The 144179-nt window shown below is 38.4% G+C and overlaps 6 protein-coding genes across 12 annotated transcripts; 3 read left to right on the top strand and 3 right to left on the bottom strand.

Moving 5' to 3' along the window:
• Positions 1-19632: 19632 nt before the first annotated feature.
• LOC306858871 (uncharacterized protein) lies at positions 19633-38293 on the bottom strand. Its single transcript, XM_079399643.1, has 3 exons — positions 38265-38293; positions 37185-37324; positions 19633-21927 (listed from the first exon to the last, which is right to left on the bottom strand). Exons 2-3 carry the CDS (start codon positions 37267-37269, stop codon positions 20018-20020), a joined length of 1995 nt encoding a protein of 664 aa, XP_079255769.1. The 5' UTR covers positions 37270-37324; positions 38265-38293; the 3' UTR covers positions 19633-20017.
• Positions 38294-47929: 9636 nt separating this feature from the next.
• LOC306858904 (uncharacterized protein) lies at positions 47930-50684 on the bottom strand. Of its 3 annotated transcripts, none has more exons than XR_013783246.1 (3): positions 50620-50684; positions 50134-50241; positions 47930-49299 (listed from the first exon to the last, which is right to left on the bottom strand). XR_013783246.1 is itself a non-coding variant. In XM_079399701.1 (2 exons), exons 1-2 carry the CDS (start codon positions 50204-50206, stop codon positions 48131-48133), a joined length of 1242 nt encoding a protein of 413 aa, XP_079255827.1. In that variant the 5' UTR covers positions 50207-50243; the 3' UTR covers positions 47936-48130. The 3 variants fall into 3 exon arrangements, 1 of the variants encoding a protein (XP_079255827.1); XR_013783247.1 differs by having other exon boundaries at positions 50459-50647; XM_079399701.1 differs by lacking the exon at positions 50620-50684 and having other exon boundaries at positions 47936-49299; positions 50134-50243.
• Positions 50685-60405: 9721 nt separating this feature from the next.
• Positions 60406-65147, bottom strand: LOC306858930 (uncharacterized protein). 2 transcript variants are annotated; one of them, XM_079399738.1, is made up of 3 exons: positions 65063-65147; positions 64286-64437; positions 60406-61708 (listed from the first exon to the last, which is right to left on the bottom strand). In XM_079399738.1, exons 2-3 carry the CDS (start codon positions 64368-64370, stop codon positions 60786-60788), a joined length of 1008 nt encoding a protein of 335 aa, XP_079255864.1. In that variant the 5' UTR covers positions 64371-64437; positions 65063-65147; the 3' UTR covers positions 60406-60785. The 2 variants fall into 2 exon arrangements, with proteins under 2 accessions (XP_079255864.1, XP_079255865.1); XM_079399739.1 differs by having other exon boundaries at positions 64286-64418; positions 65063-65124.
• Positions 65148-65320: 173 nt separating this feature from the next.
• On the top strand, positions 65321-81881 carry LOC306858899 (uncharacterized protein). Its single transcript, XM_079399686.1, has 3 exons — positions 65321-65390; positions 67649-67777; positions 79840-81881. Exons 2-3 carry the CDS (start codon positions 67693-67695, stop codon positions 81111-81113), a joined length of 1359 nt encoding a protein of 452 aa, XP_079255812.1. The 5' UTR covers positions 65321-65390; positions 67649-67692; the 3' UTR covers positions 81114-81881.
• Positions 81882-106164: 24283 nt separating this feature from the next.
• LOC306858882 (uncharacterized protein) lies at positions 106165-114440 on the top strand. 4 transcript variants are annotated; one of them, XR_013783242.1, is made up of 4 exons: positions 106165-106227; positions 106572-106701; positions 112303-112420; positions 112735-114440. XR_013783242.1 is itself a non-coding variant. In XM_079399659.1 (3 exons), the coding sequence occupies exons 1-3, from the start codon at positions 106462-106464 to the stop codon at positions 114255-114257; spliced, it is 1665 nt and encodes a 554-aa protein (XP_079255785.1). In that variant the 5' UTR covers positions 106196-106461; the 3' UTR covers positions 114258-114438. The 4 variants fall into 4 exon arrangements, 2 of the variants coding, with proteins under 2 accessions (XP_079255785.1, XP_079255786.1); XR_013783243.1 differs by lacking the exon at positions 112303-112420 and having other exon boundaries at positions 106171-106227; XM_079399659.1 differs by lacking the exon at positions 112303-112420 and having other exon boundaries at positions 106196-106473; positions 112735-114438.
• A 1397-nt stretch (positions 114441-115837) lies between these two features.
• Positions 115838-123977, top strand: LOC306858933 (uncharacterized protein). The gene is made up of 3 exons (XM_079399742.1): positions 115838-115891; positions 116217-116345; positions 120368-123977. Exons 2-3 carry the CDS (start codon positions 116261-116263, stop codon positions 121270-121272), a joined length of 990 nt encoding a protein of 329 aa, XP_079255868.1. The 5' UTR covers positions 115838-115891; positions 116217-116260; the 3' UTR covers positions 121273-123977.
• The last annotated feature ends 20202 nt before the right edge of the window (positions 123978-144179 follow it).

Consider the following 144179-nt stretch of genomic DNA (forward strand, 5'->3'; position numbering starts at 1 on the left):
TGACGGCAACAACTCGTTTTAAAACATCCCGCCAGTATTGTCTCTCTGCATCAATTTGTTTGATGATATCAGAATCAATTGTTGCTGTGCCTTTGGAGCGGTTGTGTAATGCTAGCATGCAAGCTCTGTGCGCTGCACTCCTCTCATGCTCACCAATCCGCTCTGAATGTTTCCAGTCAGAAAATCCATGAACAAAAGTATTGTCCTTAATGGAAAACAGTTTGCAAGCAAAACAATACACACAGCCAGTTGAAGGGGAGTAAAGTAGCCACTGCCTAGTCACTGTTTGCCCATTTGGTAGACAACAACTGAGTAAAGCATTTGTAAAGCTTCTACTGATACCCCCAATGTTTCTATCCCTGACTGAGGCAGGATACTTAGCACTTCTGTTATGAAATGCAGCTACCCCTCTACTAAGAAGAATTGACTTGGCTGGGTCGGTAATGGTACTGGGCCATAAAGCAGGGTCATTGACAGTTTCACACCAGGAGTTGGGGTCTGTGCCCTCCTCATTTGAAAACTGTACCTCAGGCAATGCAGCTGACTGGTCTAATTGTGGCTCTGACACACCTGCAACTTTCATTTGATTATCTTTCTGTTGCTGGTGGCATCCGTGTCCTGTACCTGACTGGGTCTGCAAGGGTTCATAGACCCTGTCAGATAACAATAATCCAGTGGTGAGCTCATCTTCATTGCTAGAACTCTGGTGACTGCTAACATTAGCAATAATACTCATCTCACTTTTATCCAGCGGCTTATCAAAAAGGTTTGATATTAAAGGAACGTCTTTTAGGAAAACTGCCTGCTTTGTCTCCTTCATTTTTTTTGCTTTTCTTTTTGAAGCACCACTTTTTTGTTTGGGATCCATGTTATTTATGGAAATTGTGTCTTTATAAGGTGATCTAGAATTACTCTTGCAATACTATAGCTAAAATATAAAAGAACAACAACCTTTTAAAAAGGCTGTGAGTTGCTAGGTAGCAACTGCTACTTAGACTAGCCTTTAAAAAGGCCTGGATCTTTGGTGTACTGTTATTACAACTATGAAATATAATACAGTATAAAATAATATGCTAAGACTTTCAGCCTGTTATTAGACTAGAAAATCATATACTTCTGGTAATGAATAGTACAGAATATAATATGCAATATATAATATAGTATAATATAATTACAAATAATATATTATACAATTATATAGAATAAGAGAGAGAGGTTTAGAGAGAGAGAGAGGTGGAAAGAGAGAGTGAGAGAAAGTCAAGGAGATAGAGGGAGAGAGATGCAATATAAAAGGTAATGAGCCTTTAAAAAGGCTTTTGGTTGTTAATCTTGTGATAACAAAGAAGTATAGAAGACTGTATAGAGAGTACAAAGCAAGTTCTCAAGCTGAACTGTCTGAATGAGGAGTATTGATACTGGCAGGGGGTTTAATATCTGCAGTGAATTTTCAGTTGGATTTTGAAAAGTGCTCACAACACCTGATTGGCTGACTGGAGGAAATGTAACAATTTTGCAACAGTGAGAGAGTGGGGGAGGGGTAGCAACTGTCTACTACAGCATGCTGTCTGCTGTTCTAGCATCGAGTGAAATAACCATCAGACAGAAGTCAGAAAATATTAGAACTTGTCCAGTTTTAATCAACAATGCAAACTGATCATGCAGTTTGAATGTCATACAATTCATGCTCTAAATCAAAGCACTTTTGCTAATCATCCCATTTCTATTCAGCAGCCTGGTTATTACCATGGGAAAAGATAGGTCTCTCCCCATGATTTACGCATTGCAAGTTCTCCAATGTGAAAAAAACTGTTATTAACACCAACTTTCTCAAATTAATTCAAATATTTATTATTTGGAGTGTCATTATTGATGTCACGTACATTCACATCAGAAGAGACCAGAGCGACGTAAGTCATTATTTCTAATAATAGTCATTATTATTTTCTATTAGTCGGCGAATTGGCCGAATTGGCCGACCAGAGCGAAAAAGAGAAGTTAAAAGTCAGTTAACCTTATGTAATGAGTTATGACGCGGTTCGGTGAAAACCAATTCTAATATATAGATTTACCAACGCCCCACGGTAACAGGCTAAATCAAACATTCCAATGAGCGAACAAAGTGAATAAAGCAAATTCAACAACGAAGCTTCTTCAACGGCCTTGGCGACGTGTTCGCTTTGGTCTCTCCTGGTGTGAACGTACAGTGAGAGCCATGTTGGGGCACGGTTAGTGATCACACTACATGTGTACCGTGTCCAGCTGAACCATGCCAGAATCCACCTGTGTACCATATCCCCGTACAGAACAGAGTGATCAGGGGTGTAGTGGTAAAATAAGAGGTGGGTGAACTACGAATTCTGTGATCACATTTTGTGCATAAACTATACTATGATGTGCATTTAGATCAATTGAGAAGTGGGTAAACTCTAATTCTGAAATTTCAGAGGTGGGTAAACCGTGTTTACTTGCGTTTAGCCTCCACTACAGCCCTGGGAGTGATTACACTGGTCAAACTCTTACACTGCTACACTGGTCTGGGGGCCACTCAGCGGGCAGGTTAACCGCCTCCATCCCACCATGCTACTGCTCCCTAGTCAGAGGGCCTTCTGTAAGGCTGTTAACACGCCCCCTCCCCTCCCCCCAGAAGCCAGGGGCCCCATGGTAGGGGCCCTTGTAATCAGATGGCCCTCTAAAGGTACACTGCACCCTCCTCCCTAGGGCCCTCTAAAAGCCCCCATCCTCCCTAGGACCCCCTGGTAGCCAGAAGCCAGGACTATAATAGGAGGGCCTAAGAGGGCCTTCTAAAAGTAGGCTCCCATGCACCCATTTCCCTTTAAAGTTCCTATAGCAGGGCCGGGGGCCCCCTGAAAGCACCAACCCCCCCCACCAGCACCACCACCACAACCACCACAATTCAAGGGCCCTTGGCAGCCAAGCGCCCTCCCTATAGGGTCAGGGGCCCTTGTAGGCAGAGGATCAAAGAATGTAGGCCCTCTAAAATAGACAAACGAAAATACATTGTTCATAAGCGTTGCAAATTGTTCTGGGCTAGGGGCCCCCTGCGGCCCCGCTGGCCCGGTTCGTAATCCGTCCCTGCGCCCAGGGCCTTATAAGCATGTTTAAAGAACCCCACATATAATTAGATATGTTATGTACAGGGTGGGTGAAAAATAACTAGACGTTAAAATTGATAATAAAGTATAATTAGAGGTCCAATTATATAAATAGATATATATATATATAATTAGAGGTCCAAACAACAAATCACCTGATCTATCCTTATATAAACGGTGATTATTGTGTCTCACCTTGTGTTTGGAAGCATGGCACACTTGGTACTGCTTGAAGACATTGCGGCGCGTGCTCGAAGGAGAGAGCGCGTCTTTACGCCGGTTTCACACTGCAAGCGTAAGCAGGGCGTACGCAGCGCGCAAGCAGGACGGAAGCAGAGCAGAAGCAGCACGTATCCATTTTGCATTCACACCGGCAGCGTTTGCAGCGCGCACCTGAACCGTGGCTTTTGTACAGATTTCTCAATAATGGGTAATAAGTTAGCTTTGTTTTATTTAAAATACATTACAGATGGAAAACTGTATTTATTTTTTTAATAAATTACGAAATGTTTGTTTTCAACTTTCTTTTATGCTTTGCTTGCGTGTAGTGAGAGTTGTTGACAGAAGGAAGGCAATCGCGCTATATATGTTGTTAAGAAGACTACGAAAAAGGATGAGACGCAGACTTTGGGTACACTCTATACAGTTTACACAATGTAAGATGAAGGAAGAATAGCCTACCTTCCTCCTCAACTTGAAACATTTAATTGTATACGTATGTATCTCATATTTCTTATACATGTGTGATTATTGTGTGAAAAGTATCCATTTTTAAATAAATGTTTTTATTTCATCAGTGTTGTTTCTTTACTGATTGTAATACTTCAGAAACTGTACTGATTGGATTTGCGTGGCTGAGGCCAACACAATGCTTTATCCTGAACATTACATTAGTATTGACAGTGCTCTTGAGGTTGTCATTAATCTTGCACAGTAATTGCTTTTACATATTTTATATATGTGTAGAATAATTTAAATGCTAATATTTTGATATATGAATTATGGTATAAATTACCTATTTCATTACAAAAAAAACATTACTAAGAAAATCATTTGTAGTTTTTATCTATCTTATAAACAGAAAATTTACATACATTACCCATCAAAAACATAGAAAATCCAAAAAATGTCTGTAATAAGTAACCTTAAACTTCTTATTAGACACGTTTTTTTAATGATCAATTTATCGAGAATTAAGTCTGAAATAGACATACAGTATAGTCTACAGAGTAGATGTATGTAGCATGTGTGACCTTATTCTGTCTATTGTATTTAGTTAATTAGCTATTAATTTGTTCGTACGTGGGCATGCTAAAAATTGAAAACAAAAAAGTAAGAAAGGTTATTACTTTCTGCACCGAGTGCTGATGCAACTTCCTCCCATGCTTTTTCCTTCGCCTGCAAGTCTTTATATAGTAAATTATGAGGATAATAAATAACTGTATGCTTCTCAACCTCCACGATTAGACGAGTGTCGTCCATGATTGTCTTCTTTGCATTAGCACTAGTACCGTCAGCATGATGTCAACATGACACCTGTTCTTACGGCAACTTACTATATAGTTATATAACACATATAGGCTAATATAAATAATACAATTAACCAGTGACTTAAGCTGAAATAACAGTATAAATTATTTAAACAAATTTTAGTGATTAGAGCAAAAACTTTATTTTATTTAGTTTTTTTGTAATATATAGTATTATTTAATTTTTTTACTGAAGTTTATACTCTATTTACAACATAGTAGATGTCATTAATTTACATTCTGGGGAAAAAATTCACTTTTTCGTGTGTATTTTGTCCATAATCAATGCTTTGTCACTTTAATTGAGCGTAAGCAGCGCAGCAAAAATAGACTCGGCGCCGAAACGATCGCGGCACTGCCGCTCCTGCTACGCGCTGCCGCGCCGCCCCTGCGTGCTGTGTGAACGCTCTCATCCGTTAACATGGGCGCCGAAAAAAATACGCGCTGCTTACGCCCTGCTTACGCTTGCAGTGTGAAACCGGCGTTAGAGAGCGCACAGATATGTTTGTTGAGAGTGACGAATGGCTGTTCAGTCACTTTAGGTTGCCCAGAGAAGTCCTTATTGATTTATGCAACTCACTGGAACCACACCTAAGCCATATCACCAACCGCTCTCACCCTATACCACCTTATCTCCAAGTTCTGTGTACTATTGGACTACTTGCTACGGGAACATTTCAAAGGGAAATTGGGGACCGAGGTGGAATTTCCCAACCCTCTATAAGCCGTGCTATTCACAAGGTGGTAAAAACTATTGTAGGTCTTATACCAACTTATGTAAAATTTCCTTATGACGTGGCACACCAGATGGTAGTTAAGAGGGGGTTCTATGAGATCAGTGGCATACCTAATACCATCGGTGCATTAGACTTTACCCATGTGCGTATCAAAGCACCATCCGCAAATGTAATAAACTATGTGAACAGAAAAAATTACCACTCCATCAACCTTCAAATAGTCTGCGATGCCAGCTGTAACATACTAAATGTTGTTGCACGCTGGCCTGGAGGAACTCACGATTCCTTTATTTTACAAAACAGTTATTTAGGGCAGCGCTTGCAAGCTGGGGATGGTGAAGAGGGATGGCTTCTTGGTGAGTAGTGCCCAGAATATTTTTTAGTTTATTTAAATAAAGGTTCATTATCATGATGCTTGTTGTAGGTGACAGGGGTTATGGTCTCAAAACATGGCTCATGACACCTCTAGTCAACCCAACGACCCCTCAGGAAGTGCGCTACAACCTGAAACATGCCCATGCGCTCGGTGATAGAACGCACAATCGGGTTACTCAAATCCCGTTGGATGTGCTTGGATGCAGCTGGTGGAATGCTGTTATACAGGCCAGAGAAAATCTGTCAGATTGTTTTAGCATGTTGTGTACTGCACAACATCGCAATGGCACGGGGTGTACCTGCTCCTTATGGACCACACGCACAGCCTGAAACTGTGGGTGACTAGATGCACGCGCCAGCCCAAGCAGCGCTTCAAGCACACCTTCAGTTGATACAACGTTTATAATGGTATATAATCTCATTCTAGTTTTTTAAATAGCTTTTGTAGCTTGCTGCAGTGCACATTCTATAATTGAGCAAATGGAATTTGTGCTTTTAATGACTGTAAAAAAGTTTTAGGGAATATTAAAACACATCAGAAAACAGAATTTTGCCACAATATATTTTATTCACATTTATGCACTTCTGTGACTGCCGAGCAATGCTATCAATTTATTCAGCGACTCCTTTATTTCCCGTAGGCCAGCTGCCACGTCCTTAACGGCAAGGATGAGGGCATCTTGACTAGCGAGCACCTCATCGCTCAGGACTCGTGCGCCGGTGCGCCTCTGTGAAGGGGTATAACGAGTGGATTGGGAAGTAGACGGCTGGACTTCAGCTTCTTCATTTCCATCTGCTGTCTGTGGATGGTCTGCAAAAGCCGGAAGTTTTGAGTTATGATGATTACTTTAATACATTCCTTAAAATAAAGATTTTGATTTAAGGAAATTATACCGTGTTGTAATTGCTCTCTCACCCTCACTCCTTTCTATAATGCCGCTCAAGCTTGATTGTCCTATAATTGCAGCCATTCTTTCATCGAAGGCAGACAGATCAGGTGGCCCCTGCCCTCCACCCGTGTCTTTTTTCCTCTGTTGAACTGAAATTCTTCTTTTAGCCTCGAACTTCAAACCACTTTTTTTTAACTTCGGCAACCGTCCGAATTTCTGGTGAAACCACATTAACGGTTTATGTTACCGCATCCCATGCTTCTTTTTTACCTGTGCCCGTTACGCCAGTGGATACACTTTTAAATAGCACAGTTTTTCTGGCTTCCACCTCTGACAGCAAAACCTCACGTTCATTATCGGTAAAGTTCTTTTTCTTTGTCTTTTGTCTCGGTGCCATAATTGTCTTTCTCTGGACGAGTGCCGCTTTGCGGAAAGCCCTTATATAGAGCTGGTTTGGGCGTGTATTATGCTAATCACTAACCTCGTGCACGCGGGCGCTCTTTTAGAAGACTCCAGATTCACAAACAGAAGAACGAGATTAAGAACAAGCTCATGTGCGTACGCACGTGTTGTGAATTAGGCGGAAAGTTTTCGTGAGAAGTTCAAATGTGCGTATAAATACGAAAAACGTCCGCATTTATTAGTGAATGAGACCCAGTGTTCTTGCCTGCCTTTGGACATTGGCCAATCAGGAGTCATATCGAGGGGTGGCAGATAGATTCAGTACATCAAAATCCACAATTTCCAAACTTTTTGTTTTTGGAACATTTTTTTTTTTGGAGTTTTGTTGTTTTGTGGGCCATGTATGTATTAACAAATACACACATGGCCCACAAAATTTCCTGGGCCAGAGGCCAAAGGCTGCAGATGTCTAAGCTAGAGTTTGACGCAGCAGGCTTCCCCAACACTGTATGTGCAGTGGATGGGTGTCACATTCCTATAATGAGACCCCATTGTGATAATCCCCTAGCCTACTTGAATAGGAAACAGTTCTATTCAGTAAATTTTACTGGGTTTTGTGACAGCGGCGCTTTTGTCACATCAGTGTGGGTCACCCTGGGAGTTGGCATGATGCAAGGGCATTTCGCCAAACAGAGGTTGGACGTGTTCTTGAAGAAGATCCTCATTCCCTTGTTCCACAGGGAATGCATATTATTGGGGATTCAGTCTACCCTCTGTTGCCTCAACTTATGAGGCCTTATAGAGACAACACATTTTTGACAATAATTTGTCAAAAAAAGACACTAGTTTTTTTATTTTTAAAAATTGTGTACCACAGGAATAATTCCAACCAAAGAGAACCTGTGAAGGAATAGATTTGTGATAGACATTTTAGAGAAAGTCAAAATACAAACAGTTTATTTCTTTAAGACATTATTGAGGTTGGTTTTGTAGCAAGTGTATAATTTGCTCTTGTTGTTTGCTTTTTTTTTTTAGCTCTTCCACGATTGTTCCCATGCTGGTCAACAGCTTCCTTTCAAAAGAGCGCCTACGCCTCTCCTTTAGTCGCCGCCATCTCTCAAAGTCAGGCCTCACCAGGGACTCAAGCACACTTCTTTCTGCATGCACTTCATATGCCTCCAGAAACTGAGAGGATTGTGTTTGTCTCTGCATGTCGGTGAGATTGGTTGGGTTTCGGATTGCTGAGGTTCCAGGCTGTTCATCCACAGCAGCACCCGCTGGCTGGTCTTGAGAGGGAAGAGATGAAGCTGTTGGATTAGTTTTGGATGAGTCATCACAAAACAAAGGTGTAGAGTAAATTGTGCCAGGTGGTGCAGATCCAATCCCTGATGACCCAAATAACTCATCCATTTGCTATAGGGAAAAAAGGCATGTCAGTGTACAGTGAAAATATGTCATGTAAAACAACTCCATCTTACACTTACTATATAGTACTCCCAGGCATTCTTCCCTTCCCCAGTTGCACTGCGTCTGTCCTTTACTATTTTGTAAGTTGTTAACATGTTTGCTAACGTTTTTTCAGTTGACAGGTTGTACCCCTTCTGTGAGAATGCCCTCTGTAGTTTTTGATAGAAAGCTGGTTTGTTTCTGAAGTACAGTTGCTGATGAGTTCTTGTAAGGTCCAGTAGTAGTAATGTTATTTTGTGATTTATTTCTGTGGGAAGAGAGGGTATAAATATAAATGCCACAAAAAAGAAAACAAAACTGAATGTCATTTAATCACAGCATTGAGATTCATCTTCCTTACACTCTTGGAGGCACTTGTGATTCATGGCTGTCTGACTGGATGGAGGTGGATGACGTTTGAATGGCTTGTGAAGGGTTTCCACTCGCTGCACTTGGTTGCAGAGTGGCAGACACTGGGGCAATGGCACTGGGGGTAAGTGGAACAGGAACCCTGGTGGTAGTTAGATGGCACTGGCTGGTTGATGGTGGTGGCTGCTTCACAACACAGAGATTTAAGGGTCCAGGGGACCCAGTAGAGGTAATGGTACATGGGGTGGGTGGTTGGGGGACCTTTTCATTAGAAGCTGGGCCACTGATGAGGGCTGTTTGGAGAGGTAAGGCTGTAAATGTCAGTCACTTAAAATATTTGTGCTTGTACAATAAAAAGTAATTGTACTCAAGTAAATGTGTGCCTTGTTTTGTTTCTATGGCTGTTGACTTTCTCCATGGTAGAGGAAAGGAACTTTTGATCTGGAGAAGCAAATTATTATTAAAAGACTTGCTCAAATCATTGGTGACTTATTGCACAGTTCTGCAGTTTACTCACCACTTTTCATCCTTTCAGCAATTGCCTTGGTAACTGCTAGTGCAACAATATTACCTTTGCTGTCTTTCACATTAATTATAACATTATCCATTTTGTTTAGTGTTGCACAGGGTAATGCACATTCTTTATCTAGCCAAAGGAACCATGGCGCCACAGCCCACACCTGTTCTATTCATTATTACTAAGAGTTACCAATTAATGAAATTACTCTTTTAGGTCAACTACCAATTTGGTTCAAATTAGCAGTGATTGCCATAGTGTTTTAATTATTTAAGTTAATGTTTAAACAAACGTTAAGGGGTGTGTAGCTACAGAAGTCTGTCAATTAAGGTCAAATATTTAGGCATATCTTGAGTTTTGGAAGACAGATCAAATAAACTGAGAACATATGTACAACATATGTCAGGAAGTTCATGAACTTCAGCAGTCTGATAAATTAGATGGGTGTTTCTGCAATTACCAAATAATACAACTAATCTAATAATAAACTTATTCCCAGATAAGGTAAACTTTTTTTTTTACATAGATCTTTTAGACAAAGCACCATTATTTTTCATTTAAAGAAAAGCCTGATTCTGTTGGCTTCCTGTTTTGATTTATACCAACTCCATGAAAGTAAGAAGAATGCTGTCCTGTTATGTTATGTGGGTCAATATCACCATAGAGTGCCTTTGACAGATGAAAATTTCTTAAAGACATTGTTCAAGTTTTTCGTTAAACCACATGTTTATTCTTTTAAGAAGACTTTAAACTTCAACAATTGCTGGTTGGTCCAGCTCCTGGACCTTTAATAAAATAATTATAAGCAAAAACATTTGGACCAACTTACAAAATATGTCCACCCTGTCAGGGACAAATGGATACAGAAAGCAAATATTTCTGACAGTGTTGTCATTCTAAATAATACACCTTTGGAAAATATTTCTGTCCCTTCTCTTATATATATTTTTTAAAAATTGGAAATAACTTCAAAAACTTTGGAAATAACAAAAAACTATGTTCTGCTATCAGAGCTCTGCCCGAGTGAAATACCATTTAAAGTAAAAAATAAGATAGGAAACATATCTGACCAGAATTTATCCTTAAATACTTCCTAAAAGAACAAATGCTAAAGATTGTCATTTGTATAAAGACATTTTATTTTTTTTCAGTTAAAGTGCATATGACAGGGTGGACAATGACATATGACGGGGTGGACGGTAACATGACAGAGAGGACAACTGAAGGAAGAGACACAGAAGTGCCAATAATAACACACTTAAACAGAGTCATAAAAGAACAGATGTATACTGTGCCCTTTTGTCTTAACAAATTCCATATCCCTGGCTTCAAGAACATGCTCTGGGATGACGAACAGCTCCCAATGTATTAACGTTACAACATTTCAGTTTTACCATTAAAATCACAAAATACTAATATGTGCGATGGTGATTATCATCAACAAAAGCAATAGAACAGTTTTGTTGACAGAACCTAGATTGTCTATCAAAATCAGCTCTCTATTCTCATGCATTGTCAATCAGATCACTCTAATTGAGCTTGCACATACATTCATTGTGTCAAGAAGTAGCCTCTTCTGCATCTTTTTCTTCAGCCTCGTGACTGTTTGTTTGTGACCGGTTGTCATTCGGCTTACATCGTCTCGCAGAAAGAATTCTTTCACTGTAATTCTTAGTTTGTTATCACATCTTCGTCCAATGTAGGTTAGCGTATCAGCATATGCATCGTTTACTCTCTTTTTTGAATAGCCAAAAGCAGTCATGGCATACTTCTGCAGCTTGTATTTTTTGACAATGTTTCCACAGACCACTCTTACTATCAGTTGCTTTTCTCTGTTTGTTTTGGCATTTTTGTACTTTTTTCGGATGCCTGCAGTTAGTGCTGCATTGAAAACTAAGGCTCTCTTGATGGGAGAGCTCACCCGTTCACCAGCAAGTAAAGCATTGGCAACTGCCTGGGGAGAATTGGATGAAGCACTAGCGCTCTTTGCTCTTTGAGATCTCTTTTTGTATTTAGCCACTCTTGCTTTCTCTGTTTTAAGTTTTTCCTCCAGCTGTTGAATCTTCTTTTTAAGTTTTCTTGTCAATCTTCTCCGAATGTTTTTTCCTTGACGCTTTTGTCTGTGAAAACAAAAAACTTTTTTACACTTCCCCCAAAACTTTTACTTCAAAACCAGTTAAGTTAGTTAATACTTAAATAAATCTCTAAAATGCACACTCAGTCTCTCTCCATATACGCACGCACACACAGACACACAGGGAAAATTTTGAGAGTCCTCTGTGTGTGTGTGTGTGTGTGTGAGAGAGAGAGTGAGTGCGTGAGCCTGCGTGTGCACACGCTTCTGTGTTTGCGTGCGTATAAGAGAGAGACTCAGTCAAGACATAGTCTACATACAAGTAATATCTCAAAATACATTTAACCAGCTTAAGTATATCCCTAAATGTCTACTATAGATTCCAACCTGGATGGCCCTGGTTCATGCTGAGCTTCAGGAGAGATGGGTGGTGTATCTGACACAGGCAAAGCATTCCTCCTGGCCTTTGCTCTGGCTTGTCTTTTAGCCTCCCTCCATCTCTTTCTCTTTTCTCTCCTCTCACGCTCACTTATTTCACTGACACTCTTCTTCTTTCCAGTCTGCCTGTCTCTTTGCCACCTGGCTCTCTCTCCCTCAAGATACTGCTTTCTTCTGTCTGGATCTGCATCTCGGCGCTCTCTGTAACGCCTTGCTATCTCAGCTCCATTAAGTCCCATACTTCTCAAAATAAATGTATTCTATTAACACACATTAAATACAGTAAAATATGTTTTCACAATCAGTTTTATTGTTTCTAAATTGTCATTAAATGTGATACGTAGTCTTATGTTACCCATCTCAGCGGTTGATGTCATAACAGCCTTGATGACAGGGTGGACAATTTTAGCTATTCTGCTTTTATTAAGCACATGGTGGAACACTAGCTAACATAACCAGCTAACCTGAAGGTGACATTGAAGTATTTTGACAAATATACCTAAACGTTTGGAGAAAAAAATATTTACTTTTCAGATGTTCACGCTGACGGGGTGGACATGTTATGCGTGACCACATCAAACAATGAACATATAATGATGATAAACATGAAAAATAAGAGGAAGTACTTGCTCTTCTTGGTGCTGTTGGTCTGATCTCAGTTCAAATATGTCAGCATTCTGGTGATGATGTCACTGATTGCATCATGTTAGTAATTAAAGGGCCAAGTGACCCATAATGACAGGGTGGACATTAAGTTCAGTGACGCATATTAAATTGAAGATATTTTTGTAAAAATACAAATAAAATGGCAAATACCTTTTTTATTTGCTATTAACTAATGGCAACAATACGGGAAAGTGGAAATTTGTTTGATTATGTGTTATTTTATCATTAATAGCCTTGGTTGATGTCTGCTGTCCAGCATGAGGGACACAAGAGAAGGGCAGTGATGCATTAGAAGAAAGTGGAATAAAATAAAGAAAACCAACTTGAATGCAGCTATTATTGCACAAAAGTGTATAAGTACTTATACATTACTTGTATCCAACCAGAATAGTATTATTACACAAAATGGCCAAAATAACTCCATGATTGTGATGGGGACAACAAAAGGCACTTTATAGTGATATTGACCCATGTGCAGCTTAAATTGTTAACAGTTTATTAATTGGTGACTTATTGCACAGCTATATATAAATAACAGCTAATATAAAAAAAAAAACCTATATAAATAATGTGAATTAAATAACCAGAAAGGGAATACAGTAACATTGTAATCATCATTATAAACATGATGTATAAGATGAAAGCGACATTAAAAAAAAATTAAAAGTCCATGAATGAGTACTTGAGAACTACAGGCGTTAACATAAAACGCACGTCATCGTGGTCTGGTCAATCGTAAATGACTGTGACGTCATCAGATCTTTGTGCAGCCGCTCGGGAGAAGATGCGCCGGCTGCTCTCGAAACGCTCTAGTGGTACTTTGATGCCACACGTGACGATGACATGGCGTCGGTTCAAGTCTGACAAATTTTCACACCTTAAGGCTTTGTCCAAATACCCACACTTGCAGTCTTTGCACCTGACTACTTAAATTATGTTTTTCCTGTATTTGGCCCAAGTGTTCAAGTGTGGATGAAGACCACAAGTGTGTGTTAGACTTTTCATTACCAGATGGGACACACTTATAGTGTTGTAAAAATGTAAGTGTTTAAATAGCTTTAATTTTGATTTGAAATACTTTGCATTTTAAAATCAACTTCTAAATATATGTTCAGTAGTCGCTATAACATGACAATTTAATTTGTGGTGCTTCTAATTAAGTGATAAAAAGCAGTTGCAACTTTTGTACAAAATAAATATCACCACTACTCGTTGTACCAATAAAATGTAAAAACACAGTTTTTCTACCAAATTATATGTAATATCTAATTATTATATTAATATTTAACTTGCATTGGGAAGGTTTCTGTGACCTCTTGCGAGATCTCGGGAAAAAGTCCCACGATTTATATCCAGAATATGATGCATGATGGGATACACTTTGCCTCTAATAGCGGTCTAGAGCGATGCACTTTGGTATTTAGAAGACATGGGACAGACTTGCACACTTACTTCCTGTCGCACACACGTACTCTCAAGTCAAGTCACCTTTATTTATATAGCGCTTTTAACAATACAGATCGGGTCAAAGCACTTAAAGGATTAGTTCACTTTTAAAAAAACTTTTGCTGATAATTTACTCACCCCCATGTCATCCAAGATGTCCATGTCTGTCTTTCTTCAGTCGAAAAGAAATTAAGGTTTTTGATGAAAACATTTCTCCATAAAATGGACTTCATTGGGACCCAAACGGTTCAAGGTCCAAATGACAGTTTCAGTGCAGCTTCAAAGGGCTTTAAACGATACCAGACGATGAATAAGGGTCTTATCTAGCGAAACGATCGGTCATTTCAAAAATAAATAAAAAAGTTTACGTTTTATAAGCACAAATGCTCGCCTTGCTCTGTTCTGTGATGCGCGTTCGTGACGTCACGTAATACCCAATTACGTGGAAAAGGTCACGGTTGAGGTAGGCGGAAGTATTGTCTCAGTCTCAAATTGGAGGATAGAGTGTCAGTAATGTATAATAATATTAAACACTCAATTTTCAGTTAGAGGCATTTCATTATTGAATTCAGAGATGTCATTGTCTAGCTCAGTTTAGTTAAATAGTATCTGTGAAATCAAATTGACGATAATCGCTAGAAATCAAGTATCCCCAACTGAGCAAGCCTTTACTCTTGGAAGTAAAGTAGTTCAGAAAGTCATTACTGCTGTGCTCTTGGGAAATGCCAACAACTATTGATACTTTATTTTTCGTTAATTTAGTGACTGTATTGAATAAATACCGGGGGTTATGTTTGTTTTCTTCTAGAAGAGATGAAAAGTAATCAGATCTAGCAGTTTTTAATGCTTTTCTGTAGGATAGGGTACTTTCCCACCAAGCTATACGAAACACCTCTAGTTTTGTTTTCCTTCATCTGCGCTCCATTTTCCGGGCTGCTCTCTTTAGGGTACGAGTGTGCTCATTATACCACGGAGTCAGACTGTTTTCTTTGATCTTCCTTAAGCGTAAAGGAGCAACTGTATCTAAAGTGCTAGAAAAGAGGGAGTCCATAGTTTCTGTTACATCAAGTTTTTCTGCGCTATTGGCTATGCTGAGGAATTGAGATAAATCAGGAAGATTACTTACAAAGCAGTCTTTTGTGGTAGAAGTGATGGTTCTACCATACTTGTAACAAGGAGTAGAATTTACAGTTTTAGCTATATGGAGTTTACACAAGACTAGATAATGATCTGAGATATCATCGCTTTGCTGCAGAATTTCTACACCACTAACATCAATTCCATGTGACAGTATTAAATCTAGAGTATGATTTCGACAATGAGTAGGTCCTGACATGTGTTGTCTAGCCCCAATAGAGTTCAGGATGTCTATGAATGCTGATCCTAATGCATCTTTTTCATTATCGACATGGATATTAAAATCGCCAACAATTAAGACTTTATCTGCAGCCAGTACTAACTCAGATAGAAAATCAGCAAAATCTTTAATAAAGTCTGTATGGTGCCCTGGTGGCCTGTATACAGTAGCCAGTACAAACATCACAGGGGATTTATCATTAACACCTGTTTCTCTAGATAGTGTGAAGTTTCCACAGTCAGTGATGATTTGGGCTGCCATGTCATCTGCTGGTGTTGGTCCACTGTGTTTTTTGAAGTCCACAGTCAACGCAGCCATCTACCAGAAAATTGTAGAGCACTTCATGCTTCCTTCTGCTGACAAGCTTAATGGAGATGCTGATTTAATTTTCCAGCAGGAACCAGCACCTGCCCACTCTGCCAAAGGTACCAAAAGCTGGTTCAGTGATCATGGTGTTACTGTGCTTGATTGGCCAGCAAACTCACCTGACCTGAACCGTCAAGAGGAAGATGAGAGACACCAGACCCAACAATGCAGATGACCTGAAGGCCGCTATCAAAGCAACCTGGGGTTCCATTACACCTGAGCAATGCCACAGGCTGATTGCCTCCATGCCACGCCACATTGATGCAGTAAAGGCCATTGCACACTGAGTCCGAATTTTTCGTCCGAAATTTTCGCACGTTGAAAAATAAATACAACCTCACGTTTTGTCAATCACGTTTGCACACTGCCACCGAAATGTTTTGCGTTTTTCGCATCCGTATAAAGCATTTTGAGATGCTTTGAGAAGGTGTTTTGACCAGAGCCACCGTACAAGCGAAAGCCAAAATCCAAAACAGTGTCAGACAAATGAATACACTTCGTCTTGCAGCACAGAGCACTTTATGACAAACAAATTGCGGAATACAGAATATAAAGAACTGCTGTAGCCTATTTTTTATGCCTGGCGCGCACCTTTCCGATGCCGCAGTTCGGTGTGTGTGTGTGTGTGTGTCCATACCTCAGACAGTCTCTGTTCACGGAAATTGGTGGTCTTCATTGGTGGTCTTCTTTTTATTATGTGGATTCAGTATCGCTAGCAAAGTATCAAACTGAGGCATTGACATCCTGAAATAAACTTTGAATCTCTCGAGATAATCCCGCAGCTCTTTGATAAGGAGGTGGAACTCTCCTCTCTGCGCAATCTAAGGATTGGATGGACCCAATATTTTCTTTTTCTTTTTTTAAAAAGAGAGAGGACAACAAAATCATCCTCACTACTTAAAGACATTTTGTATAGTTTTGCGAATTTTTTCGCAACGGATTAATTAAAACGCTTCGGACTCAGTGTGCAAGGTCTCTGTGCGTGACGAATTTTTAAGATTGCGAATGCGAAAAAACGCATGCGAAAATTCCGGACTCAGTGTGCATATAAATTAACATACTTTTCAGAAGCCTGACATTTCTGTTTAAAAAAAATCCTTTTTTTATTGATCTTATGTAATATTCTAATGTTCTGAGACACTGAATTTTGGGTTTTCATTATCTGTGAGCCATAATCAAAATTTCAAGAAATAAAGGCTTGAAATATTTCATTCTGTGTAATGCATCTATATAATATATACGTTTCACTTTCTGAAATGAGTGACAAAAAATATTGACCTTTTTCATGATATTCAAATTTTTTGAGATGTGCAAGATACAGTGGTGTGAAAAAGTGTTGGCCCCCTTCCTGATTTTTTTTGCATGTTTGTCACACTTTAATGTTTCAGATCATCAAACAAATGTAAATATTAATCAAAGATAACACAAGTAAACACAATATGCAGTTTTTGAATTAACCTAATAACTGGTTGGGCCACCCTTAGCAGCAGCAACTGCAATCATGCGTTGGCGATAACTTGCAATGAGTCTGTTACAGCACTGTGGAGGAATTTTGGCCCACTCATCTTGGCAGAATTGTTGTAATTCAGCCACATTGGAGGGTTTTCCAGGTCATGCCACAGCATCTCAATAGGATTCAGGTCAGGAATTTGACTAGGCCACTCCAAAGTCTTCATTTTGTTTTTCTTCAGCCATTCAGAGGTGGATTTGCTGGTGTGTTTTGGATCATTGTCCTGCTGCAGAGCCAAAGTTCGCTTCAGCTTGAGGTCACGAACAGATGGCCGGACATTGGGTCTCATTCACTAATAAGTGCGTAAATGTTTCGTATTTATACGCACATTTGAACTTCTCACGAAAACTTTCCGCCTAATTCACAACACGTGCGTACGCACATGAGCTTGTTCTTAAACTCGTTCTTCTGTTAGTGAATCTGGAGTCTTCTAAAAGAGCGCCCGCATGCACGAGGTTAGTGATTAGCATAATACACGCCCAAACCAGCTCTATATAAGGGCTTTCCGCAAAGCGGCACTAGTCTAGGAAAGACAATTATGGCATCGAAACAAAAGACAAAGAAAAATAACTTTAACGATAACGGTGGAAGCCAGAAAAAATGTGTTATTTAAAAGCAACTGAACAGCCATTCGTCACTCTCAGCAAACATATCTGTGCGCCAGAGCACCTCCATCGGGGGGCATATTCGTGAAGAGCGTGCAATCTGTGATCGCGTGCAGTTGCTGACGCTCGCTAAAGCGTTCAATTGCTTTCTTATGTGCGCTGTTTTATCGGTACTTTCGCTTTCAAAATTGATCGCGTTCAGCAAGGAGGGGAGAGGGTGGAAAGTGGGGAGGCACAGTAACTCGTTTGGGGGGCCACGGCCCACAAGTGCCCCCCTTGGCGCCGGCCCTGCTGTGCGCTCTCTAAAGACGCGCTCTCTCCTTAGAGCACGCGCCGCAATGTCTTCAAGCAGTACCAAGTGTGCCATGCCTCCAAACACAAGGTGAGAAACAATAATCACCGTTTATATAAGGATAGATCAGGCGATTTGTTGTTTGGACTTTTAATTTTATATATATATATATATATATATATATATTTATATAATTGGACCTCTAATTATACTTTATTATCAATTTTAACGTCTAGTTACTTTTCACCCACCCTGTACATAACATATCTAATTATATGTGGGGTTCTTTATACATGCTTATAAGGCCCTGGGCGTACATGATTATTGCGTACGTGTGGTATAAGTTGTTCTTGAATTTTTTTGTACATTTAGAATAAATTTTAGTACAAAAGTTTTTGATGAATCATGATTTATTCGTGAAAACGCCCGTACGCACATTTCACACAAAAATTTGTGCGTACGCATGTTTAGTGAATGAGACCCATTATGATTTATTCGTGAAAACGCCCGTACGCACATTTCACGCAAAAATTTGTGCGTACGCATGTTTAGTGAATGAGACCCATTGTCCTTCAGGATTTTTTGGTAGACAGCTGAATTTATGGTGCCATTTATCACAGCAAGTCTTCCAGGTCCTGAAGCAGCAAAACAGCCCCAGACCATCACACTACCACCACCATATTTTACTGTTGGTATGGTGTTCTTTTTCTGTTACTTTTACGCCAGATGTAATGGGACACACACCTTCCAAAAAGTTCAACTTTTGTCTCGTCAGTTCAGAGGATTTTCCCAAAAGTCTTGGGGATCATCAAGATGTTTTCTGGCAAAACTGAGACGAGCCTTTCTGTTCTTTTTGCTCAGCAGCGGTTTTCATCTTGGAACTCTGCCATGCAGGCCATTTTTGCCCAGTCTCTTTCTTATGGTGGAGTCATGAACTCCACCATAAGACAACTGACCTTAACTGAGGCCTGCAGTTCTTTAGATGTTGTTGTGGGGTCTTTTGTGACCTCTTGGATGAATCGTCGCTGCGTTCTTGGGGTAATTTTGGTTGGCCAGCCACTCCTGGGAAGGTTCACCACTGTTCCATGTTTTCTCCATTTGTGGATAATGGCTCTCACTGTGGTTTGCTGGAGTCCCAAAGCTTTAGAAATGGCTTTATAACCTTTTCCAGACTGATAGATCTCAATTACTTACTTTCTTCTCATTTTGTGTCCTTAGTGTTAATCAAACAACAAAAGAAAATCACTCACTGCTTTTGACTGAATAAATTATATATGCTTACCTGTATATTTATGCTATTATTGTCAAACGCCACTTTATGTCTTGATTTAAGAATGTTTAGATATTTGTAATGGAAAACAAGACAAAAATACAAAGAAAATCATTATTTGCAGTGTTTCTCAAGTCCTGAATAATATAGATAACTAGCTAACAGATGTGCCCCAACAGCCATATGCCGACCTGTGCATGCAGTGCAATGTTAATTCTCTCATTCATTTTATGTCCTTTTATTTATAATCTTTCGTTCACATTGTAGAATTTAACAGCAAGACATTTTTATAATTCTGAGATATTAAACTCAATCAAATAAATGAGGGAGTCCTCTATACAATCACAATTAGAGGGTATCTACTGCAACCACTTGGTATTTTAAACAATAGCAAATAAAATAAAGATCAGGTGTGGCCACATGATTTAATAAACGGTCTCAAGGCAAAGTAATCAAGTAAAGGACGCAAATGAAAGACATGGCAAAATGCATGAAGCATCACCTATTCAGACATTTATCTAATACTTGACATATTTGAAATGTCATGTGAACAGCCTCACAAATATATATATATATTTGAGCCAAAAAAATATCAGTTGGCCACATTCAGCTGTGTTATGAACGTAGCCTTAATTTCACACAGATACGTCTTTTCTGGTGCCATTTTAAATTGCCAAGCCATTTAAAACCCTTTCCACACAAGGAACACTGATAGCGTTTCACATCTGCATGACTTTTCAAGTGTATCTGTAAGTGTGATGGTGAAAGAAATTTTTTATTACACTGATTACAATTAAACTGCCTTTCTCCAGAGTGAATGCGCTGGTGATTTTTAAAATTGCTCCGTTTTGTAAACGTCTTGTTACATGCAGAACACTGTAATTTATTTCCAGAATGAGTTTGCGAATGACGTTTTAGGTCTCTTTGACTTGCAAAACTCCTCTCTCCAGCATGAACTCTCATGTGAGACTTCAGGTTTCCTTTAAACATGAAACACTTTCCACAGTGATGGCATGTGAACGGCTTCTCTCCAGTGTGAATTTTCACGTGACTCTTAAAGCTCACATTATGTCTGAAACTTTTACCACACTGATGGCACACGAAAGGTTTCTCTCCGGTGTGAATTCTCATGTGAGTCTTGAGGCTCACATTATGACTGAAACTTTTTCCACACTGATGGCACATGAAAGGTTTCTCTCCAGTGTGAATTCTCATGTGAGTCTTTAGGTTTCCTTTGTGTGTGAAACTCTTTCCACAGTGATGGCACATCAATGCGTTTTCTCCAGCGTGAATTATGACATGCCTCTTAAGGTGTCTCTTGTCTGTGAAACTCTTTCCACACTGATGACACACAAAACAGATCTCTCTTGAGTGAATCCTCATGTGGTAATTAAGGCTTTCTTTACGTGTGAAAGATTTTCCACACTCGACGCATATAAATGGCTTCTCTCCAGTGTGACTTCTCATGTGAGTCTTTAGATTTCCATTGTGTGAGAAGCTTTTATCACACAGTTTGCAGGTATAAGGGCTTTCTCCAGTGTGACTCCTCATGTGGGAATCAAGCGTTGCTTTATATGTAAAACACCTTCCACATTGAGGGCATGTGTAAGGCTTCTCTCCGGTGTGAATTCTCATGTGAGCCTTAACGGATTTTTTGAATTGGAAAATCCTTTCACACAGATGACATTTGAAAGGCTTCTCTCCAGAGTGAATTATTTGATGGCTGTTTAGACGCTCTAGATCTGTAAAACTCATTCCACAGTGTTGACATATAAAACAGTTCTCTCTTGAATGAATCTTCATGTGGCAAGTAAGGGTTACTTTACATCTGAAACTCTTTCCACACTGATCACATGTGAACGGCTTCTCTCCGGTGTGAATTCTCATGTGAGTGTTGAGGCTTATATTATGTCTGAAACTCTGTCCACACTGATGGCACGTGAACGGCTTCTCTCCAGTGTGAATTCTCATGTGAGTGTTGAGGCTTATATTATGTCTGAAACTCTTTCCACACTGATGGCACGTGAAAGGCTTTTCTCCAGTGTGAATTTTCATGTGATACCTGATGTTTAGCTCTGCTTTAAAGCTTTTTCCACACAGCTTGCAGGTGTAGGGCTTCTCTCCGGTATGGATTCTCATGTGCCTTTTCAGGGTTCCTTTTTGAGCGAAACTTCTTCCACATTCTTGGCAGGCGAAAGGCTTCTCACCAGTGTGAATTTTCACATGCCTTTTAAGGCTTCCTTTTTCAGTAAAACTTTTTCCACACTGCTGGCAGGTGAAAGGGCTCTCGCCACTGTGAATTCTCATGTGGACTTTAAGGTTTTCGTGCTGACTGAAACTCTTTCCACACTGAAAGCAGTTGAAATAACTAGTTCCTGATATTGGAGTTATGTTTCGTGAGGAAGTCTTTTCAGTCTTTGTGGAACTAAAAGATTTTTCTCCAGCTATGAAATCATGCTTCTCATTCTGATATTTCTCTTCCACTTCATTTAGTACTTCACTCTCCTTCTTTAGTGACATCAGGTCTAAGGAGAAAAGAGAAAAATACAAGTTATCCCGAGTTTACAGACCCACAGCAAAAGACATCAAAACATGTAGACATTTATGGTGCCGTATGTAATTTTTTGACTGTACTAAAGCATAAAATACCATAATATGTTTGCAGATATTTAGGAAACATGCTAAGTTCATATATTCGTTTCTCCGAAAAACAATGCTACTGCCAGATGTTCTACTTTACACTGCCAATTTACCCAATTGTGTGCCCGGTGTTGTCAGAAAACAGTTTATTACAGCCATGGAAGCCAGCAAATGAACTGGGTCAGAGATGACAGATTCTCCCAACCTAAAAAGCCTTGCCATTTATCCAAAAGCTCTATGACCGGAGACATATTAAAACACAGATAAATTAACTCATCAACTTATAGTGTCTCACCGGTGTCTTAACTACACGCAATGCGACGCGACAAAAGGTATATTTTCCATGTTAATCTGAGTTTTTTTTTCTTAACTAGCTTTGACAGTTACACGCACAATTTTGAATTTAGAAACGGTTTATTTTCACGACGTCGTGGCTGAAACAACATACAAACTCTTACAGAAAATAATCTCAGGTGATTATGTGCTTTATTCAGTTAAAGTCACCCTATAGTGAAAATCAAGTTTATGTTGTTTTTAATATGCTTTTAGACAAACCATGTGCCAATCAACACCATTGCTGAGTATTTTCTCCTTAAAACTGTAGTTTCTCAAAGGCTGACCCAGAAATGCGGTTTGAAACAGAATTCAACAACCAATCACGTCAAGGGATAGATTCCTATCATTAGCATGCAAAATATACCAATACCAGCACAAAACCAAAAATAAATTAGAGCAAAAAAAAACAATGAAGCAATGGTTTAATGTGAATTCAAGTAAGTAACTTTAACGGCTAATTTGCATATTCATAGATCCGCATATAGTAAATGAGGAAAGAGTGTAGGAGTTACATTAAAGCTATTTTAAGGCATGAGAAATCACAAATTCTCACATACAGTCAGGTCCATAAATATTGGGACATCGACACAATTCTAACATTTTTGGCTCTATACACCACCACAATGGATTTCAAATGAAACGAACAAGATGCTTTAACTGCAGACTGTCAGCTTTAATTTGAGGGTATTTACATCCAAATCAGGTGAACGGTGTAGGAATTACAACAGTTTGCATATGTGCCTCCCACTTGTTAAGGGACCAAAAGTAATGGGACAGAATAATAATCATAAATCAAACTTTCACTTTTTAATACTTGGTTGCAAATCATTTGCAGTCAATTACAGCCTGAAGTCTGGAACGCATAGACATCACCAGACGCTGGGTTTCATCCCTGGTGATGCTCTGCCAGGCCGTCTTCAGTTCCTGCTTTTTCTTGGGGCATTTTCCCTTCAGTTTTGTCTTCAGCAAGTGAAATGCATGCTCAATCGGATTCAGGTCAGGTGATTGACTTGGCCATTACATAACAGTCCACTTCTTTCCCTTCAAAATCTCTTTGGTTGCTTTTGTAGTATGCTTCGGGTCATTGTCCATCTGCACTGTGAAGTGCCGTCCAGTGAGTTCTGAAGCATTTGGCTGAATATGAGCAGATAATATTGCCCGAAACACTTCAGAATTCATCCTGCTGCTTTTGTCAGCAGTCACATCATCAATAAATACAAGAGAACCAGTTCCACTGGCAGCCATACATGCCCACGCCATGACACTACCACCATCATGCTTCACTGATGAAGTGGTATGCTTAGGATCACGAGCAGTTCCTTTCCTTCTCCATACTCTTCTCTTCCCATCACTCTGGTACAAGTTGATCTTGGTCTCATCTGTCCATAGGATGTTGTTCCAGAACTGTGAAGGCTTTTTTAGATGTCGTTTGGCAAACTCTAATCTGGCCTTCCTGTTTTTGAGGCTCACCAATGGTTTACATTTTGTGGTGAACCCTCTGTATTCACTCTGGTGAAGTCTTGATTGTTGACTTTGACACACATACACCTACCTCCTGGAGAGTGTTCTTGATCTGGCCAACTGTTGTGAAGGGTGTTTTCTTCACCAGGGAAAGAATTCTTCGGTCATCCACCACAGTTGTTCTCCGTGGTCTTCCGGGTCTTTTGGTGTTGCTGAGCTCACCGGTGCGTTCCTTCTTTTTAAGAATGTTCCAAACAGTTGTTTTGGCCACGCCTAATGTTTTTGCTATCTCTCTGATGGGTTTGTTTTGTTTTTTCAGCCTAATGATGACTTGCTTCACTGATAGTGACAGCTCTTTGGATCATCTTGACAGTTGACAGCAACAGATTCCAAATGCAAATAGCACACTTGAAATGAACTCTGGACCTTTTATCTGCTCATTGTAATTGGGATAATGAGGGAATAACACACACCTGGCCATGGAACAGCTGAGAAGCCAATTGTCCCATAACTTTTGGTCCCTTAACAAGTGGGAGGCACATATGCAAACTGTTGTAATTCCTACACCGTTCACCTGATTTGGATGTAAATACCCTCAAATTAAAGCTGACAGTCTGCAGTTAAAGCACATCTTGTTCGTTTCATTTGAAATCCATTGTGGTGGTGTATAGAGCCAAAAATATTAGAATTGTGTCGATGTCCCAATATTTATGGACCTGACGTATAATGCATATCGTCGCTGTCGGGCGGAAACCTCCTATGTCCAAATTTGGTCAATTTCATATTTTTTCATAAATCGATGCTATTGGTCAGTCCCCACGTGGGTCTGTTATTTTTACAAATTATTAACCAATCTAAAGTGTTGAAAATAGCTTGAGAGCAAACCTCCTAACTCCATTGGACACTTCCACTATCTGAGAAGTCTCGTAACTCCACCTCTTCTTCACTCTGCGGGAGCTTCGCGGCATTACGTCTCCTGATTGAAAGTCTCAACGAATCATCATCGAGCAGCACGTCCTCTGAGGTAAATGTCCTCAAAACACTGGTTATTCATGATTTAGTTATATGAATTATATAATAACATTTATATATTATATATAACAGTTTTATCTCGATCTTGTAGTAATGGTAGTGCTAAGGTGTAATGTATTGTTTCTGAGGATGCTAGATTTTTCTTTCTGCTAATTTAGGTCTAAAGTTAGCTATCTTGTTGATTGAAATCTTCCATGGTTTTGTTTCTGAAGAGAATAATGAATTTAAAGCACAAAAATTGCCTGCCGTTGACTTAGTTAGCCACTATGCATTGATTTTGTCGTCATGTTTGCTGAGATTTGAACTTGATTTTCATGGGGCTTAAAAAAAAAAAAATCTCGACCTCCGCTAGTTCTGGCACTCTTGAGGATCGGAAATTAGCGCAACACAATCCACTGCAATGCGGACTAAACACTGTACATTGCAGATAAGACATGATTGTAGCTTACAATGTCAAGGCATGCTGTCATGTTCAACAAATAGCTGCCTTTACCGTCATCACTTTAAGCAAGCTAGCTGGCTTCTTGCCTCGTTACTTAAACATGCCGTATAACTTAGGGAAACGATCATTTGACCTTTATTCATTTTATTTTTTGCAGCAACCATGTCTGTGTCCTTAAAAGAACTCTGTCAGATGGTCAATGTGCCATATGATCAGGCAAGGGCCCTAATAGAGAGTGAGAGCTCTGATGGAGAGAGTGTAGAGAGAGAGGAAGCAACAGTGGTGGAGGATACAGTGGTGGAGGCTGGTAGAGTGAATTTCTGAGACATAATCATGATTTCACGTGCCAAAATTTATGAGATTTATGCAGATGGATTTCACAACAATAGACATTTGTTAAATAAAAAATATTCACACTAATTGTACCATGTGTTTGAAAAGATTTCTCTGGTGGTCTGGAAGGAGAGGAGGCCTCGCTGCTGGCTCCAGAGCAGGTGCAGTTTGACACGGGTAGGTTAGATGCTTTTCTACAATTTCTCATTAAATTGGATAAGGTCCTTCAACGCTAACACTTTATAATAACGTTTAGTTATAAGTCACATATAGGTTACTAGTTAATGATGAACTAATCATTTACAAAACATGACTATACATTCATAAATTATTTATTAGTGGTATGCTAACATTTTGTGAATGTTTTGTAAACTCAGTTATAAGTTAGTTTTAAATTATTAGTTAATACGTTCACAAATTATTAATAAGTGGTATGCTATACTGTATATCTGTATATATCAGTGATGAATAGTTTACACTTTAGATTAGGGGATGCAGAAAGCTTTGTAAATTATTTGTATACAAGTAAAATGTAAGAAAGGTTCACATCACTAGATCCCACACAGAACACAAGTCTGTGCTGATGAGTGAAACGATTTATCATAACCCACTGCAATCCCCAGACTGTAAGTAATTTATAAACGTTCATCCACTTGAAAAAAATTAATTACTCTTCTTAAAAATACTGCTCTAGCATACCTGCATGTTTGTCCTTTTAAATGAATTTTAACTGAATTAACAAACATTTATAAAATGGTAACATACCACTAATTAATAATTTATGAACCTATAGTCATGTTTTGTAAATTATTATTTCATCATTAACTAATAACTTATAACTGAATGTTATTATAAAGTGTTACCCCTTCAACTATAGCTCTCACTGTTGACAGTTTATAAAGATGTAACTCATTCATGCACGTTTGGTTTGTGTGTGTATTTTGAAGTTTTCCATGGTGGAAGCGATGAGGACCTGGATGCAGAGAATTCGGGCTCAGATGCTGAGGAAGGCGCACCTCCAAGGAAAAGACTGAGAACTGAAAACACCTGGAAGAAAGTCATCAACAAGAAAAAAAGAATGGTTGGGAAGTCATATGTTGGAAAACAGAAGCAGAAGGAAACAATGAGGGAGCCACGGGCTATGGGGCCTAGATGTTCATCAGCAGCATGTGCCAAGTCAGCTAAACATCACTGCAGTGCAATCGGCGAGCCCGAAAGGAATAAAATTTTCCAATGACTTTTGGCAACATATGACCTGGGAGGAGAAGAGGGTGTATGTGCGTGGTCTAATTGATGTGGTCCCCGTGCAAAGGAGAAGGGGGGCTGAAAATTCCCGTAGATCAAATTCCCTGTTGTTTTTTTTACGGGTCAGCGGGCAGAGAAGACGCGTCTGCAAAGGTATGTTTTTGTCTACCCTAGGAATAGGCGAGTGGTCTGCCCTTAACTGGGCAAAAGAGGGACACACGCAAGCAGACACTGAGGGACAAACACACAGCAACGCACGTCGTTCAGTGGCAGGCCATGAATTTATTCGTAGCTTTTTGCAGGACCTCCCAAAGGTGCCCTCACACTACTGCAGATCCACAACATCCAAACAGTATCTGGAACCTGTGTTTCAGTCGATGGCTGATCTGTATGCAGTGTATTGTCACGCTGCAGCAGAGAAGACTGTAATACCTTTGTCAAGGCAAGTGTTCACAGATGAGTTCAAGCGTCTCAACCTAGGCCTTTACCACCCAAAAAAAGGACCAGTGCAACATCTGTTGTGCTTTCAAGACTGGCAAATTACCTGATGACGAGTGGCAGCACCACCTCCTTCAAAAAGAAGAAGCCCGAGCCGAAAAGTTGTCCGACAAAAGCAAGGCCAGCAACAACATCATGGTCATATGTATGGACTTACAAGCCCTCCTTTTGTGCCCAAAGCTAAAAGCCTCTGCCTTGTATTACAAAACAAAGCTTGCAGTTCACAATTTTACCGTGTACAACATGCTGACACACAGTGCCACATGTTATGTCTGGCATGAAGGTGAGGGATCCCTGTCTGCCAGTGAGTTTGCTTCATGCATTGTCGACTACCTGTCTGCACACACTGAGCCTGACACATTTATTCTGTGGAGTGACGGCTGCGGGTATCAGAACCGGAATGCAGTTCTAAGCAATGCACTTCTTCTGTTCTCCATGACGAAAAACAAAGTCGTCATTCAGAAGTACCTTGAGAAAGGGCATACGCAGATGGAATGCGACTCCGTTCACAGCGTCATCGAGAGACGTCTGAGGGACCAGGATGTGTATCTCCCAGCGGAGTATGTTAACCTGATGAAGAGGGCCCGTGTGAAGCCTCATCCATATGAAGTCAAGTACATCGACCACACCTTTTTCCTGGACTTCACCAAGCTGAGGCTCTGCAAGTCTCTGCGCCCTGGAGTAAGGCCTGGTGACCCAACTGTTCATGATATCAGAGCCATCAGGTAATTACCAATGCAAATCTTATGTCTTACCAATATACTGTAGACATAACATTATGATGTTGCATATTGTTTTATAAAATCTTACAGTGATTATGTTGTTGTGTAATATTTTGTGCTATTAGGTACAACAACAATGGAACGATGGATTTCAAAATCAACCACTCTGATGACTGGCATCCACATCCGAGTCACCAACTCCGAAACTCCACCTCAGACAGCCACACAGTCACCCCACTCCATTCAGACCTGACCGCCTGAAGATCAAAGAGCTGAAATTCAGACACCTCCAAGACCTGAAGGAAGTCATCCCGAAGGACTTTCACAGCTTTTACAACAATTTGCTTCACTAGCTTAATATAGGATACACTATTAACACAGTCAATATGATGGCAATGTAACAACACACACAGAGCCTCACAGATACATGCACACAGACAAGGGCTCACACTACTCACAAACACAAATACACTCAGAAATGGGCTTAATAAAGCAAGCCTTAACTATGATTTTATCTGTTAAACTATGATCAGTTATTGATGTATTTTAAATATCTACTTATTACTAGGCTTATTATACATGTGCATTGAAGTTTTAAAATGTATCTAATATAATACTTGAATTGAATTAAATGTTTTGAATACCACCATTAAATGATTGTTTTTATGATTATTTTACTGACTTTAAGTTCAGCTGTTCTAGACTATGCCTCTCTTGGCACTGTGCATGTAAAATACCTCAAGTAGCAAGGTTTTCATTTATGGGAGAAAAAGGGCTGTCTAATGGCGCCAAGTAAGCCTATCTTTGGATAACTGTCTGTTTTTTAGACAATAATGAGTGAAAATAGTTAGGTTAGATGCATTTGAATAGGCCTGTTTTGTTAAAAATCGATAGCTGTAATGCTTCGGTGCAGAAGGAAGCCCGTGAACCACGAAGGTAAGTTTGCGAGCAGGTTAGACAGTTTAGTCAGCTCATCGGTTTTTGTATTGCATCACTTATAAGCTCTTAAACATTTCAAATAGGGTTTAGGAAGATGTATGTAACTACAGTCGTTAGCTTTGGTTAGCTCTTAAAGCCTTTTTTCTCTTGTCAAAAGGTTCAACGCGACCGCCGACTTTGTTTGCGTGCAGATTAATTTCCGCCTATTAGACAGCCTAGTCAGTTTATCATTTTATTTTGGTATTGCATCACTCAGCTCTAACGTTTAAAATAGAGTTTAGGAAGATGTATGTAACCACAATCATTAACTCTGATTAGCTCTTAAAGCCTTTTCTCTTGTCAAAAGGCTCAACGCGACCGCAGACTTTGATGAACACTGCTGGCAGCAGCGATGTCTGTGTCCGTCCCATTCTTATCAATGACAGCGTAACCTCGTATCTCCCTGCTCCCAAGTCATAAATCTTGTATCTCCAATTAAACATGATTTTGGGGAAATGTTGTGTTAATGTTGGTACACAGCAGTATATGATAGCAATATAAGGTATAATACCAACTTTAACGATACAATGTTTAATAACTCAAAAAATATGCAGTTTTTTTTATTTCCTGAAAAATAATGGTTTTGGAGATGCGAGGATTCCGCCCAACAGCGACGATATAATGCAGAGGTCTTCAACCTCACTCCTGGGGATCAGCTCTGCAGGACAGTCTCCAACAGCAGAGTTGAAGATGTATGATGTAGTGTGCTGCCTTCTTGAGCAATGGTTTTCAATCCTGGACCTTGTATCTCACAGTTGAGTTCACAGAGCTCTATCCCATTGAGCTGATGTTCTGAATCAGGTGTGCTAAATAAGGAAGACATACAAAATGTGCAGAGTGCTAGGTCTCCCGGCCCAGAATTGAAAACTAATGATCTAGAGCATCAAAAAATCTGCCAGTGGTTTAGTTTTGGTTGATAATTTTTAAATTAGCAATGCTTTTAAACAGTGGGCAAGCAGTTTTTTTCACATAATATATTACTTATCTTACAGCGATTCATTCATTCATTTGTACCTTCATTTCATAGACTTAAACTGGCAAATTGTTTGTTGCACAACATTGTGCAATATGTTTTTTAATAAAATACAGAAAAGAAAATGTGGCTTTTTTTTTTTTTTCAGATTAAAGGGGTCATATGATGATTTTTTTAAAGATCATTATTTTGTGTATTTGGTGTAACAGAATATTTTGACATGCTTTAATGTTCAAAAAACACACTATTTTTCAAATACTGTACATTATTGTAGGTCCTCTATGCCCCACCTCTCTCAAACGTTTTGTTTTCTACAAAGTCCCTCCTTCCAACAAGCGCAGTCTGCTCTGATTGGCCAACTGGCACACTGCATTGTGATTGGCCGAACACCACAAGCACTCATCGGAAATGTAACGCCCCTTTCCATAATCGCGAGCTTCAGCTTTCAAAATAAAAGTAAAAACAGTTAATAATATCTTTAGTTTTACCATCGGTTCAAGACCGAAAGGGGAACAGCGTGACACACAGTGATGAAGCTCGTATTTGCACACAAGCCGCGATTAAGACAGCTGACTCCATTGTGATGTGACCCTCTCTCTCTATCCCCCTCTCTCACACACGACGCGCAACTCCGCATTTGAACAGTCAATAGCAAATACTTAAACTAATAACAAAACATACTTGCAGTCGCTGATTCAGAAGCGCCAGATTGTCATAGCAAAGTCAGAATTACCTCCTCTCCTAGGTTCACGAAACAATAGTCCATAAAATGCGGTGTGATGCGGTGACATCTGGGTTGTGCTTTTCTGTTGCAAGTAATCTTAATGATTCCTAAATGCATCTACTTTCGGAAGGCCAAATAAAGTGCTTTTGCTTTCGCATAGAAATGCACAGTGTCTCCCTGTCATGGCTGCATCAACAATACTGCGGTTACTGAAACCACGCCTTCTTTCTTTGCGTGAACATTTGGGCAGCATTATGCAAATATTTCCACATCGTGACGTAGAGATGTGGGGGCGTGACAGAGTTTTAAGACTTTAGTCTTTGCAACTTCAGGGATAAATATATGTAATAAAAAAAAAGGACATATAATCAGCGAGGAACTCAGCTCAACAATACACCATGAGAAAACATGCTCATATATGTAAATTAATTATGCTTAGTCTTTTTTTTTTATATAGTTCTGCAGCTGTTACCTGGATGAGATTAATTTAAAAAAAATTTTTTTTTCATTTGCTTAAATTAGGACTACATTAAATCTAAATTTAGCTTTTTTTTACTTTTTAAAATGTCAAATTGTATATGACATATGCTTATTATGTATATATTTATGATTAATATAAATTAAATTCCCTTTGTAACTGGATCCTGGACTTTCTAACTGGAAGACCTCAGTCAGTCCGTGTCGGCAACAACACCTCGAGCACTACAAAACTGAGCACAGGTGCCCCACAAGGCTGTGTGCTTAGCCCGCTGCTCTTCACACTGCTGACCCACGACTGCACTGCCAAGTTTGCTGATGACACAACAGTGGTAGGTCTCATCAGCAACAACGATGAAACGCACTACAGAGAGGAAGTGGCACAGCTGGCTGAATGGTGTGGCACAAACAATCTGTCCCTCAATGTGGAGAAGACAAAGGAGGTTGTGATGGACTTCAGGAGAAACTCCGTTGACCACCCCCCACTGACCATCGACAGCTCGACTGTGGAGAGAGTCAGCAGCACTAAATTCCTGGGGGTGCACATCACAGAGGATCTCACCTGGACCACCAACACCATGTCACTCTCCAAAAAGGCACAACAGCGCCTACACTTTCTCCACCAGCTGAAAAGAGCAAGTCTCCCTCCACCCATCCTCACCACATTCTACAGAGGCACCATTGAGAGTGTGCTGACCAGCTGCATCACTGTCTGGTTCGGGAACTGTAGTGCTGCTGACCGCAAGACCCTCCAGCAGACAGTGAACACAGCTGCAAAGATCATCGGTGCCCCTCTCCCCTCCATCCTGGACATTTTCCTTACACGATGCTCCAGCAAAACCAACAGCATCGTGAAGGACTCCACCCATCCCTCCCACAGTCTCTTCCAGCTCCTACCATCAGGAAGACGGTATCGGAGCATCAGAGCCCGCTCCGCCAGACTGCTCAACAGCTTTTTCCCCCAGGCTGTGAGAGCCCTGAACTCAAATCACCCCGCCCCCCTCTGAAACCCCATGCAAACCCCTACCTCCTGATACATGGACCACCCCCCACCCCAAACCTTACCACACCAAAGAAAAACTGTATGGAACTTTTATTTTTGTGCAATTCGTGCCACTCACCTGTGTGTAGCACACAGGTGAGTGGGCCTGTACAAACCACCTGTAGTAACACACTCTCCTCTATGTGCACTATGGACACTTTACACTATGGACACTTTACACTATGTGCACTATGGACACTTTATACACACTGCTGCGTGTGCACAATCCCACAAAAGACTCAGCAATATATGTATGTTTACATGCTCATGCACTACAAATCATCCTGCACTGTTCCCCAACCAGCTGCTGACTCAAATGTCTCTCTTTGCACATGTACAGTATTTGTGAAGCATTCGTATAGTTTGTATTTTTTTATCTTCTATTTTTTAGTTTGTATAGGGTAATATTTATGTGAAGCATTCATATAGTTTGTATTTTTTATCCTTTATTCTTTTAGTTTGATAAATACATATACATATATATATATATATAATATACTTATAGTTAAATCTGTCAGTAGGTTAGTTGTGTATAGGTTTATAGTGTTTTTTACTTCATTGTTGTAATGTCTGTATTTATGTAGCACCGTGGTCCTGCGAGACACGACATTTCGTTCCACTGTATGTCCCCACATGTAGCAGAATGACAATAAAGCTCAACTTGACTTGACTTGATAAATTAATAGGATATAACATTAATTATAATCTATTAATTCTTCTGTCTAATAATGTCTAAAAATATAATAATTATGTCTATCAAGCTCTAACACACTATCCAAATTTTAATAAAACAATAGAGTTATGCCTTTAGAAGCACAGATGTGTCTGTCACTTTAAAGGTATGTTTCACCCAAAAATTGAAATTCTGTCATAATTTAGCCCGGTTGTTCAAAACCTGCAAGTTCTTTCTTCTGTTGAACACAAAAGAATATACTTTGAAGAATGTGGGTAACTAAACACCTGCTGGTCCTCAGTAACTTCAAAAAATACTATCAGAGTCATTGGGGACCAGAAACTGTTTGGTTACCCACATACTTCAAAGTATGTTCTTTTATGTTCAACAAAAGAAAGGAATTATTACAGGTTTGGAACAGCTTGTGGGAGTGTAAACGATGACAATTTTCATTTTTGGGTGAACTATCCAGTCAGACAGTCCACCGCAAATGCTTCTCTGCAAACTGCGTTCATCATTAGTTACAGGACGACGCATTGATAACTTTCCCGTTCAGCTCTACATCTTGAGAGTCTTGTGTTCAAAGGGCGGACGTGAGCTCCTCGATGTTTTAAACCGCGCAGGTTTAGTGCATGCTGCGCTCCGGTACGCATCCTGGAGACTCCATCATCGCCATGGAAACAAAAGCCCTATTCGGACAGGATTAGTTTTACAGGGGTAGATGGGGTAATGTAATTTTACCACAGGACATCTGTAATATTAATGGCCAGTTCGCACAGGATTAGAAATCTCAGTAAAACTATCAGAAGTGGGAGGGGTAACTCAATTTACGCTCCGCCGTGACGTGCATTTTATGTTACTTCCTGTATGTAAGTGCTCTTTATCGTTCTGTAACAGTAAACATGCTTGAGGTGGTTTAGACGAGACGAGTGATCCACTGAGTGATTGACAGGAGGCGTGACTATGTAGAACTGCTGTGTGTGATATGAACTCACTGTCAGAGAGAGAGGAAGTGTCACATAGCTGGTATTGTTTTACTAATCCTGTATCGTTTTATGTTGAAAAGAATTGAGGTTTGCCACTGACTTGTCCCTCTGCCTAGAACGCAACTGAAAGCTTCTTCAAGCGCATCCATACCGCAGGAAATGACAGAATATTTACGTAGATTTTTACAGCTGGTCTATTCGTACAGGATTAGTATTACCTGAGGTAATTTCTCCAGACCTTTTTACTGAAGGTAAAAGTCGCCGTAATCTCTACTGACGTTGTCTGTAATGATTACTGAGATGGCGCATTCGGACGGGACTAAAATAACTGAGAAGCTCTGGTAATAATTACTTTACCCCACCTCTCCATGTAAAACTAATCCCATCCGAATAGGGCTAAAGACGCCAAGATGAGCTTCTCTAACTTCTTATGAAATTGATTTCATTATAATTTCTATTAGCATTATAAACGGTGCAAAATACTTTGCAAAATATTTGTTGATTCAGCTTGTTTATTGATTTGATATGGGACGCATCATTTTACCTTTAAATATGGGAGAATTACGTATTTTAAGGGACGGGTGGCAACCCTAGTTATAATCGGTTATGGTCTATTACTGAACCGATACCGAATCTTCCTTGTCTGCATCGCGATGCACCATAGAAACGATTCATTTCCACACCCCTATTTAGGGTTAGAATAAGTTGACACATATTTGCAAATTGACTTCTAGTCAGTAGAAAGTCTGTTGGGAGACAGACAATAAAGAGTTAGATAATAAGCAGACACTCAACTGACACTCCAATGTGAGTTGGTTGACATGAAGGGACAACATCACTTATGGTCAACAGAATGTTCAAAAGAGATCATCAAAAAAGTGTTACCATGTTCTGATCCTCTGAATTTTGAGGTACTAAATATTGTTAGCTTCTATGTCCTTTTTTGACCTACGAACCTGCCACGACTAATGGATAGAGAGTTGGACTTGTAACCTGAAGGTCGTGGGTTCGAGTCTCAGGTCCGGCAGGGATTGTATAACCAACACTCTCTCCACCCTCAATACCACGACTGAGGTGAGACCCTTGAGCAAGGCCCCAACTGCTCCCCGGGTGACGCAGCATTGGCTGCCCACTGCTCCAGGTGCATGTTCACTACTGTGTGTACACTTGGATGGGTTAAATGCAGAGCACAAATTCCGAGTATGGGTCACCCACCACTTCCCCCTTTCCCTTTATGCTTTTTATTCAATTCATGGAGATTTTGTAAATCGAATTGTAATATATTCTACAGGTGCAAAAGGTCATTGCTAAAGAGGCTGGCTGTTCACAGAGCTCTGTGTCCAAGCACATTAATAGAGGGGCGAAGGGAAGGACAAGATGTGGTAGAAAAAAGTGTACAAGCAATAGGGATAACCGCACCCTGGAGAGGATTGTGAAACAAACTCCATTAAAAAATGTGGGGGAGATTCACAAAGAGTGGACTGCAGCTGGAGTCAGTGCTTCAAGAACCACCACGCACAGACGTATGCAAGATATGGGTTTCAGCTGTCGCATTCCTTGTGTCAAGCCACTCTTGAACAAGAGACAGCATCAGAAGCGTCTTGACTGGGCTGCTGCTGAGTGGTCCAAAGTTATGTTCTCTGATGAAAGTAAATTTTGCATTTCCTTTGGAAATCAAGGTCCCAGAGTCTGGAGGAAGAGAGGAGAGGCACATAATCCACGTTGCTTGAGGTCCAGTGTAAAGTTTCCACAGTCATTGATGGTTTGGGGTGCCATGTCATCTGCTGGTGTTGGTCCATTGTGTTTTCTGAGGTCCAAGGTCAACGCAGCCATCTACCAGGAAGTTTTAGAGCACTACATGCTTCCTGCTGCTGACCAACTTTATGGAGATGCAGATTTCATTTTCCAACAGGACTTGGCACCTGCACACACTGCCAAAGCTACCAGTACCTGGATTAAGGACCATGGTATCCCTGTTCTTGATTGGCCAGCAAACTCGCCTGACCTTTGGGGTATTGTGAAGAGGAAGATGCAATACGCCAGACCCAACAATTCAGAAGAGCTGAAGGCCACTATCAGAGCAACATGGGCTCTCATAACACCTGAGCAGTGCCACAGACTGATCGACTCCATGCCACGTCGCATTGCTGCAGTAATCCAGGCCAAAGGAGCCCCAACTAAATATTGAGTGCTGTACATGCTCATACTTTTCAGTTGGCCAACATTTCTAAAAATCATTTTTTTTTGCATTGGTCTTAATTGATATTCTAATTTTACTTTTATTCTAATGATACTGAATTTTGGCCTTTCATTAGTTCATCATCAATATTAAAGGAAATAAACATTTGAAATATATCAGTCTGTGTGTAATGAATGAATCTAATATAGAAGTTTCACTTTAAAAATGACGGGCCTTCTAAAATGACGGGCCTTCTCTGATGACATCAGCTTGGGCATGAGCATGACAACCACGCCCCTCCAACTGTCAGTGTTCATTTCTGAATGAAACGCCTACTTTACAACATCCAATCAATTCGCAGTAGAAAAAACAAGCCATGCCCTCTATTTTCCTCATTCAATATTCTGTTTCTCTCGGAAGTATGTCACAGTACGGAAGTAAAAACGGTCACAAACTTCCGGTTCACGTGGACTTTAAGATTGACTAGTCCCAACTCAGAAACTCAGGGCTTAAAGAAAATTCTAAATTTCCCACACATAATTATGATTTTGTGATTGGCACATGCAGCGCTGTTGCGTTTTGGGCATCCTGGGTTCGAGATCCGGCTCATGGACCTTTCCCGATCCCACCCACACACCCCGCTTCGCTTCCTGTCCTCTCTACACTGTCCTATCAAATTAAAGGCAAAAACGCCCCAAAATTTTGTGGGGGTTTAATTTGTAAATACAATCTTTCTTACATGGTTTGAACATACCATCATCTTACGTTGTTTACACCAGTTTGATACAGTAAGCACTTTTGAGGATGCAAAGAAAACAAAAAAGCATATTAGACAACAAATATAAAATTGTTCACTCACAGTTTAATTTTTTTTCCCCATATTGAAAGCATTTAGTATTTGATTGGTCATGTGATCTCAACATGTCTGTCCACCACTCCACATAAAATTTAATCACTTTAATTTGGCCACTCAAAGTATAATTCATTTCTATTGAGGTCAACATTTTAATAAGTAGTTCAGTTTTGAGAATGGAAACCAACCTATTTGTTCCTCAGTATCTTCTTGTTTCACACTGAATGCTTCTTCAATCCGAATGTCTTCACTCTCCTCTTTAATTAACGCCATCTTTATAGTAGTGTGTGTATCACGTGGATCTCGGTTGCTTCACCAGGGGGTTTTCCTGTGTGTTTGAATACATTGTCATGTTTAATATGAGAATAATAAACAGAAAGAAAAATAAATCCATATTTTGGTACATCTCAATTAGCTCCGTAGTTCAATAATCAATGCACTGCAAGACAGTCAGAGTAGTTAATAATAAAAAGGTAAACAAAATCATTCTGGCAAGCTATTAACTCAATAGAACAGAAAATGTCTGCTTCACCCTTTAATATTTGAATTAGGGTTTAGAATTCACGATAAAAGGAGCAAAATGAGACCATTTTTTTCTTTTATCATGGTTTTGCAGGCCTTAAAAAGGTATTAATGCACCCTTCAACAATTTAAGACATTAAAAGGTCTTAAACCACAGCAGAAAGACTTAAATTCACAGTCATGGCATTAGATGTTGCATGCACTGCATACATGACTTTTTCCTCTGTATTTTTGTTTTCCAATATGAACATGTAAACATCCTAATCAGGATATGATAAAGTTAATAAATGCATTCATGCTTAAAACAAGAAAGGGGTACAAAAACCTGAGCAGATATGCGTTCTTGTTTTAATCAAACTAATTCATTTTCTTAAGTTTCACAGAAAACAAGACTTATTTAGTCATTTTGCTTATGTCAATTTATATAAATTAATGAAATAATAATAGAGATCGTTTGAGAATTGTATTTTCAATACATGCATTTAATTGTTTGAAGTCATTGACAAGCAAAAATGCATTTTCCCTTCAATCTATTCATGTTTTTAGTTGAGTTTAATAACTAAGTAAGCAGTTTAAGGAATAAAATCTGAAAAAAGGGTCTTTTAAAAAGACTTGCAAAACTTACTCGTGTGTGTACACAGACTAAATGTTAATTAATGTTACATATAACAACTATACAAACCAAAACTATAATTGTGTCTGAAAGCTATCGATTTAAACACCTTTAAATGCTTAAAAACACAAACCTTTCTTCATCCGAGTCACAGATGCAGCAACGCGACGCGGCTTTATGATGTCATATCGCCAGACCAAAATAAAAGTCCCGTTCACATGCTCAAACTACATAGGAAACACAAAATATAAAACATACTCAGGGGAGCTAAAACCACTGCTCAAATTGAAGGGGGGCTGGGGGGATCCAGGACCCCCCATAAGGCATTAGGGACCCCCCATAAGAAGTAAAAAATAGACTTAGGGGGGTCCCTCAGACATTTTTACTTGGAGTAAGCCATTTAAAAGAAGAATAGTAGCTTATCTCTATTTGTTATGCAACATTAAATTGTATATAGTTATGCATATTATGATCAAATATATTGTTTATTTTGTATAAATTGTATATTGCGAGACTAACCCCCACCCCCACCAAAAAAAAAAAAAAGTCTGATGGTGGGGACCCCCCATAAGACTTGATTCAATTCGAGCACTGGCTAAAACCCTTGAAAAAGAACTGTTTTGCACAGCTTCTTGCGTATGCTGGCACTCTGTAACTCCAGGGTAGTTAATTTTACTTTTCATATCTTACGTCAGAGATCGTGTTGAGAGAATCAATGCTTGTGTTGTGGGCTTAAGCTTCACCACAGACATCCGGCCCACCTCCAAACAAGCATCATCAGACAAAAGGGTTTAAAGTTTAAATTTTATACTTATTAGCTATATTTAACTGCTACTTATTATCATGTATAATCTATTATATTCACATTCAAATAAAAGGTTTTATTAAATGTTTTATTAACACCTTTACAAAACTTTGGCGATTACATGAGAAGTAATACAAGAATGTATTACAGGTAATATAAGTAAAATGTACTGCATCTTTCAAAATACCCTTTGATGTTCGTTCATGTTTAATTTGTTGTAAAGTGGAAGATCGGTTCACATGCACTCTTGAACTATACAGGCAGATAAAGCGATTAAAGCGTGCCAAAATGGCATTTATTGCTTGGTTTTGATGATAAAATTAACAGAATTTGAAAGCTGAGAATTTGTGTCTTATCAGGAGACCAACTGAGCTTTTGCACCCACACTCAACAACAGTCCAGTTGTGTAGGTTCATGCTTTACAAAATTAGTCAAATTCTGTCAGAATACGTGGCACAGCTCCTCATCCAAGCTCTATTGCAATGCTGTATTGGTGCATCTTCCAGCCAGGGCTGTTTCCCTATGGTCGCAAGTTCCATTGAACTCTATTGACCTTATTCATATGCGCTATGAAACGCCAGAACCAGCGTTTTTCATAGTATCGGTCATAAACAGGCTATGGTAGCGGTACGCTAATTCCTTTTTCTTAGTGCTTGGGACCTAAAGCGTGGGAACACAACGTTACACCTCAAATTAATGTGATCATGCCTCTGCCTTCTACTATCGAGGGATGGGAGGATGACCTAAGTGGACTCAGATTACTTACACTAGTATATTTAGCTACTTTATTGACTCTGTTTGCTACGGACGGTGAAGCGATGAAGCTCTGAGGCTTATCAGTACTTTCGCAGTAATAAAGTCGGTCGCGTTTTTGTTAAAGGAGGTGGGACACAATCTTGTCTACCTTAAAGCAGACATAGAACCTAGTCAGAGCCTTAACGTCCCACATCACCGGGCCTGGGTTTTAGTTTGAACATCAGGTGAAATACAAACGGTTGGAGGATGCTAATGTGTTGCTGGACCAGGGTGATCTTGCAGCCACGCAGCTGCAATTCTTTGGAAGGTAAAAAGCACCACCTGCTGTCAGAATGTGTCTCATTCAGCCCGTCTGCCGATTTTTGTGGTGTTCAGATGTTTTATGTACCATAGTTTCACAAGCTAAAGTCAGACCATTCTGAAAAAAAAATCTTTTTTTTTTTTCACAATGCGTTTTGTAATACCAGTTTGCAACTTCTGATGAAATTTTCTTATGTAGGTTGAGAATGCAGTCAAACAGGGATATCAGGTGGATGGTCCTTCAATGTAGAGAATAATGAGTCTTCTCAGAGCCAGTGTGATCTACAGATACCACATACAGAACATGGCACAACACTAACCTGTAAGAAGTGTCTCATTTTTAATGAGACCTATGTTCAACTTAGCCCTGCTCAGGTGGAGAATTTGACCAAAGAGACCCTGGTACAGAGTGCATCACAACTGTGGCATGATGCAAGGAAACTGCGACTGACTGCAAACATGGCAAAGAGAGCCCCCAAACAGAGCACTTTTATATTAGGAAAATAAGGACATAGCCATACAGCTCATGGAAGCTCAAGGTCACACTGTGGAGAGAAAAGGCCTGGTTGAGTGTCCTGACCATACCTGGTTTGGAGTCAGCCCAGATGGAAATTCGAACTCAGCACAGCTCCTTGAGATTAAGTGTCCCCTAAAGAGTGCCATGTCACTTGCAGAGTTTCTTGGTCGGCCAAATGGTGACACCAGAAGCTTAAGTGATGGGAAGTATCTCATCCTTCCCATTAGGCAAAGTGGACACTACCTCCAGGTGGGTGAAAAATATTGTTATTTTTAATACGTGAACTAATCCAACAGATACTTTGGAACCATGTAAGCCATTTTATTTTACGTTTATTCTTTAGGTTCCAGCTAACAATTATGTGCCTAGTGCAGAAGACCTGCGAACTGGTAATCTGGACATCAACTGAACATCTGGTGTTGGACATTTCATTTGACAAATGCACACATGAAATGCCTCCAGAATTTTTATTTTTGCATACATGCTTCCTCGATTAGTGGATGATTTTGTTGCAACGAAGCTGAAGCTCTACCCCAAATACCTGAATCTTTTGAAAATACAGTAAGCATGTAACAGTTGTTATGTCTTGATCACACAACAAACACCAAGAGCACTGTATAAAACATTAACCCTTTAACGCGTACAATCACACCGTTGTGATCGGTCTAGGCTGGTCCCTGGAGAGTACGATCACACCGGTGTGATTAGAACGTTCAGTGCGTCACGTCATCGACTGCTGAATTCCAATCTGCTTCCGCGCGTTGGCTGGTGCTGATCCAGAGACCACTCAGTGCCACAACTATTCACTGTTTTCAACCACGTAATGTTTATTTTAAGTTTCAGACATTTAACTTCACATAAGTAGTAGCAAAACAATACGTTAATAGTTTGTAAAATTCACTCTCTATGGAAACGGCAATAACAATCCATTCATTTGACCTTGAACTACATATATTTATATCAGATACACATTATATAGATAACTATGAAGTTTATTATATTTTTCTCCCAGTTCACCGGCCTCTTATTTTCATGTATTTCGGGAGAAGAGGATGAATCAGCGCCTGTAAATCTAGATCCGATTCTCACCCGCACTAACGGTACATGGTAATGAAGGATATGTCTGCGCTCATTATCTGAGATTATAATATTTAAAAAGACCTATATATTTAGTCATGAATTGCCATAGGATGAAATAAAAATATGAATTTGAAATGAAATTATGCCTCAGCGGCATTTTTACCTCAGTTCCGTCAGACTCACGTCAACACACTGACAGTGCAATTACCATTTACCAAAACCTCAATTTCTGTAAAAATGTTGAGAAAAAAACTGACAGATGAGATTAGAGAAATATTTTTTAATTCTGATGAAGAAGTATATTCTGACAGCGAGACAAGCGAGAGCGATTCCGATGATGAGCTCCCACCCAATCTCCAGGGCCTTGAAAATGGTGATGCTGGTCTCTCTGCCGCAACTCTTACACAGGGAGACACATCCAATTTAGCAGAGCAGGTAAGCTCTCCCTGGACAGCTACCAGCAACTTTACCCCTCCTGGACCAGGTATCACCTTTGACAGCTTGAAGTCTGGAATGCAAACCCCTCCTGCATCTGCCACTGAGGTCCAGTGCTTCAAGCTGTTTTTTACAGAGGAGCTTGTCGGAGAAACTGTGGAGGAAACAAATAGGTATGCCTCAGAACTCCAGGAGAAGATGGCACCAGGAGTGTTGGGAAAGATGGCAAGGTGGGTGCCAACTACCATTAAAGAAATGTACTTGTTCCTGATGGCAGTCATCAGAAAACCATCTCTCCGGCATTACTGGAGCACCGACCCGTTACTGCAGACACCTTTCTTTGGAACGCTGTTTTCACAGGACTGCTTCCTCCTGCTCCTCCGTTGTCTGCATTTCACCAACAGTGCAAGAGTTAGTCACCATGATCCACTGCACAAAATAAGACGCATATTTACTGCCATTACCTCCTCCTTTCGTCGTGTTTTTGTTACATATAAAGATCTATGTGTGGACGAATCACTGATGAAATGGAAAGGCAGGCTGGCCTTCCGTCAGTACATCCCTACAAAAAGAAGCCGATTTGGAGTGAAGTGTTTCGTCTTGTGTGATGTGCTGACCGGATATGTGCAAGACATGGTAATTTATACCGGATCCACTACCGACGTCTGCCACTATGAGGGGTTAGGCATATCTGGTTTGGTTGTAACAGGGCCGGCTTTGCCGACAGGCGACACAGGCTGCTGCCTGGGGCGCCATCTGCTGGACGGGGCGCAAAATTGCAGAATTAAAAAAAAAAAAAAAAAGTTAATTAAATGTATGTATCGTATTATGAAAGCTGCGCACACGCTGTACACTTTTACTGTGCACTGTCCACACACTGCTTGTATTTGTCCATTTCTTTTACTAGATTATACAATCCTAAAAAATGACTGAGTCACTCTGACAGCTGTCAAACTCACGCGCGTTGCTCAGCAACCGGGAGTGGCGCGAAAACATCTGACAGCTGGTTTTAGCGCTTTAACCTTGACCTTTGGAGATAAATCAGACTTAGATGCGGAAGAACTGATTGTGGAGATGCAATATTTTCCAACTTGGCCGAAACCCAAAATGACAACGCTTGAACTGCTGGTGTTTCTTGAGGAGAAAAACCTTAAGGAAGCATATCCCAATCTATGGATAGCACTGAGAATTGCCGTCACCACTCCAGTGACTGTGGCATCTGCTGAGAGAAGCTTCTCCAAACTCAAGCTAATAAAAACATATTTGCGATCCACAATGTCTCAGGAACGTCTCAGTGGACTGGCATTAATAAGCATCAATCAGGAAGTGTCAAAACAAATTTCATTTGATGAAACCATACATGCCTTTGCTGCTAGGAAGTCCAGACGAGTTAAGTTTTGAATGACATTGGAAAGTGTTTGAGTTTGAGATTATCTCTTTGTGTAAATAGCCCACAATCTTTTCTAACTTTGCCAAACCTAAAATGAAAACACTATAACTTCTTTTCCTTGAGGTGAGATCTTAATGCTTCTCTATTGTTTTCTACTGTATCCTTCAGGTTGTTGCTTTTAAAGAGTTGTTGTGTGAACATTTAAAATAAAAAATGAATAACTATGGAATAACTGCGGAGTTGCTTTTTCCAAAAGGGGGGGGGCACTCTCGCCTTGGGCACCAAATAACCTAGAGCCGGCCCTGGGTTGTAATGACCCTACTTGCACCTTATCTGGGAAAGGGACGCGTCCTCTATGTGGACAACTGGTACAGCAGTCCATCGCTGTTCCAGCACCTCCTCTCTCATGGCACAGGGGCCGTCGAATCAAGATAATTTATTTATTTTAAATTTTAAGACACAATTTTTAGAAATATGCTGCCATACTACTCTTCTCACTCTAATTTCTTAAAAACATTCTTGATTCCTTTTCTGAACAGTAGGGCATGATGAGTATATGTTTTTGTTTCAGGTGACACAATGAAGCCGAAGGGATGGATGCTGTCATTGGAGGGTCAAGTGGTGATGGGACCTCACCAGGACTTCACAACTGCTCTGGCTGCCGTTTTTGCCAGCTAATACAATTTTAATCTGAAGTACGCAGAAGATGCTTCTTGCACCCTGGAATTTATTCTACATTAAAGGGACCCATAAATGAAAATTCTGTCATTAATTGCTCACCCTCTTGTCTTTCTAAACCCGTAAGACCTTCGTTCATCTTGGGAACACAAATTAAGATATTTCTGATTAAATTGTTCAGACAGTTTTCTGACCCTCCATAGACAGCAGTGTAACTGAAATGTCCCCAGACCCAGAAATATGGGAAGAACATTTTTAAAATATCAGTGGTTTGACTGTAATTTTATGAAGCTACTTTTTGCACACAAAAAGTATTCTTGTAGCTTCGTAAAATTACAGTCGAACCACTGATATTTTAAAAATGTTCTTCCTATGTTTCTGGGTCTGGGAACCTTTCAGTTGATGCAATTTAAAAGTGAGGAGTGAGTCACTGAATCATTCATTGAAACCACTTTTTCATAACTTTAATATAAAAATTGGTGTATTAAATATATCATATTTAAAATTCATATATATTACAAAGTTTAATTCATTCAGATTATATAAACACTTTTAAATATACTGCAGCAATTAATATTTTGTCATGTTATTTTTAGTTCAGAATTGTGGGAGAATCATGATCTCTATTTGAGAGAAAAAAAATTTGATTCTCAATTTATCCAGAATCGTGCAGCTTTACCACGCATCCTTTCCTTAATTTGAGTTTTGAAGATGAGTGAAGGTCACCTTACAAAGGCCCCTCATCTCCCCCTCCAACAAGTGTTGTGTTGTAGACTCGACTCTTGTATCTGTGCTGAAGACCAGAGAGGAAGCTGTTTTTAAAAGGATGGAGCTCTTACTCCATCCTCTGCAAACAGTACATGTAAATTATATAAATAGTTGTATGCAAATGCTCTGCCTGGGTAAATCACACACCTCTAATTTGTTGCAGAACTGTTGACTGTGTGTTTGTGATGGGAATGTTTTTCAGTTGCTGTCAAATGGTTGCAGTTTAACTGAACCACAGTAATGTCACATTGTTCAAACTGAGCTATCTTTAGTTTTGCTTTGTACTGCAGTGACCCACTGAAGGTGGTGACTGGGAAAAGACACCTTTTTCATCCCACTTGAATTACTAAAAGCTCTCCTCTCTGACTTGTTGTTTATAGGTGCTTCTTGGGCATAAATCCAGAGGCAGAGAGGACATATTAACCACCAGCAAGTCTGTACGCTGATCAGAAAAATAATTGACTTTGAGTGGATGACAGTCTAGTAAGCAGTTTTCCAATGCCAGAACGGACAGACCAAACACTGGCTCTGTGTTACGTTACATGAAGTTATGCAACGAGATGTTCATGTTCTTAAAGTGTTTCTTTGCTCAATGGTGAGAAGCAAAATAAATTAAATGCAAAATTGATTGTTTTTTGTGTTTATTTTTAATTAATGTCTTCTTAATGTAATAGGTTATTGTTGGGTTAACAGATGAAAATGTCAAATTTACAGTATTTTACAATAGTTTTTAAGTGTAAATTAACATCACATTCCTGGCTACAGAGCTGCGTTACTATTACAGTTTGCACTGTAATTCTACGGCAGTATATGGTTAAATTGCAGTAATCAGATGGCATTAACTGTAAATTCACAGTTAAATATAGTAATTCTGCTGCTAAATCACAGTACTTTGAAAGCCACCAACTGTAGCTTCACAGTCAAATACAGTCATTCTACAGCTGCCTACTGCTAAATCACAGTATATGGCTGCATTTCACAATTATTTATTGTAAATAAATACTGTAACTTACTGTGAAAGTAATGTAACTAGTTTACAGTAATTTACTGTAAATTTACATACAGTAACTTACTGTGAAAGTAATGCAACTAGTAGCCTGTAATTTACGGTAATTTTTTTTACAGTGCACTCTTTCCCTTCATGTGGACGCATTTGAGCAGTTAATGGTCAGTAAGTAAAAGGTATAACTTATGTTGAATGCTACTTTCAACAACAACCCAATTCTAACTTTAGCGGGGAAAATGCAAAAATAAAACTCAAACCTCAAACTGTGCACACGAAAAAAACTAAACATTAGATGACGTCCATAGCAATGTGTCGGTCAGATTAGTCAAAATAGTACAAAAGCACACCATTACAATATTACGTTCAGAACAACATATCTGATGTTGGTGAACTACAATTACATTTTGTTTATGCGTTTTAGAGTCCATGCATGTCTACAAATAGTTTGGGAACATTCTAAACTTAAACATTACTCACCAACTAGTCGGCCTCGTGTGCGACAGCTGCCATGTGCTCATGTATATTTAATTATATCTCATGTATACAGAATATTTAATATTTTAGAATTATTTGATAACGATTTGAAATAACGGTAAAAACTACGCTTGGGAGGCAGGCAGCAGATTGGGAACTTACGTGTGAAAAGGTTAATAGTAACAAAAAAATAAAACAAGTAAAAAAAAGGTATAAAAAACGTGAGTCATTAGAAAAGTTATATTACGTGATCAAAAGTTCGATAAACTGTTGAGTGTTTGTAAGAGTAGCTGTACCTCATTACAGTTTTTGAAATGTGAAATTAATTAATTGTGTGTGTTGAAGTGCAATATTAAATGTCTTCTCACGTTTCACTTGAAATAAGCTCACCTCTTAAATTCACTAGACCAGCACATATCTTGAGCATTTTATACATTTTTGGGACCGTTAATTAGCACCGTTCAAGAAATCGTCTTGTACACCTTCAGATGCCTTATTGCCCCGTTTAACATGAATGCGGCAATGAGCAATGCTCCTTGTGTAAGTGACCTCCTCATTGGTTGAATGTTTTGAAGCGACGAGAATACTTTTTTGTATGCAAAGAAAGTAAAAATTACTACTTTATTCAACAATTCGTCACCGTAGCGCCATTTTGGAGCCCCAGGCCCCGTGTCGAATGGACTGAGGGGGCCCTGCTCCCTACCTCGCACCGGACCCCGTGTCAGATAAGGACGGCTCTTTTTGGAGAATATCAGATGGACGCAAACTGTGTACGCTGTTCTGTGTCAGCTACACCACATTGATATGCTGTTTTCGTTCAAATCAATGCGTAGATTTGGTGACACGAATGAGACGCGGAGGGGACGAATTGTTGAATAAAGTCATCATTTTTGTTTTCTTTGCATACAAAAAGTATTCTCATCACCTCATAACATTCAGATTGAACCACTGATGGCAGATTGACTATTTTGACATTGTTTTTCATACTTTTCTGGGCCTTGACAGTGTTATTTACTTGGCATTAATTATAAATGTAATTACAGATGTAATTACATGCAGGTATTTTAAATATAAGTACATTGTAAAAACATGTATTTACACAATAAGTGCATTGTACTAAATTATTAATTTAAATGTAAGTACATGGTTGTTAAGGCCACCTAATATAAAGTGGGACCAATATTTTTCTCTCGCTTGATTCGGTTCTCTTTGTCTACTTTCAGGACTTACATCATATTTATGCAGAAATATAGAAAATTCTAAAGGGTTCACAAACTTTCAACCAGCTGTGTATTTGTACATAGAACAAAGCCTCCACGATGAAAAAACATTCCCAGCAAGCGAATAGCAGTTTACCTGTGTTATTAGTTTTTACCAGTTCTTATCAGGTAATAATATACCTCGGAATGTGGTGACTGACCAATCAGAATCACAGAGCCCTGTAACAAAGCTTGACTAATTCAATAAGCTAAAAACCCCTAGGATCAGCGGATGACCCCCAACAGTAGCCATATTTAAATCCATATTGATATGTTTACTTGTACCTTCTTTAACTAAAGATGAATCAAATAAGCCATGCAGTGTTTATTGCCTCAGTTTATGTCCTTTTATTTATCTTTTAATTAGTATGTACAGGATGCCAATTAAAGACATGAGAAGTGTTGTAAAAGCATCACCTGTTCAGACATGTACAGTATTTAATATAGGCTACATTTAAAAGGTAATGTCAACAACCTGACCAAAAGAAAAAAAAAATCTTACTTTAGCAGAAAATCAGACTTGGCTCACTTTCAGTTGTGGTGTGAACGCAGCCTTAATTTCACACAGATACGTATTTGCTGGTGCCATTTGAAATTGCCAAGCCATTTAAAACCCTTTCCACACAAAGAACACAAATAGCGTCTCACATCTGCATGACTTTTTAGGTGTATCGGCACAATACATTTTTTATTACGCTGATCACAGTTAAATCGCCTTCTTCCAGAGTGACTGCACGGGTGATTTTTAAAGTGTCTCCTTTTTCTAAACCTTTTGTCACACTCATAACTCTGCAATTTCATTCCGGAATGAGTTTGCAAATGGCGTTTCAGGTCTCTTTGATATGTGAAACGCTTCTTACACCGAAGACACGTGAAAGGCTTCTCTCCAGTGTAAAGTCTCATATGAATCTTAAGACTTACATTATGTCTGAAGCTCTTTCCACAATGTTGGCATATAAAAGGCTTCTCTCCAGTATGAATTCTCAAGTGAGTCTTGAGGTTTCCTTTCAGTGTGAAACTCTTTCCACAGTGATGGCACGTGAGAGGGTTTTCTCCAGTGTGAGTTATTACATGCCTTATTAGGTGTTTGCTGTTTAGGAAACTCCTTCCACACTGTTGACACACGAAACAATTCGCTCTCGAGTGAATCCTCATGTGGTTTTTAAGGCTTTCGTTACGTGTGAAACATCGTTCACACTGAAGACACATGAATGGTTTCTCTCCAGTGTGAACTCTCATGTGAATCTTTAGATTTCCTTTGTGTGAGAAGCTCTTTCCACACAGTTTGCAGGTAAAAAGCTTCTCTCCAGAATGAATTCTCATGTGCCTCTTCAGACTTCCTTTTTGAGTGAAACTGCTTCCACACTGTTGGCATGTATAAGGTTTCTCTCCAGTGTGAACTCGCATGTGCCTTTTAAGGCTTCCTCTTTCAGTAAAACTTTTTCCACACTGTTGACAGGTGAAAAGCTTCTCTTCAGTGTGATCTCTCATGTGGGTTTTAAGGTCTTCATGTCGACTGAAACTCTTTCCACACTGAAAGCAGGTGAAATCATTTATAGTCCCTGTCTTTTGAGCTCCTCTTTGTGAAGAAGCCGTTTCAGTTTGTGAGCACCTAAAAATTTCTCCAGTTATGAAATCATGATGTTTCTCCTCTATTGCTTCCTCTTCATTTAGTAACTCTTCTTTTAGTGGCATCAGGTCTATGACGAAAAGAGACAAATACAAGTTATTCTCAGGTTGATGACCTGCAACAACAGGAAAAAAACACATCTTTAAAGCTTTAAAAAATTTATTGTAAATCTCTCATTACGTCACTGCTATATGGAGAATAATTTTGGGATTTAGAGCTGCCTGAAGTGTGCATATGAGTAGACTTGTCCCCTCAATCCACTTAATAAAAGTGGAACACAATTCCAAAAATGGTGGCAGGCATTCCTCCAAGGGAAAATGTGTTCACGGAAGTTCTCAAATGCTTGAAGTGCAGTGGAATGCAGCTCAGGACCAGGGTTGGGATGAGATCAATGCAATGCTGGTTTAGATTAGTGCTTCTCCAAAGGATACGGTGGTGCTAATAAATTATGACAAATACTTGCGCCATATCAACAATCAGCGAAGGGCACACAGTGAGCACTTTTGAGAACGAGAAGATAAAGTCAACACAACATTGATCCCTTGATATACAGATACCGTAGCGTAATTAAATGGATGTTTTTTTCATCATTTTCAGTTCAGAACTGGATGTTGGATTTAGTGCTACACAAAATAAATATTTTGTATGATACTTCCATATTATTTTTCCTAATTTAATGCATGCCAATTTAATAAGAGTTAGTCCATTGGTGACTTAGCACAGTTGAATAACAATGATGATGTTGCAAAATTAATCAGTTATAAACTAATTCAGTTCACCTAGTAGGAGCTTCCCAGGTGCACCTGAGCATTAGTGTCAGTGTTGCCAGATTGAATGGACGATTTCCAGCCCAAAAGCTCACAAAAATTAAAATTTTAATAAGGACCAAATTTAGAAAACTAACCTGTTTCTTCAGTATCTTCTTGTTTCACTTCTTCAATCCTCACGTCTTCACTCTCCTCTTTAATAAGTGCCATCTTTATATCTCAATTGCTTCACCTGGAGTTTTCCCCTGTGTGTTTGGACATGTTTAATATGAGAATAATTAACAGAAAGAAAACAAAATGTTTTTGAATGTATAAAAATGCTAAATGTAATTATTTATTTATTGACAGGGATGGTAAACACTACTGAGAAATGAGAAAACTTCAGGGTGAATAGAATGACTTGAAATGTAGAAATATTTCTATATTGTGCTTAAAGTTATTGCTTGTGGAAATGAGATGTACCTTTTCTTTTCTCATGTGGATGCATTTTTCTAATAAAAAATATTGCTCGTTATTGTTAGATAAAATGTTACATTCAACGATAAACAAGTCGTAAAAAAACTATAATTCTATCTGAAAAGTACGCATCCATTTAAACACTTTCGATGCTTAAAAACACAAACCTTCCTTCAGCCGGATCACAGACACAGGAGCGTGGCGCAGCTTTATGAAGTCATTTTGAAAAAACAAAATAAAAGTCCTTCGCCCGGTTGCATAAAGCACCTTAAGTTTTTCCATTAAGTATGAGATGATTTCCCCCATACCTAAAGGCATAACTTAAGGGTGTTGCAAATAATCACTTCCCTTAGTAAAGGGAAACCGTTAAGTATTTCACGACAGCGACCCAGGTTTTGTTTCCATATGCTACAGTAGCTATATATAAACTTAGTTCATGATTAGATTAGATTAGATTAGATTCAACTTTATTGTCATTTATGCAGAGTACAAGTACAGAGCTAATGAAATGCAGTTAGCATCTAACCAGAAGTGCAAGAATATAGTGTTTTATATACATATAAGTGCAGAGTAAGTGAAGATATGATTTACAGAATGTACAGTGGAATTGCTATATACAGTATTGAGCAGAGTATATACAGAATATAAATAGGAATGCAATGTAGGGATTGTATGTACATTATGAACAGAGCAATGTAGATTATATAGATTACAGATTATATATACACATTATGAACAGCAGAAACGCGAGAACAGTGGTAATAAATAAATACAGCTGGATGAGTGTGCAAAGTATTGATAGAACAATGTATTCTATGCAAAATAGCAGTAGTGCAATATTTTATAGAAATAGTTTACTGTGCTTGTACCGTAACAACTTTAGACAGTTTATAGTGTAATAACTTTAACAATGTGCAGTCTGTGCAAAATATGAATAGTGCAAATGCATGTGTGTAAAGTACTGTGACCAGTGCAGTAATAAGCAGGTGCAGGTTAGATTGGTGGTGTGGCGTTCAGAAGTGTCACAGCTTCGGGGAAGAAGCTCTTCCTGAGCCTACTAGTGCGAGAGCGTAGGCACCTGTAACGCCTGCCGGATGGAAGGAGGGTGAAGAGTCCATGGTTAGGGTGAGAGGCATCCTTGATGATGTTTCTTGCCCTGCCCAGACAGCGCTTATGATAAATGTTCTCAATGGAAGTTAACTGGGTGCCGGTGATCCGTTGAGCAGTTTTCACCACCCGCTGGAGTGCTTTGCGGTCAGATGCGGAGCAATTGCTGTACCATACTGAGATGCAATTCGTGAGTATGCTTTCAATGGTACAGCGGTAGAATTCCACAAGGATCCTGGGATTCAGGTGAACTTTCTTAAGGCTCCTTAAGAAGTAAAGGCGCTGCTGTGCCTTTTTGACCAGAGTGGAGGTGTTATGGGACCAGGTGAGGTCATCAGAGATGTGGATGCCAAGGAACTTGAAACTCGACACACGCTCCACTACAGCTCCGTTGATGTAGATGGGTGTGTGTGCATGACTCCTAGTCCGCCTGAAGTCCACAATGATCTCCTTTGTCTTCTGGGTGTTTAGTTGTAGATTATTGGTGGCACACCACACAGCCAGGTGCTGCACCTCATCCCTGTAGGCTGACTCATCGTCATCCTTGATCAGACCTACCACCGTGGTGTCATCTGCAAATTTGATGATGGTGTTGGAGCCATAAACAGGAACACAGTCATGGGTGAAGAGGGAGTACAAGAGAGGGCTCAGTACGCAGCCCTGTGGCACGCCGGTGTTCAGGGTGATGATGGAGGAGGAGAGGTTATCTAACTTGACGGACTGAGGTCTGTTAGTCAGAAAATCTAGAATCCAATTGCAGATGGGTGTGCTGATTCCAAGCTGGCTGAGCTTGGAGATCAGCTTGGAGGGGATTACTGTATTAAATGCAGAACTGAAGTCTATGAACAGCATTCTCACATGTGTGTTTTGACTGTCCAGGTGGGTGAGGGCAGAGTGAAGCGCTGTTGAGATGGCGTCCTCTGTTGACCTATTGTGGCGATAGGCAAATTGGAATGGGTCCAGTGTAGCAGGGAGACAGGATTTTAGGTGGGCTGCAACCAGTTTCTCAAAACACTTGGCAATGATGGGGGTGAGTGCAACAGGACGGAAGTCATTAGGGACCGAGGCAGTGGAGTGTTTCGGTACTGGTACGATGGTGGAGGTTTTGAAGATAGTGGGGACAGTTGTTTGGGCCAGGGACAGATTGAAAATGTCCGTGAAGACCCCAGCTAGCTGCTCCGCACAGGCTTTAAGCACACGACCAGGTATTCCGTCAGGGCCAGCTGCCTTCCGTGCATTCACCTTACGCAGAGTGGAGTAAACATCTGATGTGGAGAGTGTGAGAGGCAGTTCACTGGGTTGAGCTCGTCTGGGAGGGAGGCAGAGCTGGAGGGGGGCACAGAATTAGGTGGTTTGTAATGTGATAGATTGTATGCCTTGCCACATACGCCGGGGGTCTGAAGAGTTGAAGTGTTCTTCAATCTTCTGTTTGTGTGTGAGTTTGGCCTGGCAGATACCCTTCCTCAGGTTGGCTCTGGCTGAGCTGTAAGCCTCCTGGTCTCCAGACCTGAAGGCTGCATCTCTTGCTTTGAGCAGGAGGCGAACCTCTCTGTTCATCCAGGGCTTCTGATTGGGGAAGATTTTTTTTTTTTTTTGTGTAGTCACTCTGCTCACACATCTGTTGATGTGCTCCATGACAGAGTTGGTGTAAGTGTCAATGTTAATCACGGATAAAGAAAACCATGAGAACCAGGGATAAAGAAAAAAGATACATAAAGAAATGGATAGAGAAAACAAACAAAAAAGAAAGAAAGCCAAATTGGACAGAGAATGAAAAATGTATCCTTCTGGGTGAATATGGGAAGAGAAAAGCTATTTTAAAAGCAAACTGAATCTCAATGTAACTGCCATCAACAAACCAAAACAGTGGGAGGAAATAACGGAAAACATTAACACACGGAATCTTGGTGTAAAGAGGATGGTTCATGAAGTAATGAAAAACATATGAAAACATTTCTGTAGGCGCATAAAAAGGGAAAAGCATCAATAAGAAAGAGACAAACAAAACTGGTAACTTATTAGGCTCAACACTTTTTGTATTATCTTCACTGCACCATAGAGGAGAGCGCAATTTGTTGCCATATATAGTGTCACAGAGATCTAATGATAACAAAACGACCTCCTGCTGAGCTGTCAGTCTGTACAAAGATTGTGTAAGACATCCTTGGAGTGGACTCACCTTTTCTGGCAACTCTGGCGGTTTGGAGAGCGAAGCTGAGCCAGTGGAACACACAGTGAGACAACATTATAGTCTCGTATCAGCACAGCATATTATTAAACTTACCACTAGTGCCTCAATTATTTTTTGACTATTTATTAATTATATAGACTATTTAATAATCCCCAAAAAACGTGTGTATTCCAGAAAACCAGAGAGTGGTCCTGCAGTTACAGAAAGAAAACTTTAAAACATGTGAAAAAAAAAAATGGTTTGAATAACTTCTTGTTCAGGACGAGATGGAAACTTGACCGGTTGGTTAAAATGATGGCGAATCACTCTACTGACCGAAGATTTATGTACGTGGAAAACATCTCCCACTACTGACTGGAAACTCCCACTTGCAAAGAACCCACACAAGAAACAAAAGGAATCCAGGAGCAAGGCACCACTGCACCATAAAAACTATAATTTTATGTTTTTATTGGTGTTGGTGTTAGCACAACACCAACATAACTTAATTTCGCATAATCAATAACTGGTTAGGACTGAACAGAAATGGGGAGAATTTATAAAAAAGCAAGAGAGGGACTAAGGGCCTGTTTACACCTGGGCCCATATGTATAAAACTTCTCAAAAATGCTCTTAAGTTTAAGTAGGCTTTATTGTCACTTCAACCATATATAGTTAGTACACAGAATAGTCTTAAGCTTTGACTTAAGTGTCAAAAAATAGTTACAAGTAGGAGTTATCTAAGAGTAGGAGAGTTTTATGAAGAGGCTAAAAGCAACTTTCAGTAAAGTCCAAGACTGATTCTTAAGAGCTGACTTAAGTGTTGTGAATTAAGGACTACAATGATTTCACTAAATGGCTGCCCTCAGTCTCTGAATCAGCCAATAGGGAGTCAACAAGGGTGAAGTCACAGCAATATGACATCATAAGACGATACAATTGTTCTGTTATTTAAATTTATTTTACAAGGCAGCTTTGCATTATGTGCAAAAGCAAATAACTACACTATTTTACACTAAAAATAAGTACTTTTATATTTCACAATCTTGCACGATTTTATTAATAGGTTTACAGATTAATTAAATTCACAAATGGATTCTAATTATGTAATTAAGCTGACTAATCACATCACCCAAATTGCACTCTCAGCTTTATATAAAAGAAAGACCAATATTCAAAACTCTTAAAAATGGAATCAAAAAGAAAACCAAACTGGTCCAAGGAAGAAAGTATTCTTCTAGTGCGATCAGTCCTTAAATGGAAGGACATCGTACGAGGAAAATTCAGTCCAACTGTAACAAGTAAAGAAAAAAAATGCATTTCCTCGGACAAGCCGGTCTGCTGAAGACTGTGAGAAAAGGTGGTACAATGTATTGGCAACATCTCGCAAAGAGATTGCAGCATACAAGGGATGCATGCGTGCCACAGGTACAATTGATTTTAATCTTACTAAACTCTTTTTTTTTAAATATGAAATGATTGTTTCTGTGTGGTCAGTAGCTGAATTGTTGTGAAATAGGTGGAGGCCCTCCATGTGATCCTCTGTCTGAGATGGCTGAAATGGTAGAGGAGATACTGGGAACGGCCAACCCTTCCATTTGTGGGATTGCAGATGCCCCAGACTCTGCACTGCTCAAATTAAAGGAGTTACAAAGATGGTAAAAAAATTAATGTGAATTAATAATTTCTTTATTAAATTGACATTAGTTACTTTAATCTATGGACACTGAAAAAAATAACAAAAAAACACCACACCACATCGGACTGAATAAACATGTTTGCACTTTCATATTTTCTGTATGTGAATGTAGTGCCGATGACACTGGAGCCGGGTCATCTGACGTGCCACATTGCACCACATCTCAGGATGTCTTCCTGTGTACTCCAGAAGAGGACACAGGGTTTGCACAGAGTGTAGCCCCTGAAGATGACATTGAGTCTCTTAAAAAAAAAAAAAAAAATTACAAATCAAGTTGTTGGAAGTTCAAAATGAATATTACACACTAAAACTGAAGAGATTAAAGAATGCTCAATGATTGAACTTATGTTTGAATAAATAAAAGTGTGTGAACACAAATTTGTTAATTATTGCTTATTGTCTACAAGTTTTTCTTACCCAAAATGTAAGTTTGCAAAGCAGTCCCTTATTGATTCTCTGCTTGAACCACTTTGTAATGTGGGGTCGATGGTACTGTTGTCATTACCATCATCACTGTCATCGTCATTATCGTCATCATCATCATCAGTATCATCATCAAGAAGTGGTATATTTCGAGCTTTGCAAATATTGTGCAAAATGCCGCAAGCCATAATAATGTGACTAGCATGCTCAGGGGACTGTCTAATTTCTCCATGTAGGACATGGAATCTCCTTTTCAGCTGTACAATTCCTCTCTCCACCACAGCTCTTGTTGCTTTGTGTGCTCTTCAAGGCGAAAAATGTTAGAAGAAAAAAATCAAGAATGCACTTATTGAACAAAACTGGTGTATTGCCTGAAGTTCAGTCCTGTACAGTACCTGTTATAATTGAGCTGCAGTTCACATTGTGGTCTCCTGTAAGGTGTAAAAAGCCAGCGTTTTAAAGGGTATCCTGAGTCACCCACCAGATGACATCCGGGGCGAACATAATTTTGTTCAAATAACCCAGTGAGGCCACTCTCAGAAAGAATCCGAGAATCATGTGTTGACCCTGGCCATTTTGCCACAAGATCCAGGATCTTGTAAGCAGCATCAAACACAACTTGAATATTGATGCTGTGGAATCCTTTTCTATTGACGTATGCCTCCTCATTTACAGTTGGAGAAATTATGCGAACGTGAGTGCCATCGATGGCTCCAACAACTCCGGGGAAGCCTGCAATTCTCATAAAAGCTTTTGCCATAAAGTTTGCAGGTCAGTTGGGAAGTCAGTGAACTGCCTTACTATGTTTGGGGTGGTTAGTGCTGCAATAGTGCTATTTAAGACTCTGCTGACTGTGGACTGTGATGGGCCCAAGTCATCACTGGTGCACTGCTGCATTTTTCCAGTTGCCAAAAAACGCAGAGTCATTATTACCTTCAGTTCTGCAGTTAAAGCATTGTTTCGTAGAGTTTGAGGAGTTATTGAATTTCTGACTAAGTCGGTAACAAAAAGAATACCTTGATGATCAAGTCTGTACCGTTTTATCAACTCCCTGTCATCATATAATTCCAACACATTCTTTCGTTCATTGAACGTGCGCGGTCTCTTCCTCTGTACTGCCATCTTGTTACTCCTAACTAGGTTAGGAGACCTCCCCAGCACTCTTAAATAATTTAGGAGCTGAGAGCTAAGTCTTAACACTTAGAAACCTTTATGAATCACACTTATTCTTAAATCTAAGTATAGGAGTAAAATGACGTCATTCTTAGAATTCTGACACACTTAAGACTAAAATTTTACTCTGAGCGGCTTTATACATACTTTATACATACATGAAGGAGCTTCCTCAGGAGATCCTGATCAGAGAATGTCTGCCTTCCCAGACTGAAGGCAGTGTGCGACAACCCTGGAATGCCCCATAAATATGAAAAGTTTAACTGGGTTGTGTTAACACATTCCTTGGGGCCCCAGTTATATTTAATCAACTGGTAAATCGAAAGAACCACTACTCTAAAGACTAAAGGCAAGTCAACCTGGCTTCTATATGCTCAGATTCGCTTCCATAGGCAGACTCATCATCGTCATGATGAGGTCAATGACTGTAGTGTCGTCTGCAAACTTCAGGAGCTTGAAACAGGGGCCTTTTGCAGTACAGTCTTTCATGTAGAGGGAAAAGAGTAGTGGGAAGTGAACACATCCCAGGGGGGCACCAGTGCTGATTGTACAGGTGTTGGAAATGAATTTTCCCAGCCTCACTAGCTGCTGTCTGTTTGTCAGCAAGTTGATGATCCACTAAAAGATGGAGGTGGGTACAGAAATCTGAGTTAGTTTGGTCAGGATGATATCTATGGTGATGGTGTTGAAGACCAAGTCCACAAACAGGATCCAGATTTTGCAGGATGTAGTGCAATCCCATGTTGACTGCAACATCCAAGCACCTGTTTGCCTGATAAGCAAACTGAAGAGGTCTAGTAAGGGTCCAGTGATGTCCTTCAAGTGGGCCAACACTTTTTTTTCAGATGACTTCATGACCACAGATGTCAAGGCAACTGGTCTTTAGTCATTTAGTCCTGTGATTTTTGGTTTCAGGGGTACAGGGATGATGGTGGAACATTTGAAGCTGGCAGCTCCAGTGATCTGTTGAAAATCAGTGTGAAGATGGATGACAGCTGGTCAGCACTGGCTTTTAGACAGGCTGGAGAGATACTGTCTGGGCCTTTGGCTTTCCTTATCTAATGATCCTCAGATATTAAGTGCAGGTTGAAAAGTAGTATGGGAGAGGAAGGGGGTGGGGTGTTAAAGGGGTCATTGGATGCAAAATTCACTTTTACATGTTGTTTGACCTGAAATGTGTCTTGGCAATGTGTGTACACAACCACCTTATAATGATAAAATTCCACCCAGTGTTTTTTTATTCCCATAAATCATAACCTCTTTCTCAAATCAAGCCATTCACAGATTCTTGGCAGAGTGACATATTTCTGCACAGGCCCATCCCATGATTATTGATTGACACTGGTGTTTTATCACAGACCCGCCCTGAGTGTGCTGTAAACAGTCTGCCATTGTTTTTGACACTGGAGCAGGTCACTTTAGCAGGAGCTAAACTCTACAGGACATCGGCACTCCAGGACCGGCGTTGCCAACCCCTGCCCTAGACTGCAGCCCGTGATGCTCTTTGGGATAATGCAGCCTTACATATGGTTAATTCTCAAAACCATGGTTCCTTTCATGGACCTGACTAATTATTAACTATCCTGTTGATTTTCAAGCTGCTTCAAATACTGGTTAAACTATTTGTTTCTCATAAAACATTGAATATTTTTAATTTATGGCATTGGTCTCAAACTCAATTCCACAGTTCTGCTCCAACCCTAATCAAACACACCTGATCCAGCTAATCAAGGTCTTCAGGATCACTAGACACTTCCAAGCAGGTGTGATTTGGAGCTAAACTCTGCAGAGCTGTGGCCCTGAGAAACTGAGTTTGAGACCACTGCTGGGAACATTACCCTTATGCCGAGTTCACACTGCATTATTTTCAAAGTTGTCAGATCCCCATTGTTTTCACACTGCAAGACTATCTGGGATAGCATTTAGTTGCTGCTGTGTTTACACTGTACGATGGATCGGTGACAGGAGGTTACACACCGCATTACTTTACAATAGGAAGAATCTCCAACAGCTCTGTCTGGTCTGCAAAGTACGTTTCACAACCAAATGCATGTGAGAAATAAGGAAATAATGCAAGCTCACGCAAAATGTTATTAAAATGATAGCCCACAAGAAGTTTGCGATACAAATGGTCTGTGCGCTGATTTGCACTAAAAGGGTGAAAAAGAAAGAAAAGATTATGGAGGAGGAAATGGTTATTGTGATATTGTGGTCTATAACTATTACTCTCTCATTGGCTGCAGGTCATCGCCAATGTATTTTTCAGTCAGAACTCATTTCATACAGCAGGATTTTGTATCGCGACAGGTCCAGATATTTAGCATGCTAAATATTTTATGAGCGTCGGCGATTCTCTCTGAACGCGTTGTTGATAATTCACACTGCGTGATTGTCACTTGCATGAACAAGCCTCGTTTTGCCTCTGATTTCGAGCACTTGTCAGTAATTTCACAAAACCTGTCTGCCAGTGAAAATCAGGGCTAAAATCGTACATTGTGAAGTCTGCATCAATTTTTTCCCCACCACTGACATAATTTTCCTATCTTTTTTTTTATATAAATACGATGGTGGGGCTGTTACACAACTACTGAATAAGCAGACAATTCATATCAGAAACAGGAAAAGAAGCAGAAACAAGCAATAGCATACATAAGCTGATGCATATGTAAAATAGTGCAATCATATCATATCAAACAGCATATAAATCAAAACTGCCTAACATTATCAAATGAAATGTCAACCCAGGAAGTAGTATAGGACTGTGCTAGTCTCAGCCTCAGACGTCATTCCCACAAACCGTTGGCTGAACGTCTGAACCATGTTGCACACAAAACTGGAAACACTTCAGGAGTTTTGAAGTCATCATCGGATTGGTTGAATTATACAGGATTTCCAGAAAATGTTTGTCATGTTCTTTACCGTTCTGCCTGGAAACAAAGATGATCCCATGATGCCAAACCCCCTAATGGAAGAAGAAAACCGTCGTGTTCACAACTGTGACGAAGAGCTGAGATTTTCAAAAGTATGTGAAATATTTCAAGTTTGCAGCACAGAATCTTGTCAAAATATGTCAATCTGTTATTGTGGGGACATTTCCACGTCCCTAAACATGAAACGGCCCAAAACGAAACGTGATTGCTTGCTTACCTGCCTCTTTGATGGACCTTGGCCATTCAAAGCGGCCAAGGTTCTGCCGTCAGCCTGAAGGTCTTGCTATGCAAGTCTACGACTGTGCAAGCTTTAAGGGTATTGATGGAAGCAATCTACTCCAGTGTTTTTATCATCACTCTGAATAGGATCCATGCTCTGACTAAAATGCGATTATCTCTTATTGTTCAAGATGTTGCCTTTCAAGTGTTGATAAAAAAAATGCATGAAACTATAATAAAATGTGTATTTGTTTAAAAGCAGAGGCTCTGTTCTTTTGACATACTGCAGATATTCTTACAACAAAGTATTTTGGGGGCCATGACAATTTTGTGAAAATTGTCTAAATTACTGGCAACTTTTTTTAAACATTGATGGGGAATTTTTTTTTTTTTTTTTTACATAGATGCATATTTCCTGGTGACATTTTAAACTGCAGAGCCAGTTAAAACCTCTTTCCACACACACACATACAAACACAAAATAGGGTCTCACATCTGCATGACTTTTCAATTTTATGTGCGTTTGATTTTTACAATCATTACAATTAAATCACTTCTTCAGATTAAAAACACACAAGATTTCTGAAATTATACATTTTTCTAAACCTCTTACTACAGTGAGGAACACTGCAATGTCTTGCCAGAATGAGTTTGCAAATGTTGTTTAAGGTTTCTTTGATATGTAAAACTCTTTTCACATTGAAGACATGAGAAAGGCTTCTCTCCAGTGTGAAGCCTTATGTGAGTCTGAAGGTTTCCTTTTTGGGAGAACTTCTTCCCACAATATTTGCAGGTGTAAGGGGTCTCTCCAGTGTGAGTTCTCATGTGGGAATCAAGGGATGGTTTATATGTAAAACTCCTTCCACACTGAGGGCATGAATAAGGTTTCTCTCCAGTGTGAATTCTCATGTGATTCTTGAGGCTTAATTTATGACAGAAATGTTTCTCACATTGATGACATGTAAAACAGTCCTCTCTCGAGTGAATTTTCATGTGGTAATTGAGGGTTACCTTGCGTGTGAAACTCTTTCCACACTGATCACATGTGAACAGTTTCTCTCCAGTGTGACTTATAATGTGAGAATTAAGGTTGTTTTTGTGTGTAAAATTCTGTCCACACAGTTTGCAGGCGTAAGGCTTTTCTCCAGTGTGGATTCTCATGTGGACTTTAAGGTTTATTTTTTGAGTGAAACTGCTTCCACACTGTTGGCAGGTGAAAGAGCTCTCTCCAGTGTGAATTCTTGTATGGACTTTAAGGTTTTGTTTTTGAGTGAAACTTTTCCCACACTGTTGGCAGGTGAAAGGTTTCTCTCCAGTGTGAACTCTCATGTGGATTTCAAGATTATGTTTTTGATTGAAACTCTTTCCACACTGACAGCAGGTGTAGTTAGATTTAGATTTGGTCTTCCGAGCTCTTTTTCGTGAGGTCTTTTTAGCCTGCGTGGATTTTTCTCCAGTCATGAAATCATGATGGTTCTTATCTTTCCCTTCCATTTCACTCAGTTCTTGACTCTCCTCTTTGAGCAACATCAGGTCTAAAGCAAAAAAGACAAATACAAGTTAATCCCAGTTTAAAGGTAGAAAGCAACAAACATCAAAATAAAATCATTAGAGCTATGAAATCATGTTTGCTAGATCCTATACTCACTAAGCTACTGAAGGAAGTTACCCAAAATCTCAAAACTTCTTAAAACGAACTCTTCACACTTTTGTCCAGAAAAAAAAAAAAGAAGTTTAATTCACTAGGTAGGGTCCCACTTTATATTAGGTGGTCGTGGAGCTGCGGTTGTACAGTAAGCTATTAAGCTAGGACCAATGATAATAGCTTAATGTACAACCGCAGATCCACGAAGGTGTTAATGGTTTGTGAAGGCATCACCGCAACATTATGAAAAATACCATTGTATTTGAAGGATACAACTTAAAGAAAAGGTAAGATTTGCACATTTCCTTTTAAAAATACTTGACGCTAAATCAGCTAAATTGTTTAAATTCAAATCAAATTAAATTTATCTAAATCTATTTTTAGTGGAAACAGGCCTATATTTTTTGAAGTGAAGTGAAGTTAAGTGAAGTGACATTCAGCCAAGTATGGTGACCCATACTCGGAATTCGTGCTCTGCATTTAACCCATCCAACGTGCACACACACACCAGTGAACACACATACTGTGAACACACACCCGGAGCAGTGGGCAGCCATGCTGCGGCGCCCGGGGAGCAGCTGGGGGTTCGGTGCCTTGCTCAAGGGCACCTCAGTCGTGGTATTGAGGGTGGAGAGAGCGCTGGACATTCACTCCCCCCACCTACAATCCCTGCCAGCCCGAGACTCGAACCCGCAACCTTTGGATTACGAGTCCAACTCTCTAACCATTAGGCCACGACTTCCCCATTGCATTGTAAATACAATTGTCTGGACACCTCCAAAGAGACATTCATGCTTTATTATCAGAGGACACCTCCAGAGAATCATGGTATTCCTCCACAGCAGTCAGAGGTGACTTTAAGCAGGGCAGGATAAAAATGTGCCTGTACTCAGCACCCATGAACTTCCCCTCTTTCTTCACTCCAGTGAACAGCCTGTGCTTGCAAAGGAACACAGCTGAAATCTCTAGTAAAGTTCACAGTCTGGTGAGAAGTACATCGGCGTGTTGTTTGTAAAGCCAGTTCTTCATCTTTTCAACTTGTCAATCTTGAAAGTTAAGGATGATGATACTGACCTGTCAAGAGCAATAAAGTCTAAATTCCAGGAGTACCTAAATGGAAAAATACAGCAACCCACATATCCAGGCTCTGTTGGGACATGGTATCTACTGTGGAGATACCTCGCTCAAGACAACAATACATCAATCGAGACTGAAAGCTGAGATGAAGACTGGGGATAATGATAATAATATAAGAGAACTGTACTGTGATTTATATAGTGATTTGAAACTCCTTAAAATGAGTTTTTTTTTTATGCGTTTAGGTGCCACCCCCAGAACCAGCACAAGAAAACACCGAGGAGGATCCTGAAGCTGAATGCACTCAAAGAAAAGGATGACTTTAGGAAGCTACTTTAAAACTACTGAACAAGCTTTGCCATCTAACAACCAGGAACCCAGCGTAGCCTGTGAGCTGCAGTCTTACTTACAGTTATGCAACCTGGATAGTGAGGGGGACCCAATAAAATGGTGGAAGGAACATGAAAAGGCTACCCAAGGCTTTCAAAAGTGGCAAAGAATTACTTGTGCATACCAGCCACAAGCTCTCCTTCAGAGAGGGCTTTTAGTACCGCCGGAAATGTAGTTACTTGGCTTAAAGCCAGATCAAGTTGACAGGCTTGTGTTTTTAGCCAGAAATCTGTAAGATGCATGCATAAATAGTTTGTTTTTCACATTTACAGTTTTATTCTAATTTGATTTTGTTATTACCATTTGACATGTAAAAGATGCACAGTTTAATTTTTACCAGAGTTAAAAATGTCAGAAGCATCAGTGCAGTACCTTATAGTATTTATCGTCTGTTTATATATTTCTTATAGTATTTATCGTCTGTTTATATATTTATATATGTGTGTGGCTGCAAAGTGCAATAAAAATACTGAAAGTAAATAAACTAAAAGAATAATCATGAATATTAATCATGATTAAAATTGAGCAAAATAATCATGATTATCATTTTTCCTGTTCTCGTGCAGCCCTGGTTTCAGGTAGCCTGGACTCAAAAACCTGCATCAGATTTGGTAACCCAATGCATTAGAATGCCTTTTGTGACAAAAGATTTTTATAATCATAAAGCTACTTTCCTAAAATACTTTGATAATATTGCATGCCTAAAAAAGTATTGCATTTTTTGTATATAAGCTGTTCAAGAATCTGGAAAAGTAGAAGAAACACATTTTTGCAGTAAACCTTACAGGTTCTGAATATTGTTAGCTTCCATGTGCACAAAAAGATGGGGAGATAAATCACTTATAAACAAAAAAATGTTAATGACTATTATTATTTTTCATTTAATACATAATGTCCAACTTCTTCTCAGGTGCACTTAAAGCAGCATTAGTATTTGTCTGGTCATGTGATCTCAACATGTCAAAATGATCAAAGCTCACGTTTGAAAATGGAAACTAACCTGTTTGTTCCTCAGTATCTTCTTGTTTGACTCTGAATGCTTCTTCAATCTTCATGTCTTCACTCTCCACTTTAATAAACGTCATCTTTATAATAGTGTCATGTGGATCTCAGTTACTTCACCGGGAGTTTTCCTGTGTGCGAACACATTGCCTTGTTTAAGGTGAAAATTATTTACACAAAGAAAAATAAATCGAAACTAAATGTAAAACTATGGATGTATCTCACTCAGCTCCCTAGTTCTGTAGTCAGCGTATACTGGCAAGCAGTCTTAACTAGTATTCAAATAAATAAAAGATTACATAAACTAGATTCATAATTTATCATGAAAACAAGCAATTGGTTTAATAAAAGCTGCCATCCAATCTTTGTTGTTATCGCTTCATTTATTGTGTTTTGAGCAGCATATGCAGTATGTCGTTGTGTGTGGCGTGCAGTGATTCAAAACAGTGAATCATTTCGAGAAGCAATCGATTCAATTGACTCGTTTCACCATCACTACTTGCCAGCGCCTAAATTCGTGTTTAAGGCAAACCGATTCACTATATAAAGAGTTAGAGAGCGAAATGAGACACTTTCTCTGCTTTTCACGCGTGGATGAGAAGAAATAACGTTTATATATGTTAGCTAACGACATTGCTTGTTATTGATAATAACTTGTTATTATGTAACGTTATAACATTTGTCATTACTTGTAAAAGCTATGAAAACAATTCAAAATGTGTATCGATTTAAATATTTTAAACTCCAAAATGCTCAAATAATTTAAAACGTAAACCTTTCTGCAGCAGAATCACAACAGAACAGACCCACGGCGCAGGCTTTTGACATCATGTCACCTCACCAAAATAAAAGTCTTGTCTAAAATCACAGAGTATTTACCTTGATTCAGAGTTGAACTCTTGAGCATTTTAGACTGTTAGACAGTTTACATTTTATTTTAATTAAGGACCGTCAGCTTGCCTGTCTCTGTGTGTGTGTGTGTGTGTGTGTGTGTGTGTGTGTGAGAAAGTGTAACGTTAAGTACTTTTATTTTGGTTTTAATTTTTTGATATGACGCCATAAGCCTGCGCCCTTGTGCCTGTTGTGATGTGATTCTGCTAAAGGTTTGTGTCTTTAAGCGTTTAAAGGCTTTACAAATGTTCAGGCAGTTTTACAGTTGAATTTAACGTTATAATATCGTTTAATAGCGTTATTTATTTTTGTGAGTAAAGCACATATACAAAAGGTGCGTCTCTTTTCGCTCCCTAGACCTCTTGGACATGGGTACAAAAACAGTTTACACAGCTTTCAAGACTGATTTATTTATTATATTTGTATTTATTATTATTGTTGTTTTTCCTGCTGGAATTTTACTGTCTGGCCAAAGAGTATAGAAGACCTGGACCAGCTATTTAGGGTTTTCTTTATGCTGAAGCAGGTTGGAAACTTTGCAGGACAGCAAAGCAAAATTTCAGTTTCAGGTGAGCTTATGTTGAGGCATACAAAGGAACTAACTGTCATGCCTCTCTGCTCCACGGTGCTACATATGTAAACACAAACATCAAGTGCATCATACAGGTATTTAAAGTGCACTTTTTCTTTCTGGAATTCTCAGTGTGAACACAATACTCGCAATATTTATACTACAAAATGTCATAGAATAGTGCACAAGTACACGATTTGGGATGCACCTAAGAATTCCAATGCAGCTTGAGTAGTATCTGATTTTAGCAGTACTTAAGTATTTTACCTGTACTGAATGTGGCTCAAAGATGCAGTAGTCTTTTGCACCTAAACAATTCATTTGTGAGAAAAGCCGTCATGTTTATGATCTAAAATAGAAATAAAACTGGACACCTCAATATTGTAACACATCAAGGTTGACACAACAGCATCTAAATGAAGCAATAATCCCCAATAAGCTGTGGTTTACAGTGAATTTAGAAATCAAAGGACCGTTGTTAGGCATGACATGGAGCAGAGTGCCCAAAGCCCTCCCTTTAAATAGAAATTCATAACAAAATCTTAAGATTTTAAAACTTTGCATCTTTGGTGCAATGCTAATAGCAGAATTGTTGGCGAGCAAGACAATGGCACATGTATTACTGACGTAATTAAATCATGAACATGTATTTCTAGAGTAATTTAATAGCTCAATCATTCATAATCAAGTACCAAAACTATTTGTTTCATAAACATCTACAAACACTTAAGTCACTTAAAGTTCAAGCGTACAAACAGAACTTAAGTAAACCAATATACTTCAAAATGTTTTCTTCAATGTAATGGATAAACTTAAAAATATATATATACAGTATGTGTGTGATGTAAAATTAAAGCATACTTGCACTTGACATGCTGGTTTCAGCCTCAAATAGTACTATTTGCTATCTTCAAAGCCCCACAGATTGCAATATTGCTTACTTGGTAGGGGCCGCACGATACAATATTATCACAATACTTGTGTCATGATACAATATTATTGCGACTTTAAATATATTGCAATATATCGCAATTTATTACCTTTTTCCAACTTCAAATTAAATCTGTTTTAATTAAAAAGAAACATTTCTCAGTTTTTTTTTTTTTTTAATCTCACTTCAGTTTTATTGCTGCAGTGCAAAATGGGATTGTCAAGCAGCCAAACACTTTCATGAAAACCTGTCATAAATGTTGTATGCACCTGGCAAACTCAACTATTCGTATTACAGTCTAGTCTAGTCCACCATAATTCAATGTAATCAGGTATGCACTTCTGTGCTACTACAGGTATTTTGAACATCGCAACTTGAACTTGTACAAAAAAATATTGTGCAGACCCTTCAGCAATTGGGGCATTTGAAAGTAAATTACTGTTAAATTTAAAGTAAATAAAACATAGTCTTACATCCGATTTAAACGAGGACGGCGCTCATGATAACTTTCAGCGATGCCGCCATATTTATTTTACCAACTTACTACATACTGAAGGTGACCCAGCTGACCTCACCAGAAAAAAATTCAACACTACCATTTAGTGGTTCAACCAAATAGTATAATAAAAGATCGATACTTGGAATCTGTTTATCGATACAGTATTGCCACGGAAAATATCGCAATACTATGCTGTAACGATTTTTTCCCCCACCCCTATTACTTGGAAAGAGTAATCTATAACGTATACAAATTAGTAAATGCCAAATGTCAATCATAACGGTGTAAATATGAAGTGTCTGTAAAATGTGTTCTTTTGGTATTTTTTGGCTATTGAGACCTTTTAAGGCCATTAGTTATCACTCTGTGCTAATTTAGGGAGCTGATTGAGACACACCAAAATATTTAGTGTTTCTTCTTTTTGTTAATTATTCTCATTTTAAACATGACAAATTGTCTAAACACACAGAGAAACTGGCGAAGCAGCTGAGATCCACATGACACGTTACAAAGATGGCTTTTATCAAAGAGGAGTGTGAAGACATGAGTATTGAAGAAACATTCAGAGTGAAACATGAAGATACTGAGGAACAAACAGGTAGATTTCCATTATTAAAGGGGGGGGGGGGGGGGGGTAACTGGATAAAAAGTTGTGTTCTGATGAGTTCCGGTTATAAAGATATAAAGATAAACCTCCATCTTTATAATGTTTTCAAATATAATTGAACACCATAATACCCAAGGCAGCTGACACAAAAAATGGAGTAGAAAATGGCATCTAAATCAGCTAAGCAAACGAAGAAAGACGAAGCGCATGTCAGCCTTGATTAACATAATAGAGGAACACAAAGCTGCTTCGTTGTCCATTCGCATCTGGAACTGAAACAAATCAGAACAAAAGTTTTTATCTGGTTGATGATTATACTTGAGGAGTATTCTGTTTTTCAGAAATATAGAAATACACAGTTCGAGGACCAGTTCTAATTATTAACCAGCTATCAGCTATGACTTTTGCCTCAACAAACTCCTAATTTGCTGATTATTAATAGTTAGTAAGCCAATATGCTAGTAATGCGCATGCTATGATAAGAAACTAGACAACAGGTCCTGAAAATTGGTCCTTAAACTCAAAGTAAACGTTTTCTCAATTCTAAGTGATTATTATAATTATTTCGCAAATTTTTAAGAACAACATGAACAACAGAAATCCCAATTCCACTAAAGTGGTCCCAGGCGGGGGGAAAAAAGCACTTCCATAATGTGCTAAAATTGTACTTTATATATCTGTATTAAAAATGTATTTAGTTACATACTAAATACATTTAGTAAACTTGTAGTACACTTGGTGTATGAAAGATGGGTTATTAAGTTATTAAGTGTATTTCATATAAATACAGAGAAAGTATGTTAAAAGCATATTTTAGTCCATATTCATGGTCCCCAAATAGCACAGTTGATTACACTTAAATGTACTTAAGATTATCTTAAGAAGTATTAAAGAATAATTTTTGGTAAATTAAACACAAAGTTATTGCATAAAAACAGATCACTTTAAGTATATTATGGAAGTGCACTTTTTTCACCTGGGGTATAAAATCACTTATTGGAGTAGCAGCATTATGGCAAAACCAGAAAAACAAAATAAAATTTCAAGGCTCTCTTTTATGAAGTCCAGTACTTAAAAGTGATTTTATTTGAACAATTAAAATAAGGTGACTGCTGCAAATCCATTTGTACTTCATGCCAGAAGTACTGCAAGCCTGTGAAGTATGTTAGATATAGAATTCCTGTAGCTCAAATAGTAGAGCATGGCACTAGCAATGCCAAGGTCATGGGTTCGATTCCCATAAAAAAGCAAGAGCTGATAAAATGTAAAAACTGTAACTTGAATGCAATGTAAGTCGCTTTGGATAAAAGCGTCTGCTAAATGCATAAATGTAAATGTAGAATGGGCCATCATTTTACTGTTACAAGTATAAAAGGTGTAGAGGACTAAGGTTCTAAGACAAACGAACACACTTATGTGCATTTTAATTCTAAAAAGAATTTTAATGTCATACAAAAAAACAATTGTTTTGTGTACTGTGTATTGGTGTAGTAACATATATAACTACATCAACACCTTTAAAATATCGTCAACCTCTCTTCAAAATGCTACAGTTTTTAATGTTTTTTTTTTTTGTCAAGAAGATACATGCATATGACAAGTGAGTGATGCCTCGTGGTACCATCACAGAGGAAAATCACAACATTTTCGCTCACCGTTCCTGGCTGGTGGAATGATCTTAACACCCCCATCCGAGGCAGGCACTGGTGCTTTCTCTGGAGACCTGGCCAGGGACAAGCACTTCCTTAGTGGTTGCAGTGGGCACTGGTGCGTCCTCTTGGGATAAGGCTGGCATTTCGTCCTCTTGATATGAGTCAGGCACTGGTGCTTCCTCTTGGCATGAGGCAGGCACTGGGGCTTCCACACTGGACATGGTGTGCACAGGTGCTCCCTCTGGGGGACTGGTGGGAACAGGGGCTTTTCCAGGGCATGCAGGCAGGGACTTTTTGCAGTCGTGGCAAACCTTGGTGGTCTCTTTGGGGGCCTTAGGGCCACTGGTGTTAAGATGACATCCCTTGTTAGATAAAGTCTCATATTTTCAGGGACTTTCAGTTTCCCCCTCAGTTTGTGCCTGGCAGGCACAGGTGCTCCCTGCGGGGACCCGTCTGCCAGCACCCGTGCTTCCTCAGGGGATGAGGTGGGCCCAGGTACTTTCTCTTGTGCTTCCTCACACTGTAAAAAAATTACTCTGGAGGGTGTTAAATACAACCCATGAAAATCAGTTATAGTGTACTTAAGTATATGAGTTATCAAGTAAAATACAAAATAATGGGTACATTCTACCTACACTATCTATTTTTTAACAGTAATAACTGCAACACTAAAAAATTAAGTAAAATGTACCCCGAAATATTGACGCATGCGTCAACATCCAGGCGGGAATCGCGGGATTCACCATTTTGGCGGTAGCAGCTGCACCGCGATTTGTTGAACTACAGGTAAGTTTTTATTTAACTTGTTGATATCATCATGAATGCAAATGTTAAATTGTTTAACGGTAAAATCTACCAGAAGATTAGTAATTTGCGCGCTTCTCTGTTGTCGGCACCACAGTGATTGACAGGTTAGAATTTGTGGTCAGTCAAGTTAGCATTGAAAGCGGAATACATTGTCCAGTACTTGCACTTGCGAATGCGAGTAAACATCTAAATTTATGATTAAAATATTTTAGCTTCCATATTGTTATGTACATGGCTGAAACTCGTGAACGGCGAAAACTGCTGCACGTGAGTGGTTGAACTTGAGCTTGTGACGGTGATCGGAACAGAAAAACAGCAGTAAAGCTGTCGATGTGGTATGATAATTACTGTTAAAGTTCTATTGAATTTATCTTTTGATATATTGAGTTTTGTGTTAGAAGGGATCAATTTATAAAGCCATTTTATTATTGTTATCATTTACGGATTTAGAATTAAAGTTTGCCTTTCCATGGGCGTTTTTAATTTTATTGTCTGTTAAAAAGTGTTTCGGGGTTTATAAGAGGCATTATTTTACAGATTAGTAATTTTTATTTATTTATTGTTAAGTAATTAGCCTAGCTATGTTTGAAAGTGTTTGTGTAACGTTAAGTGTGTGCGTCTTCCAAATCCTGTGTTCGCGCGATGTGCTTCATTCGTGATAAATTTTCTCCTTTACAAGTATTTAAAGTGCAAAAATGTCAAACTTTTCATTCTGTGTCGTAAACAAGACTCTATACTAACTACTGTGTGTTGGTGCGTATTTGCACATATATTGCACAAGTACAGTTGGTGTAATTATTTTACAAACTATATTTTAAACATTGAGGAAATTCTAAACGTATAACATTTGCATTCATGTAAATGCAACATAAATTAATATGAATATAAATTATGTACAATTAATTTTACAGGAGTGTGGAAATCTAATAATTTAAAAAATCCTTTTTCTGATATTCTTTTTCTTCCACAGAAAGATATGAAGAATTTAAGAAGTATTCGTAGCAGTTTGCAAGACAAGTTAACTTCAGGTACCCGAACTGAACACAAAGTCAATGGGTGTTCTACCTTATTGCAAATGAATTGGTGTTCTACCTTATTTTCAAATAGTAAATGTTCAAGAAGTTTTATGTGTTGTGAGTTATATGTAATATGAAGTTGAATGTCACTTAAAATTGAATGGAAGTACGTTCTTTTGCACCTAATTAGTGTTAAATGTTTTATTTTCAAATAGTACATGTTTAAGAAGTTTTATGTGTTGTGAGTTATATGTAATATGATGTTGTATTTCACTTAAAATTGAATGTAAAAGTGTTTTTTTGCACTTAATTAGTTTTAAATGAAATTGAAATGTTTGTTTAGCATGCCAGTCTATTGAGGTAAATGAGATCAGTTTATCCTCTCATTTCAGTGTCTCCTTTCATTTTCTAGTGTTGCAAATATTGTAGCCACACATTAAATCTAAACACTTATTGTTTGAAATGATAACGTGAATAAAACGTATTTAGGAATCTTGCTTCTAATGTATGTTTTGACATCTCATGAAGACTTTGGTTAATTTTTGAATGGAATATGTTCAAGAAGCTTTGTTACATTATATGTTGTATTTCACGTGAATTTTATTGTAAGGGGTTATTTTGTACCTATATGAATTAGTTTTAAATGTTTTTAAAAATAAAATGTCATTTGGTCAATAAAAAAGCAATTGATGCAATATCCTGCGTCTGACCATTTTTAAGTAAATTCAACCTTCCCTGAATAAGTAATGTGTAATTATTTCTATTGGCTAATCATTATGAATAATAATTTAGTAGATGAACTGTTGCATACTAACAACAGAGTTAATGTTACTCAATTTTTATTAGTAATTAGTTATGTAATTTAATGAGAAATACTAGGTAGACAGATGAAGTATGAAGTAGACAGTAAACGCTGGTGTTTCCTCTGGGGATTTGTTGGAAACAGGTGGTTACCCATAGGAAGATACAGGGACTGGTGCTCTTTTTGCAGTCATGGCAAACCTTGGGGGTCCATTCAGGGGCCTTAGGGCCAGTGGTGTCAAGATGGCATCCCTTGTTAGATAAAGTTTCATATTTTCAGGGATTTTTAGTTTTCTTCTCAGTTGGTGCCCAGCAGGCACAGGTGCTTCCTGCGGGGACCCGTCTACTACCAGTGCTACCTCAGGGGACGAGGTGGGCACAGGTGCTTTCTCTTGGCTCAAGGTGGGCATTAGTGCTGCCTCAGGGAATGAGCCTGACATAGGTACTTTCTCTTGGTATGAAGTGGGCACAGATCCTTCCTCTTGGATCATTGTGGGCACAGGTGCTTCCTTCTTGGGATGAGGTATGCACAGGTGTTTCCTCTGGGGATTTGGTGGAAACAGGTGCTTCCCCAGAGGAAGATACAGGGACTGGTGCTCTTTTTGCAGTCATGGCAAACCTTGGGGGTCCATTCAGGGGCCTTAGGGCCAGTGGTGTCAAGATGGCATCCCTTGTTAGATAAAGTCTCATATTTTCAGGGATTTTTATTTTTCTTCTCAGTTGGTGCCCAGCAGGCACAGGTGCTTCCTGCGGGGACCCGTCTACTACCAGTGCTACCTCAGGGGACGAGGTGGGCACAGGTGCTTTCTCTTGGCTCAAGGTGGGCATTAGTGCTGCCTCAGGGAATGAGCCTGACATAGGTACTTTCTCTTGGTATGAAGTGGGCACAGATCCTTCCTCTTGAATCATTGTGGGCACAGGTGCTTCCTTCTTGGGATGAGGTATGCGCAGGTGTTTCCTCTGGGGATTTGGTGGAAACAGGTGCTTCCCCAGAGGAAGATACAGGGACTGGTGCTCTTTTTGCAGTCATGGCAAACCTTGGTGGTCCATTCAGGGGCCTTAGGGCCAGTGGTGTCAAGATGGCATCCCTTGTTAGATAAAGTCTCATATTTTCAGGGATTTTTATTTTTCTCCTCAGTTGGTGCCCACCAGGCACAGGTGCTTTTTCTTGGTACAAGACAGGCACTGGTGCTTCATCTTGGCTCAAGGTGGGCACTAGTGCTGCCTCAGGGAATGAGACTGGCATTGGTACTTTCTCTTGGTACGAAGTGGCACAGGTCCTTCCTCTTGGGACAAGGTGAGCATAGGTGCTTCCCTTTTGGGATAAGATATGCACAGGAGTTCCCTCTAGGGATTTGGTGGAAACAGGTGCTTCCCCAGGGGAAGATACAGGGACTGGTGCTCCTTTTACAGTCTTGGTTGGCCTTGGTGGTTCCTTCAAAGGCCTTAGGGCCAGTGGTGTCAAGATGACATTCCTTGTTAGATAAAGTCTCATATTTTCAGGGATTTTCACTTTTCTCCTCAGTGAGTACCTGGCAGGAACAGGTGCTCCCTGTGGGTACACGTCTGGCACAGGTGCTCCCTCAGGGTACCTTGCTGGCATGAGCTCTTCCTGTTGGTACTTAGGAGGAATAGGTGATCCTTGTGGTGGGGTCTCCACAATACCCCACCACTGGCCTGACGTGAGGTCCCCACACTCATTCATTCTTCTTAGATGATCACAAAAGATCTTCTAGCTTCATTATTGCCCACCACCACCCTGCGAGAAAGGCCGTAATGACCTCATCATGCTCATTAGTGGAGCTGAAGTGCATAGTTGACATGCTCAGTATAGTGGATAAGTGTTTTTGGTGGTGGTAAGACAGGTTATCCAGAAAAGGTGTATAACCCTGAAAGGCCGTTCGTGTGAAACAATTAACTGTCTGTGTGAAACGCTGTGAAAGAAAGAGAAGAGCTGTGTAAGCCCAGAAGCTTGCTCTAAGCGCCAAAGTCGCAAAATTGCGACAAGACGTCATACTTCATGAAATGGGCTGTAGTTCCTAATCTGGTGTAATGGCTCATTTGTATTCCCTTCCACTAGATGGTAGACATGTAGTACTTCGATTCTAGACCAAAAGTGTCAGAGGAAATAGCAGAGCAAGTGAGCTATCGTGTCATTGATGCGGAAGCAATTCAGTTCATAGCATCTGAGTAAATTGTGAGATTTGTGAGAGAAAATCGCCAAACGGCTAATAAAAAGTTGTACTGTGAGGATGTGTTGCAAACATCATTCGCCTATTCTGACTCTGAAGGGGAATATTTGCCTTTTGGAAACGACGATCGGCCGTCTAATGATCGCGCTTCTCCTGGTACATCTTTTCCGCGCAATGGTGCCGCTGCGCAAGGCGCGATCGTTCACAAAGCACAAACAAGTGATCATTTCATCACTTTGCCCAACGGGGATGGGGGTGGCAGGGGTGGACGTGGTCTTAGTGTCCATAGGAGAGCTGTTGCTCTCTGATAATCGGCCAGATTGCGCTGTTTGTTCTGATCGCGCGCGCTCCAATGGCAGCCGGCAGACAGTGCAGGTGCAGTCAGTGGGGGGTAGGTCTGTGCGCTGTGCCATGCAATGAGAGGTACCATACTCTCAAGAACTATAAACTGTCACATAGATACCTGACTGGGCAGATAGCTGGTCAACTGATCAAAAAATAGGCACATGTATTTTACTATGGCACAGTAATATAGTAATAATTTACTACTTTCTCCTGTTTTACTGTTGATTTCCTCTTTTCCTGATCATTTGGAATGAGGATAAAAAGACAAAAAAACAACAACAACATGCAAATAAGTTCAAACATCCATTCAATATCTATTATTTCCTGAATATTACTGATGAACTGATCAAAAAGTAGGCTACTGTTCACATGCGTTTTACTACTATATAGTATAGTAATATAGTAATAATTTAGTACTTTCTCCTGTTTTATTGTTGGTTTACTCTTTTCTGATCATTTGGAATGAGGAGAAAAAGACAAAAAAACAAACCAAAAAAAATCAAACATCAATTCAATATACTATTTCCTAAATATTATGAAATTCAAGAGGGCCGCCCCTGATGACGTCATAATATGCAAATTAGATGAGTATATTTACACCCCACATAAACTTTCGGTCATGCCCAACATTTTTCTAATTTACAGTAGATCTCTATCTTTAAGCCATTTCAAGCCACAAGCTTTTGAAATCTTGATGTCAAAATCCAGCATTTTTTCCAAAAAACCCTGGCGCCTAAAGGGTTAAGTGTTTTAAAATTCAGATTATTATTGTTATTAATTGTTATTATGATAATTTTTAACTATGGGCTATATGTTTAGTGGGAATTCATCAAAGGAGACTGAGAGCTTTCACAAAAATTAACAATGTGGAGGCTGATTAAATTAACTTATGAAGTTAATTTACATGTTGTATGAAGTTGATCAATTGTAATCAATTTACTTATTAATGCAGTAATGCATTTCTGCAGCTCAAACTGTATGTATGGCACTTACAATGTCAGTGTTGTGGATTTTATTCCCAGAGAACGCTTTAGCTGATAAAATATATATCTTGAATTCACTGTAAGTTGCACAAAGTAAAAATGCATAAATATAACTTGCATAACACTGATGCATCTAATGTGGAAATATGTTTTTTAAATAATGTTTTCACACTTGAGTTTTCTTTAAAAGAACTGAACCTAGACCCCTTTAAATGAACCAAGAAGTGGACCAAGTGAAAAAGGACCCAGTTTTCTTTACGTTCACACTGTTCCTGAAAGAGGACTCAGATCCTTTTTTGGTCCATTTAAGCAGTAATGGTGTCTCAGACCTCTTTGTGTTCAGGCCGTTGCTTTTTTGGATCTAGTCCAGTTCAGTGTTTGATGGCTGACCCTATGGCCTCCAAAATTTGTTTCTATTTGACTTACAATGTGCCTCAGTAACCAAGAGATTTATTTGTAAAGATTATTGTTGTTGTTACAATTATACTTTTCTAAATACTGTTGAATGAGCTTCCCTTTGAACATGGAATATTCCTCTAAGTTTATCTTTTGCACAAAAATATAAGTTTTGTTCACCTTTGTAAATATAATTTATTTTGAATTGTTTCCTTGTTTATGTGATCATGATTATTTTATAGCAGAAGGCATTGATGACATTGAAATTGGACAAATAAAGTAAATAAAAGAAAATATAATACACTGCTTTAAATTCTTCAGGCACAGTAGGTATCCTTAAAAGCAGCATTCAAGTAAGAAATAGAATAATCAAATGTAAAAAATAAAACGGCATATTATTAATCTTATGAATAATTTTCTATACTGATTCTCATATTAGGCTGTTAGAATAGAACGACTGTAATGCACAAATCAGTATATTGACACACATTCGATTTTTTTTTTTTTTGGATATTATATTTTTTATTTTAACCTTAAAGCAACCCAAGACAATACAAATACAACAACTAGAAGAACAGGGAAACAAACAAACCACCATAGAATTACATCAGTTTCTCCAGTTTTATACATACACTATATTGCCAAAAGTATTGGTGTTTGGTGATGAGTTTTTGACTCACGGTCTGCATATAAAGTCACACCAGAGGTGTTCAGCTGGGATCAGGACTTGTCTTTCTGCAGACCAGTCAAGTTCTTCCACACTGACTGAATCAATCATGTCTTTTTGAACCGTGCCTTATTCACAGAAGCACTGTCATGTTAGAATATAAAAGGACTCTGTCCAAACTGTTGCTATAAAATTAGAAGCACACAATTCCCTAGAATATCATTATATGCTTAAACATTACGATTTGTACTCAGAAGTTACTAAAGTAGTCAAACATGTTCATTAGAAGAGGGTGACCCAATACTTTTGGCAATATAGTGTAGTTTAACAATGTTGCACACAGGTTTCTAGGCCAGTGGGCACAGGCAATATGATGATCATGCAAAAAAGAAAAGGGTCAAATCTATAAACTGTTATACTTGACATTTCACAGATGATTAAAAAAAGCGTTCTCAGGTTGCTTCAAAGCCAGCAGTACTATCAGAACGATTGTGTCTTTCTAAATGCAAAGTGCTAGAGAGTTCAGACAGCCAGGATTTAAAAAGTGGCTTTGATGTTTTTTTCCATAGACAAATAATTATTTTTTTTTTTTTAGCTACCACCATTCCATATTGGATGGCTTTTTGAATTTGATGGCCGAACCTATGAAGAGAATTAGACCAAACGAAAACAGCAATTGCTGGATCAGAGGAGAGGTCACAAGAATAAGCTTTAGAGTAGAATCTGAAAATTTTGCTCCAAAACTCATAAAGTTTTGGGCAAGACCAAAAGAGGTGTCCCAGGTTGCCTTCTGCAGATTCACATTTGTTACAAATAGAAGAGATGGAGGGGTAGAATTTGTTAAGCTCAACCCTAGAATAATGAAGCCGATGTACTAATTTATATTGAATTAGTTGGTGTCTTGAGTTAATGGAACATGTATTTATGACCTTGATAGTCTTCGTCCATTCCTCAACGTTTATTTGAATGCCTAAATCCTTTTCCCAGGAATCTTTCAGATTTAAGGTAGATATGTCAAACTGACTGGTAAAAACATCTATAAAACGAGAAATCAAGTAGTTAAATAGACTTTAAAATAGAGTGTAGTTTAGCCCCCACTGGAATGTGCACGCTCATAAGAACCTATCATGCTACCTACCTGCTTGCTCTATCAGACTGTTCTTTGTTAAAGAGATAGTTCACCCAAAAATGAAAAGTCTGTCAGTAATTACTCATCCTCATGTTGTTCTGAAGACGTAAGACCTTCATCTTCGGAACACAAATTAAGATATTTTTGATGAAATCTAAGATCTTTCTGATCCTGCATAGACAGCAACGCAACTACCACATTCAAGGCCCAGAAAGGTAGGAAGGGCATTGATCAAATAGTATTTGTGTCTTCAGTGGTTCAACTGTAATTTTATGAAGCTATGAGAATACTTTTTGTGCACAAAAAAAAGACTATTCAACAATTCTTCTCATCTGAGTAACCATCTTCCACTACTATTGAGAATACCGCACATGCACTGCGCTGCATCATGGTACTCTCCGTAATGGTGGTAGATCGGAACAACATGAGGGTGAGTAATTAGTGACTGAATTTCCATTTTGGGGTGAACTAATCTTTTAATGAACTCTATTTTTGACCTTGATCTTGTCTTTTTAAAGCTCTTCATATAAAGTTTGTCATATGTTTAGAACAAATTGTATTATGCGCACTTTCTCAACAGCAGCTTAGTCTGTGTCCTCCTCTATATTTTCAGATGTGCTTGTTTCAACTATTGTATATCGATATAAACTGTATTGCCTCATATCATATCGCTTATAAAGAATATATCGATAAATCGTGCAAACTTGATATACCGCCCAGCCCTACTGAACTTGTTGCACAGTTTTGTTCTGTTATTTTGTTCATCTGTTAATTGTTTAAGTGAAATATATTTTGAGTTGTCCTATTTATTTTATTCCTTGTATATTTAAAATTTTTCTTCCGTTCACAAAATTGCTGCAGGTATGTGATTTGACCTTGTGTGAATCCTCATGTTCTGTTGTATATGCTCCTATTTGCACATGTAAACCCGTGTAAATGATATATTTTTTATATTTATAATGGGTCACAGACACATCCATTATAATTTACACGAGCACAGATCTGAGTGCACAAATCAATTTACGAAGGGGTTAATGTGATTCATGAAACATTTGTATGCCGTCAATCCCATTATACAAATGATTGGATGTTGATAAATGTGACGCCCCTAAAAATGCCCCGGTTTAGAAACCTCAGCCACTGCTCAAGATGTGTGGAAATGGCTATATGTTAAATTTTCTGTTGTACATGCATTTCATAAATTAGGGCCACTGTCTTTTTTTATCTCTCTGCATTTGGGTCCTTATTACAGACTTATGAGGTTCTTAACTGTTGAAAATGTAACGGTACATCAAGCGAGATCTAGATGCATGGAGGTTTTCAGGTTTTCGTCTTAATGGAAGGAAATTACTGCTATCCTATATTTAATATCTTTAATGCACTCTGCTAACCTAGGGTGCATTTCCCGAACAATGATGTAACTCGCTGATTAACCACCATAGTACGATGCATTGTTTTGGAAACGAACTAGCTAGTCACGACTGTTTCCCGAACACGGTCGCATCTCTGTCATTTCTACCACATTGGTTCAGCAACATAGGGCCATTGTTAATGACGTCACACGCATGTGGTGGAGGAATAACTTATGCTATTTAACTGATTAGAGATCTCTAAGATGCTGCTGTATTGAACATGGCACCTACTGACTAATATATTATTTTTTGTTCCCTGTCATTTTGCTTTATTTGATGTTTGATTCATCGCGAGTTCCCTCTTACGTCATACTCAGGGGTTCCCTTAGGTATTTATGCACTTGCACACTTTATAAAAATGGTGCTTACAATGGACACACAAAAATGCATAATTAAAATGCATTTTATATTTAGATAGAATGGAAGATACATATAGTACTGCATGTTAGCTTGCTTGCTGTGCCCCAAGAGCATATTTATTTAAGGCCATATATCTTATTAACAAGAAACGATGCTTCTAACCACCGGTCGAGAGTTGCAGTTCCAACCATGTATTGTTGGTTTTGATGCTTTGAATGTGTAAATATTTTAATGTCTTTTTGCTTTGAGCATTTAATTTTGAGTTAACTTGTATTTGCCTTTTTTCACTTTAGACCTGATGACGCTGAAGGAAGAGAATCACGAGCTTAATGAAATTGAGCAGAAGTATCAGTATGAGAGGCGTCATGATATTATGACTGAAGAAATATCCAGAAAGACTGAAAAGACTTCCTCACAAAAAAGAGCTCAGAAGAAAGGAACTAAAAGGTATTTCACCTGCCAAGAGTGTGGAAAGAGTTTTGATCAATTAGGAAATCTTAAAGTCCACATGAGAATTCACAAAGGAGAGAAACCTTTCACCTGCCAACAGTGTGGAAAGACTTTCAATGAAAAAGGAAACCTTAATGTCCACATGAGAGTTCACACTGGAGAAAGGCCTTTCACCTGCCAACAATGTGGAAAAAGCTTCTCTCAAAGAGGAAACCTTAAAGTCCACATGAAAATTCACACTGGTGAGAGCTCTTTTACCTGCCAACAGTGTGGAAAGTGTTTCACTGAAAAAGGAAACCTTAAGGTCCACATGAGAATTCACACCGGAGAGAGCTCTTTCATCTGCCAACTGTGTGGAAAGAGTTTCACTCAAAAAGGAAACCTTAAAAAACACATGAGGATTCACACCGGAGAGAAGCCTTATACATGCAAATTATGTGGGAAGGGCTTCACACGTGAACTAGGCCTTAGTTATCACATGAACAGCCACACTGGAGAAAAACCATTCATATGTGGTCAGTGTGGAAAGAGTTTCACTCGTAAAGTGACCCTTGATACCCACATTAGAATTCACACTGGAGAGAAGCCGTTCGTATGTGGTCAGTGTGGAAAGAGTTTCAGATGTAAAGAAAACCTTAATCAGCACATGAGGATTCACTCAAGGGAGAACTGTTTTATATGTCATCAGTGTGGAAGGAGTTTCACAAAAATGAAACGCCTTAAGAATCATTTAGTAGCTCACACTGGAAAGAAGCCTTTCATGTGCCATCACTGTGGAAAGAGTTATACAAATAAAAGAAACCTTCAGACTCACATGAGAATTCACACTAGAAAGAGGTCTTTCACGTGTCTTCAGCGTAAGAAAAGTTTAAGATATCGAAGAGGCCTGAAACGCCATTTACAAATTCACTCTGGAGGAAAACGGCTTAATTGCAATCAGTGTAATAAAAAATTCCTGTTGCCATCACACTTACAGATACACTTGAAAAGCCATGCAGATGTGAGACCCTATTTGTGTTCCTTGTGTGGAAAGCATTTTAAATGGCCCAGCAATTTACTATGGCACCAGAAAATACGTGTCTGTGTAAAATTAAGGCTACGCTCACACCACAGTTGAATGTGGGCCAAATCTGATCTGTTTACATGACATTTAAATGATCAGATACACGTCTAAACAAGTGATGCTTCTACAAACACCACCCCATTTTTCGCCTCCATCGTTACTTCATTCATTTGCATTAAACCTCTGTTTGCTTCACCATTTTATACTTTGAGGCCTCCTGTTTTCTTGTGTACACTTGAATTCATGTGGCCATACCATTACCTTTGGTATACATTCAAATGAGTGGTTGAGGTGGATGCCCGCTAATTTTGTCTGTACAGAAGTGTCACTCCATTTCTTATATTGATACTTTAGAGTCCAAATATTAATTCAACTCTGTCTTGTTGTGAAATGCTTCAATGGAAATAAATATTATAAATAAAAGGACATAAACTGAATGAAATATTGAACATTCCACTGCATAAATGGTTCATTCAAGATTTTTTTTTTATTTGATTAACAAAATAGATGAAGAAGAATGCTAAAATATTGATGCTATGGATGAAAATCTACCGAGTAATCCATTTTTTGTGGAGAGATCAAAATGACAATTTCCACTTGAGATGTTTTGTGAAGTTACATGTTTTGAATTGGTCCCTTCTGTCCCAAGTATAGGTCTCTGCAGGACACTAGGGGGCATTGTCCAGTCAATTAAGGGAATTTTCCAATTTGTGGATATTTTAACCGATTATCCCTAACTTGCTAGGGGCTAGTTTTAGGAGTGGGGATAGGGCTGGGTAAAGTGGTTGATAAAAGCCCACTGATTGGGAAAATCCCTTCTTGTTCTGCAGAAACCTCTCTTTCCCGTGGCATCATTTTCTCAAAGGGGTTTCATTAGCACTGGCTTCTGATTGAATACAGAGTCTCGTAGGCTTGACGTTTAAGACGGGCGAAGACCAAGTCAGAGAAATGGCTTTGCCGCAAAACATAACCTTAAAGGAACACTCCATTTTTTTTTTTTAAATAAGCTAATTTTCCAACTCCCCATCCATTCAGCCGATCTCCGGTTCTGGCGGTAGCACTTTTAGCGTAGCTTAGCATAGATAATTGAATCTGATTAGACCATTAGCAGAAGAGTCAAGTATTAAATAGGAAAAATATCAAAACTCTTTGGTCATTTTTGAGCGAGATGCTAACGGTTTGATCAGATTCAATGATCTATGCTAAGCTACGTTAAACGTGCTACCGCCAGACCTGGACATCTTTGGGTGAAATACCTTTAACCTTTTCACACGTAAGTTCCAAATCTGCTGCCTGCCTCCCAAGCGTAGGTTTTTTTGACTGTTATCTCAAATCGCTATCAAATAATTCTAAAAAATGTAATATTCCGCGGAATACACAGTGAGCTTGAAACGTGACGCTCAGCAGTGGCGTAATACTTCACCGCTGGAGCGCCTGGATGAGAGCGAGCAGGCGAGTAATTTAGGATGTTTGCTCTGTTTTCAGTTTAAAACCTCACAAAATTAATTGCAAGCGTTTATAAACTGCAATAAACACATCAATCAACACTTTATACAGCCGTTTTATTTAACTATTACTTTGTTCGTTTTACATGAGCACATGGCAGCTGTCGCACACGAGGACGACTAGTTGGTGAGTAATGTTTAAGTTTATTTTAAGTTTAGAATGTTCCCAAACTATTTGTAGATATGCATAGACTATAAAACGCATAAACAAAATGTAATTGTAGTTCACCGACATCAGATATGTTGTTCTGAACGTAATATTGTAATGGTGTGCTTTTGTACTATTTTGACTAATCTGACCGACACATTGCTATGGACGTCATCTAATGTTTAGTTTTTTTCGTCTGCACAGTTTGAGGTTTGAGTTTTATTTTTGCATTTTCCCCGCTAAAGTTAGAATTGGGTTGTTGTTGAAAGTAGCATTCAACATAAGTTATACATTTTACTTACTGACTATTAACTGCTCAAATGCGTCCACATGAAGGGAAAGAGTGTATATGGTAACAAATATGCGCTTTGTTTTGTTAGTAACAAGCATAAAATATTATATTCATATGCGTTACAAATACTGAAAAGAGAAACGCACAATGCATGCAATTGTGACCATGTTTATTAATATCAACCATTAACAGGAAGCAGAAAACTATTTGTATGAAACAAATTATAGATGTATAACAATGTATAAGTGTAATTGAAAAGATTGAATTACAAATTATTTACAGATTTACTAAAACAATAGCAATGCAAATATTTTTACAAGAATGAATGAGTAAAATAATTTTTACCTGAAATTATCAAATAAATTGAGAATTATTATTATTTACATGTATTATTAGAGTTTATATTGATTTGTGCGGTGCTGATTTTTTTCAGTAATTCTTTAGAGTGTGGTATTCCTCAAAATATGGCGTGGCACACAACGGAGTGTTGCATGGCACACACATGTACTTGTGAGACGCCTCTCCTTTCTCTTCCGAGAGCTGGAGAGGCAGACCTTGCAGTGCCACCTGGTCCTGCTGTCCTGCGCGCTGGTCTGCGGGACTTCAGCAGGGAAATGCCTTGCTGTTAACCGGAGTGTCCAAAGCAGGGCGGCCCCCTTTGGGTGGACATGACCGGGTTGTGCCATACTCCTCCAGCAGCCCTTTCATCAGGTTTGTCCTGAACTCCAGGGAAGTGGTGACCTGTCCTGTTGATAGTAAATTACATTTGTGGGGAGTTAGAAATAATGTAGATTGTAAGTAAAGGACAGTTGGTTTGTGAACACACTTGTGCATTGTAAATATAAGTTATGGTTATTTTAGATGGTTGTGTAAATTTGTAACCTGACAGTTGGCGGTGAACAATGTGGCTGTTCAGCACAGCAGTGTCAAGCAGATAAAAGAAGATGATCTTATACCACACTCTTGTTTTGCTGGCATACTCAAGAAAGCCTTTTACCATGTCAGCCCTGTCGACTGCCCCCATCTTTTTGTTGTATTCAAGGACACAGTGAGGCTTGACCTTCCTCTCACCGGTGACATGATCGACTTTCCCTGTGGCTGACATCATGGAGAAGTGTACCGTGGTAAGCATAAGAACAGCTCTCTTATCATGCCATTTTACCACCAGCTGTGTTCTGTTCTGTCTGCATTCAACTTTCACCATTCGGCATTTCTTCTTTCGGCATTCCTGTCCTGTTCCTGTCCCACAGGCCCCTGTGCCATGAGAGAGGAGGTGCTGGAACAGCGATGGACTGCTGTACCAGTTGTCCACATAGAGGACACATAAATTACCATGTCTTGCAAATATCCGGTCAGCACATCACACAAGACGAAAAACTTTGTAGGGATGTGCTGACGGAAGGCCACCTTTTCCATTTCATCAGTGATTCGTCCACACAGAGATCTTTATATGGGACAAAAACACGACGAAAGGAGGAGGTAATGGCAGTAAATATGCGTCTTATTTTGTGCAGTGGATCATGGTGACTAACTCTTGCACTGTTGGTGAAATGCAGACAACGGAAGAGCAGGAGGAAGCGGTCCTGTGAAAACAGCGTTCCAAAGAAAGGTGTCTGCAGTAACGGGTCGGTGCTCCAGTAATGCCGGAGAGATGGTTTTCTGATGACTGCCATCAGGAACAAGTACATTTCTTTAATGGTAGTTGGCACCCACCTTGCCATCTTTCCCAACACTCCTGGTGCCATCTTCTCCTGGAGTTCTGAGGCATACCTATTTGTTTCCTCCACAATTTCTCCGACAAGCTCCTCTGTAAAAAACAGCTTGAAGCACTGGACCTCAGTGGCAGATGCAGGAGGGGTTTGCATTCCAGACTTCGAGCTGTCAAAGGTGATACCTAGTCCAGGAGGGTGTGGTGTTCTGAGTAAGCCTCTAGAGGGAGCTCTCGAATGTGAGTTATGGTGAGAGGAGATAACGAAGGAGTGTGTTATACATGTGGTGAATAAAGAAGGTTACCCTGCGTTCGACACGAAGTGCATTTGCTTTTATTGATACACTCAACATATTGGCGACGAGGATGGCTTTGAGTCTGAGCCAACCTGCCCCGTTCCTGCAAACACCGGGTGAACCACCGATTCCATTCACAGCGTGGATCAAAACTTTCAACAATTTCTTGCTGGCCGTGGGCGAGGAGCTGTCTGATACTAGGCAGCGCGCTCTTCAGATACACTGCCTGGGAGCCGAGGGTCAAAGATTGTTCTACACCCTGAACGTGAGTGATCAGGGAGACGATACGTACACTTCTGCTTTTAGTGCAATACGGGATTTTTTTGTCCCTAAAGTTAATGTGGTTGCTGAACGTTACCGCTTCCGCCAACGGAGCCAACGCGCGGGCGAGACTACAGACCAGTATGTTGCTGCGCTACGTGAACTGGCTGCCACCTGCGAATTCGGCGCGATGGAGGACGAGATGATACGCGATCAGCTGGTCGAAAAGACTAATTCAGCTCGCATCAGAGAACGGCTGCTGCTGGAAGTGCCACTTGACCTTAAGAAAGCCGTGACTGTTGCCCGGCAAATTGAAACTGCTACAGCGGAGGCTAAAGCAATGATCGCGTCATCCGACAACTCCGTACAAGCAGTTCAACAATATAACAGGTTCCGACGGAGCAAAAGTAAAGTCAACGCCTCGCGTGGACCTCCAAAATTTACCCATTCACGTACTTGTTACCGCTGCGGATCTGAGCAGCATGCAGCCAATTTTCCTGGATGCCCTGCTAAGGAGGCAGTGTGCAGGAACTGTAACAAAACAGGACATTTTGCAAAGATATGTCGTGGAAACAAACGGGTGAGTGAAATTACAGTACCTGAAGTGACTGTGTTAAATATTGAACATTCTGCTCGTGACTGGGGAAAAATAATGTGTACAGTACAGATATGTGCAAGCACAGGACAAACACAAGACATTCAGTTAATGGTGGACATGGGATCAGCAGTGTCCATATTGCCAATGTCCATTTACACTGGATCTTTCAGTCAAGCACCCCTTTCACCACCGAGACTCAGTCTAGTTAGCTTTGGGGGCGATGCAATTAAAGTTAAAGGATGCCTGCCAGCCAGCATCTCATATGGAGGCCATTGCACTACCACAGACTTATACATTGTACAAAAGGGATCGGCTGTGCTGGGCAGAGACCTCTTTACTGGACTGTGTTTACAAATTTGTGATGGTCAGGTCAGTACAGACCAGTGCACACATCCTGTCTCATCTATAGATGCAACCTCTGAAAACAGGCTGGGATGTGCAAGAGGATTTGTACATCGTGTTCAGGTTCGGCCTGGCAGTCAGCCGGTGCAGCAGAAACTGAGGCGGTTACCTTTCTCAATTCGCAATGAGGTGTCCAAGGAATTACAGAAGCTTGTACAGCAGGATGTAATTGAGCCTGTGGATGCATCTGAGTGGGTCTCCCCAATAGTTGTCACTAGAAAAAAGATGGGGGGATTCGGCTCTGTGTCGACTTGCGTGAGCCTAATAAGGCAGTGGTAGTGGACAGTTTTCCTCTTCCACATATGGAGGAGATTTTTGCGAACCTGTGTGGAGCGACAGTGTTTTCCACATTAGACCTCCAAAGTGCATATCACCAGGTAACGTTGCATGAGAACAGTCGAAGCCTTACTGCATTTATTACGCATGATGGATTATTTCGTTTCAAAAGGGTTCCATATGGACTGGCCTCAGCCCCAAGCTGCTTCCAGAGGATGATGTCTGACATCCTTAAAGGTCAGTCTGGAGCTCATTGTTCCTTGGATGACGGAACATGATGAAAATCTGCAAGCTGTGCTGCAGCGAATCAATGAAGCAGGCCTCAAATTGAACATGACAAAGTGCCACTTCAGAAAAGCAGAACTGTCATTCCTGGGTCATACCCTGTCTGAGAAGGGATTACAGCCTGATGCTTCTCATATCTCTGCAGTGTCCGATGCACCACCTCCTGTTGATGAGGTTAGCCTTCGTTCATTTCTGGGTCTCACATCATGGTATTCTAAATTCATACCAAATTATGCTACAGTGGTGGAGCCATTGCGTGTGCTTTTACGAGGCTCTACTCCATTTGTTTGGTCACCTGAGGCTCAGGAGAGCTTTGAGACAGTTAAAGGACTAATTGTGAATAGTGCTGCCCTTGCGCTTTTCAATCCAGAACTACCTACTATAGTCACCACAGATGCCTCAGACTACGGAATAGGAGGTGTTCTTACCCAGATACATGCAGGCAACATGGAGAGAACAGTGGCTTTTGCCTCACGCACTCTTACAGCAGCAGAACGGAAGTACTCCACAGTAGAAAAAGAGGCACTAGCATGTGTTTGGGCCACAGAGCGATGGAGGACCTACTTGTGGGGACGACACTTCACACTGCGGACAGATCACAGCCTGCTGACCACCCTTTTGTCATCTAAGGGTCAAGGTAGAGCAGGTATGCGCATAGCAAGATGGTCAGCTAGGCTGATGGCTTTTACCTATGATATTCAGTACAAGCCGGGGCATGAGAACGTGACTGCAGACTGTTTATCTCGGTTACCACTCCCTAGTACTGAACCTAGTCTGGAACATGATTTGGAAGTCGTAGCTCTCACGTACGGCAATAACCAGCTCTGAGTTCAAAGAGGCGTGCCCCTGTATGGACTCAGGATTATGTAATGTAAAATGTGCTTAATGCATTACTAGCAAAATATGTGTCTATACAGTATATGGAAAAGCACGTTCTTGTTGTTCTGTGAATATTGTGTTGAGTAGGTAATGCTTATACCCAGTGTTTGGAAATTGCATTACTGTACCAATATTTGTTCATAAGGGTTTGTTTGCTAATCACAGTGTTGAGAGTTAAAGGTTACAAAAAGAAAAAAAAAATCAACAGTAACGTGTATTTTAACGGCTAACTAAGTGCACTGAAACTATATACCTATAGCATGTTTGTTCTTAAGAGAGAGAGATATGTGGTGTTCTGAGTAAGCCTCTAGAGGGAGCTCTCGAATGTGAGTTATGGTGAGAGGAGATAACGAAGGAGTGTGTTATACATGTGGTGAATAAAGAAGGTTACCTTGCGTTCGACACAAAGTGCATTTGCTTTTATTGATACACTCAACAGAGGGGTAAAGTTGCTTGTAGCTGTCCAGGGAGAGCTTACCTGCTCTGCTAAATTGGATGTGTCTCCCTGTGTAAGAGTTGCGGCAGAGAGACCAGCATCACCATTTTCAAGGCCCTGGAGATTGGGTGGGAGCTCATCATCGGAATCGCTCTCGCTTGTCTCGCTGTCATAATGTACTTTTGCTCAGGGGTTTCACCTCAGTCATGGTATTGAGGGTGGAGAGAGTGTTATTCACTCCCCCACCTACAATTCCTGCCGGACCTGAGACTCGAACCCACGACCTTCGGGTTACAAGTCCAACTCTCTATCCATTAGGCCACAACTGCCCTTAAGTTTGTGTGTAATGTTGATGTTTGAGCATAAACAATATCTGCACAGTTATGACACTGAAAGTTCAATGGAAACAGAGATATTGTCTTTTAAAATTTTGGCCAGTTTAATGCCTACAGTAACGGCTCGTAGGGACTACAACAAGCTACTTCCCGGACTTCCCATGTTGTGCTGCTTTAGAGAAGAGTAAGAGTTGTTGCCATGCCATCAAAACTAAGGCTGCACGAAAAATCTATTCATATATGAATCGTGATTCTGTCTTCCAACGATTCTAATGGATTCATGAAATCAATGTTCTAAAGCAGTGGTTCTTAATACTGTTCCTCACGCTCTGCATCTCTCTCACCTGATTCAGATCATCAGCTCGTCAGCTCCATCAATGAACTGTGTTCCATTTATACACTTTATGTGTATATGTAACCGGTTCTACTTCGCCTCGCGACGAGCGGGATTCGAACCGCGGTCTCCGGCGCGGGAGGCGGGCGCTCTAACGAGGAGGCTAAAGGCCACGGCCTCTAGCGTCAGTCTAGTGCCTCTTTTTGAGATCAGGGGACTGAGGTTTACACGCACCAGCACTTACTTGAAACCTCACTCCCGATTTTATAATCTTGACAAAATACATATCATCGGAAAGGTCTGAGTCTCAAGATTCCATATTTTGTGATAGGAGTAAGAGTGAGAGAGAAATTGATCCATTTGTTACAGAAAAGTGCAGAAAAACCCGTGGCTGTTTGTGGTATAACGCCTAAACAAAATTGCATAGTAGCCTCAATTATTTTGATGTCAACTTCAAATTTGGAACACAACATATTTAGACATATGGCTTTAATTTTATGCCAAATTTGGATTAAAATATATTTTGTAAAATATTTATTTTATATAATATATAATAATAATAATAGTATCGTACATGTTATTTACAGTAAATTTAAACTTTTATAACTTTTTTTTACTTTAGTTTTTTAAAATTATTTAACTTCTGCAAGAATCTGCTGATTGTCTTCTTTAAAAGGAGACCAATCTTAGGTCTGTATTCAAAAGCATTCATGAATTATTACAATTTAACTTTAAATAGTGCACTTTCAAAAAGTTTTCAAAAAGGGGGGGTGACAGTTAAGGGGTTAAAACCCCTTAAGTGTCACCGGCCCACCGGTGGGCCCAAAGCCATTACATATTTAAAACCGTAATATTCTATACTAAACCTAAACTAATCTTGACAAACTATATATCATTGGAAACCTTAGAGATTGTATTTTTCATATTTGACCACTGTTTTATATTTAAAATTATGTAGTGACAGTAATTAATTAATTTGTGACAAGAACATTTAGCAAAAAAAAAAAAACACCAAGAAGTAAAATAGGTGTAAATGTGGTGTAATTGATATGGATTATGTCAAAAGTGTAATTGTAACGTTAGTCGATCTGAAATTAAAGTTAATGATTATGGGGTAACGTTAAGTTAATGTTAATGTTTTGCGCCATTTTAGCACGCTTTTAACATAGGCTATAAAATCTGTATTCTTTAATGTCAAAATGCCATAGACGGTTAATTAACTTATTTGCAAAATAATTGTGCAAAATTCTTTTGGCACGAAAATTCAAATGATTGCTTGTGCTGGGGCTCACACCCTCTCGACTGTCAGAACAGTACCACACTTTGCCCAAAATGTAGGTTATGTAGGCAACAAAAAAAATGTGATAGTCCCGGTCCTTTACTAACGTCGTTTTATCTCAAAAGTGTGCTCAGTTGGACAAAACTTGTCATGTAACTTGCACTTGTACTTCAAATTTATTTAGAGAGGAGAATGATTTTTTTCTGTTTTTAATGAAAATGTGAGCTATGGAGCATTTAATACTCTATTTTATGTTTAATTCATATGAATGAAATGAAAACGTACACGAGTGAGACTCTAAAAGTAAGATTATATGAAGTTTCAGAAAATTCTTAATATGGAAAAAGTTTGCAGCAGGACGACATGCAGCCAGAAATGATAGAGACTGATGAAATGTGAAAATAAACACACGATTGCAAGGATAAATGTTTTATGTGTTCTTTATGCCATCTCAAGAATTAGTGTGTTTATTATGATGCAATGCTAATCGACATAGGTTGTATCACAGTTAATGCATCACAATATATTTCCTTTGTCATTCTATAATAAATGTACAATAATGCATATTTATTTATTAAACAGCAATGGACCCATCTGAAGATGATCCTGGGCCAGCGGAACCTGGGTCTTTGGTCGCTGGACAACAGACCAAATCTGTACTTGTTACCATCTATAAAGACAATTTAGAAACAAGCAAAAAGATTTTCCACATCTGTGATGCTTCACAAATTTTAGAAAATTGTTACTTAGAATTCCCCCACCCTGTTCAGTTAGAACGGTTCCTGAAATATAACAAGGACTTCAAAGAGTACATTGACTGTGACAGCACCACAACTGTGCAAGACTATGACAAATTTCAAGTTCATGTTGCAACAGTAATAAGCCTACAAGTTATCCCCATTCAGCCTCCCCAGATTGAAAACATTCAGGTGAGCACTGTAGTAACACTCTCATTAAATCATTCATTTATACTAAATCAAACATTCTTAACTTTTGATCTGTTAATTTGATTCTTTATTAGACTGATGACTCTCTACCATTACGGTCCTTCCTGACCAGGAAGGCGTCAGATATAATGGCTGAATATCAGCGTACAGGCATGTTATCTACAGACGGAAGAAAAAAGATCATCACTATCAGCGTCGGTGATCTTGTTGCAAAACACGGATTGTAAGTTTGTCATGTTAAAAAGACAATCAATTCATTACTGTAACTGTGTTACGGTGTAAAGTGATGTACCATAAACTAGGGGTTGGGGAAGGGTGTTTTGCGTGGGGATACTGTATTGATTCATAGACACCAAGTATTGATATTTTTATGGAGTGAATTTCAGCTCATGATCACGAGTATTGTGCATAATTTTGTCCTAAGCTCTGCATGCAATGCGGGAAATAATAATTGTAATTTTAAATATCTTTCAAACTGTAACTCAGCTCAGCACAGTGAGCTGTGTATACAGTAAGCACGTTCTCATATTTCTGAATATTGACATGTTAATTTGACACGTAAATGCAAGCTAGCTGTAATGCTAAACTTTCCCTCGCGATTAGGCATGTGCCGGTATGAAATTTTGTTGGTATGATAACCTTTAGCAAAAATATCACAGTTTCACAGTATTTTGTTACTGCAATTACAGCTCTAAAATTTGTCAACTTTAAATGTCTGAGTAAAAAAAAAAACATTTTTCCATTGAACACAATATATTTTAAGCAACACTTCATTAGGGAATCCTGCACCTTCTGTCTTTTTATGAGACATTAAAAACAGGAATAGACAATTTTAGTGGTTTTGAAACCATGATTTTTGTCAAACCGTGGTATACCTTGAAACCTTTAAAAAGATAAATATATCATGATTTTTTTTTTTTTTATTGCAATACTCAGCATATTGCAAAATATTTAAAATTGCAATAATGTATTATTCGTATCAGGTTATTCAGCTCTATAATGATACCAAAATAGGATCGATTATTCAAATGTATGTTATTCTTCATTACATTATTCTTTTGTTGTTGATGATGTTTTTATAGTAATTTCTTGCATGTGTATCATGTTTTTGTCTCAAACAGTTACCCCTCTCCTGCAGACAAGTTGAATTTAGCTAAATCTTTGATTGCCATCTTTCCGACTCTAAATCTCAGCGTTGCTGGAGAGAATGAAGGATATGTAAGTATTAACATTTAATCTAGCATAATTTAGCTCACAGTTCTGCTGAAATGTATATTTTATTGGCAAAATGATTTGTTGTTTAAAACTTCAACTTTCAAGTAAAATGTTTTTGTAGGAGCATCTGTATGACCCTGTGTCCCATAAAGGATTCATCGAAATATGAGGCGGCATCTTGAAGAGGGACAGCGACGCTATCAGAGAAAAAGGAAAGCTCCCTGCAGTGTGTCAGCAGGTGCCTTAGTAACGTCATCTAATGATGAAGACCCACATGAATGGTTGACTGTCATCAAGAGAATGAAGCCATCATCTGAGAACATCGCCTCCATCAAAACCGCAATGGAAAAGACATTCATTCATCGCAGGAACTGGATCAGCATGGAGTCACCAACAGTTGGTGACATTTGCCAACAGTACCCCCGCTTCATTGACATGCCATCCCTAGTAAGACTTTTATTTTAATTTTATCAACTCTAGCTTTGTTTTTAGATTGAATTTATTAGGTAGATTCTAAGGCTGTACTGACTGTGAGAAGCACCTAAATTCAATGAAGAACACAAATGTTTCAGTGATTTAACTAGTTTAAACCAGATCAGATATTCTCAGCAAAAACACGAGACAAACACAATGATCCAGAAGCTTTTTCAATCTACAAATCACCAACAGTTACCATGGATTTACTGAGGTAAAACTAATCTGACAATTGTATTGTGGCAGAAAGTATTTTTTGTTATGAAGCAATAGAATTAGTGCATTTTACAGTGACAATATTGTGAAAATTTGTAGCCATATTAGCACAGCGAATATTTAGTGAAGTTTTGTTCACATATCAGCTGAAAACAGCACAGACTAAAAGATAGATTGTTGAGATTTAATAATAAATATCAGTTCATCAAAAGAGTAAAATTGTATGAGTAAAAAGTGAGTAAAATTGAGAAGACATTTTTTTTTACCTAGCCCTAGTAGATTCCAAATTATACTATGGTTTAGGTTTACAAAAAATGACACGATTTCATTCCTTTCTGTATTTACCAGAAAGAGTTTAAATCACTTTAATTGTTATAAGGTTTTCTGAAAATAACTCAGAATCTGCTATTCTGTACACTACTTTAGCTAGATGCAGAGTTTGGAAAGATGTTTGATGGAAAGGGTGAGATGTTAATCCGAAAATGGGAGTCATCAGTAATTCCAAAACTGAAACGGATCGCAACTTTTGAGAAAGGAAGTGTAACCTCTCTTTTGGACCAACTTATAAACTGTAATGATGGTACGTAATGATTAACTGCTTAAGTATGTTATTGATCATCTTTGACTTAAACTTTGACAGTCATTTCAATGCATGCTGGGAGTGTGAGTCATTTTTCAATTTTTAATTTTCAAAAAATTACAGTGTTTAACATTCTCAGTTTTAAAATTTGTGATCAATCTTGTGCTGTTGTTTGGACAAAATAATGAGTTCATCTTAAGCCAAGGATTAATAACTATTTCAGCATTATAATAAAGTCGTAAAAGTCGTGACGTATTGTCAAGTATGGTGACCCATACTCGAAATTGGTGCTCTGCGTTTAACCCATCCAAGTGCACACACACAGCAGTGAGTAGTGAACAAATGCACACACACACACACACACACACACACACACACCGTGAACACACACCCGGAGCAGTGGGCAGCCATGCTGCGGCGCCCGGGGAGCAATTGGGGGTTCGGTACCTTGCTCAAGGGCACCTCAGTCGTGGTATTGAGGGTGGAGAGAGCGCTGGACATTCACTCCCCCCACCTACAATCCCTGCCGGCCCGAGACTCGAACCCGCAACCTTTTGATTACGAGTCCGACTCTCTAACCATTAGGCCACGACTTCCCCCAAATGCATTAATTTGTTAGTTGTGGACATAATTGTAACTAACCGTCTTATGCTCTTTTATATTAAATAGATGAAAAGTGCTACATCATGCTGCAGGTCCTGACACACTTACTTCCACCAACTGCAGGAAGAGGTGCCGTTCAAAGCCGGTGCAGTGTAAAATCTGCCATTTCATATTTGCTGGATTTTGTACCGGTAAATTTTATTCATTTATTTATTCATTATAATCTTGTATCCTGGATCACAAATAACATATGTAGCATGAAAAAAGTATTCAGTATTTTTCTCTCTGTGTCTCCTTGTCTCCTTCGCTCTTCATCTACCTCAATCTCTTTAACAATGCTATACAAAATCTCTCTTTTCATCTTCATCTACATTTCTATATAGCTTGGGACTAGGATCTCCTGTATATGTGACAGTGGTGACATTGCCACAAGGAGCCAGCAGCCACAACTAGTCTGCATTGGAAACCTGACCAGTGAGGCCCACCAGTTCGTCATTGTTGCCAAAAACGACAAAGTTGTAATTCCACTGGAAGATGAGAGCCTAACCTGTGCCTTGGATAAGCTGTTTAAGTTCTTCTGGGTCTACAACCTTTCATATCCTCCGCAACTTACTTCAGTTTTCACCTTTTTGGAGTATGTATATGACTTGCCAATGTCCAAGACTGCAAGAAGATCTAAAGTTTTGGAGCTTATTAGTAAGCTTCAGGCTTTATACTAAATCAGCTTGACATGTACTGTTGTCCAATATGTAAAAAGCCAGTTAGCTCTGAGATCAGGAGACTATGCTGGCATCTTCGCACCATACATTCCTTATCCGATGGACAAGACTACACTATAATTTACAGCCAAAATGGATGTCAACGTTCATACCAAAACATTAACTCCTATTCTAAGTATCTTGCAAGACAGCATTCATCAGGGGATAGCTTACTGTGCATGGCTGCCCAGCTGTCAGATAGACAGGAGTCAGACAACGTTTCAGATGACAACAAAGCAGATATCAGCAGCAACCCCCATTTGACAACTGATGCAACATCAGATGGTGAGGAAAATGCCATTTTGTGTTCTAAGTCTGATGATGCAGTGTCAGTTACCAGTCATGCAGCGACATTTGCTGCAAAGATGTACTCTTGCTCTAATATAACATTGAGTGATGTACAAAGAAGTGTAACTTGCACTAAAGAACTTTTACAGAACAGGGAGCATTTTGATGTTACCCACGTATGAACAGGAATCCGTGTTTGGGGAAGTTGTTCATTTGTTCCCTGTGTTAGACAAAAATGTTTTGTTGGCTTTTTAAAGAATTCTTAATGTTAAGTATTTTGATGATCAGTTTTATTCATACGTAGTGAAAAAGACAGAAGAGTATAAACTAGTAAAGATTCCATCTGATCTTATCTGCCCAATGGAATGGAGGAAAAAACTGCCCTATGCTTGAAAACTTTATCATTATATTCTGTGTATTGTAATGAATTTTATTGTGAACATTTCATGACAATAAATGTTTTGAATTAAAATTATATTGTTTTATTTAACTGATTTTATGCCAAAAGTACCACATTTTTATTATAAGGTACCACAAAGATAGCCTTAGGACAGCACATAATGTGTTAATATTACACGTTTACACTTCTTTGTTAACCTTTCTGACACATTCACTGTGTTAAAATCATTAACACAGTGAATGTGTTAAAATTAACACAACAAACGTTGTCCCTGAACTCACCCACTGATGTGTAAGAATTTAACACATTTTGAGTCAGTTTTAACACATCTTTTTAAGAGTGCAGAAAATATCAAGAAGAGAGGTACCCCTGATTACGACCGCCTGTGCAAAGTGAAGCCCTTATATGTGCAGCTTCGTGACCGGTGCAAGAGCTTCTTTCATCCTGACCAAAACATCTTAGTGGATGAAAGAATGGTAGCTTCTAAAGCACGGATCAGTCTGAAGCAGTACCACAGGGACAAGCCAACCAAATGGGGGTATAAGCTCTTTGTGCTAGCAGATTCACGGCTTGGCTATACGTGGGATTTTTTTATTTATGAGGGAAAATCCCCCACAACTCAAAACCCACAGAACAAGGGGCTGAGCTATGAATCTGTAGTAGCTTTAGTCAATCCCAATGTCTTGGGTACTGGCTATAAGCTCTATGTAGATAACTTCTACACAAGCCCAATGCTCTTCCGGGATCTCCTTGAAAAACGGATCTTCGCCTGTGGGACCATCAGAAGCAACAGGATAGGCTTCCCCCAAACCACCGAAAATAAATTGCCCAGAAAAGCTCCTCGTGGGTCCATTAGGTGGATCAGGGATGACAAACTTCTGTTTGTTGAATGGAAGGACACAAGAGACGTTATGATGTGCTCCTCCTTCCATTCAGCTAATGGAAACCAGACGGTGCAGAGGAGGGTCAAGACACCTGATGGGCAATGGGTAGAAAAGACGGTCCCCATTCCTGCTGCAGTGTCCGACTACAACAAGTGAGTAGAATTTATTCTCTGGTGTGTTACAAGAAAATGTGCAGAAGTGTTTAGGTTTTATATATTGACTTGTGTTTATGTTTGCTTTTCACACAGGAACATGGGAGGTGTTGACATGTCTGATGCCCTCATTGGGTATTATACCGTCCTTCGAAAAAACAAGAAAGTGGTACCGGTCTCTATTTTACCATTTTGTGGACATCGCTGTTGTAAACAGCAGCTGGCTAAAATGAAGCAAAAGAAGGCAAAAAGTCAGAGGGAGTTTCGAGAAGCTCTGGTCAGTCAGCTTGCTGACTGGATGCCACCACCTGCATCCTCTGCTACACCTGCTCCTCCTGACTCCCAGCATGCCTGCCACAAGCCAAAGCACATCTCTAATTCAAAACGTGCTTTCAGAAGAAAGTGCAGAATGTGCCACATGAAGACACCAGTCTTCTGTCCTGCCTGTGATGCTGCTCTCTGTTTCTTGCCAGAGCGTGATTGCTTCAACAACTGGCATGACAAGAACAGCCTGTAACACCAACAAATGTAGAGTTATAAATAGTTGTATATAGTTGTGTTATGTAGTAATAATATAAATATGCATGTACTGTATATAGTTATTTATAATAATAGTGATCGTGAGATTGTAGTAATAGTAGTAGTCACGTCAAGTCAAAGCTTTTATTGTCGTAAGCACAGTGAGGAAAACAAGTTTCCCTGTACAATGTGGTTTCAGTAGTAGTTGTTTTATTGTATATGGTCATATTAAATTTTTTATGTCATATTTATGGTTTTAAAAAAATAATTTACAACCTATCTAGAATGTTTTATTGCTGTTTGAATAAAACAAAAATTGTAAATCAAATCAGTCGTCCATTACAAATCATACAAGGAGCATGACTAGTACCTAGTGGACATTGTTGGTATAGCGACTAAAAATAACACAGAAACCTCATTTTTTGTGATATCAATGTCAAATTTGGAACACAACTTCTTTAGACTGAAGGCTTTTCATTTGACATGAAATTAAATTCAACACATTAAAAAAATTTTTTTAATGAAATATAAATATTAAATTACTTTTTTTATTACAACAAACTTAAACACCTATAACTTTTTTATTTAAAATTTTATTCAACTTCTTTCACATGTACAAGAAACTTCCAAGTGTGTTTTTAAAAACGAGCCCAAAATTAGGTTCATATTCCAAACCGTTCCAGAATTACATTAATTTGAATCTGGACACCCCCTTTTCAGCTCTACCCCCAAAAGGGGGGTGACACTTAAGGGGTTAAGTTACAATTGATTATATTTCTCATAGTTATAATGTATTATAAGTCTCATATCTTGCCCCCTTTCTTATGCTACTTTACTTAAAGCCATCAATGACCACTTATATGCATAGTAATAATAGTATTTTTTTTTCTTCTCTCAAACAGCCATAAGTTCAGATATCAGATCAGATTGCTTTGAACTATTTTTATTTTAATATCAGTTTGATTATTTTAATGGTACCCTTTAGACAGCTGTTGTTAAGTAACTCTGCAACTACATGTCAACTAGCAGTCATTGGGGTATTAGTAGTATATCTGCTAAATATATGCTAACACATTGATTTTGATGGTTCCCCAACAGACAAACTGATTATAAGCAACTTTGCGAGTACCCTGACCTTAACCTAAGCCTACTATTACTCTAATGAGAGTTAGCTGACATGTAGTTGCAAAGCTGCTTATAGTCAATAGAAGGGGACATCAAAATAAAATGTAACCTAACATAGAAACACTGCATTTTTTTCCAGTTGAAATTAACTAGCTCACATCAAAATTAATATTAGATGTACTGTAGTAAGATACTATGCAGATCATAAATAATGTCAAGATATATAGTCCCATTCTCAGTGTGTTAACTAGCGTTTTGTCTTGTGGTTTTTAAAAGGAATACTTCGTTTAAAAATAGGAATAAAGTCTAATTTACTTGGCCTAATGTCGTCCCTTAAAATTTCTGGACACCATTTACTTGCATAACATAGATCTACAGAGCTGAGAAATTATTCTTGAAATGTTTGTACATGGTCAACAAGAGAATAATGTCATGCATATCTTGGATGGCATGGGGAGAATGTTTTAAATTTGGGTTAACGCTAATGCTCATTGTGCTTCTTGTGTACCCACCAGGTTATGTTGGGAAGGGCAAGCGAGGCGAGCTCCGTGGAATTTACTTGGAAGCAATGCATCCTGGATTTTGCAGTGTCCACTGCATGCAAGTCTGTTGTGCTGAATGAATAATTGTACATAATTTGATTAATCAGAAATAAAATAATTTATCCACCCTGAGATTTCAATTTAATACATTGATTTGTGTAATATGTTCTGAAGAACATTAGTCTGTCATTTGCTGTAATTTTATTTAAATTAAAAAAAAATTATGCAAAATAAAAAATGTGCAAATTGTAACTACATTTTCTTAACAGTACTCAACATTTTCTTTGTGTCACACATTTACCTCCTAAGTGCAATTGCATCTCACTTTAATGTTCCTTGGTAGGCTACTGTAGAAGAATTGTAGAAGTAAAATGTAATATCCAGAAATATGCTTAAATTACTAGAGTTAAAGGATTTAAAATGACACCATCACGAAGCATGGCAAAAGGTGTAAAGACATGATTTCAATGTTGACAGTGAATGGTATTGGATACACACAATAATGACAAAACTAAGAATTGCTGTTTAAACTACTATGAAAATATGTTATATTTATATCATTTTAAACTACGATGAAATCCATAAGCTCCTCCCACTTGCTGGTCTCCAGGCTGCAGCGATATCTGTGATGTCACTTGTCGACCATCTTTGAAATGCCGCTCGGGCATGCAAGTGCAGCTCCTATCTCTTTGAATGAATTCTCCAAAACTGTTTGCCAAGCTTAAGATTAAGTTTCATAAATGTTGTTTCTTTTGCTCAAATAGCGTTAAAAAAGCTTATGAATCTATCCATTTAAGTATCCTTAATTTTTTGGAAACTTTAAAATGTAAATATTTATTTTTAAATTAGAATTATTTTAAATAACTGCTACAACAAATTAATATTCATTATAAATATTCAATTAAAGTTCAAGTTTATTTGTATAGCGCTTTTTGCGATACAAATCATTGCAAAGCAGCTCTACAGGAAATTAAGTTTCCACAATATAGAACCTTAATATATTTAATTTATGGCAAAATTTGGTAAATCTGTATGTTGTCTGAGCATTGGCATCCTCTGAGGTCCTCTGAGGGGTTGGCATTATCTTTTCTCAGGTGTTCGGTCATCTCAGATCATTTAATGGTTGGATCCAGACTGAAGCTTCTGTAATTCCTAGTTACCATGGGATGTTAATTCCGTGACAGAAACAGAGAAACAAATAGAGACATAATTAGCGTAGCTGCTGTTCCATCTAAGCAAAATTATTTGTTCAACCCAAGCTAAAAATAATAATAATGTACTTTTGATCAGATATAACTGCAGTACAAGATTATAAGATGCATTATGTGAATGGTTGGCTAAAGAGATGTGTCTTTAATCTAGATTTAAACAGAGAGAGTCGATCTGAACCCCGAACGTTATCTATTCCAGGTCTACTCAAGTCTATTCCAGAGTTTGGGAGCCAAATGTGAAAAGCTCTACCTCCTTTAGTGGACTTTGCCATCCTGGGTACTACCAAAAGTCCAGAGTTTTGCGACCTGAGGGAGCAGATTGGTTTGTAGCGTGGTAGAAGACAAGTTAGGTACGCAGGAGCTAAACCATTTAGGGCCTTATAGGCAAGTAATAATATTTTGTAAATGATACGGAACTTAATAGGTAGCCAGTGCAGAGACTGTAAAATTGAGGTCCAGTCTAGATGTCATGAATGCATGAACTAGCTTTTCTGCATCAGAAACAGGTAGCATGTTTCGAAGCTTGGCAATGTTTCGAAGATGGAAGAATGCTGTTTTTGTAACATGGGAAATATGATTTTCAAAGGACAAGTTATTTCAAATGGACAAGTCTTATATAACACCCAGATTTGTGACTTTAGAGGACGTGACAGTGCATCCGTCTAGTTGCAAATTGTAATCCAAGAGATTTTGTGTACTCTTTTTTGGTCCAATAAGTAATATCTCTGTCTTATCTGAATTTAATAGGAGGAAATTATTGGTCACCCAATCTTTTACATTTTTTACACAATCTATTATCTTAGATAGTTTAGAAGTTTAATCTGGTCTTGTTGAGATATATAGTTGAGTATTATCAGCATAACAATGAAAACTAATCCCGTATTTTCTAATAATATTACCAAGGGGCAACATGTATATTGAAAATAGCAGAGGACCTAGGACAGATCCTTGTGGTACTCCATACTTTACTGGTGATAATTGAGATGACTCCCCATTTAAATGAACAAAGTGGTAGCGATCGGACAGGTAGGATCTAAACCATCTTAAAGCCTGCCCTTGAACACCAGTATAGTTTTGTTATCGATCTATGAGTATATCATGGTCTATAGTGTCGAACGCAGCACTAAGATCAAGTAATACTAGCAATAAGATGCAGCCTTGGTCTGAAGCAAGAAGTAAGTCGTTTGTAATTTTAACAAGTGCAGTTTCTGTGCTATGGTGAGGCCTGAAACCTGACAGAAATTCTTCATAGAGATAATGTTTTTGCAAGAAGGAGCACAATTGAGCAGACACAACTTTTTCTAAAATTTTAGACATAAACGGAAGATTTGAAATGGGTCTGTAATTTGCCAGTTAATTGGAATCTAGTTGTGGTTTCTTAATAAGAGGCTTAATAACCGCCAGCTTGAATGGTTTTGGGATGTGGCCTAAAGATAACGATGATTTAATAATATTGAGAAGCGATACGTGGGAAGTGGTCTTGACACGATGATCGTCGTCGCGGGCGATGTGCTGCGTACCGTCTCGATCAGGCTCCTGAAGTCCCTCTTCAGTGTCTCCGTCTGCCGCAGCTTGGTGTTGTTAACCCCCGCGTGCAGCACGACAGCACCGATGCTCTCGTCGCCCTTCAGGATCGCGGGTATCTGCGCAGAAACATCGAGAACATGAGCACCGGGGAAACAGTGAGTGTGCACTTCAGCTAACATAGCACGGACGTGCCAGACGATGGAGTCTCCGACAATCACAGCGTCGCGTTCCGTCTCGCGGAGGGGAGCGAAGCGGTTCCGGGTGGAGATCTCGAAGACCAGAGGCGGCGGAGGGGGAGAGGTCGTCGCCCGGGGCCTGGCTTGCGTCTTCCCCTGCTGGTGCACCCAGGGTCCGTGGCGTCCCGGCGCCGGAGTGAAGGACATCTGGGAAGATCGCGTCCTGGGTGCACAGGGTCTGTGCAGAGAAACACACAGAGTAGAGGTGGTGGGAGTGTTAGCAGCGTGCTGTATACTTATCCCGGACTTGTGAGCGTCAGCCCAGGATGTTTCCAGTGCGGCTCTCCGCTCTCTCAACTGGGCCTGCTTCTCCACCAGGTCGCGGATCTGCTTCTCCACGGCCTCCAGCTCCAGCTGCACCGAATGCAGCTTGAATGTGTCCTCACCTGCACTCAAAGGTAGACACGAATCTGCCATTTAAGCAAGTAACAGTGAAACAATGGTAATGTGTGTGAATAGAGTATTAGCAATCTAAGCGAGATTATCGGCAGCCATGCTGCCGATGTTAACGGGCTATAAGCTAATAGCAGACTCAAGAAATCAAAATAAAACTAGTGATAACAAGGCGCTCTGATTGGTTTTGTTTTAGAATGCTATAGGGGATATATTCACACGTTATAGAAACGAAAATGATAGTGTATAAAATTGTTTTTAAAATAGACGATAAAGAATCAACTTGATGGAGCTCAAACTCAAAACACGCAGTCACAAATCAGCGCATGCGTAGAAAGTTTTCTTAATTTCTGAGGGAAACATTTTAAATGGCAGATATAAACAATGCTTGTTTCTGTTATTTGGTACTGTGACTTGATTTGACTTGATCCTTAGCAGGACTTGACTTGCTTGAGGTGACTACTGACTCAACTCGACTTGCTTGGTTTTTATTCACAGTGACTTACCACTTGACTTGGGACTTGATGGTTGGGATTTGAGAGACATTTTAGTTGTTTTGTTTATTTTATGGACACTTTGTTATTTTGGAACAGGTTTTAGGTACTCTGCACCATGTTTTGCTTGAAAACACCATTTGTTCTAAAATCTCTGTAAAGCACAGCTTCTTGCGGCATAATAATTTAGTAAATTTTTAACACTAAATATTCGAAAAATAACTTTATAAAATTTTTCCCTTATTTGATTTTAACAGATGGATTTTGCTGACTTTGGAGTGGATTGGGATGGTCCTGTTCCTGCCGTGGATTGTGGGGGTGTTGAAGTTCCCGAGGCTCCTACACCACTTCAGGAGGCTGTCCCATCAATCCCCTAATGTCAAGTCAATGCTTTGGCCTGGATGTTTACTTGGAGGCACTAAGACTCAGTGAAGCTGTCATTGTTTAGAGGCCCAAAGAGGGTAGCTGTTGGTATAGCCATATTTAAAATGTTAATTTTTGGGGATTAGAATAATAAAAAAAAAATGAACATATTGTTAATTGTGTTATCTTATACAGCGGTTCCTGGCAGAATCACTTTTTTGTTGTTGTTGCATCAATAACACTTTTCTGAAGTTGTGAGATAAAGGGATTTGCTTTAGGATGATAAATCAGGCAAGTTCACACCCTGTGGGAGAACAGTGGGTGCTTTGAATGGAAGACCCTGGGAGAGGGCACAAGGATTGCCTAGATTACAAATCTTTTTGATTAAATGTATTTTTCTGGGAATAACCATTGTACCAGTTGCACTGAGACATTTCTAATGATACCAAACATAACAGTGAATATCATTTGCATATATGCATTGTATATAACATTGTATTTGCTGGCAAAGACGGAACTTCTGGTCTTCCCTGCCACTCCGACTCTACGGCATGACTTCACGATTCAGTTCGGCTCATCAATGATTACCCCATCAACTTCGGTCAGAAATCTTGGTGTAATCTTTGATGACCAGCTGACCTTCAAAGAGCACATTGCAAAGACTGCTCGTTCCTGCAGGTTTGCACTACACAACATCAGAAAGATCAGGCCCTTTCTGACAGAGCATGCTGCGCAACTTCTTGTCCAGGCCCTGGTTGTTTCTAGACTGGACTACTGCAATGCTCTTCTGGCTGGTCTGCCATCAAACGCAATCAAACCTCTACAAATGATTCAGAATGCAGCAGCACGACTGATCTTCAACGAGCCCAAAAGAGCGCATGTTACACCTCTCTTCATCTCCTTGCACTGGCTACCACTGGCAGCTCGCATCCAGTTCAAGTCACTGATGCTTGCGTACAGATCTACCACAGGCTCTGCACCCTCCTACTTCCACTCACTATTACGAACCTACATCCCCTCCAGAAGTTTGAGATCTGCTAGTGAGCGACGCCTTGTGGTACCATCACAGAGAGGCTCAAAATCACTCTCCAGAACATTCTCGTTCACCATTCCTGGCTGGTGGAATAATCTTCCCACTCCTATTCGGAACGCCGGATCTCTGGCAACCTTCAAGCAACAACTGAAAACTCATCTCTTTCGGCAGTACTTGACTTCATCCTAAACTTTAAAAAAAAAAAAAAAAAACTTTCCCTCTATCTTTCGCTCCACCTACTAGTTTGTACTTATTTGAACAATGACTGAGACTTGGTGTTACGAGCACTTCCTCTGTCTGACTGCCTCTTCAAGATGAATCGCTTTTTGTATTCCCCAATTGTAAGTCGCTTTGGATAAAAGCGTCTGCCAAATGATGTTGTGGCACGCCGGAGTTGTTCTCGTCTGGATCTCAGTTGGTGCAATTAGAAAGGCTCAAAACAGCAGAGTTTCAGGTGTCAAAGAAAGACTTTATTAACAAGTAACAAAGCCGAGAGAGAAGCCGCCACATCCACTGTCTCTCTGACTTCTCGAGTGTTTAGTACATCATATATACTCTTTTTACTGCCCAAATTTGGTAGTTCCTGTTTTTTTTATTGGTTATGTCTGTCTGATTTACCACAATTAATAACTAGCCCACCTGGTCCAATTTTAATGGTGGCGTTTGGCCAGATCCGCCATTTTTAAAAAGTAAAAAGTTCTTTATTCCATCACTCCTATTGGCAGTAATCCCAGAAGACATACATCACAGTTGTATCACTCCCATTGGTTGGCAGTGATCCCAGAAGACATACATCATAGTTGTTTACATGTATCTGTCATATTCGTCATATTCTGGAAATCACCCAAAGTTCCTCGGGTTATTCTAAGTTCACTGGTATAACACCTGCATTTTGACCAGTGTATGACCCTTAAAGACTTATAATCAGTATGGCCAGTAGATGGCACTCCAAGACCCATAATCAGTATTTAGACATCCAGTATAATAGTAATTAATATTAGGATATCACACTCTGCATAGAATAGTACATGGATTACATTTTTAAACATGTCTAACATTTTGAATAAGATAATGCTGATAATGCTATAGTGAGTAAACAAAATTATACAATAATGACTAAATGTAAATGTATTTCGGAAATGATCTTCCTGAGTGCACTGGGTAGACACGAGAAGGTGCGGGACAAGAAACAAATGAGGAAAGTGGTGAGAAAGAAGCATTCTTGCATCTTCACTCAATAGAATATGGAAACTGATGTATGTACATAGATTTACTGTTTATATATTCCATATGTGAAGAGATCAGAGTATTTGAGGTTATTTTAGGCTTACAGAGAATTTTGGAAATCAACGAATCTTTACAGATCTTATTATGATGATTAATGTTTCTCATGTTTGTTTGATGAACCATAAACAATTATTGCATATGTACCTGTGAAATAGTCAATAACACACTAACAGAAGAAAAGAACAGGTGGAAGAAACTTAATGTTACAGTTCCAATGAATTAGGGTAGTATAGAGACTTTTCTACTGACTCAAACTATCTTATATGGGGTAAAGGTACACCTTAATTAAAATGTGCTTTTCACTGATCAACATAGCCTAGTGACTGCAGGGAAAATACAAGTTAACCATGCATTCATGAATTTGCAAATATTTCTAATTTTATTGAAATGATTTTAATGAAAGGTAAACAAAAAATAATAATACGCTGTACAGGTTTCTGAATTTTTAAATATCATGTTTGGATAAAATATAGAAATATTGATAAATAGTCGTTTGTTTAAAATATAGAAACCACTTTAATTCTAATATTCGGGCCCGCCCACCTTCAGCAATGGCCCTGAACCGTGGTTGAATGGCAACATTGTGACAACGCAGTAACAACCTTAACACAACCTTTTAGCCATGTTGAGGCAGCGTTCTGTGTTTGTTGGGTTACCCTAGAATAGTGCTACATAATCATACAAGAAAATTATTTTCTAAACATAAGCTTATTGAATTTGCCCTCTGATGTATGATTTGTATTTCTGACTGACATATGCGTTTACCTTAATTTTATCACTTCTCACTTAAGTTTCTATGCGCTGTAGGACTTTTATTTTGGCCTGTCTATGTGACGACATAAAGCTGCGTCGCGCTCCTGCATCTGTTGTGATTCGGCTGTAGAAAGGTTTGTGAGTTTAAGCATTTAAAGAGTTTAAATTAAATGGGTCAGACATTTTTTTGTTTGTTTTTACAAGCGATGTAAGATTATTTCATATTTATTGGATGTTACATTGTAATATTTTGCGTGGGTAAAGCGAATCTACTAACAGAACAGAAAAAGTGCGTCTCATTTAGCTTGAAATCATTTTATTGCAAACAGTTGAAGACTACAAGAAAAGAACAAATCGTTTATTTCATTATGTCTATTGTGGTATGTCAAAACCTGTTCTGAACCTTTAGTTCCAACACACGTTTATATTAATTCAGATTATGTTCTTATCTTAAACATGACAATGTGTCCAAACACAGAAAAGACTACAGGTGAAGCAGCTGAGATCTACGTGGCATACAAAGATGACATTTATTAAAGAGGAGAGTGAAGACGTGAGGATTGAAGAGTCATTTAGAGTCAAACATGAAGATACTGAGGAACAAACAGGTCAGATTTCAACATTTTGATCCTTATTATGTTTTCTTTCACAGTAATTAATGATGTTTTTGAAGTATGTCATATGAGTGGATTCACTCGAGTGGGTTTATACTTGATATAGAGCAGGTTGCATTGTGGAAAATCGTGTTGAGATCACATAACCAAAAGCGTACCTGAGAAGAATTGGCTGTTATAACATGCCATGTAATAAATTAAAAAATGAAAGTAGTTTAAAATGGTTGTTTTGTGTGAAATTAAACCCAATATCAACTTCTGAACTGAACAGAACAGAATGCAAACCATTCATTTATATAATGCAATTTCAAGTTTTCCTTTGTCTTTGGAGAGTTATTAGCTGTTCGTGCATGTATAAGATCTGTAAAGTTGTAAAGAGATATTCTTTATAAAAGATAAGACTAATGCACGCCTTCCTGTCACTGTGTTGGAAGATTTGCTAAATAAATTGTATTCTCGCAGTAGTATTAAATTTAAGACCTCTTTGAAATATAATTTATAGAATATAGCATTTAAGGCTTTTAATGATCCGCAGAAACCCTGTAGTAAGCACTCTACCTGCTGCACTCTCGTTCTGTGGTGCTCCCTCTGTTCCTGCACTTTCGTAATCTTTCTAATGCTCATCCAGAGACTTGCTTGCTGTCAGAATGAGCCTTTATCCAAAAAAGAACATGTACAGATGTTTATAAAATGAATAAAAATAATTTTTCCATGTAAAGAAATTAAGTTTTGCATTGGGGAAAACATGTTTAAAAAGCATTAAACAACACACGTGTCTAAGCACCTGACAGGAAAGAATACGTTATGTTTTATCTTTATGATTTTGTTTGTGCTTAAGCTTTAATATGATGCATTTTCATGTGATGAGCAGCTTAGATTGTGCACTTTCTCAACAGCAGTTCACTCTGTGTCCTTTAAAATGCATTATTCTCTACTGTAAAGTGACATGATTGTTGGATGTTTTTCAATTCGCTGTGTGTGAACACCATTATTCAGTAATGAAATTGACCTTAATTTCTTTTGATTGTATTGATTAATGTAGTCTGAACATCAGTAATTCATTTTGCTGAGTTATGCAGCTTTTTTTTCCATGTTGTGAGGAAATAAAACTGAATATCATTGACATAACATTGAACTAGTGAAAGCATACACAAGGAGAAATGCAGAGGACCTAATACTGAGCCCTGTGTCACACCATACTTGTGTTTAATGACACAAGTAAATGACAAAAGTAAAGTAAAAAGTAATGAGTCTTCTCTTCGTCTATGTCAGTATGAATAAATTTACCAGTAGTATGCGTGCAATACAGATTTGCATGTGTTTGAAACAGGTAATTTTTTAACGTGTGAGGTTAAGTGATGGCACAAATGATGGCGCATTCATGGCGCTATAAAACGGTATTACAATTTAATATCACTATTATAGTGGCCAAAATTATCACTGTTATCAGTATTATCATAGTATTGGGCTGAAAATGTTCAAAAAGTACTCATAAGCCTTATTCGGACGGGATTAGTTTTCCAGGAAGTCTGTTTCACAGACAAACTTTGCAATTTTAATCCAGTTCGAATCTGTCAGGTCTGTTTTTCTCACACAACCTCTGTAATAATTCCAGAGCAAATTACCTACTGTTTTTTTGGAAAAATCAGTGATCCTCTGAGAAAACTACATTTACAGTTGTGACCCTGGACCAAAAACAAACAGTCGTAGCACGGGTATATTTGTAGCAATAGCCAACAATACATTGTATGGGTCAAAATTATTGATTTTTCTTTTATGCCAAAAATCATTAGGATATTAAGTAAAGATCATGTTCCATGAAGATATTTTTGTAATTTTCCTACCATAAATATATCAAACCTTTTTTGTTGTTCCAAAATATATTCCAGATATTCAAATAGTTGCATCTCAGCCAAATATTGTCATATCCTAACAAACCATACATCAATGGAAAGCTTATTGAGCTTTCAGATGATGTATAAATCTCAATTTTAAAAAAATTGACCCTTATGACTGAGTTTGTGGTCCAGGGATCCAAATCCAAATTTTATCCAAAGTCAAAACCAACAAAAGAGCAATAATATGCAAGTGCTCGGTTAGCCTAAAGCAGTAAGTACATAACATTTAACACATTTATACAGCTGCATCTCAAAAAATAGAATATCTAATATCTCTAGAATATAAAATTTTTTGTAACCTATTTCAAAAAGTGAGACTTTCATATATATTTTACATATTTCATATATATTTTCATACATATACATGTACATACAGTATCTCACAGAATTGAGTACACCCCTCACATTTTTGTAAATATTATATTACATCTTTTCATGTGACAACACTGAAGAAATGACGCTTTGCTACAATGTAAAGTAGTGAGTGTACAGCTTGTATAACGGTGTAAATTTGCTGTCCCCTCAAAATAACTCAATACACAACCATTAATGTCTAAACCACTGGCCACAAAAGTGAGTACACCCCTAAGTGAAAATGTCCAAATTGAGCCCAGTGTCAATATTTTGTGTGGCCACCATTATTTTCCAGCACTGCCTTAACCCTCTTGGGCATGGAGTTCACCAGAGCTTCACATGTTTCCACTGGAGTCCTCTCCCACGACATCACGGAGCTGGTGGATGTTAGAGACCTTGCGCTCCTCCACCTTCCGTTTGAGGATGCCCCACAGATGCTCAATAGGGTTTAGGTCTGGAGACATGCTTGCCCAGTCCATCACCTTTACCCTCAGCTTCTTTAGCAAGGCAGTGGTCGTCTTGTAGGTGTTTTGGGTCATTATCATGTTGGAATACTACCCTGCGTCCCAGTCTCTGCTTCAGTATTCAATATTGGATAAATGGTTATCAGAGAGTGAATCCGTGAGTGAGTGAAAGAATGTACATTCTGAATGGATTGTAGTGCGCAATGGGTGCACCCCTCATAATAACTGGAAAGCTGTCAGTAATCTTACTGTAGATCATCACGATCTTAGTTAATTAAAAATAATCAAAGAAGCTTTACACTTAATCTCTTATTTACATCGTCGACACTTTTTGTTTTAATGAGAGAATTCACAAACATGTAGAACTTAGCAGATCTTAACAGAACACCGCATTTGGGTGGGGTGAGTGGATTGCCTTCATGAAATCAACAGATATCTCTGTGATTGGCTATATTGCTCAACGGTGCTGCAAACACGCCGTGGATAGAATTGACCTATGGATGAAGAGTCCCGAACCACAAATTGACAGGATTTTTGTGATAGTGTTTTTGCCACGGGTCTAACAGTTAACAGGTAGCGCTCCAGTCTATCCATACAGCATGTCGACTTGTTACTTAAAAAAACAAAAATAGACACGTTGAGGTAGGCCTGCTATATATTTTTATGTCTGATGGGAAAACGACGTTCTTCAAAGCACATAGATGGATTCAGTGTGTTTTAGTTTTGTCGTCATAATTTAAAAAAAAAAATTTATAGTGTAGGCCTATTTATTATATTCTTTTTTATTTATATGACTTTTTTCCCCTCTGTTGTCAGAAGCGCTGCTGGTGCGTGATAATTTGAGGATGATAACTTGTATTTTTAATGTATCATCACAGATGCTTGTCATTCTATTTTTATTCAGTACTAATTTATTATTCTAATTTGATCAGTTAATGGTTAATGTTCAGATAATGAGTACCAGTTGTCGGTCAGGAAACTGAACCGATATGACCATCCCTAATCGTCAGTGATTTTTATTTTTATTTTTTTTGCATAGCTTATCAGTGAACTATGGAGTGTAGTAAATGCTGCTCCATCTGAAAGCACATGATGGAGATTTACTATAATTGCATTCGATTAATCGTGCAGCCCTAATGGAAGAGATGTGTTTTTAGCCGTTTCTTGAAGATGGGCTGCTCAGCTGCTCGAATTGAGTTGTGCAGGTCATTTCACCAGGAGGGAACAGTTAATGTAAAAGCGACAAAAAAAAAACAGCTTGCTAAAAACCGTTTTTGACAGGGTAAAAAAAAAAGTGTTTTTTTACACTACCATTGAGAAATTGTAATCGAAGTATGTTATAGATTTTTCATTAAGACCCTAAAGAATCATATCAACTTGTGGAAAATGGGCATCCGATGACCCCTTTAAAAGGCAGTATATATGAAATTAGTGTTAATTTTTGTTTTCGATTAAAAACAATCTTTTCACGCAAAATTAAAAATGCAGCACGTGTTAAATACAGAGCCATTTCACCTGGGTTTTCAGGAGCACACCAGATCTCGTTATTATACATTGTTAAAGTGGCCACAGCCATTGCATGCTTTGCTATTAGAATTTGAAAGATAACAGTATTGTTTGATAAGTGAGATCTCTTATGGTTTTCAAGGACTAAAATCATAGTGAATAGTGCAAAGGTATCAAATTAATTTATTTATAAAGCTTCACACATTTTAAAAGTTGGATATATTAAAGCTTATCTATATGTATCCATATTTAACTTAAGCTGCAGTCCGTAACTTTGTTTTGGTTAAAAATGATACAAAATCAATTTTTGAGCAAATAACCAGCCAGTGTTCAAAAATCTACTTACCTTAGACCGAGTGATGTGATATGAGCTAACCGATTGCTAAATTTAATCACCATTGTAGCACTGCACGATTTATTGTAATGCTTTTTTACTCAGTTGGTTAGAACAAAAGTGTCAGACTTGTTACTTACTTCCAAGATGTAAAATCTGTGATTCCGAAGTACAGTGAATTTCCACACCGGTGCGGTGACTGACAGCCACACAGAAGTTACTCCTCCAAACATTAGATTTATCCATGCTGGAGCCGTGCTGGTGCAAGACCCATGTTACGAAAATAAATCTGCAAATAACTGCAATTGCAGGTTTCAAACAGAGATGGCGACAAAGAGTCAAAATTTACAGACTGCAGCTTTAAATGCAAAGCTTAAAATTAATTGCCACGTCATATAATAATTATATAAATATATTTTATGAATTATTTCAATTATAATTTATATAATGTAAACACAACAAGTAGCTGCAAAAGTCTGGTAATTTTGTGGCTTCATTGCATCAGATATGCCACTTTGCTCACAGCTGATTGGTCCAGTTTGGGTTTGCGATCTCTAACCCAGAATAAAACCTACTCCGGACTAGGCTAGCTGTCTAGCATGATGACGAAACCCGCTCAAAACCAACCCATCTTCTTGAGCCCAAAAACTCAAGCATTTGCTCAAACTAAACGCAAACTTACCTGGGTAAAAACCGAAACCAGCTTCGTGCTACAGGCACGAATGAGTTTGTGTTGCTATAAACAACAGTTCTTTTTATTTTGTAGCTGGTGCATGAAATTTGAAGTTTGATGATGTTGTGAGGTTGAACTGTAAATTGATGTTGTTTGGATTATGATACTAGGCTATATAAACAAAACTGACAGTGTCAGGAAATAGGCGTTCTGTTTCTGCAGTCTGCCACTTTGGGCAAATAAATTAAATGTTTCTCTGAAAATATTTCTTGGATTTTGTGTTTATGCAACATTAATGTCCTTTAATGGACAGGCTGTCACATGCCTGCTTAATCTGCACTTTTTTTGGTTGTTTTGTTTTTACAGATGTAATTTCAGAGATGTAAAAGTTTCAACCTCTGTAGCACCAGTGCTATGTGCAAAACATTTACATCCCTGGTCTATGTTGTCAAAAGATCTATAGCACTAAAAGAGAGATGTAACTGTAAGTACAGTTTCTGTGTTACAAGGGGGCTTAAATTCTGACTGGTTTACAAATATATTTTCTCTGACTAAACAGTTAAGAGCATACTATTTTTTTTAGTTTGATAATTGACAAGTAGCCTTTTTGGACTGCAGGTTTTTCATAAAGTCCTGAAATTAACAATGATTAAAGGTTCTTAGATTTCAGTTAATTAATCTTTGAAATCTAACAAATCTTAGATGCATAGGATCTAACATACATGTTGATTTTGTTGGTTTTGATTTCTGTTTCTTTGAGCCTTTGGTTAACTTGTATTTGTCTTTTTTTCACTTTAGACTTGATGGCTTTGAAAGAGGAAAGACAAGAATTCAATGAAATGGAAGAGAAAGACCAGTGTGATAAACATCATGATTTCTTAAATGGAGAAAAATCTTTTAGTTGCGCACATACATCTTCACAAAAAAGAACTCAAATGAATCCAAATTATTTCACCTGCTTTCAGTGTGGAAAAAGTTTCACTCAAAAAGGAAACCTTAATGTCCACATGAAAATTCACACCAGCGAGAAGCTGTACACATGCCCTCAGTGTGGAAAAAGTTTTACCCTTAAAGGAAACCTTAATTCTCACATGAAAATTCACACCGGAGAGAACCCTTACACCTGCAAACAGTGTGGAAACAGCTTCTCACGAAAAGGAAGTCTTCATACTCACATGAGACTGCACACTGGAGAGAAACCTTACACATGCCCTCAGTGTGGAAACAGTTTTACACGTAAAGGAACCCTTAATACCCACATGAGAATTCACACTGGAGAGAAGCCTTACACCTGCAAACTGTGTGGGAACACCTTTTCACGAAAAGAAAGTCTTAAGACTCACATGAGAATTCACACCAGAGAAAAGCCTTACACATGTCCTCTGTGTGGAAAGAATTTTACACGTAAAGGAACCCTTAATGCCCACATGAGATGTCACACTGGACCTCACTTCTCACAAAAAGAAGGTCTTAAGACTCCCATCAAAATTCACACTGGAGAGAAGCCAAGGAGTTTTACTAACAGGAAACACCTTAAGAATCATGTAGTAACTCATGCCGGAAAGAAGCCTTTTATGTGCCATCACTGTGGAAAGAGTTTCACACTTAATGGAAACTTCAAGGTTCACATGAGAATTCACACTGGAGAGAAGCCTTACACATGTGATCAGTGTGGAAAGAGTTTCAGACATAAAGTAACGCTTAATTACCACATGAGGATTCACTCAAGAGAGAACAGTTTTCTGTGTCGTCAGTGTGGAAAGAGTTTCCCAGACAGTAAAGAGCTGAAGAATCATGTTCTAACTCACTGTAATAACACTGGAGCAAATACTTTCATGTGCCATCACTGTGGAAAGACTTGCATAAACGCAGCAAACCTTGAGATTCACATTCGAGTTCACACTGGAGAGAAGCCTTTTATCTGTCTCCAGTGTGGAAAGAGTTTCTCACGTAAAGGAAACCTTCAGACTCACCTACGACTTCACACTGGAGAGAAGCCTTTCACGTGTCTTCAATGTGAGAAGAGTTTCACATATCAAAGAGACCTGAAAGGTCATTTGCAAACTCACTCTAGAAAGAAATTGCAGAGTGACAAGAAGTTTAGAAAAAGAAGCGATTTTAAAAACCACCTGCACATTCACTCTAGAGGAAAGAGATTTCATTCTGTTCAGTGCAACAAAAAAATTCTGCCATCGCACTTACTGATGCATCTGAAAAGTCATGCATATACGAGACCCTATTTGTGTTCTATGTGTGGAAAGAGTTTTAAATGGCTCAGCAATTTAAAATGGCACCAGAAAATATGTATTGTGAGAAATTAATTTCAATTGTTTCAAACATCACTCATTCATTTGATTGAGATTAAAAGCAGCAAAATGTTAATTATTACAAGTATCAATGTAAAACATTAGATAAAGTTGTAGCTTGCTGTGAAATGCCACAATGTACTGTAAATGAACAATCATAAATGAAAGGACATGACATAATAAACATTGCATTATCTGATTCAACTTGTTTTAAACGTTTTCAATCTGAATCTTGAAATGTGGTTTAAATATCACTACTAATTAGTTCAAATTTGATCAAAACTATAGGTGTTTAGTGCGTAGTTGGTTATGTTCTAGTTTTTACACGCACACACATACACATATATAGAGGTGAACATGCAGGTCTATGCAGACACTAAATAATAAAGAAATGCATTGCAAGGATTATATCTATGCATTGCCTTCCTTCTGATCACATGTTTGGAAAGAGTGAATGAACTTTATTTTTAATGAAGTTCCAGATCGTGTCAATAAAAACTAATTTGTTCACTTCATTTTACCGCAGATTCGTTAACAAACAAGGCACTATGAAAGCATATTCTGGAAGGAATAGCAAATTGTATTTTCAATTGCTTTTTCCACATGTGGATGCCGCATAATCCAAATGCAATTGCAAATCTTGCATTATCGCATTTCCAGTGTTTTACGAGTTATGAGCCTGTCATATTTAAGCAGCCTTCGCTCACTTTGACCTTTTACATTTTGAATATTTAAAAAAATTGACCAGAAATTGTTTATTAATTAATAGCCCAATGTTTGCAGCAATTGCATCTACATGCATCTACAAAAATGTTTAAATGGACAAATTTCGTTTTGTAACATGCTATACATTGACATGCAGTGTTTATTAACTGACAGTTTACATTTTAATTGTAAAAACTGTGTTCCAGTGCATATGTTGACAGGTAGTTAGAGGTACTGTATAAGATGTCTCAATCTGCTGTGATATGCAATCAATATCAAATCACTGATTATAAAATCTTCACTCATAACTTCTATGCTGTCAGTAAATGAATGCATGTACCATGTACTGTATCTTCAATGATAATTTTAGGAAGAGCATCGAGAGAGTGTTGTCATAACCCCACCATCCCTGTTGACAAATATGGCGCTGAATAAAAATGTAAGTTGCAAACCCTCATTTGATCAGATGTAGAGAAAACGACAGAGACCTACTGAATGCAAGTGCATGGAATATAGACTGTCATGCAATCCAATGGAACTCTCCTCTAAAAAGTATACATCCTTATCCAAATCATGTTGAATCCTCCCAGTCAATGCCAAATACGACATACAATATATGCAAAAATTTACTAGATCAACCATGCTTAGAAGTAAAAAAAACAATACAACTTACAAGGCATTTCGATAAGGTATTTCATATACCTTATCGAAAAAAAGACAAAAAATTTTTTTTTTACTTTAGAAAAAAATGGTTTCTGCACCCAAACATGTTATCCCTTATAGATGTGCTACACGCTCTTTTATTCACAATGTCAACACACACTTGTTTATTTGATATACATTTCTATGTACTTTAAGTGTGTAGATAGGACTTTTATTTTGGCGTAGACGTGACGTCACAACGCTGCGCCGCGATCCTGCAGTTGTGATACGGTTGAGCAAAGGTATATTGTTTTTAAAGATTTAAAGTGTTTAATCCAATGCTAACCGTTTAGTCTGTTTCATAGAATTAATGGTTATTAAATGTAGAACTATGTTTATTTGTGTGAGTAACAGAAAAGGTGCGTCTCATTTCGCTCCCTTTATCGTGAATCAGTTTGTCTGAAGTAAATATGAACTGTTTCTATATTTGTGCCCTTTCATTAATTTATAGTTACAGTTTTGAGTGTTTTAGACCAGTAGGGACCACTGACTAACACTTTGATATACACTCTTGTCAATGCGCGGGGTTTAATCAGTTAATTATTGACAAATTGTCTAAACACACAGAAAAACTCCTGGACATGAGCTCCTTGTGACACACTGTTATAAAAATGGCGTTTATTAAAGAGGAGAGTGAAGATGTGAAGATTGAAGAAGCATTCAATGTGAAACATGAAGATATCGAGACACAAACAGGTTAGTTTTCCCTTATCAACCCTCATTTAAGACTGCATATGTCCATTAATGTGCAAGACCTGGACTGGAGTCGTTCTGTCAACAATCAGAGGTCTTAGTCTAAAAACTAAAACATAATTTACTTTTTAGTGGAAAAAATGCATGTTATATTTTTAAATGTCGTGGATGAGAAACTTTTAGAAAACACTTTTGTGGACGGAGAGCATTTAAAAACACAAACTCCGTTTTCAAATGTATTCGCATTAATGTAGAAATTTCCCATGTAGGGCAGGGAAGTCCTGCAGAGTTTAGCTTCAACCCTAATTAAACACACCTGAACCAGCTAATCTAGGTTTTAAGGATTAGAAACTTCCAGGGAGGTGTGTAGGAGCCGGTTGGAGTTTGCAGGGCCTTAAAATGAAGATGCCGAAATAATGTTTTTTGTTAAGAAGCAAAATTTAAAATATATTAATGGGGACAGCTTTTTTTGAACTGCCACTATTGGTGTATAATGCCACAAAGATATCTATACTCAACAGGTTTTACTAATAGACCTATCAATCTCATAATCGGCTTAAAAATAAAATGATGCCGTCATAATTAACTAAGTCATATTACCCTAAAACCCATCAAGAATTTAGGCCAGGGGGTTCCCTGAAATTTGGTTTGATTTGATGTAGAATGAACTATTAGCTATAAAATAATACCTAAAAATAATCACTGTTCTGTATAGATTATTTTAGTTTGTGCACATTTTTTCCAGCACATAGAGTTTAACACACATACACAACAAATTAATAAAAGTAAGATCAGGAAAAACACTTACTAGACTTTTAAAACGGTTTGCAAAAGACATTTAAAAGTACTCGGGGGTGGCAGTGTCTCTAGTTTAAAGGTCATTCCAAGCCCAGAGGGCATGAAAAGAAAAAGCATATTTTACAAATTCTGAGCATACTTTTGGAAAATTTAATTGAATGTATAATTGAGATCTAGTACAGCAACTATTTGTATTTTAAAAAATAGGAGATTTGAAACATAAGGCAACTTACCTAAAAGTGCCTAGCAATTTCCTCTCATGAAATCCATGCCAATGATTTGTAAAGTATGCAATGATGAGTATGTGAATCTACACCACAAACAATAGACAGAGCCCGGTTTCCTTAATAAATATGAAGATGCATGCATGTATACAAGGTCACCATAATCAATTACAGATAGTGAAAGAAAAGCATAAATGATTTAGGAATAGAAGATTCCTTCTAGCCTCATAAAGCAAGCAGTTTTTTTAAACAAAAGAACCAATTTTGGTTTAAGCTTCTTCAGCAGATTATCAGTGTGTGCATTAAAAGCTCATTTTTTATCTAGCCGTATCCCTAAGTATTTATAAGACCCTACTCTTTCAATTGTTGTACCATCTAACGTTGAAATGATCATATCTGTTGTTTTAGAATGAGTATGACTAAAAATCTAATATTTTGTCTTTTTTTTTTTTTTAATACCAGTTACAAATGTAACAGTGAATTTTGTATTGCAATAAAGGCATTCTGTACATTTATCCGCATACAGATGTACACTGCAGCTCAAAAGTTTGGGATCAGATTTTTTAAAGAAGTTCTGATTATCAAGGCTGTATCTATTTGATCAAAAATGTTATTTTGTAAAATATTACAATTTAAAATAACAGTTTTTCTATTTTAATATACCTTAAAATATAATTTATTTCTGTGATCAAAGCTGAACTTTCAAAATAGTTAGGCCATGTTCACACTTGGCGTCTTTTTTGACTAGAAAAAGTTGACGAGCGGTTTTTTTTAATGAAAAACAAAGCTGGCAGCGTCTGTTACAAATAGCAGCCGAGAGCGTCTTTTGTTGCCATAGCAACAGCTGCAACAATAGCCTAGCGCTGTGTACTGCAGAAATGTCAAGAAAGAGTAAAAAGTTGGCTTTTGAAGTTAACGGGAAAGAAAATGTCGATTCACAACGACGTTTATGGGTGCACGACATTATACGGGGAAGGAACCAATATGGTGCTTACAACAATTTCGTTCTTGTTGTTATGGAAACGACAGATCTCGCTACTCGCTTGTCATTGGTCAGCTGTCAAAAAGGCTCTTGACGTAGGGCGTTTTTTTCAGAAAAGTTTAACTTTTTTTCAACTCGAAAAAACGCTCTGAGCTGCAGAAAAAGACGCCGGCGGTGGCGTTTTAAAAAGTGCTCAGGACTTTTTTGAAAACACGGTTTACTCCATAGGATTATAATGTAAAACAGATGCCGGCAGCTTCGAAAAAGACGCCAAGTGTGAACACGGCCTTACTCCATTCTTCAGTGTCACATGATCCTTCAGAAATCATTCTAATATGCTGATTTATAATAAATTTTGGACCGTTGTGCTGCTTCGTTTTTGGATTCTGATTAATAAAAAGTTAAAAAGAACAGCTTTTATTTAAAAAAATAAATGTTGTGTTACAATATACATTGCTATTCGAAAGTTTGGGCTCAGTACATTTTTTTTCTTTTTTTTTTAAGAAATTAATACTTTTATTCAAGAGGGATGTTAAATTAATAAAAAGTCATAGTAAAGTTACACTCATAATACATTTCTGAAAAATCACGTGACACTGAAGACTGCAGTAATAATGCTGAAAATTCAGCTTTCAACACAGAAATGAATTATATTTTAAAGTATATTAAAAAAGAAAACTGTTATTTTAAATTGCAATAATATTTCACAAAATAACAGTTTTTTTTTTTGCATTTTTGATCAAATAGATGCAGCCTTCATGAGCAGAAGAAACGTATTTTAAAAAATATTACTGATCCCAAACTTTTGAGCGGCAGTGTATATTAGCGGAATCAACTCCAAAACCTAAATCATTGATAAAAAAATAGAAAACAAAAGGGGAGCTAAAATGGATCCTTGGGGAACGTCTTGATGGAAAGGGGAACTATAGTTTTCTAAACATACACATTGAGTGCGCTCAGAAAATAGTTTCAAATCATTTTAGAGCAGCTTTACTAAAACCTAATGACCTAAGTTTCTGTAACAGTAGATTATGGTCAACAGAATCAAAAGCTTTTAAAAAGGTCAACAAATAATGCTGCTCATGACTTTTTGCTATCTAAGGAGTTTATAATGTCATTTGTAACTAGCGGAGCTGCAGTTATGGTGCTATGACCTGCTCTAAAGCCTGATTAAGAATATTATTTTCAGTTAAAAATTGTTTTATTTCATCATTTAACAATGATTCAAATACTTTAGCTAAAACTGGCTATATGCCATTGTTTGAAGCAACTGCATGCCATATTTGTTTTATGAAAATAAGCTGAAAACACTCCTAAAAAAACTTTTATTGCTTTTCTATAGCATTAAGCCTCAAATGTCAACTATACATTGGTTTGATTTGTTCTTGTAATAAAAAAGTAAAAATATGCATGGTATTATAATGTTATACTAAAGCTAAATTTAAAACAATTGATAAAAAAAAAAACCTTAAGAAAACCTGTAGGAAAAAAACATGTTTAGCATGCAGAATAATGCAAGTGAATCTTTTTGTAATTGTGCCTGTGGACATTTACGTAATTGTGGCATTCGTAATGAATTAAATTCAATGAATTGTGCAGCCCTAAGAGAATTAACATTAAGCACAGTATTTCTGCTACAGTGGGGCTTAATTTCTGACTGAAAACTGAACATAGTGGAGAGTGTAAACTAAAATTATAATGTAAATGGTAGATATGGGATTGGTCTATAATAAACCATTTCTTCTGGGTCAAGAGATAAGTGGTTTGATATCTGCCAACATTGTTTGTTTGTTTGTTTTTTTAATTAAATATAGGTTTTTTCAGGTGTGTCCTAAAGAAAGTGAACAGTTAACATTGAGAAGAGGTTCTGAGATTACAGGATGTGTATAGGATCTTGCATGCATGCATTTGGTTTTGATTGTTATTTTGATGTCTTATGTTGATATTGATGTCTGTTGCTTTGTGCCATTTAAACTGGTGTTAACTTTTATTTTATTGTCTTGTCTTTTTTTCCACTTTAGACCTAATGGCTTTGAAAAAGGAAAGCCAAGAACTGAATAAAATGGAAGAGAATCAGTATGACAAAGACCAGGATTTTATGACTGGAGAACAATCCACACAAAATGAAAAGACTTCCCCTCAAAAAAAGACTGAATCTACCAGTTATTTCACTTGCTGTCAATGTGGAAAGACTTTCAATCAAAAACAAAACCTTGATGTCCACATGAGAATTCACAATGGAGAAAAGCCTTTCACCTGCCAACAGTGTGGAAAAAGTTTCACTCAAAAACAAAATCTTAAAGTCCACATGAGGGTTCACACTGGAGAAAAGCCTTATACTTGCACTCAATGTGGACAGAGTTTTACACATAAAGGAAACCTTAATGCCCACATGAGAGGTCACACTGGAGAGAGTCCTTACACCTGTAGACTGTGTGTGAAGAACTTCTCACGAAAAGAAAGTCTTAAAACTCACATGCGAATTCACACTGGAGAGAAGCCGTTCATATGTGGTCAGTGTGGAAAGAGTTTCAGATGTAAAGAAAACCTTAATTGCCACATGAGGATTCACTCAAGAGAGAACTGTTTTATATGTCATCAGTGTGGAAAGAGTTTTCCTGACAGGAGCCACCTTAAAAATCACATAACAACTCACATCGGAGAGAAGCCTTTCATGTGCCATCACTGTGGAAAAACTTGCACAAATAAAGCAATCCTCGAGATTCACTTAAGAGTTCACACTGGAGAGAGGCCTTTCACCTGCCCTCAGTGTGGAAAGAGTTTCACAAATAAAGGAAACCTTAACATTCACACGAGGCTTCACACTGGAGAGAAGCCCATCACATGTCTTCAGTGTGGAAAGTGTTTCACATATCACACAGACCTGAAACGGCATTTGCAAACTCATTCTGGAAAAAAAATGTAGTATTCCCCAATGCTGCAAGAGGTTTACGAAACAATTTCAAAATTCACCCGCACATTCACTCCCCAGGTGAAAAGAATTGTGTAGTGTACTAGTAAATGATAGTTGGGTTCAAGTGTACTACAAGTGGTAACTAAATACATTTTTTAATGCAGAGATAGTATGTTGAAAGCTCCGTCAACACACATTACGGTTATTTGCGTGATGACCGTATTCTGTAACCGAAGTCACACCTGAAAATTTTCATGACTCACAATCACATTCTCAGAAAACACGCGCTGTGTGAACGGAACAGGACTGGACAACTAGTTGTCCGTGATGTCATAAAGCGAGAGAGAGAGCCGTTCTGCTTTACAAATGCGCGTCTACCGTGTGGTTTCAGTAACTTACAGCTGTGTCTCATCTGAAAGTTTTAGATTCAGTTTTTCTCCTCCAGAGCCGCTTCTGTCAGTTTTGTGCTCTGCGCGCAACTTAAATGCTCCACTCTTTACCCAAATATAAAAGCTGCTGTCGGTTAATTGGACACTTGTCGTGTCAGAAAGTGATAAAGTCTTTCAGTTTTATGGACGTCGCCATCTTTGATTTTACTTTGGTCACTATTGCTATGGTTACTGTTAAGGAATACAGGCTTGACACCCATTGCACATTCATACAGACAGTATTCGAGACTATTGTAAGCTGCGGTGTGAACGGGACATTTCGAGACTCACACCTGTAAAGAAATTGAGGTTGTCAATCCCAAAAATTGACAGATTTTAAATATTTTTTTGTATATTAAGTACAAAATTGGTGTGTAAAAACAGAGCACTTTAAGTACATTATGGAAGAGCACTTTTTTTTTCACCTGGGTCTAGACCAGGTGTGTCAAACCCAGTTCTTGGAGGGCCGCAGCCCTGCAGAGTTTTGCTCCAACCCTGCTCCAACACACACACACATCATGAAGTTTTCAAATAAGCCTAAAGGACTTGATTAGCTGGATCAGGTGTGTTTAATTAGGGCTGCATCTAAACTCTGCAGGGCTCCGGCTCTTCAGGAACTGAGTTTGACACCCCTGGTCTAGAGCAGTGGTTTTCTGTCCTACAAGCACCCCTGTCCTGTACATTTTGTATGTCTCCCTTATCAGACACACCTGACTCAACTCGTCAGCTCGTTAATAGAGACGGCAAGACTAGAATTGAGTGTGTCTGACAAGGGAGATGTACAAAATGTACAGGGCAGGGGTGTTTGTAGGACAGGTTTGAAAACCACTGGTCTAGAGGATGACCGTTTTATTTTCATGTTCTTCATGTGGAAAATGTTTAAAATGGCATCAGAAAAATATGCGTCTCTGTGAAAATAATTGTAATTGTTTAGAGGCTTATATTTGATTCAGTTTGATACGTCGGAATCAACACATTAGATGATATTCATCTTGCTTTAAAAATTCCACAATGTAAACAAAGGAGATAAGCTAAAGTTTATGTTGCCGTCTTATGCTTAAATGCTTTAACTATGGCGCTAAAATAGTCTCAGACTTAATGCAGTTATAAAATATTATTAACAACTGCATAAGCTAGGACAGGAAAATAAAACACCAGGGCCAGACAGCGTTGCGAACAGTGTTTGAAAAGCTATTCTGAACACCACTGTGGCAGCAGCGAAGTCCTTCAGGTTCCTGGGCTCTACCATCTCTCTGGACTTGAAGTGGAGCAATCACATTGACTCAGTTGCCCAGCAGATGTTATACTTCCTTCACCAGCTGAAGAATTTCAAACTCCCATTGGAGCTGCTGATGCAGTTCTACACAGCTGTCATCCAGTCTTCTATAACAGTCTGGATTCGCTCAGCTGTCAAATCAGACATCAGAAGGGCACTTTGGGCTGCTGAGAGAAGTACTGGTGCTGCCCTACCCACCTTTCAGGAAATGTATGCATTCAATAAAAAACGAGCTTAGAAAATCGCTCTGGATTCCTCACATCCTCCTTGAGCTTTTGCTGTCTGGCTGGCAGTATGGAGCATTGAACACTATAACAGCCAGGCATAAGAAAACCTATTTACCCCAGGCAATGAACAGTTCATATGGCCTGTTGTGCCCGACTGTGCAATATAAACTATGTGCAATATTTCTTATATTTAACCATCTTTTTGTTCTATTCCCTGTATAACACTATTTGTATATACAAGTATACTTGTTTTGTGTGAGCTAAATCGCATTCACCAAAAAAGCTTGTTTATTTGCAAACAGCAATTCACACATTAATAACAATTCTAGTTCACAAAATATAATTTGTACATAATCAGATTAACATCCCAGAATTTACAAATCCCAAATGCTACACACAAATGTATGTTTGCACATTTCTGAATGTTTCTGCATGTACAGATTGAATCGGCATTTTCAAGTCATCGTGTACATTTATTCGCTACTGTAAATTTGAGCATCTTTAATATATTTAAAGCAATTTTATACTTGTACTTCACTACGAAGAGGCAAAGTTTGTCCTTTTTTCTCCACTACATTTGTCTGACAGCTTTAGTTACTACACAAGTAGTTTTTTCTTGTAACTGTAGTGGCATGGAGTTTGAATGGTTTTGATATCGTTGTATGGACAAGAATTTGACTCCGAGGTTCTTGCATCTGTGTCTCAAAATGTTTTGAGCAGTTGTCATCTTGTGAAGTTTGACCACCATTAGGACATTTTAAGTATTTTTAATAAACATGCCTTAGGAAAAAGAAAAAAAACATTACTTGTGTTTTTACATTACTTGAGACAAAACAATGGCACTGACAGGTTAAGATCAGTCAGTTCAAGTTTCTTTTAGTTAAAACAGCCCAGACGCATTTTAGTTTGGGGCTAGGCGTAAGCATTGTCTGTAAAACCAGGGGTACAAGTTCTAGTTTCTATCAAAGGGAAAGACATTTTAGTGTTAATGCTGTTATGTTTCATATTTAAAAGAGTTTCTGTTTGAAAATGTTTATATGAGTAGTGCTCATGGTTGCGGGTGGCTACCCATCTACCCAACATGTTAAGGTACATTTAACACGTGCTTTGCTAAGTGTTATTTTTAATAAAACATGCATAGCACATTCTTCCCTTTCTTGTAAACAGTACAAGCTTCAGGGAAAGGTTTTATAGTGGGAACATCTGCTCCACATTATATTGTTCTTTTGGACACGCATCGGAGAATGATGCAGAAGTGAAGAAACTTAAAGAAGACTTAAGTCATTATTTTTGTTTTGTTTTTTCAAGCACAAAAGATACTCCCATCACCTCATAAAATGAAGGTTGAATCACTGAAGTCACATGGACTACTTCAATTATGTCTTTACTACTTCAATAGGGTATATGTCCAACGTCACCTGACCAAACCTGGAAAACAGGTCTCATTGCTTCCGCTTGTCGGAGAACAGTTTAACAGCCATTTCAAATAATTGTGATATCTGTGGTCTTTTAAGGTAATCGGTTAAACTAGCTAGCTGTTTTGATTGTGGATGTTTTATTCAATTTTTATAGACAAATGTTAGTGAAAAGAATTAAAAACAAAAACTTAGATATCAGTTTGCATATGTGATGGACATTGGTTATGATCATCTTTGAAAGCATCTTGAGTAAAACAGCTTCATATTTAACAAAGCAAAGGCAAAACGCTAGAACCGGAAGCGACGAAACCCGTTTAACAAAATACGGAAGTCTGTTGCTTATAATACATATGATGTCTCCACAGTCAAGTATAGGGCATGCAAGAGCGGAGAGGAAGTGCTGGCCTTGGGAAAACCTCACTGAGAGTTTCCTACACTAAAAGAATGTGTAAAAATACTGCACAATGTACTATGTTAATATGAAGGAATTTTCTGCATTGACCTTTTTGTATTTTATTTTTACAGGTGCTTTACCTGACTTTTATTTTTTTTTTATGGATTTTATTCATGGATTCTGTTGGAAATTAATGGATAATATCCTGGTGATAAATTACCAGTACATTCTCTCTTTCTTTCTTCCTTTTTTTTTTTTTTTTGGACATTAAATTCAACTACAAGGAGGTCAGATGTTTTACAAATCTATGTTCTATCACTAAAAGGCTATTGCATTTACAAAGAAATGTGAAAATCTGGCATTTTTGTGGCAACAAAATCTAATAATCACATCGCAACATTATCACACACACAATTCTGCAAGCAATAATAACATATTGCATGTTATCTATTTGGATGTGGCTCTAATAAAGGTTCATTTTGCTGACAATGCTTGTTTATTGTACAGTATTAAACAGCGTTACATGTTGTACAAACTGTTTTACTGGCAATTCTTTTCAGCACATCATTTGACAGCAGATTATATATTTCACCAAGAATTCAGCTCTGAAAGAAAGGTGTGTTTTAAGCATTTGAAGTTTGTTAGTGAGCCTCTGTACAAGCGATACAAAATGAATTGAATATAGGTCTTGTCCCGATGGGGCATTTTAATTTATAATTTAATGAATTTGTTATATTTGTGTTTTATTCATTATTTGAAGTTTTTCCATTTATATGATTTCTTCATTTGCTATAATTGTAATGTATAGTTTAATGCATTTATTGTTTCTCGGCCTATTTTTAGAATATATATTTGTTCATTATCATTTTATTTTATAGTTTAATTCATTTAACACAGCTCATATTTATGTAGCCTAATGTTTAAAAAATTTTAGATTAAAAATTTTCCAAAATTTAGATTATTTAATTTTTAATCGTTCATTGTGCATTTCTGTGGTGATTTTTAGTCTGCCTGTTTCCTGAAGAAAAAAAAAATCCAATCTTTGATGTAATGAACAAAACCATTTTTTGATATTACCCAAAATTTATTGGTGTTGATCTCTTATTCAAACGATATAAACAAATTAATTATTAATTAGGTGAAGCTGTGCTTGAATTTGGCATCACATCATGCAGGTGAATTATTGCTCATCATTGTTTAAAATATTAAATGTTATGTGAAATAAATCACATTCCAAACTTTGACCAACTTAATGTGACACATTTATTAAATATTCCAACTTTAAATGAAAAGTCATAAAATGCAAGAACAGCAAAAAAATAAAAATATTCTGGTTCTCAGAAATATATTTTTCACCAAGATTTCAAATATGATTACCTTCGATATGTTTCATTATTTGTGTAGTTGTGTTGTTTTAGAAAGCAGCGCGTGAACGTGACTTTTATTTTGGGTGGTGATGTGACGTCATAAGTCAGCGCGCGCTCTCCTGCATCTGTTGTGATTCGGTTGAAAAAAGGTGGGTGTTTTTAAACATTTAAAGTGCTTAAATCGATACAATCCATTCAAACAAATTGTATTTTTCTTTACCAGCGAAGTACGTGAGTGAACTGTTATTGAATTTAACACTGTAATGCTTTGTCCAACATTACAAAACGTTATTGTTGTGAGTTGTGCCTATCCCCTCATGAGTAACAGAAAGGGTGCGTCCCATTTCGTTCCCAGTTCAATATCTTCAACCAGTTTAAACGCGCGTTCGGTCACAGGCAAGTGCGTTAATGATGGAAGAAACGGATCTTTGCGGAACTTCGAGTCAATTGAACCGATTGCTTCGCTAAATGACTCACTGATTCGCAACTATGACGCCTGTTGGTCAGAACAGTGTAAATGCAACGAGAACACACATAAACATTACATATACAAATATAAATCATAAGTATGAAAGTGCATGTATACTGTTTGTTCTTTTATTAATTTACAGGTCTAGTTTTGATTTTTTTTTGTCTTATCAGGCCAATTTGTCACTCTGACTGACTCCTTACCAGTGTGCTGACTAACTAGGGAACTGATTGAGATGCACCCAGAGATTTAATTTGGGTTTTATTTTGTTTCTGACAAATTTTACTCGCATCTTAAACATGATAATGTGTGCAAACACACAGAAAACACCCTAATGAAGTAACTGAGATGACGTTTATTAAAGAGGAGAGTGAAGACATGAAGATTGAAGAAACATTTAGAGTCAAACATGAAGATACTGAGGAACAAACAGGTTGGTTTCCATTCTCAAAGCTGAATACTGATGCTTAAACATAATGTTTTGGAATATCATATGAGTGTCCTGAAGCTGTTTAATGTGAACATACATGTTGAGATCATATGTCCAGCCAAATACTAATGCTACCTTCAAATGCACCTACTTCCAAGCTGGGCATTCGTTATTACAACTTGTCCACGCATTAAAAAATACAAATAGAACCCAATATGTGACCCTGGACCACAAAAGTCTTAAGTGTCCATTTTTCATCTGAAAGCTGAATAAATAATCTTTCAATTGTTGTATGGTTTGTCGGGATAGGTCAATATTTGGCTGAGGGTGCAAAAAAATCGAAATATTGAGAAAATCTCCTTTAAAGTTGTCCAAATGAAGTTCTTAGCAATGCATATTACTAATCAAAAATGAAGTTTTGATGTATTTATGGTAAGAAATTTACAAAATATATTCATGAAACATGATCTTTACTTAATGTCCTAATGATTTTTGACATAAAAGAAAAATCAATAATTTTGACCCATACTATGTATCGTTGGCTATTGCTACAAATATACCCCAGCGACTTAAGACTGGTTTTGTGGTCCAGGGTCACATATTTACTTCTAAATTGAAATCCAAAAAGGTCAGTGATCAACGTTATGCTTGTTGTCTATAGGTACTCAAAAGTTGTCTATAAATACTCAAAAGTGCTTGCTGTATTAAACCGGATCCTTTTAAGCACAATTGTATTTCCAGATGGACTCTGTGTGCCCTTTACTCCTGAAAGTACTAACTTTTAAAAGGAAATTATATAAAAAAACATCATTGGGTGACAATGGGAGAGTCATCTGTAAGTAAGAAAGAAGATATTACATGTAACACCTATTAGCTGAGTGCATATAGAATCTTGTATTTTTTGATGTTTTGATGCTTTGTGTTGGTTTAATGTGTATTGCTTTGTGACGTTAAACTGCGTTTAACTTGTAATTGTCTTTTTTGCCATAGATCTGATGAAAGAGGAGACAAATGTACTGCATAAAATTGAAGAGAAAGACCATAATTTCATAACTGGAGAAAAATCAATTAGCTGCTTACAGACTGGAAAGACTTCCTCACAAAAAAAAGCTCAAAAGACAGAAACTAAAACTTTCACCTGCCAACAATGTGGGAAAAGTTTCAACAGAAAAGGAAACCTTAATTACCACATGAGAATTCACACTGGAGAGAAGCCTTATACTTGTCCTCAATGTGGGATAAGTTTTATTCAAGGAGTAATGCTTAAAAGGCACATTAGAACTCACACTGGAGAGAAGCCTTTCACCTGCAAACTGTGTGGAAAAAGTTTCATTCGAAAAGGATGCCTTAAAAGTCACATGAGAACTCATACTGGAGAGCAGCCTTACACATGCCCTCAGTGTGAAAGGAGTTTTGCACATAAACAGACTCTTAATGCCCACATTAGAATTCACAGTGGAGAGAAGCCTTACACCTGCCAACAGTGTGGAAAGAGTTTCTCTGAAAATGGAAACCTTAGAGTCCACATGAGGATTCACACGGGAGAGAAGCCGTTCACCTGCCAACAGTGTGGAAAGAGTTTCAACCAAAAAGGAAACTTTAAAGTCCACATGAAAATTCACAATGTAGAAAAGCCTGAAAGTCATTAATTTTCAATGTGAGCCGGCGGCGAGCAGTGGCACGGCACGTCTTGGATGGTTTGGCCGTCCAGAAGTTGAAGTCAGGTCAACTTTATGGTAATGAGCTATGATGCGGTTCAGCTGCAACCAATCGGAATGTAGAATTCCTCCGCTTGAGAGGATTCCAAAGAACACAGTCCTGTTTCCGACCACATTAGTTTCCAAGCATTTTCACGCTAGAATGCTTGTTTTTCAGCGGGAATGCAATACATTTGCTCAAAACAATACTGATTTGACCAATTGCATTTAGGTTACACTTCAACCAGGAGAGTTTGCAATGTAGGCTGCGCACAAATTAATGATAACGTTAATGTTAAAGACCAAGGCTAGTTAGTTAAACGTCTCCTAACTGCATGTTGAAATTAGGCTAGCACATAACCATGAAAGTTTTTAATTTGTTTATTTCATTAGCAAACATGTAACTATAAGTTCTTTCCATCAATTTCTTACTATAACATTTAAAATATTTCATGAGGTTAACGTATACCCAACTTGTGGTCAGTCTGCACAAGATCAACACACTTGTTTGCTTTGCTGCCCCTTTAAATACAAGACCAAGTATTCGAGTGTAATGGTGCGTTCACACCAGACGCGAATGAAGCGTTAAGCGCGAGTGATTTACATGTTAAGTCAATGCAAAGGCGCGGATGCGGCAGCGTGAATTGAGCGTTTCGGGCATTTGGCGCGCGTAACGCGTGCTTCGCGCAAGTTGAGAAATCTGAATTTTGGGGGATATTCACACCACGTTAACCAATCAGGAGCTTGCTCTAGTAGTGATGTGATTACGAGCAGAGGCAGAAATCCGAAACAGCAAGAGGACAAAATCATTGTCGCTGTGTGTTGATATCCGGAGCTGTACCATAGACCAAAGATTACCTGTTAGATTTACCCAAAACAAATTATATCTTATGTTTATCCACTACAGAGACATCAGAGCCAGCGGCAAATGCCAGAAGGACTAGCCGAGGTTATGCTCCTCTCTTCGGGATACATGAGCACTGAGCGCCCGGTGATCGCCTGGAGCTCACGGCTCCGAAATCGGCGAAGCACATTTTCAAATAGGCGCCGTTTTTATAAATAAACCCGCGTCCAGTGTTTCCATAGCACATAAAGTGCAACTACCCTCTCAGCAAAATCTATGTCAGCCATTTCGCAACGAGACTGGAGCCCCCCGGACAGAAGCCCCTCCCATGATGCGTATTCGCATCTGTTGTGAAGCGAATTTCACGCGCGAATGAAGCGAGTAAACTCCAAATGTTCAAGCGTCCAACTACGCGCGAATAGAGTGATTTATTCGCGCAGGTCGCGTCTGGTGTGAACGCACTGTCAGAGCATCAACGAATCTTTCTACAGCGTTGTTGGCAGGGCGGCAGTGTGAACACACGATTAGATATCACAAGAACATTGACACTGGAGAGAAGCCATTCAGATATGGTCAGTATGTTTCACACATAAATATAGCCATATTTTAAAGGGTTAGTTCAAAAATGAAAATTCTGTCATTAATTACTCACCCTCATGTCATTCCAAATCTGTAAGACCTTCGTTCATCTTCAGAACACAAATTAAGATATTTCTGATGAAATCCGAGAGCTTTCTGACCAGCTTTCTTTGCTATCACACTTACAGATACACCTGAAGAGTCATGCCCAGCCCAGGGGTGTCAAACTCAATTCCTGGAGGGCCAGAGCCCTGCAGAGTTTAGATTAAGCTTTAATTAAACACACCTGCTCCAAACAAAGGTGTCGTTACCCCTTTCTCTCTCTCTTTTTTTTTTTAAGTGCTTAGTGGTGTACCATGAAATTTGTTTAATAACCAAAACCAGAAAAAGGGTTGGGAAACACTGGGTTAGTCCATATGGGCTGATGATATAAACACAGTGTTTATATAATCAACATTACAGATTGTTAAAGTACAACTAAGGCGGATTTGCAGTTAATTAAGTGCTGATTGAGCATTAGTGATTAACGCATTTCTATGTTTATTAACTCCATATGATTTGAAAAAAAAAAATTATAATAATTTTTGCAGTTAAAAATTATTACTTTTTGAATGGGTAAGCTACTTCTTTAAGTGTATTGAAACCAATTTTCTATTTAATTTGTAGCTCAGAATTCAGAAACAGTGAGGATGCCACATGTACCTCAACAGAAAACTTCTCCATTCATCTCCATGCTATGTGTGACTGATTACAATATGAAATTTTGTGAGATATGTAGGCTCAACTTGATTGTCAGGTGCTGAAAAATAGCCTCTTTTCCCCCCTGCAGAAATACCCACCAAAAGGCTGTTACATGTGACGGCGGGCACCCATGTTTTTCGGCCATCCTGTATCGAGGACCAGTATATAATCAAGCAAATCAAAATGAGGGGGGAATGTGCCTCTGATTAGTTGAATGTACATGGTTTAACTTAAAACAGCAGTTTTAAATTTAGTTGTTAGACCCGTATTTTAGTTTCCTATTTGGTGTTTTTAAATGAAATTATGATTTTAATATATTTCTCAGTCAGAAATAAACGATGTTTACTCAGACAACCTACCTTGTTTGTCATTAAGCTTTCCCACTACCGCCTTTATCTTCAAGCCCCATCACTTCTATTATATGACATACAGATTTCCATCCTGAAGCAGAAATGAATTAAAACACTGAACAGGTGTGATGCTTCTCAAGTGGAATCTCAAAAAAAAGCACACACACAAATATAACACACGTTAACTATTGTTTGTTTCAAATTGATTTGTTATGTGTTTTTAGTCTATGACCCTAATACTGAATACTGCCACATGTTTTATTTTTTGTATGTCTCTATAGTCTAAAAATGTCTTTTGTGATTTGAAGCAACTTGTGTACAGGACTTTTATTTTGTTTTTGCGGTATGGTGTCATAAGTCCGCGCCGTTCTCCAGCTTCTGTTGTGATTTCGCTGAAGAAAGGTTTGTTTTAGGATTTCATGACCCTTTAAACATTTACAGTATTTAAATCGATGCCATCTTTTTAGTCTATTTTTACGATGCAAAATGAATTATGAATGCATAATAGTTTATCTAATATTAATGAACGTCATGTTTTGTGAGTAAAGCGCATCCACACGCGAGTAAATGAAAAGGTTCAATTGAACCAATTGCTTCTCGAAATGATTCACTGATTCGAATCACTGCACGCGACACCTGCTGCACAAAACAGTGAAAATGCAACAAAACACAAACGTATATAATGAGAACTTAAACCAATAGCAAATGCTTTCATTGAAGTGTCTATATGTAATCTACAAATCATTGAAAACAAAATTAAAGTAATATATATGAAATGTGTATGATGTTATCATTTGTGTGTATATATTTATATATATATTATTAAAAACGTGCAAAAATAAATAAAAATACAGTGGGGATCGAAAGTTTGGGCACCCCAGGTAAAGATTTGTATTAATATGCATAAAGAAGTCTCCAAAAGGCATCAAATTACAGATTAGACATTCTTATAATGTCAAAAAAAGTTATATTTTATTTCCATCATTTACACTTTCAAAATAACAGAAAACAAAAAAATGGCATCTGCAAAAGTTTGGGCACCCTGCAGAGTTAATATCTTGTACTGCCCCCTTTGGCAAGTATCACAGCTTGTAAACGCTTTTTGTAGCCAGCCAAGAGTCTTTCAATTCTTGTTTGAGGTATCTTTGCCCATTCTTCCTTACAAAAGTCTTCCAGTTCTTTGAGATTTCTGGGCTGTCTGTCACGCACTGCTCTTTTAAGGTCTATCCATAGATTTTCAATTATGTTGAGGTCAGGAGATTGTGAAGGCCATGGCAAAACCTTCAGTTTATGCCTCTTGATGTAATCCACCGTGGATTTTGAGGTGTGTTTAGGATCATTATCAATTTGTAGAAGCCATCCTCTCTTTAACTTCAGCTTTTTCACAGATGGCATCAAGTTACCGTCCAAAATTTGCAGAAATTTGATTGAATCCATTTTTCCTTCTACTCGTGAAATGTTCCCTGTGCCACTGGCTGCAATACAACCCCAAAGCATGATTGATCCACCCCCATGCTTAACAGTTGGACAGAGGTTCTTTTCATTAAATTCTGTGCCCTTTCTTCTCCAAACGTACCTTTGCTCATTCCGGCCAAAAAGTTCTATTTTAACCTCATCGGTCCACAGAACTTGTTTCCAAAATGCATCAGGCTTGTCTATATGTTCATTTTCAAAATTCAAACGCTGATTTTTGTGGTGAGGACGTAGAAGAGGTTTTCTTCTGATGACTTCTGATGAAGTATCTCTTTATAGTGGAATAGTGTACCACAACTCCAGTGTCTGCCAGATCTTTCTGGAGGGATCGTGCAGTCAAACATGGGGTTTGACTTGCTTTTCTCACAATCCTGCGAGCTGTTCTGTCTGATATTTTTCTTGGTCTTCCAGATCTTGCTTTAATTTCCACTGTTCCTGATGACTGCCATTTCTTAATTACATTCCGAACAGAGGATATTGGCATCTGAAAACGCTTTGCTATCTTCTTATAGCCTTCTCCTGCTTTGTGAGTCAACTATTTTCAGTTTCTGTTTTCTAGACAACTGCTTAGAAGAACCCATTGTGGTGATTGTTGGGGCAAGGTCCGATGAGTCTGGGCATTTAAAACCTTTGAGATTGACATGACCTGGTCTTTCCAGACGATGATTGAGAACAATCCATGACACTGTCAGGTCTCAGCTTTCCAAAGGGGGCAGTGCATGCTATAAACTCTGCAGGGTGCCCAAACTTTTGCAGATGCCATTTTTTTGTTTTCTGTTATTTTGAAAGTGTAAATGATGGAAATAAAATCTAACTTTTTTTGACATATTATAAGAATGTCTAATCTGTAATTTGATGCCTTTTGGAGATTTTTTCATCTTTCCTTGGCTTTTTTATGCATATTAATACAAATTTTTACCTGGGGTGCCCAAACTTTCGATCCCCACTGTAAATATATATACATTTTTATTGCACGTTTTTAAATTTTATTTTGGCTAAATATTTTTCTTTCTCTTAATTATTGTCATCTCATCAGATCCACACTTTTATAAAGATGGCGTTTATTAAAGAGGAGAGTGAAGACACATGGATTGAAGAAACATTCAGAGTGAAACACGATACTGAGGAACAAACAGGTTAGTTTTCATTCTCAAAGCTCAATGATCCTTATTCAAATGTCTAAATCTCTACAGAAATGAATGATATTTTTGAAGAATGTTATATAGTGTCTTAAAGCAGTTTATTTTACATGGATATTGTATGTTCATTTTTATGTACGTCACACTTAAAATGAGCAAACAATAATAATGAAGTAGCTTAAAGCAAATATTTTTAATTACTTGTAAACCGTTAATAATGAAAGCCATTCATTTCTGTGACTTTATTATGCAACTGTATCTAACACAAATGTTTATTTGGAATAAAGCAAGCCATGAAATGTGAATGATCAACTTTCTCCAGTTCATGTTGGCAACAAATATTGTCACTCAATTATTGCAACGTCCTTTTCCCAAGATAACAGCTCTGAGTTTTCTCCTATAATGCCTGAGGAATTTGGAGAACATTTGATTAGAGATCAGAGACTCATACAGAATCTCTCCAGATCCTTCAGAATCGCAGCTTCTTCTCTTCAGTTCACCCCACTCATTTTCTGTAGGGTTCTGGTCAGAGGACTGGACAGCCATGGCAGAAGCTTCATTTTGCGCTCAGTAACACATTTTTTGATTTTGATGTTTGTTTTGGATCATTGTCTTGATGGAAGATCCAAACATGGTCCATTATAAGATTTCTAACAGAGGTGGTCAGGTTTAGATTTTTTATCTGTTGGTATTTGATAGAATCCATGATGCCATGCATCTGAACAAGATGTCCAGTATCTCCGGCAGAAAAACAGGCCCACAACATTAAAGATTATTGTTGCAGTATTTTACTTGCCGACATTTAAAAAAATTATTTTATTTTTTATTTTATTTATATACACTGCCCTCCAAAAGTATTGGGACCGTAAGGCCAATTTCTTTATTTTTGCTGTACACTGAAAACATTTGGGTTTGACATCAAAAGATGAATATCGGCTTTTATTTACAGGTATTTACATCTGGATCTAAGTTTAAGTTTTAAGTTGTGACGTATTGTCAGGTATGGTGACCCATACTCGAAATTGGTGCTCTGCGTTTAACCCATCCAAGTGCACACACACAGCAGTGAGTAGTGAACAAATGCACACACACACACACACACACCGTGAACACACACCCGGAGCAGTGGGCAGCCATGCTGCAGCGCCCGGGGAGCAGTTGGGGGTTCGGTGCCTTGCTCAAGGGCACCTCAGTCGTGGTATTGAGGGTGGAGAGAGCGCTGGACATTCACTCCCCCCCACCTACAATTCCTGCCGGCCCGAGACTCGAACCCGCAACCTTTGGATTACAAGTCTGACTCTCTAACCATTAGGCCACGACTTCCCCCAAAAAAATCTGACGCACAACTTAGAAGATATCACCTTTTGTTTGAACCCACCCATTTTTCATGTTAGCAAAAGTATTGGAACAGATAGAATTAACATAGATAAAAAAAAAAGGCTTTCTGACCCAAAGATTCAAGCTGTGATCCTTGGAGAATCTTTGGCCACTCAAACTCTCCTCCTCACCATCCATTAGGAAGATATAGACACGCGTCCTCTTCTAGGCAGATTTTTAGAATCTCTTAATTATTCCCCTCATGGTGGAAATGGGGATTTTCAGTGCTTTAGCTCTTTTCTTACAGCCACTTTCTACAACCGCAGACCACATGTAACCACACCAGCCCAGGACCTCCACATCCAGCATCTTCACCTCCAAGATCGTCTGAGACCAGCCACCCGGACAGCTGCTGCAACAATCGGTTTGCATAACCAAAGAATTTCTGCACAAACTGTCAGAAACTGTCTCAGACCTGACTGCAGTTCATCATCGTAACCGACTTGAGTGGGTTCACCTCATGTTGCAGCATAATAATGGGTGACACATCCGGTGAGTATGCTGGCCATGCAAGAACTGGGATGTTTTCAGCTTCCAGGAATTGTGTACAGATCCTTGCAACATGGGGCCGTGCATTATCATGCTGCAACATGAGGTGATGGTCGTGGATGAATGACACAACAATGGGCCTCAGGATCTCGTCACGGCATCTCTGTGCATTCAAAATGTCATCAATTAAATGCACCTGTGTTCGTTGTCCATAACATACACCTGCCCATACTATAACCCCGCCGCCACCATGGGCCACTCGATCCACAACGTTGACATCAGCAAACCGCTCACCCACACGATGCCATACACGCTGTCTGCCATCTGCCCTGTACAGTGAAAACCGGGATTCATCCGTGAAGAGAACACCTCTCCAAAGTGCCAGACACCATCGAATGTGAGCATTTGCCCACTCAAGTCGGTTACGACAACAAACTGCAGTCAGGTCGAGACCCCGATGAGGATGACGAGCATGCAGATGAGCTTCCCTGAGACGGTTTCAGACAGTTTGTGCAGAAATTCTTTGGTTTTGCAAACCGATTGCTGCAGCAGCTGTCCGGGTGGCTGGTCTCAGACAATCTTGGAGGTGAAGATGCTGGATGTGGAGGTCCTGGGCTGGTGTGGTTACACGTGGTCTGCAGTTGTGAGGCCGGTTGGATGCAGTGTTGGGTAAGTTACTTTCAAAAAGTAATTAATTACAGTTACTAATTACTTCATCAATATTGTATTTAAATTACTTTACTAATTACTCTGTCTGAAAAGTAACTTAGTTACTCAACAAGTAACTTAATTATTCAAATTGCTAATTAGGCTAGCTTAAAATTCCTATAAACCTTAATAGAAATTAAACTCTTTATTCTTTCAATTTGAGTCAAACATAGAATAGTTTAGCATTTTAGCTTTAAAACAACTGTAATACTTTTTTTTTCTCTTTTTTTTTTTTTTAAATGCAACCTTCTTTTGTTAACAAATATAAATACTCTGCAAAATATCTGAATAACAAAAAATCTTAAAAGTTAAACAATACATTTCAGTTTGGCAAGATGTTCAGGAAAAGGCCAACTAGTAAAATCCGTACAGGTTTATGTAAAAATAACACATTAAATAATGTAGGTAAGAATAAATGACAGAAATGGTCTTATCTGCTGAATAAAGCCATGTCAGATCGCGCTGTTATGAGGTAAATTCCTCATAGTAGGTCTTCTTTCAAAAATTAGATGAATCTTGAGGGTTTTTTTTGTTTTGTTTTTTATCTAGGTGTTTGCGCGCAGGTGACTGCATATAATGAGCTCAGATACAGGAAAGACTGTACCTCAGTTTCATAGGGATTACATAATCAGAAAATATTAATTTTCAATTTGAATTCATTAATTTAAAAGTAGACACATCAGGCTTTCAGATACAGGGAAGACAGTACCTCTCTTAAGTATCATTAGGATTACATAATCATAAAATACTAGTTTTGGATTTGAATTCGTTCATTTAGAAGAAGACACTTCAGGCTTTCAGATACAGGAAACACTGTACCTCGCTTTCATACGGATTACATAAGAAATATTAGTTTTTGATTTGAATTCATTCATTTAAAAGTAAAATTCAAGCTTTTTAGATTCAATTGATTTTCTGCCCGTTTCACACCGCAAGCATGAGCAGGGTGTATTTTTTTCGGCGTGCATGTTAACAAATGAGTGCATTCACACCGGGAGCAGGAGCAGCGCGTCAGCGTCAAAGAGCGTAGCGTGAGCAGCAGTGCTGCAATCGTTTCGGCGCCGAGTCTATTTTTGCTGCGCCGCTTACGCTGAATTAGTCACAGTGCATTTTTCTTGATCAAAATTGACCCGATTAACATTAAAAATAATACATTTCAGCATAAAATCATGGAAGTAATGTTTCGTGTTTCACAATCACCATATGAAAAAATTAATTGCACAAAAATACATAATTTCCATGAGTTATTGCCCAAACTTCACAAATCTGTTAAATTAATAAAACTTTTTCAATTCAATTATTCAATCCAATTACACTTTTTTTTGTTGGAATTCTTTCCAAAATTTGTCTTGGATCTCACAGTCTCTCACACACCAATTCACATAATTACTAAACAAACAATACAATAGACGGACCTTAATACAAAAAACAACAGTATATACATAAACACATGGCTACCTACAGTGCATTAGAATAGTGAGTCCTTTCTATTTTCCAGAGGCCTATTTGAACCCCCAATTCTGATTTATTAATTTTACAGACTGATACACAAAAGATTTACTTAACATAGCCAATTTAATCTAGCATATATGTAACTCTAAGCCTTCTGTTAGATGGCAAAAATGAATATTCCTCATAGAAAATGTGAGAAAGGTCAGACATAATTTTTCCTGACAGGGTCGGAAATTTTTTCTTATACACATTTTGAAAACTTGGCTCAAGTTTATCGTGCAAACTACCTATGTATATGTATATGTGTTATTTACATATGTGTGTGAGATAGGGGAAGGGGGCACGGTTGCATCACAGAGTATGCTGGCCATATCATACATCAAAGCACATGGCAGACAGTGTTCAGAGGAGAACACTGGAAAATATGACAGAAATGACGATACTCGTTTGTATTGCATGCAGTACAAGCCTCGGTTCAGCTGCGTACAACAAACCATGTGATATTTCAGTTTTATTTTTTAATAAATTTGCAAAAATGTCAACAATTCTGTGTTTTTCTGTCAATATGGGGTGCTGTGTGTACATTGAGGGAAAAAATGAACTTAAATGATTTTAGCAAATGGCTGCAATGTAACAGAGTGAAAAATTGAAGGGGGTCTGAATACTTTCCGTACCCACTGTATATCTTGTATATGATGCGGAGTATGCGGGTTGCTACTTAAAGCTTAATAGTAACATTGTCGTAATGACAAATATATATTATACTAAAAGTAACGCAAATACTTTTCAACATCTCATTTCACTCAGCACTGGCAGATCCCCCCCCCCCCCCCTTTTTTTTAACCCTGTCTGCCCTCCTGCAGCTTTCTCTCCTTTATTTTTTAAAAGCTTTAAAATCCACACCAACATTTTGGAATTATGTTGTATGTGAGCAATAAGATGCATGTAAGCGAAGTGGAGTGCCTGCAACCCCTTCAACCGTGACTTATTCACAATAGAGCACGGTCTCAAGACAAGTACCTTATTGCTTTTATAAAATGATAACCACGCATATAACCATACAAATGTAAAAATAAAAAATAGGTATTAATGCTTTCATTAAGTAAAATCACTAACTGCCTTCCTTCCATTGTAAAAATGAGTCATCCCATGGAGCTCATATAAAAACAGGCCAGGAACTGTTCTCATACACTGTATCATCATCATTATTACCATTATTATTATTAAAATAAAATAAAAAAAACCATAGGTGTTTTTAACTGTTTATACTGCAGCCAGTCACCTGGGGGCAATCGATACATTCTGGCTTCACTTTCAGGACTCGTGCCTAACAACACCCTTCAGCCATAACTTATTCACTGTAGCTATAGCACGGCTTCTCGAAACTTATTGCTTACTTATTTACATTTATTTGAACATTTCCGTTTATTGTGCACACATTCAAAATTTGTCTCATTTCAAACGGCTACACTGTGGTGATATTTGACGCAGTTGGTTTGACTCTTTGGTTGAGGCTCAGCAGTGTTTTCTGTTGCAGCAAGGATGTTACTACAGCGCTCCAGTAGCTCTGAAGTGCGATTTCAGGACCGCGTGAAAATTAAAGGCAGGTGTGTTTGATTAGAGTTGAAGCTAAACTTTGCAGGACAGTCAATCGCCAGGAACAGAGTTGGGCAACCATGCAAAGACATGGTGACGCCTCTGTGCATGTGCAGTACTCAAATCAAGCAACAACAAAAGAAGAGTTTGACCAATCATAGTGCTTGGTTCATTCCCTAATTGACAAATGTGTAAGGCCTATTATTAAAAAGAGACTGCAAATCAAAATCCCACTGGATCACCCTTCCACTCTCACCATCTGTTTTCTTAAGCGAGGACAGTACAAAGTTTGGCAATGCTGACATTAGCCCTAACAATTGCTGTTCATATCAGGTAAGGTGCAAACTATAACTTGGCAAGGCTATTGGCAAATAGATCAAAGTAGTAACTCGTTTTAGAGTTTGGCATTTTTACCAACATTAATATTGTCAACACACAACAAATATGATGCTATGCAAACCATGTTGATTCGTGTTTAACTACAGGTACAGGTATATAACTGTTTTAATGTATTTCCTTAATATTTCTCTTGTGGGCTGAACATAGGCTATTGAAAAAAAAAGAGAAGAAATGTATTTTGTATTAAACAGGTTGTTTTTGAAAGTCGGTGCTTTCAATATTGTGTAGTATAATTCATTCCTATAATTCATTGTGTAGGCTATAATAGTTATAAGACCTGTTTTAAAAGACCTTTTTAAAAATATTTTCAATGGCAGTAATCTATAGCCTAACCTTTTATTATCCTCACAGCGAGTCAGTTATGTGATGATGCGCTATGACATTATTGCGAAGCAAATTAATTGTAATATTCATTTAATAAAAAAGTAACCTAATAATAATAGCCCAAATAATTAGAATTAACAGGGCTGCATTAATTGGAAATGCTAAATACTCTTAATATTGACATTATTTAATGCTTTTGACAATATCTCTGGCTATCTTTGATACGTGATTATCATCTTTCGACACACCCAATCGTCTTATCGCGTGGTGCATGCCTTGAGACAAAAAAGTTGATCATACTGATTTTAAATTTAGGGATTCATTAGTATGAATATACATTGAACCAAAAGCTATAATAACATCTTGGTTGATAATTCAGTATACTTTATTTTTGACAAAACATCCCATGTTTTGGTAGTGACTGCACATTTTCGGTAGTAACAGTAATGCTTTGGTAGCCACCACATCACATTACAGAATTTTAACTTGCATACTAAAAGATACTAAAATACAAAAAAATTGCATAACTGTACTAAAATTTTACTTCCCCCAAATATGAGGATCATATGTTCACTTTTGAAACGATGATATGTTTCTGTCATGTTTTGGTAGTGACAATTTTTGACAACTTTTGAACTTAGCTCAAAGATGCTAATCAGCACATGGTTAGCTAGCACAGTTCTGAAGAGTTATACACATATATAAACTAGGGCCGGGACTTTAACGCGTTAATTTAGATTAATTACACAAAAATAACGCGTTAAATTTTTTTAACGCATTTTAATCGCACTTATTTTTGCACCGCGGAACGTTTCTCACTGGATGAGTTTCGGCGGACTGATTATACTGGAGCACCAACTAGCGTAAGAACGGACTTGCGTTCTCGTGGAGACCGGTCTTGCCAAGCTTCCTTGGAAGAACGAACTCGGAAGGACGCGAGAACACAGAACGCACACTTATGAGAACTGAGATGTACTGCGTTCCTGCTTAACTGACCGCATAGTTTCAGCATAAGAAACGGCCAATGAACAATAAATATTACAAAATATCATAACTTATTAAAACATTTCATACTATTATAGATATTACTTTCATATAATTGTATTGTTTTATTTTACAGCGTTATATGTTTTACTGTTAAGATTCATTTATGCCAATAAATATGCCAATAAAAATGCAGACTTTCTCCGGGTCTTATAACTTTATTAAAATTAACCAAAACAAAACGATAAATGTTTACTTTCAACTTGAAGAGCCGTTAAGTATTTGTGAGAGCGACTTTAAAGCTTACAGGCTTCCGTACACCGGCCACCCACAGTGTTTTCTGGGATTTCTAACGGCTCGATTCTCTCAAGTCTGCACTCGATGCATCCTCAGTTTCAAGAACATATCCGGGCACTTTCATGCATCCTCTATACTTGCGTTCTTGAGAATTGGAACTGAACGTCGAAGGTTAATGATGATGTAGAATGAGAACACAAGGACGCAAGATCGCTGAAGAACGCATATTGAGAAACAGCCAAAAACAAACCACAGTGAACATGGACAAAGAAGCTGATGAGACCGCTTTGGTTGGCCCTGTGGATGGGAAATTTAAAAATCCATATAAAAAAAACTTACTTCTCACTGTTCTCAGGTCAAATATTTATATGCGATTAAAATGCGATTAATTTCGATTAATTAATTACAAAGCCTCTAATTAATTAGATAAATTTTTTTAATCGAGTCCCGGCCCTAATATAAACCAAATGTAATAGAATAACTCCCCCAAAAAAGTGTGCTTAGTTGTAGAACAAATGAGTTAGGTAGTAATGTTCCTTAGTTACACACAGACTTTTGAAAACAATTTACCTCAAAATGATGAGACCCATCTACTCGCACCTTAGTAGTGTTGACACTGCAATATTCCCTGATAATAAATTTAGGGGTGTAATTAAAACCAGTCTCAGGCAATGGACTAAAACATACACTGTTTTGGTTGTGACATGAAAATGCGGGACAGTTTTTTTTTTTACATAAATTCTCATAATTTAAGAAAATATAAAATAAATATTTTTTTGAACTTCAATCAAAAACTTTATTTTAAAAACAACAATGGGGGAAGATGGAATATAAAAGTATCATTGGCACAACAGTGAAATCTAATATTATATTTTCAATTGATATTGTCCCTCAAGGAGAAAAGCACAGGACCTAATACTGAGCCCTGTGGTACTCCATAATTGTGTATGATGAGGCATCTTACAAAGCATCTAGCATACCTGTTGTTGGGTTTAGTACTATGTGTAAAGTGTAAATGTTTGGATGTATGTTGCTTTGTGCTATTAAACTGAGGTTACTGATCTCTTTTCTTTTCTTTTTTTTGCTATAGACCTGGTGGTACTGAAAGAAGAGAGTCAAGAACTGAATCAAAAGGAAGATAAAACTCAGTATGAGAAACATCATGATTTCATGACTAGAGAAAAATCTTTAAGTTGCTCACAGACTGAAAAGAATACTCAAAAAAGAGCTCAAATGACTACAATTAGATCTAATTTCACCTGCCAACAGTGTGGGAAGAGTTTTGATCAACATAGAAACCTTACAGTACACAGGAGAATTCACACTGGAGAGAAGCCTTATACTTGCCAGCATTGTGGAAGGAGTTTCACTCAAAAAGGAAGTCTTAAAGTCCACATGAGAGTTCACACTGGAGAGTGCCCCTTCACCTGCCAACAGTGTGGAAAAAGTTTCAGTCGAAATGGAAACCTGAAAGTCCATATGAGAATTCACACTAGAGAAAGCCCATTCACCTGCCAACAGTGTGGAAAATATTTCACTCAAAAAGGAAGCCTTAAAGTCCACATGAGAATTCATACTGGAGAGACGCCTTTCACATGCCAACAGTGTGGAAAGAGTTTCAAACATAAAGGAGCACTTAATGACCACACGAAAACTCACACCAGAGAGAAGCCGTTTGCTTGTGGTCAGTGTGGAAAGACTTTCAAATTTACAGGAGCCCTTAATAAACACATGAGGATTCACTCAAGAGAGACCTGTTTTATATGTCATCAGTGTGGAAGGAGTTTCACAGACAAGAAAAATTTGAAGAATCATGTAAAAATTCACATTGGAGAAAAGCCTTTCATGTGCCATGAGTGTGGAAAGAATTGTGAAAACAAAGGAAACCTTGAAGCTCATAGAAGAGTTCACACTGGAGAGAAACCTTTCACCTGCCTTCAGTGTGGAAAGTGTTTCACACTAAAAGGAAACCTTAACATTCACTTGAGGCTTCACACTGGAGAGAAGCCTTTCACTTGCCTTCAGTGTGGAAAAAGTTTTGCGCTTAAAGGAAATCTTGAGGTTCACATGAGGCTTCACACTGGGGAGAGGCCTTACAAATGTCTTCAGTGCAAAAAGAGTTTCACAAATAATAGAGACCTGAAAGGTCATTCGCAAACTCATTCTGGAAAACAAACTACAATATTCTGAGTTTGACACGATGTTTATGAAAAGGAGCAATTTAAAAAAAATCACCAGCACATTCACTCTAGAGCAGGGGTTCTCAACCCTGGTCCTGGAGGGCCACTGTCCTCCTGCAGAGTTTTGCTCCAACCTTGATCAAACTCACCTGTCTGTTGCTTACTAGTAATCCTGAACAGATTAAATAGCTGGCTCAGGTGTGTCTGATTGGGGTTGGAGCTAAAATTTGCAGGACAGTGGCCCTCGAGGATCAGGGTTGAGAAAGCCTGCTCTAGAGGAA

Source organism: Barbus barbus, assembly GCF_936440315.1.
Source record: "Barbus barbus genome assembly, chromosome: 39".
In the NCBI taxonomy this organism is placed as follows: domain Eukaryota; kingdom Metazoa; phylum Chordata; class Actinopteri; order Cypriniformes; family Cyprinidae; genus Barbus; species Barbus barbus.

Excerpts from the sequence above, each read along its gene's own strand:
- LOC306858930 (XM_079399738.1), bottom strand. The coding sequence starts at position 64,370 with ATGACGTTTATTAAAGTGGAGAGTGAAGACATGAAGATTGAAGAAGCA. Across the intron at positions 61,709-64,285 it reads AGATACTGAGGAACAAACAG|ACCTGATGTTGCTCAAAGAG; the intron begins GTTAGTTTCCAT and ends TTTTTGCTTTAG.
- LOC306858899 (XM_079399686.1), top strand. The coding sequence starts at position 67,693 with ATGGCTTTTATCAAAGAGGAGTGTGAAGACATGAGTATTGAAGAAACA. Across the intron at positions 67,778-79,839 it reads AGATACTGAGGAACAAACAG|ACCTGATGACGCTGAAGGAA; the intron begins GTAGATTTCCAT and ends TTTTCACTTTAG.
- LOC306858882 (XM_079399659.1), top strand. Across the intron at positions 106,702-112,734 it reads AGATACTGAGGAACAAACAG|ACTTGATGGCTTTGAAAGAG; the intron begins GTCAGATTTCAA and ends TTTTCACTTTAG.
- LOC306858904 (XM_079399701.1), bottom strand. The coding sequence starts at position 50,206 with ATGGCACTTATTAAAGAGGAGAGTGAAGACGTGAGGATTGAAGAAGTG. Across the intron at positions 49,300-50,133 it reads AGAAGATACTGAAGAAACAG|ACCTGATGCCACTAAAAGAA; the intron begins GTTAGTTTTCTA and ends TTTTCGTCATAG.
- LOC306858871 (XM_079399643.1), bottom strand. The coding sequence starts at position 37,269 with ATGGCGTTAATTAAAGAGGAGAGTGAAGACATTCGGATTGAAGAAGCA. Across the intron at positions 21,928-37,184 it reads AGATACTGAGGAACAAATAG|ACCTGATGTCACTAAAGAAG; the intron begins GTTGGTTTCCAT and ends TTTTCTCCTTAG.
- LOC306858933 (XM_079399742.1), top strand. The coding sequence starts at position 116,261 with ATGGCGTTTATTAAAGAGGAGAGTGAAGATGTGAAGATTGAAGAAGCA. Across the intron at positions 116,346-120,367 it reads AGATATCGAGACACAAACAG|ACCTAATGGCTTTGAAAAAG; the intron begins GTTAGTTTTCCC and ends TTTCCACTTTAG.